General features: G+C 43.6%; 2 protein-coding genes across 2 annotated transcripts in view; both read left to right on the top strand.

Moving 5' to 3' along the window:
• Positions 1-35,570, top strand: part of LOC120927386 (uromodulin-like 1) — a 40,108-nt gene extending 4,538 nt beyond the window's left edge. The window contains exons 2-10 of the mRNA XM_040338024.1: positions 8,271-8,330; positions 10,700-10,771; positions 15,071-15,288; positions 20,983-21,137; positions 23,632-23,880; positions 26,714-26,870; positions 29,699-29,783; positions 32,093-32,122; positions 35,258-35,570. Coding sequence (XP_040193958.1) covers positions 8,282-8,330; positions 10,700-10,771; positions 15,071-15,288; positions 20,983-21,137; positions 23,632-23,880; positions 26,714-26,870; positions 29,699-29,783; positions 32,093-32,122; positions 35,258-35,322 — 1,080 coding nt within the window. The 5' untranslated portion in view covers positions 8,271-8,281 and the 3' untranslated portion in view covers positions 35,323-35,570. The remainder of the gene's footprint in view (positions 1-8,270; positions 8,331-10,699; positions 10,772-15,070; positions 15,289-20,982; positions 21,138-23,631; positions 23,881-26,713; positions 26,871-29,698; positions 29,784-32,092; positions 32,123-35,257) is intronic.
• A 15,111-nt stretch (positions 35,571-50,681) lies between these two features.
• On the top strand, positions 50,682-103,912 carry LOC120927384 (CUB and zona pellucida-like domain-containing protein 1). Its single transcript, XM_040338023.1, has 11 exons — positions 50,682-50,787; positions 61,220-61,282; positions 65,803-65,898; positions 73,557-73,765; positions 77,198-77,317; positions 79,791-79,825; positions 80,669-80,908; positions 89,160-89,316; positions 93,441-93,513; positions 99,058-99,087; positions 103,295-103,912. The coding sequence occupies exons 2-11, from the start codon at positions 61,234-61,236 to the stop codon at positions 103,357-103,359; spliced, it is 1,074 nt and encodes a 357-aa protein (XP_040193957.1). The 5' UTR covers positions 50,682-50,787; positions 61,220-61,233; the 3' UTR covers positions 103,360-103,912.
• The last annotated feature ends 40,267 nt before the right edge of the window (positions 103,913-144,179 follow it).

The following is a 144,179-nucleotide window of genomic DNA, read 5'->3' as shown; positions in this document are numbered from 1 at the left end:
ATAGGATCTTCCATCATAAAAGGGGGATATTAAGAGGGGTCCTAGACGACGTGTTTCGCCCTTACAAGAGCTTTGTCACAGTCAATAGGACCTAGGTATAAAGTTTAATTAAATAGACTAAGATAGGGGGGGGAATTTGAGGAAGGGGAGGAGAAAGGGGAGGTGTACCAAACCGAGAGATTTAACCCTTTGGACATCCAAAAAGACAAACAGACAAATAAATCACATATATATTGCAAGAGAATTATTTTTAAAAAATATATAGCAAGAGAATTCGTTTTTTAAAAAAAACATATTAGCATATCATAAATTACTAAAAGATAAACAGCAGTTTTTTTGTGTCTTAACTGGTCACTAGATCTCATTATAACAAATCTATATTGTTGCAACATAATATCCACAATAGGTTGTATGGGCACTCTATCCAGATGGTGCCCTCTAGTGGCAATTCATAAAAACTATATTCTAAAAAATGTTATAGAATATAGAATAAAAAGCTATATATAAAATAGGAAGAGTTAGATAAGAACGTTAACTTCAATTTCCTCATTTAACCCCTTAGGTGCCAAGCTGTCGAACTTATGTATCCAGAAGACCTCCCTTCTGCAAAGAAGGGAGAATCTTTCATTGGTAGTCAGAGTTCCTTTCGGAATGTGCTCAATTACAAAAACTTCAAGATATTTAAAATCCCTGTTGTGACAACGATCAAAGTGCCGAGGAACGCTGTGTTCAGTACAGCCCTTTTTAATCAGGCGACGATGATCGCCGATTCGGGCGCGTAGAGCTCTGATAGTTCTGCCAACATAGAAAAGACCACAGGCACACCGTAGGACATAAATAACAAATTCTGTAGAACATGTCACAAAATGTTTGATACCAAATGATTTTCCAGGAGATAGATGAATCTTCTCTGTGCCATGGGAAATGAATTGGCATGTCAAGCATGCCCGTTTTTTGCACTGAAAGATCCCCTTACGGTCATTAAAATAGCTTCTAATATCTAGTGGAGAACCTGATGGTTTCTTCTGAATTTTACTAGGGGCTAAGATATTTTTGAGTGTACGGGCCCTCCGAAAAGTAACCTGCGGGATGGCTGGAAGTATAGGAGCCAATCTTTGGTCTAAGTGAAGTATTTTAAAATGTTTCTTTATAATATTGGCAACTGATTTGTAACAATCATTGTATGTAGTAACAAATCTAGTGGTATATTCACTAACCCGTTGTTCTTTGGTTGTTACCGTCTCAGGGGGTTTCAGAAGAAAAGAAAAGGCCTCATTGACTAACTTTTCAGGATAGCCCTTCTCTTCAAATTTCTTCTGCATTAGGATGCTCTGTTCAATATATTCATCATCCCGAGTACAATTCCTTTTGAGTCTATTGAATTGTCCTTTTGGAATATTCTTCTTCCACACAGGATGATGGCAACTGTCATAGTGCAGATATGAGTTACCATTAGTTGGTTTGTTATGATTCTTGGTAATTATTTTATCTTGTTCATGTGTTACCACTAGATCCAAGAAGACTATTTCAAGGGGATCTATTACATATGTAAAGGATAAATTGAAAGTATTGGAATTACAATACGAGACAAAGGAGAGAAAAGTCTCCATTGTCCCACTCCAAATGAGGATCACATCATCAATGTAACGTCCAAAGTAAACTATAAATTCAGCATAGGGATTGTTTTGCCAAATATATATGTCTTCCCATTGGCCCATGGTTAGATTGGCATATACAGGTGCATAATTAGCTCCCATCGCCGTCCCCTTTAATTGTAAATAAAACTGCTCACAGAACGTAAAATAATTGTGTTTGAGACAGAACTCCACTGCCTCCAATAAAAACTGGGACTGTAAAGAATTAAAATCTCCACTCTTGTTTAGGAAATATTGGACAGCTCTAGTTCCCACTTCGTGCGGAATAGAGGTATATAGCGATGCCACGTCCAGAGATGCCCAAAAGTATCCTGGTTCCCATTTGTAATGTTGGAGGGCGTCTATCACTTCTTTTGAATCTTTTATGTATGACGGCAATTGGAGAACCAGAGGTTGTAACATATGGTCGATATACATTGAAAGGCCATTAAGGAAGCTGTTCGTGCTGGCTATAATAGGGCGGCCTGGAGGATCTACAAGAGATTTGTGAATTTTCGGTAAAAAATAAAAATGGGGGGTACTACATTCAAAGGGGAGGAAAAACTGCCTTTCTCTTTTCGTGAGCACACCACTTTCCCACGCTGTATAAATCAGCGTTTTCAGTAGCTGTTGGTATTCGGGGAGAGGGTCTTTAGACAGTTTAAGGTAAGTGTCAGTATCCGCTAGAAGACGGCTGGCTTCTTTCAGATAATCTACCTTATTTTGGATCACTATGCTGCCCCCTTTGTCCGCCTGTTTAATAATAAGGTCAGCATTATTCTTTAAAACTTTAAGAGCTTGATTCTCCTCAAATGATAAATTCAAATGTTTTGTATTTTTTGGTTTTTCACACAAAACGACCAGATCTTTGTAGACCGCTTGATAGTAGGTCTCGATGTACGGCCCTTTAGAGGAACTGGGGTAAAATGTGGATTTGGGTTTAAAAGTGGTGGTTAGCATAGGGGGCTCCACCTGTGATATGGCGACATCCCCCTCTACGTGACCATCCTGCCATAGGTCCTCGAGGATTTGTAGTACCTCTTCCTCCGGCATAATTGATGGCAAAGGTGTTACTGCCACCATTTGGCTGTTGTAATTACCTTTATGGTGCACCAAAGGATTAGTCGCAAAGTGACGCTTCAAAGTAAGCTGCCTGATAAATACATGTAGGTCTTTAAATAAGCCAAATTTAGAGTGGTGTGCTCACGAAAAGAGAAAGGCAGTTTTTCCTCCCCTTTGAATGTAGTACCCCCCATTTTTATTTTTTACCGAAAATTCACAAATCTCTTGTAGATCCTCCAGGCCGCCCTATTATAGCCAGCACGAACAGCTTCCTTAATGGCCTTTCAATGTATATCGACCATATGTTACAACCTCTGGTTCTCCAATTGCCGTCATACATAAAAGATTCAAAAGAAGTGATAGACGCCCTCCAACATTACAAATGGGAACCAGGATACTTTTGGGCATCTCTGGACGTGGCATCGCTATATACCTCTATTCCGCACGAAGTGGGAACTAGAGCTGTCCAATATTTCCTAAACAAGAGTGGAGATTTTAATTCTTTACAGTCCCAGTTTTTATTGGAGGCAGTGGAGTTCTGTCTCAAACACAATTATTTTACGTTCTGTGAGCAGTTTTATTTACAATTAAAGGGGACGGCGATGGGAGCTAATTATGCACCTGTATATGCCAATCTAACCATGGGCCAATGGGAAGACATATATATTTGGCAAAACAATCCCTATGCTGAATTTATAGTTTACTTTGGACGTTACATTGATGATGTGATCCTCATTTGGAGTGGGACAATGGAGACTTTTCTCTCCTTTGTCTCGTATTGTAATTCCAATACTTTCAATTTATCCTTTACATATGTAATAGATCCCCTTGAAATAGTCTTCTTGGATCTAGTGGTAACACATGAACAAGATAAAATAATTACCAAGAATCATAACAAACCAACTAATGGTAACTCATATCTGCACTATGACAGTTGCCATCATCCTGTGTGGAAGAAGAATATTCCAAAAGGACAATTCAATAGACTCAAAAGGAATTGTACTCGGGATGATGAATATATTGAACAGAGCATCCTAATGCAGAAGAAATTTGAAGAGAAGGGCTATCCTGAAAAGTTAGTCAATGAGGCCTTTTCTTTTCTTCTGAAACCCCCTGAGACGGTAACAACCAAAGAACAACGGGTTAGTGAATATACCACTAGATTTGTTACTACATACAATGATTGTTACAAATCAGTTGCCAATATTATAAAGAAACATTTTAAAATACTTCACTTAGACCAAAGATTGGCTCCTATACTTCCAGCCATCCCGCAGGTTACTTTTCGGAGGGCCCGTACACTCAAAAATATCTTAGCCCCTAGTAAAATTCAGAAGAAACCATCAGGTTCTCCACTAGATATTAGAAGCTATTTTAATGACCGTAAGGGGATCTTTCAGTGCAAAAAACGGGCATGCTTGACATGCCAATTCATTTCCCATGGCACAGAGAAGATTCATCTATCTCCTGGAAAATCATTTGGTATCAAACATTTTGTGACATGTTCTACAGAATTTGTTATTTATGTCCTACGGTGTGCCTGTGGTCTTTTCTATGTTGGCAGAACTATCAGAGCTCTACGCGCCCGAATCGGCGATCATCGTCGCCTGATTAAAAAGGGCTGTACTGAACACAGCGTTCCTCGGCACTTTGATCGTTGTCACAACAGGGATTTTAAATATCTTGAAGTTTTTGTAATTGAGCACATTCCGAAAGGAACTCTGACTACCAATGAAAGATTCTCCCTTCTTTGCAGAAGGGAGGTCTTCTGGATACATAAGTTCGACAGCTTGGCACCTAAGGGGTTAAATGAGGAAATTGAAGTTAACGTTCTTATCTAACTCTTCCTATTTTATATATAGCTTTTTATTCTATATTCTATAACATTTTTTAGAATATAGTTTTTATGAATTGCCACTAGAGGGCACCATCTGGATAGAGTGCCCATACAACCTATTGTGGATATTATGTTGCAACAATATAGATTTGTTATAATGAGATCTAGTGACCAGTTAAGACACAAAAAAACTGCTGTTTATCTTTTAGTAATTTATGATATGCTAATATGTTTTTTTTAAAAAACGAATTCTCTTGCTATATATTTTTTAAAAATAATTCTCTTGCAATATATATGTGATTTATTTGTCTGTTTGTCTTTTTGGATGTCCAAAGGGTTAAATCTCTCGGTTTGGTACACCTCCCCTTTCTCCTCCCCTTCCTCAAATTCCCCCCCCTATCTTAGTCTATTTAATTAAACTTTATACCTAGGTCCTATTGACTGTGACAAAGCTCTTGTAAGGGCGAAACGCGTCATCTAGGACCCCTCTTAATATCCCCCTTTTATGATGGAAGATCCTATTCATGCATAAGAACTTTTATATCCGATTATTTTAATCGCCATGCAACGCTGTTGATTTTTCAACAAGCGCATACTGCAATTTGCCCACTGGAGGGCGCCTAAACTTCTCCCTGCAGTACAGCTGGTTTACTGAAACAGTGTCTCAGACGTGGGACGCTTGCATGTTCACCCAGGGAGAGCGTCCTTTCTGATAGGCTGATCCACCCTGTGTCTCCAGCAGTCACATTTATCGGGTCTGTGAAGCTTCCAGACCCGCATAGGAGAGAGCTTAGGATCCCGGACATTGTTACATCAGCCAGGAGAAGGACATTCGATCGATGTTTACATCTGGCTGGGTAATGTACTGTGCTCACCATTTGCACTAATGATGTCTTGCTAGACAGCCCACAAACTAAAACCGCAAGCTTTAACCATTTGAAGTCTGAAGAGGGTGCTGGTCTGATGCAGACATTTGGAAAGTTTTTTTTATACTTTTTTTATCATATTGTGCACATTGTGGAAACTTTCCCTTTTTTAACCATATAAAGGACTGGATCTTCCGAAAATTAAAGTGTTAATGTATGTTTTTTTCTTCACAAACATTAAGTGGATTTATAATTGGTGAACTTTCAGGAGCGCAGAGTTTTCCTTTTTGGTGTATTTGTAAATTCAGTGTGTAGTGAACCCATCCAAGGGGTCGCACACCCCGCTACCGAGCTAACCCTCTACAATATATATAGAAAGAGCTTTAACAAAGCGTGTCCAAAGCCTTGTTTTGAAACAAGTGTAAACTAGTCATTAACCGCTTAAGCCCCGGACCATTTTGCAGCTAAATGCCCAGGCCAGGTTTTGCGATTGAGGACTGCGTCGCTTTAACAGACAATTGCGCAGTCGTGCGACGTGGCTCCCAAACAAAATTGGCGTCCTTTTTTCCCCACAAATAGAGCTTTCTTTTGGTGGTATTTGATCACCTCTGCGGTTTTTATTTTTTGCGCTATAAACAAAAATAGAGCGACAATTTTGAAAAAAATTAAATATTTTTTACTTTTTGCTATAATAAAAATCCCCCAAAAACATATATAAAATTTTTTTTTTTCCTCAGTTTAGGCCGATACGTATTCTTCTACCTATTTTTGGTAAAAAAAATCGCAATAAGCGTTTATCGATTGGTTTGCGCAAGATTTATAGTGTTTACAAAATAGGGGATAGTTTTATTGCATTTTTATTAATTTTTTTTTTTTTACTACTATTGGCGGCGATCAGTGATTTTTTTCGTGACTGCGACATTATGGCGGACACTTCGGACAATTTTGACACATTTTTGGGACCATTGTCATTTTCACAGCAAAAAATGCATTTAAATTGCATTGTTTGTTGTGAAAATGACAGTTGCAGTTTGGGAGTTAAACACAGGGGGCGCTGTAGGAGTTAAGGATCACTGTGTGTGTGTTTACAACTGTAGGGGGGTGTGGCTGTAGGAATGACGTCATCGATCGTGTCTTCCCTATAAAGGGAATGACGCGATCGATGCGCCGCCACAGTGAAGCACGGGGAAGCCGTGTTTACACACGGCTCTCCCCGTTCTTCAGCTCCGGGGAGCGATCGCGACGGAGCGGCTATAAACGAATATCCGCGCCGTCGTCCCGGATCGCTCCCCGAGGGATCCCGCCCGCCGCACGCAGCGGAGGGGGTCCCGATCGGACCCCCCACCCGCTAGAAGGCAAGGGCGTATATATACGCCCTTATGCCTGTCCGTGCCATTGTGCGGACGTATATAGCCGTGCGGCGGGCGTTAAGTGGTTAATGAAGGCCTCTTGAGCCCCCTTAGGGAAAGAGAGCCTTGACTGTTGGGGGCATGGCCAGGTACTGTACAAGGTGGTGGTCATTTAAGGATTGGTCAATTTGGGGGATGGGATGGGCCTGAGCTTGTGTAAAAGGGATCGACCCAGGGAATTCTGGGTCTTTTGGAAACGTGCTGGGAAGAGCTGCCCACCCTCCCGCCCCTTTTTTCTTTGGTATGTCACAGCTTGCTGCAGTTTTCTTGACCTTGCCAGTAGAAAATGGCTGTAATGGGTCATGCCCTTGTTGAAAAACTGGAAGTAGGCGGCCTGTCCAGCACTTATGGTAAGGACAGGCCCCTCCCCCCTTTTGGAATTGTGTGCTCACAGTAAAACTGTGACTGGCACTGGTTATGAAATGTTCGATGTTCAAATGTTGAGTTTGCTTTAATAAAGCTGTGGCCTTGCCCTTTCCAACTTAATGGTTGTAAGAGTGTTTATTTAAGAAGGTGAAGGGGCAGGGGGGGGGATTTATGTATAGGTATGTACAGTTAAGGGGTACCTGGGTTAATTGCGCCTCAGCAGTCATGTGTGTAAGCCGAAGCAAGTGTAAAATGAGTGTGGTTTGTACTTAGGCAACATATATGATAGAAGAATGAGGATTGATCTGTAAAGGGCTTCAAGTTCCACAATGTATATAATATTCTTCCACCAAATGGTTCAAAAATAAGGCCTTTGCTTGTCCTGACATAATAAGCCTTTATACAAGTCTACAAATGCACTTGCTTTTTTGCAAAATCTAAAAATACAGTTCTATTAGGTGAATAACCAGTGGAAATGTTGATGTCTCACTCCACAAATGACTGGATAAATGGCTAAATAAATGACACAGTTATAGTTGCAATGTAAACCAGTAGTTCTGGATATACTGCTGGCCACTGTTCTAAAATTAGGATCAAGCCTTTTTTTGGATTTGTCATAAAAATATCCTATGTGACTACTTTCTGTACTTAACAGCAGTTTAACATCAAACAGTTTGGTTTCCCCATCATCAGGACTGTAACTATGAGTGATGGTACCATTAAGAGGCCCACTGCTTCTTTAATCTCCATTTCAAAGGAAATTATTTTAGTGATCCAAAATACTTGTAACTTCTGTAGCAATCAGAAGTTCCTGAACTATAGGCATATCTGATTTATCTGAATTTATTAGCAAAATGTTTTTGCTACATGCATAAACCACTGTGCCTTTAGAAATTGCTTCATTACTATAATATTAATTTGTATACTGGAATCTTTAAAAGTTTTTTTTGGAGGTAGATCATTTACATCAATAAATGTGATGCTATTATGTTTCATTACCCCCCCCCCCCCTTAGATTAAGGAGTACATCTTATAAAATATATGTTAATTCTATTTTAATTAATGAGCTTCTCTAACATTTTATTATTTCTTCTAGCTCCTATAACAATGAAGTGCTTGTTGGTGCTCCTTCTGGCACTATGCCATATTTTACCAGGTAATATATACAATTTCCACTTATAAATCGTAGCTTATTTATGCCATCTAAAGAAAAGCACAACTTTTGTCTTTGCCAACAAATCAGACTGTGGGGGTTATTTACAAAAGGCAAATCCACTTTGCACTACAAGTGCACTGTAAGTGCACTTGAAAGTACACTTGTAAGTACAGTCGCTGTAGATCGCTGTAGGTCTGAGGGGAGGCTCTGAAATTAGGGGAGGCTCTATAGATTTTATCATCCAATCATGTGCAAGCTAAAATGCTGTTTTTTATTTTCCTTGTATGTCCCCCTCGGATCTATAGCGACTGCACTTCCAAGTGCACTTTCAGTGCACTTGTAGTGAAAAGTGGATTTGCCTTTTGTAAATAACCCCCTGTGTGTCTTAAAGCAGAATTAAACCATCCTATCCTTTTACAGCCAAGGAAGCTGCTATCTTAGCCTCTGTTGAATCTGCAGTTGCCATGGTGCTGCATGTAATCAGTAGTGATACCATCCATTTGATGGCTTGACAGTTCGGTTAAGAGCGCAAACAACTGTGCCATATCATTCATGGCATGCCTAAATGTAACTGTTTTATTAAATTTAACCTCTTTGCGCTCACGTTATAGCCGAAAGATGACTACAGCATGGGTAAATTGCCGGGAGGACATACATGGATGTCCTCCCGAGCATGCGCTGCCTGCGCACCCCCTATGGGGTGTGGGCGGCACGCTCTGTGATCAGCGAGTCCATATGATCCCGGCCCCTTACCACATGATCAGCTGTCGACCAATGACAGCTGATCACATGATGTACACAGAAGTCGGTGTAATGATGTGCATGCTTTTTGTTATACTTCAAATTTAATTGTTAGTTCCTTATGCATGTTAGGAAACAATTAACAGTTTTAGTCATGTGATCTGGGGTCGGGGAGCTGTGGTAGTTGTAAGATAGATGCTGCTGAATAAACACCAGGCTTCTGTTCAAGCTCTTTGCTGTCTGCCTATACTTTGTGTTTCAACATCACAGCCGGGAATCTGTCTTTTTTTCCCTCTAGATGACAGCCTAAGAGAAAAAAAAGTAGATTACTGGCTTGTGTAAATGTGACATTGGCCCTGCACACTCCACACCCACTGCTGCTAAGCAGTGCCCACCAGTGCCACCTACCAGTGCCCACCAGTGTCACCTACCAGTGCATATCAGTACTGCTAAGCAGGGCCCACCAGTGCCACCTACCAGTGCCACCTATAAGTGCTCATCAGTGCTGCTAATTAGCGTCCATCAGTACCTCATCATCAGTGCCACCTATCAGCCTATGATTTAAACTTATTTCTAGCAAAAACTTTGTGTATCTTGTGTATCCAAGATATATGGCCTACTACTCCCCTTGGGACCCCTTAGAGAGCTAACAGGAAAGAAAAAAATGGGAAAAATAATAGGGAAACCAATATCAGAGACAGAATGGAAGAAAATATTAGAAATAATTCACAAAACATTTATAGCGAATAAATCAAGAAATAAATTATAAAATAGCAATGAGATGGTATTGGAGCCCTGTAATGTTAAATAAAAAAAACAGTGGAGATGTAAGGTGGAAGGGGGGACTATGGAACACATTTGGTTTAAAGGGCACATGGTGAGAAAATTCTGTAAAACAGTTTGAGATATATCGGGAATAATAAGGAACCCAAACATAGATATCTCATTATTATCTTTGATGCCAGAATCAATAAAGAGTATTAAGAAGGATATTTTTCAGCAGCTAGAACAATAATAGCTCTTAAATGGAGAGAAAATAAAAGCCCAAAAATAGTAGAATGGATATGTGAGATTAACTAAATACAATATATGGAAAGACAGATAAGAGAAGAATGACACATAAATAATCAAATGCCAAAATTATGGCAAACATTAGATGAATTTCAGCTTTCAAAGAAAATTAAAAAATATTTATAAATGAAAAAGAAGGGAAAATATGAAGGGGAAAGATAGGTGAAGTTTAAAATGAGTACATGGAAAGGGAGAGAACAGGAAGTTTAAGGGGTGTGTTTTTTTGCGGGTGAATGGGTGTAAGGATGAAAGGAAATGGAATTTTGTTTTAAAGGTAATGTTATTTATGGATATCAGGGTTCTGTACAATGAGTAGGAACAGATACACAGTGTGCTAGAATCTTGATTAAATGAAAAAAAAATATGGTATTTAAGAAAAATAAAATAATTGAAAACAAAAACTTGTGTTGTATAGACAATAAGAACAAACCAAGACAACCTGTAAAATAGTAAGTAAAACATGATTGTTTGTAATTGACAGTACATGTATCAGAACAGTCAGAAGCTATAGTATATAACATTATAATACAATTCGTTGTTTTACTTGTCTTCTCTAGTGTACTGCGCAGATGAAATAGCTTGTGGTCCCTCTAACTGTGACTGTGACTTATCCAAATATAATATAACAGGTACAGTATTTCCCTATAGCATCCGTATCCTCATTTCATTACAATTCTTTTCTAATTACTTTATTGGCCCCTTCTGTAAGGACATTGGGGTTGACTTAACAAAAAACTAGAGGCTGTTCACTTTTACAAATTATGCTATTTTTTGGTAAGTGAGTGACAATAGATAGGATGAACCTGTGTTTTCATTTTGAATACTCAATAGACATGTGCACAGAAAACAATTTCATTTTTTTGTTTTGTTTCGTATCGTTCTGTAGGTTTGTTTCCGTTCATTTTTCGTAAGACGCCCGTTTTCCTGTTCGTTCCCGTTCGTTTTTCGTACGACGAGATTTTTTCGTATTCCGATCGTTTCGTATTTTCGTTACCGTTTTATTTTCGTACATGCGGGATGGTTCGTTATTCTGTTTAATTCATGTTCGTTACTTGTTAGACAATAATTTTCGTGAATTTTCGTCAATGATTTGTATTCTGTGTTTTGGATTCCTTTTTCTGTTCGTGTTTTCGGTCGTGTGTTCGTGTGACATCTATGACAATTTGTTGTGGATGTCATGTGGGCATGTGACTGAAGATACGAACAGAAAAAGGATTTTCGTCATTTTGTACTTTCGTAAATATATCGCGGGATTCGGCACTTTCAACACGCGGCTCATCCATATTAACTATTGTTAAGCCCCATACACTTGGTCAGACTTTTTTAACAACAAACATAAAAACGATCGTTTTCCGTTCGTTCTCCGAAAATTTGTTAGTTTTTAAACTCCATCAGAAAACCATTTTTGGGTTCAAAAGTCTGGCCAACTGATCTCTCTTCAGATGAAAATCCACAGAAAAGTTTATTTGGCTTTACTGTACTACTCAGCACAAAAGAGAAGCTGCTTTACTAACTACACTCACTGCTAATTCAAAAAAACGAAAATTACATCTGTGGCAAGGGATTTGCATTCTGTGTTTTGGGTCCTTTTTCTTTTGGTGTTTTCGGTCGTGTGTTCGTGTGACATCTGTGGCAAAAGATTTGCATTCTGTTGAATCCAAAATACGAACAGAAAAAAAGAAATTCAAAATACAGGGTGCGGGTCTTTTGTTGTGGATGTCGTGTGAGCATGCGACTGGGGATGCGGACAGGGAAAGGATTCAAACAAAATGCAGAGTGCAGGTCTTTTGTTGTGGATGTCATATGAGCATACGACTGAGGGTGCGAACAGAGAGGGGATTCAAACAAGATACAGAGTGCAAATCTTTTGTTGTGGATGTCGTGTGAACATACGGCTGAGGATACGAACAGAGAGGGGATTCAAACAGGATACAGAATGCAATCTTTTGTTGTGGATGTCGTGTGAACATACGGCTGAGGATACGAGCAGAGAGGGGATTCAAACAGGATACAGAATGCAATCTTTTGTTGTGGATGTCGTGTGAAGATACGGCTGAGGATACGAACAGAGAGGGGATTCAAACAAAATACAGAATGCAAATCTTTTGTTGTGGATGTCGTGTGAACATACGGCTGAGGATACGAGCAGAGAGGGGATTCAAACAGGATACAGAATGCAAATCTTTTTTTATAGATGTCATTTTCGTTCTTTTGCCGTTTTCGTTTTGTCGTATTTTCGTCGGATCGTTCGTTCGTATTTGCGGTTGTTTGTTATGCGGCTCATTCGTAATCCCGTCGTTTTCGTATTTTGGTGCTTTAATTTTTTCGTATGTACACATTATTCTGCGGGTACGAAAATGAAAATTTTCGTACGAAAATAGCATTCGTACGAACGGGAATGCACATATCTAAATTAAGCACTTCCCACACCCGCCACCCCAGCGGGAGTGCTGGCATCCTGGATGGACACCATAGTATGTCCTCTTAGGATCATGCTGAAATTTGGCCTGGGCAGTGGACGGTGTGTGGATAGTGACAGTAGGGCAGTGGATGGTGTGTGGACAGTGCCAGCAGGGCAGTGTGTGAACAGTGTCAGTAGGGCAGTGGATGTGTCAGTAAGGCAGTGGACTGTGTTAGTCAGTAGAGCAGTAGACAGTGTCAGTTTGGCAGTGGACTCAAGAGAGCTTTGGTGAAATATCAAGGTTCTACACAGACCCCAATGCCTCAACTTTGAAACAGAGAAAGGAGATTGAGGACACCTGTTCAGTTACTCACTGTATTCATTCAGAAAAGAAAGGTGGTGGTACCAGCCTCTTCCCTGCTCTCCACCTTGAAACAATCCTACACAGCAGCCGTATGTAGAGGGGAAGCCGGCAGCACTGAGAAGGGGTAAGCGGGACCAGGGGAGCACATAATGGGTCTGGGCAGCTGAAGGAAGTAGAACTTTGACAGGAGTGACAGCGGGGGTGGCATATACTGGAACCAATCCCCTGTATTTTCCTCTGCAGCTACTGAATGGCGGCAGGATAGAGAGGAGGACAAGCAGGCTTTCAGCGGCTGCTGGAGAAAATTACAGGGATCAGTTCCAGTAAATGACACCACTGTTGTAAAATCTAATGTGACAGGGAGGCCTCACGGGCCCCCTGGAGCATTGGTGGGGTTGCCATTGTGACCCCTGTGACCTTATGCTGACGCCAGCGCTGGCTTTAAGAACAGGTTTTTGGAATGCTTTAAACACAAGTTGACCAATGTAAGTAAGACCTTTGATAATGTTATAGCTTGTCACAGCTTTGTATTGTATGCAAAGATGGAGAAGAATATAAATATAAAGGCTTGTGAAATAAAAGATGCAATCCATATACAGTAAAATCTTGGTTTGAGAGTAACTTGGTTTGAGAGTGTTTTGCAAGACAAGCAAAATGTTTTAATAAATGTTGCCTTGATATACAAGCGATGTCTTGATATAAGAGTAGCGTCATGTCACAACTGAGTATAAAAAAGAAGAGAGGAGCCTCTACGTGCAGCAATATGGTTACATTTAATGAACGTACAACATTTAGAAACTTGTTGCTACACTTAGAGGTGCCTCTCCTCTCTTTTATACCCTGTAAAAAAAATGCTTTGATATACAAGTGCTTTGGATTACATGTTTGTGGAACGAATTATGCTTGCAAACCAAGGTTTTACTGTACAATGTTTTACTATTACATGTATTAATCATACAAGGTTTTAATCAGAATACAAGGTTTTACTTCTTTAAATACTGCTGTTATATTAAAGCGGGGGTTCACCCTATAAACAAGAAAAAACATTTTTTTTTTCTTCTAGCATAAAGTCAGGCATTGTAGCGCGAGCTACAGTATGCCTGTCTCGAATTTTTTATCCCCGTACTCACTGTGTAATCGTACATAGACGATTCCGACTGCCCACGGGGAATGGGCGTTCCAATCCAGACGGAAGGTGATTGACGGCCGGCTCTGGCGCGTTACGCTTCTCCGGAAATAGCCGAAATAGGCTTGGCTCTTCACGGCGCCTGCGCATAGCCTGTGCGCAGGCGCCGTGAAGAGCCGAGACCTACTCCGGCTGTCTTCGGGGAGCGTGACGTGCCAGAGCCGGCCGTCAATCATCCTCCCTCTCCATAGGCACGCCCATTCCCCGCGGGAGTCGGAATCTATAATGTACCAGTACACTGTGAGTACGGGGATATAAAATTCGAGACAGGCATACTGTAGCTCGTGCTACAATGCCTGATTTTATGGTACAATGTTGACACTGAGGGTGAACTACCGCTTTAAAGAACATCCATATAAGATTAGGATAAGGCCTCGTACACACGCAAAAACCAGCAAGAAACTTGCTGGGAGATATTTTTTTGCCGAGGAAACCGGTCGTGTGTACATTTTCGTCGAGGAAACTGTTGAGAAACTCGACGAGCCAAAAAGAGAGCATGTTCTCTATTTCCTTGATGGGAATGGAGAAAATTGGCTTGTCGAGTTCCTCGACAGCCTAACAAGGAACTTGATGAGGAAAACTATGTGTTTCGCCCATCGAGTTCCTCGGTCGTGTGTACGAGCTGTATATTAGTGGGCATCCTGACTCTCCTGCTCGCCCCCTCCCCTCTCAAGGGAGGGGGCGAGCACGACACTCCACACCAGGGAGAAAGCCTGGCATTACTGTGTGCAGTTACAGACAGAAGACCAGGAAGTGAGGATTTCTCAGAAGAAATAAGGACTTTTAAAAGCAAAATCGAAGGATGAGGTAAGTGAAGGAGGACTGCACTAAGGTAAAGGAAGCTATTTAGGGAAAAAAAATTACCTTTACAACCCCTTTAATTTAGCTACTGTAAATATCCGTACTAGCATTTGGTCATTTTTATTATGTTATGGTTAAAATGCCCCACTGTCATATTTTTTTATTTCATAATTTAGTGGTCCCTGCAAATGTAACAGTTGAGTGCTCTAATGGAGAAATGGACATATACATTTCTAAGTGTCAACTGCAAAAGAACAATTTTAATATCTACAATCTGGAACTGAGTAATAACACTGGAAGTGAATGTAACAACTTGAATGTGTCTGTGAATAATGAACCTCAACTAGCTTTTCACAATCCTCTGGCTTTTGGGAAATGTGGCAACAATATAACAGTAAGTAGATTTCAAACAAAATGAATTAACATTATTAAGCACTAATAAGAAATGTATGCTATGTTAGATATTGGTGTTGGAAGACTAGCATTTTCTAATTTGGTGTAAGCTATTCCTAACCTTTAACCTCACCCTAAAGCTGGCTACAGACTGATCAACATTATGCAGGGACTGTCCAAATTGTAATCAGTGTGTGGCTATCCCTCAGCAGTTGTCGATCGTTAATTTGTAGATCAGCATCTGCATCCAATCGGTTAAAACCCCTAATTAATGTATTCTGACAGCAGTGTGTTCTTAAGGGGAAAGATTCCTTCATCCACCTCGCTTGAGTGAATGGAGGAATCTTTTTTTTTTTTCTTAATTTGCCCACTGGCTGAACGGGAAAAAAAATACCCATCAATGGCCATCTTTCTGCTTAGGTGTTTTATTTCTAAAGCAGTAAATGTGACATTTGCCTAACATTGACTGCAGATATATCTTCCTGTTTAAAATGACAAGGATGTTTTTTCCTAAAGTGAATGTTTGATGTTGTCACATTTCTTCCTTTATAACTTTACCCATTAGTGTAATGCCCTGTACACCCGATCGGTTCATCGATCGGTCTGATGGATTTTTTCATCAGATATCCGATGAAGCTGACTTTCATCAGTCTTGCCTACACACCATCAGTTAAAAAAACGATCGTGTCGGAACGCGGTGACGTAAAACACAACGACGCGCTGAGAAAAATGAAGTTCAATTCTTCCAAGCATGCGTCAACTTGATTCTGAGCATGCGTGGATTTTTAACCGATGGACGTGCCCACAGACGATCGTTTTTTTCTATCGGTTTTTTAACCATCAGATCATTTTAAAACAAGTTCCTATTTTTTTCACCGATGGATAAAAAAACGATGAGGCCCACACACGATCGGTTCGTCTGATGAAAACGGTCAATCAGACCGTTTTCATCAGATGAACCGATCGTGTGTACGTGGCATTACTCTTGATGAGATCAAAATAATACTTTCCTGGTGGAAGAATAAATGTTGCAAAGATTTATTGCTTTTTAGTCCTATCTATGGGGTGGTGGGAGGAACGTTTCATCTTTTCTCCACGCAACCCCTTTGTTGACAATGTTTATTGATATGGTCCATTTTTTGACAAACTGCTTATCATATGGTGTGATACCCTTATGCAACTTTACAACAGTTTTTGCCTTAGGCCAACAATATTAAATTAAACCTTAAATTCACCAGTGAGTTAGGTGGGACCACTTTCACTTTTTTGGATGTTACGCTACAGGGTGATTGCGAAACTGGGCCTAATATTACTAAAACCTATTGGAAGCCTTGTGAAGGTAACACTACCTTACTAGACAGTAGTTGCCACCTTATGCACAACATAAGATCAATTCCAACAGGGGATCGGGGGGGGGATTTCACGGAGGCCAATTATCTCTCTGAATGTACATTTTTTATTTCTTTTTTGAAAGCCCATGGCGTATGAAACACACTCAAAAAAATGTGCACACACATAAAGAGGTGACAAAAACGTGCAACAGGTGTACACAAGCCCTCTAAAATCAGGGGGCCTTGCCCTGAATCCCCCGGGCCTTAGGCTGCAAACAGGGACAAGAGTACTTTACACTTGTTCCTTCTCTCTGAATGTAAAAAACATTATGATGAGATTGAAACAAAGAAAATACCCAAAATGGTCCATTCAGAGAGACTATAATATTGCTTCTTCTAGACACAGGTCTGAATTATTGAGAGATGGTTACAATAGGTTTAGGTAAATATTAATTCAAAGAACGCTTATAAGCATCAAAAAGATGCATGAGTTACCCTTGTAACCACCTACTTGGCAAAATACATTCAGATTGTTAAAACTATTAAAATAAATCTTCCTGTACTTTTTTCAGGGAACTTTCAGGGAACTTCACTCTATTTTATTTAGAGACTGTTGTATTTTCAGCTGTAGAGCACCTACCTTAGCTTCTCTCTTATCCCCCAGGTATTTTTTCCAGCCATGATCTCAATATGACATGATATTGGGTTCCACCACTTGTGGTCACAACACATGCAGGTAGTTAGTAAGAGGTTAGCAGGAATTTCACTTGACAACAATTTCCCATTAGACAATATATCAACAGTGGTACTAATTGTGTTGTATATGTGATTCAATGTACCATTTGCCATATTGAATATGTGGGTTACCCTGATTGTCCTCTACATACTAGGGTAGGGGAACACTATTGTGATGCCATCAATACTAATGCAAAAAATATTTCAAAAGGCCCGGATTCACATACATCGGCGCATATTTATGCCGCCGTAGCGTATCTCTTTTACGCTACGCCGGCGCGGCGCACAGAGGCAAGCACTGGATTCACAAAGCACTTGCTCCCACTCGCTGTTAAAGATACACTGGGTTTCCTCTGCGTAAGCCAGCGTAGATGGAAGTAGGCGTGAGCCATGCTAATGAGGCGTGACCCCATGCAAATGATGGGCCAAGCGCCATAGAAGTACTTAAAATGAACGGCGCATGCGCCGTCCCGTGGGCGCATCCCAGTGCGCATGCTCAGAATCACGTCGAAACAACTGCCTAAGATAGGTCGAATCACTGCCTACGACGTGAACGTAACCTACGCCTAGTCATATTCACGTACAACGTAAACGACAAAAGGCAAGACGACTTGTGTTCCCTGGTCCATACCTTTGCATTAATTGCGCCTCCTATATGGGGAATACGCCGGACGTACGACTTACGCAAACCGCGTATATTATGCGTCGGGCGCAACTACAATCGTGAATCAGCGTATCTCCCTCATTTGCATATGTGCATAGAAAATCAATGGGAGCGGAAAATGCACCCAGTGTAAATATGCGCCCACGATACGACGGCATAGGCAAGTTACGGCGGTCGTAGGAAGCCTATTTTTAGGCGTATCTTGGATTGTGGGCAAGGCGCACAGATACGGCGCCGCAAAGATAGACTTACGCGGCGTATCTCGAGATACGTTGGCGTAAGTGCTTTGTGAATCCGGGCCAATGTGTCTAAACACAAATTTAGAGCTGTTCACAGTGGTCAAATGCCTTTTTTTTTTTTTTTGTGGTATTAAAAAGGTGCCTTTACCAGATAGAGGAGGACAGATATCACAGGCTTTTAGAAAGGGTGGGTTGGAGAATTCATCATCTACAAACCCATGCACCACACAATCTCAACTATCACTGAAATGTTGACCTATATTTCAAATGAGCCACTCCTTTTCTGTCTGTCTGTGGAGTGTCCCATTGTAAATTTGCAGTAATATTACATTGCTACTTACTTGTGTACATTTTTTATTAACTTTATATGTAGATTGCTGTTTTTGACCTGTGGTATATACCTTTTCATGTGTATTCCCAGTCCATATTTTAATGTTTATTCTGTTTTCTAATTTTCCCTCCCCCCGATTTACACGTGGTTTTTATATCTTTCTATATTATGGGTTTTTGTTTCACAAAGTTAGCCATGATTAAGGCCTAGCGGCCGAAACGCGTAGGGTTTCACTATGAAGTTTATGAATAAAGAATATTTGTTTGTGTATTCAACTGAAGTGCCAGCTTTTCAAAAAGACCTCTTCACTTTTTACTTCCCACATGCCAAAGGGAGGGCCTGCCGCTGTAAGCACGTCATTTTCAGTGTCATGTTCAGAGACAAACTGCTGGGAAAAGGGCCAATCACATAATCAGAAGAAAATTGCCAAAAATATGACTTCTTACTGTGGTTGTCATTGTATGAATTCATACATTATTTGGCAGATTTAGAAAACAGGGAGGATATTTCTTATAATGCAAAGTAACACAAACCAGTGTGTTGCAGTCCAGTTCATTGTGAATGGCACCTCAACACAAAAGTACAGTAGATGTCCTTTTATTGCTATAAAAATGTACTGCAAGACCAGTTTTTGCTGTGTTGTGGTATGTTAGCAGCCCAACACACTGCAGCAGCAGAAATAGGTGATCTGATGTGCTGCTGTGCAAGGAGCATGCTGTAAGGAGCAAAGAGCACAGTGACACGAGGTATGCTCACCAGTCTACTGCTTCTCCTTTCACGGTCCTATCACAGGGTGGGGGAGGGAATGAAACCTATAACTGAAAATAAAGCAGTATCAGAGAAAATGCAGATCCATTCCCCTGGCAGACAGGACTGTGCTGTGTGGCAAAGCTGTATACAATTTAGGACTGGATAAACAGAAATATACATTCATTTGGCAGGTACAACAGCTCCCAGGGGCGGACTGACCATTGAGTCACTCGGGCACTGCCCGAGGGCCCCATGCCACTAGGGGGCCCCATCAGGGTTGCCAGGCTCAGTAAAACCAGGAACAGTATGTAAAAATCTGTGTTTTTTTAAATATGTCCCTGATATGTCAGGCTTTTGATGTGAAAATCCAAAGATTTTAGCTGCCCTGCCTCTGCACTGCCTCCTGGCATGGTGGCCATCTGTAAGCCCGGGGGCCCCATAATCTTCTATTGCCTGGGGGCCCCATGAGTTGTCAGTCCGCCCCTGACAGCTCCTAAATATGTATTTCTTCTATTGTATTAGCTGTATTAGCTGTTTCCCTAGAGTCCATTGTTAAGCTCTTCCAAACAGCTGCCTGTGATATTTTGAATGGACTTTGATGCTGGCAGGTGGAATGGCTTCCTAACCACTTGATCACTGTGACTGGTTCCTACAGCAGTCATATGATTGGAAGCCTGTGCCATTGGCTCCTGATCAGAAGAAGTGACCAAGAGCTGTTGGAGACAACTCAGTCAGTGTGCTGGGAGCATGCACACAACCTCAGACTACCATGGAAGCATATGTATTAGGGCTGTGCTCCTACTACTTATCAAGCAGCTCTTTTCTTTTAGTGCTCAGAAGCTGTTCAGCTGTCAGTTAATTACCAACTACTTGTTACCACAGTGACTCACCTGGTTACCATTAACCTGCCTCATTAACCTAGCCTACAGCCAGCCCCTTTTTGCTATTTAAGCAGTTCAGTTAGTTTCCTCCTTGCCCTTGCGTGGTCTATGATCTGTAATGGCTTTCTTTCTGTGTTCCTGTGTATGACTTGGCCTGACTGACTCCCCTTCCTATTCCTGTTCCTGGTTTTTGCTCCTGACTATGCTGACTTCTGGTTTCCTGACAACAGCTTGTCTGATTACCCCCTCTGGCATTTCAAACCCTGGCTTCTGTTTTTTACTACATTCCTGAACTGTATTATTTTTGCCATTACATTAAAGGTGTGATTGCAACTGCACTTTCTGTCTATGCCTAGTTTATGGCTCCTGACAATATGTGCATTAAAGCCCACATATCCTGCTCCTGCATATATGTCTCACACAGTCAAGAATTGGTTAAAGTAACCCTAACACTAACCTAATCCTTTACACATTATGCTATGACATTACAGGAGAAACCTACTTTTCCATCACCTTTCTTTTATAGAATAAATACAATTAAAGTGATATTAAACCCAAAAATTTTACAAATTTCAGCTTACTAATCCTTCCATCTATGTTAAGCGGCAATATAAAAAATGTTTGCTTTTGGGTTTAATATTTCTTTACAATGTACATACCATCTGCTGAAAGCCTTACCCAGTCATTTGCATACAGTCATTAAATTGTTCAGAAAGTATGGTGATGCAAATGTTTAACAAATTTAAATACTTCTCTTTTTACAGATTAATGAAAGTTATGTGACTTTTTCCAATGTACTGAAGATTTACACAACATCATCACATATAATAACTAGAAACAATGTTTCTGTGACTGTTAGCTGCACATTTCCCTTGAATTATACCATTACTCTAAATACCACCCTCAAGCCAAAACTCACGTGAGTATTATCCACATGTTGTTGTTACAGTTATCTTAAGATAATGGTGTGTATACAATCAGAGTATGTTCAATAAACCAAATCTGGAGTAGCTCTATTGGCAGGAAATAAAATGTAATGGTCATAGTTTTGCATAATCAAATATAAGAACACTTTGAGACTGCTGTCATAACTACTAACTGTCCCTCATTGAAGGGATTTTCCCTCCTTTGGAACCAAATCTTTCAGTCCCTCTTTCTTATTCAGTTTTTCCTCTTTTTTGGTCCGATATATAGACCCCTGTGTTATTTAATTATTATAAAAATGTTATACTGTACTAAAGCTTATACGAGACTCTACATTATTGAATTTGTTTCCTTGAAAGAGTAGTATAAAAGAAAAGTAGTGGAGAAAAAACAAAAACACATGGGCTTAACCAGTCTTTCCTTTGCTTCTTTCTGCTAAATCTCAACAAGCTGGGAGGTATGGGTTATCAATTACATTATGGCCAGAGATACAGTCGGCTGATGTCTAATGTATTAGCATGAGCAACACGACGGCTGTATTGTTTGTAATACTATTATCTCCTATGATTTTCAGCTCCATCTAGTGGTCGTAATGTTGTAATTTTTTTTTTACATAAAATAAAGTACCAGATTATGGCCACTGCACAAAATAAACACAATTTAGTGTTTATTCTAAGCAATATCTTACTTATCTTTGTCCATATTCTTTACTAGCGATAAAACATATGGTATAATCCAATCCAATTTTTTAAAGAAGTATTCCAGATATCAGTATTTTTTACAGCTTGGACCAATGTAACAATGCATAAACCATGCCAGTGGGATGCCCCTTGAAGCTGGAAATCAGTGTGTTGGAAGTCATGTTTTTAATATCAGATTTTTCTGGACTGTTGAGACCTGGTTATACTGAAGACATATGGATCTGGGTAGCCTGGAATGCCAGCAAAGCAAGAATACCCAGCAGGGTTTTTGTAACAAAGGATCGCAAACAGACACAGCTACTCCAGTGTTCTCCACTAGCTCTTGGGTCCCAGGCTGAGCAGCTGATTTGCTCTATTGTGAACACAGGAGGTCAGCCCCTTACCATGGGTGCCATTCAGAGATCCCTTTGCCTCTTCTCAATATATATGCAAAGCATTTCTTGATTGGACAAGGTGGAGAGGTGGGCAGGTGACCTCCTTTGTTCACAATGCAGCAGAGTAGCAGCTTAGCACAAGACCTGTAAGCTCATGGAGATCACTGGAGTTACAATTTCTAGATCAGCTTGTATCAACCTTTTTACTCTTATGGAAGCCCTGCTCAAACCAATTCACGTGGGCTAAAAATGGCCCTTACACTGATGGTTAGAGAAAAGGCAGGCACCCTTATAGAAGTGGTCAAAACAACACCCGTATAGACAGCTAAAAAGATTTCTTGTGTTATGCAGCTGGCTCTACTGTTTGGCATTGGCCTCAGAGCTATGCAGGCACCATCAAATGGTGGTCAATTAGCCACAGCTCAACGAACCTAGCAACCTCTTGAAGAACCTTATGCCTCGTACACACACCCATTTTCCTCAGCAAAAACCATCAAGAAAAATGCTGGTAGAGCTTTTTTGCCGAGAAAAACTGTCGTGTGTATGTTTTTCGTCGGGAAAAAATGTCGTAGATCTCGACGAGAAAAAAAGAGAACATGCTCTCTTTTTTCTCGTCGGGAGTCTCAATTTTCTCGTTGTGGTTCTCGTCGGGCTGGTTTACGACGAGAAACACGTTTGTGTGAATGCTTAAAAACTCGCGCATGCTCAGAATAAAGTATGAGACGGGAGCGCACCTTCGATAAAAGTAGCATTCGTAATGGAGATAGCACATTCGTCACGCTGTAACAGACTGAAAAGCATGAATCGTCTCTCACCTAACTTTTACTTAACACGCAGTAACATGAGATTAGCAAAAGCAGCCCCAAGGGTGGCGCCAGTGGAATAGAACTTTCCCTTTATAGTGCCGTCGTACGTGTTGTACGTCACCGCGTTTGAGAACAACAAGATTTTGTCTCAACAGTGTGTATGCAAGGAAAGCTTGACAAGAATCTGGTCGAGGAAAATAACGTTTCGTTTACGACGAGATTCTCGGTCGTGTGTACGAGGCATTAAAGTTCCATGGAGACCTTGAGAATGGTTGTTCTTGAGTGATGCCACAGGTATGGCATATGCATATATACATAGGTACATAGTTAATCTGGTTGAAAAAAGGCAAAAGTCCATCCAGTTTAACCAACATAGAAAAAAAAACACACACACACACAAGTTACAATAGTCCAATCTGGATCAATGATCAAAGTAACTATGAAAAAAATACCCCTACCTGGTATTTTTCTTGAAATATTTCTTGTTACTGTATTTTAATTGCATAATGAGCTGTTATCTACTATGTATGTATTTACATATGTATAAAAAATAAATTGCAGTGCTGTTTAATGACTTCCGCTCTGTCTTTTATGTCTATATTTTTCAGGACTGCACAATTAACTATACCTGGGGTGTTCGGTGCTGTAACTGTACTTATGGCTCTATACAAAGATGACACATTTACAGAACAAATTACGGACGCAAATTCAGATCTGTCAATTGACAGTTATGTTTATGTGGGATTTAATATACCAAGTTTGCAAGCAAGCACATTCTCAATTAAAGTGATAAGTATACAAGCCTCTACACTAGAAAACAGTGGAGACGTATATAACCTGACTAAAGGACCAGATGGGTATGCTGATATTCTATAATTTTTTTGTTACAATGATTTTATTCTAACTCTAGGTAGCTAAAATTATGCTTGACCTGTAGTCAGCATACATGATTTTACAATACACCAGATTTTTCATAATTGGTCATGTATTCACAAATAAAAAAAAAATGTTTTTTTTATGATTTTATAATTTTTTGGTTTTCCAGCCCTGATGAAGGGGAAGTATGAGCCCCTAAAATGCATTGGCTTTATTTTTTGAACTTTGAAGTTTATCAAATTTTTACTGGACTTGTTACAAACTTGTGGTGGGCTCTAACTTTAAACCTTTTCTAGCCAATCGCTATGGTGGTGGAGGGGTGTCCTTGTTGCGTGCGCTGCTTCAACTGTAATACATAAAATTGTATACCGTGAGACCTAATACCAAGTACATCGAAAAATTTATTTCAGAATACAAACACTTCAATGAAGATATAACAGAGAATAGGAAAGTGGTTTAACATATAACAATTACATTGCTTGAATGAAACATGCATTTGTAATAAGGAACAATGAAAATATTAACACAGAGTCTTGTTTGAAAATGTTCATCCAAAAGGGGAAGTCCTGCTTGTTTTCCTTCTCCCCACTCCTTGTTAACATCTGGAACTTTTTTCTGGAGGGGGGTTTTCGATAGGAACGCAATCCAATTTCTGTCTGGATCGACTAGGCAATCCGAGCGTAAGTTCACCCCCCATATGCCTGCAGCCTCCTGGGGTATGTCACAGGTCCCAGAAGACTCTGCATCATTCACAAAGCGCAGGGCGGATCACACATCTGCAGTAGGAAGCGGGCTGTGAACCCACAGAGCTTCTCAGCCAGTTTCCCCTAGTTAAGAGGCCAGCACTAGGGACCTAAAGCCCATTGGATAATTGGCTTGAGTGAGGCAGCGCTGGATCCTTGGACAGGTAAGTGTCCTTATATTGAAAGTCAGTAGCTACAGTATTCGAAGCTGCTGGCTTAAACTTTTTTTAGGGGAGACTGAAGCTCATCTTTAAATAAGATTATTCTGATTACTCTTCAACTGTAATTATTATCATCATCGCAAGTAAGGCCTTGCCCCAGCCAAATTTGTGATAAGTTTTGAATATCGTGGGGAAGAGTCGGAACCATTGTCAGTTTTTAAATTGCTGTCTGTTTCCCTGTTTCAGTGATTTGCCCCAACTTCATATTTGAAGCCTGTCAGATAGAACAGGAAGTGAGGGGAAATCTCCATGATGGGGACACAGACAGAAATATTTTTTTTTCTAGAACAAACAGGAAAGATTAGGATCTTTCCCTCCACTTCCTGTATAAGTGACGTGACGGGTGTCATGTAGAACAAGGAATGCTGGAACACAGACAGTCCTTAAAGTCTAACAGACAATCTGATTTCTTCACACTTTGTGCAAAACTGCAAAAATGTAGTAAAAATTTGGGCCATATATATTGTATATGTGTAGTGACCAGGATTTATACACCTGAGTACACCCAAGATCTGTATTTGGGAGTATAAGGGCAGTTGCTGAAGCTGACCGTATGCACATACCCACCCAAAGGGTTGTAATGGACTATCTCGGTACTGATACACAACAACGTATTTTTATGTAAAATATACTGTTTAATACATATAAAATGACATACAAAAATCAATAAAATATCAACCACAGACAATTACTGACGGGTTCCCCTGTGAGATAACTGTTGAAGTGGCGTATAGACTGGTCTTTCCTCAACTAGTTTTGCGGTATCGGACCGCTTCCTCAGAAGGAGTTGTCTATAAAACAATAGTACAGTAGGAGCCAGTTCACACAGGGGCGACTTGGGATCCGACTTGAAGTCGCCCCAAGTCACCCCAAGTCGCGCTGTTGAGAAAAGCAATTGAATTGAATGGAGCTGTCTTAGAGCCGGTTCACACTGGGGCGACTCGTCAGGCGACTCAGCCGCCTGACAAGTCGCGTCCCATTCTATTCAATAGAACCGTTCTAATAGGAGCAACGCAAGTCGCTCCGACTTAGAAAAAGGTTCTTGTATGACTTCGGGGGCAACTCGGGGCGACTTGCATTGACTTCTATACAGAAGTAATTTTGCAAGTCGCCTCTGAAGTCGTCTTCAGGATGCCTTGCCGATTCGCCCCCAAAGTCGTGCCGCCCCAGTGTGAACCGGCTCTTAATGTACATTACTGAAGTCGCTCCGTCTTCAGAAAAGGTTCCTGTACTACTTCAATCCGACTTCTAGGCGACTTGTACCCATTGATTTCAATGGAAGTCGCCTCAGAAGTCAGATCACTGTCTTAACAGAAGCAACAATACAGGAAGAGAACATACATGTTTAAGGCAAACCCCTCCCTCCCACAGAGCTGATTCTTGTTTGATTGGCCACTGGAAAGCCTCCTGTCCTGGAGGCGACTTGAAGTCGCCTTGTAAGTCACCCCATGTCGCGCTGTGGTGCGCACTCAGGTCGTTTTCAGGCCGCCTCAGAAAGTCACGGCCAGAGTCGTGTCGCCCCTGTGTGAACTGGCTTTAAGGCATATGGTAAATGCTAATACTATATATACTATGCCAATACTAATCTGGATGATGGTATTTTATTATATTGCTCTATGTGAGGCTATACTCAAAACATTTGCAAGATCTGTATTTGAAATCTTCTACTGAATAAATTGTTAGCACTCTTCAGGGTAGTGCAAAGCATTAGGTACTGATTTCTTTTGAAGTATGTATACTAATCCTTACTAAGTCAGATTTTTCTAAATTTAGGAAAACAAAATATTGCATGCTTTTCTGATGCAACAATAATTAGTCTAATTTACTATGTTTTTGTCAATTGCTTTTAGCTGTCCAGATCCCTCTTTTGGAACCGATTTAATCAGTGTAATTCAGAATGGAAATGGCAGTGAAGCACGATTTAAACTGAAAGTTTTCAAGATTGCAAACAATGATTATGTCTACCTATCTGCAAGAGTTACAATCTGTAGCACAGTATGTTTGCCAGTAAGTCTTTCCATGTTCAGCTTTCATTTGCAGTTGCACTATATGTTAGAATGTCACTTACTGTTTGTATGTTAGTTCCTTGTATTTATAAGTTGACCATTTCCACAAGTCCTTAGAAAACCTGTATTAAGAAAATATGGCGGCAGCAACAGCTGACCTCTTCCTGAAAATGCTAGATCCTAGCTCCTAACTGTCCATCATTTGCAGGGACGATCGTTTGGAACCAAATCCCTCTGTCTCTTTTCTCCTCAATCGTCCCTCTTCATAGTATGATATTTAGACCTAAAATATTTACTACACTAAGCCTTTCATTCTACATATTTATTATAGCTTTTGTTATTTTAAAAAGCCAGTATAAAGGAAATGTATTAGTGAAAAAAAAAACACTTTCAGATTTAACCTGTTTTTTTTTTGTTTTTTTTACCATATTAGTCCTTTTTGATTTGCATACAGAAAAATGCTTCAGCAGGCTCAGTGTCCTGGCAAAATATAAATGTGGCTAAAAGCCTATCCGCATTCAAATGTTTTTATTTTGTTTAATATTTAAAGTTAAAATATATAAATATTGGTCTAAGGTCCCCAAACCAAAGAGCAAAATAGGGGGGAATTGGGGCCATGGTTGGACTATCACGGTACTAGTAACATAGGTATAAAATTTAAAAAAGAACAGGTAAATAATAAAAATTTTTTTTATTGAATACAGTATCAATAAAGACACAATAGGGGGGGTACAGAATTAAAAAACGAAACAACCAACATAACACCAGTGTAGTAGTCCCCAGGAGGGGGAGAAGAACAGTGGGTTGAAAGTCATATCGAACATCTTTACTAGTTTCGCGGCTTCAGCCGCTTCATCAGAAGAAGGTCTACAATTAAAATGACAAGGCGTCAAACAGTTAAATATTAGACAACAATTGCAAAAGATAAATTGGGGAACAAAGGACTCAGCTGCTCACCTAAGGTTTTTACTTCTGTCTGAAACCCCAATAGAGATATGCCCCTTCAATTCCTGTCTCTGTGACGCATATATATATATATATATATATATATATATATATATATATATAATTTTAGATGGGCATCAGTGGTGTGTAAGTGTATAGATACAATATGGCAGGGATAGACGCAACCTTCGGCACTTCTGCTGTTGTGGGGCTTAAAGTCCCATGAGGCATTGCAGGACTTTGGGCACGAGGAGATGTGAAGTTCCACCACATCTGGAGTGTCAAGGTTGCCTACTCCTATAATGTAGTCCATGTAATGTTTGGTAAGTCAAATGGGGTACCCAATGTAAATAGTATGCTAATACAAAATGTGAAAAGTTGGTTCACACCTATGGGTATAATCCATTCTACTGAGTATGACATCTAGGGACAAATGTCCATCTCTTCATTCTATAAGCCACTATTTAACACATGTATCTTATATAACTTTGTTCTAAATTGTGAGATTGCGTCCTGAATGCTATACATAATCTGCTAAAAAGGAGAAGAGAACTGTTGACCCCAGTATCATTCATTGCTGTAGTCAAATAACCAACTCTCAGAAGTGTGCCATGAACATAAAGATTTATTTGGTTCAATCCAGTGGTCTAAACAAGAGAAATCCATAGATCCCCCATCCATACTAAACACCTTGGATGGGCAAACCCCCCCTTACCTGCTATTGTATTCTGACACAGGGACATCTTAATGCATTGGCAACCCTGGGCGGTGCCCAGGAGCCCCATGTTAATCTTGCATTACATATGCGTACTTTGCCGGGACAGTCATGACTTTTTACTAAGCTGTCCCAAAATGGCCTTGTTTCGGGCAGAGTCACGAATTCTGGGCCACAGGGACAACAGCAACCTGCAGTGGGCTAACTCTACAATCCAAAATGAAACCTTCTATCTTCCCCAAGCAGCCTCTGGCACTCTGCATTGGTTTAGAAAGAATCTACCGATGCAGAACATTTTACTGTTTGTGTGGGCATAATGTGTACTGCTCCGATCCCCACTGGCCCTTCTCTCCTGTCCATTTTAGGAGCTTACATCACATGAGCTGGACAGGAGATAAGGGCCTGCAGGAATTGGAGCAGTACGCATCCTACCCACACAGGCAGATTTTTGAGCCCATGCTGTACCTAACCGACCCCCTGTACTGTGCGCTTCTGCTCCCCTGTACTGTGCCCTGCTGACCACCTTGTACTGTGCCATGTTGATCTCCTGTACTGTGCCCTGCTTGAAAGTACTAATAGATATATGTTTAATTACTTATTCTATTAATTCTTGAGAGTAGGTGCGAAAATTGGAGAGGGTGGGTAGAAGCCCCAGTACATTACTTTGCCCAGGGGCTAATGATTCTATTAAGACAGCCATGTTCTAAAAGCTAGCACCCACTGATTATCTGCAGTCGCTGACTATTTTACATCTTTGATTTCCCAGTTAAAGGCTAGGTTCACACTGCAGCATGGCTGAATTTGGACCTGAAACAGACCAGAAGACACACAGGACTCCTGTGCAATTCACACTGGAGCCGCTGCGGAGATGTGTGAACCAGCTCCATAGAGAGCCGGTCACAATCTCCTGCTATGCAAATTGGATGCCGGGAAATCCGCATCCAATTCGGAACAGTGTGAACCCAGCCCTAATCAGTAGAAGAAACTGCCACACAAACGTGTTACCCACATTCACAAGCTGTGAACCTTTTATACTAATTTTACCAATCAAAGTGATCACATATATTCAGACTGATGAATAAAAAAAACTGCGTAAAGCTAAAATATATGACTTATTCTATCTGTAAAACCACCCAGAATATTCTAATTGTGAATTTTATTTTACACAGCAATGCAATGGAGCCCGGATTGCTAAATCAGGTGACACCTCCTCATCACAGAACGTAGCAGTAATGGAAATGGATGTATTTACCTGTAAGTAAATCCCTGTGCTGAAAACATACATATGTTTCCAGACAAATAAGGCCATAAGTCCTGCTGAATTATATATTTTCTGAAAAGTTGTAAATCTGTACTATCAGTCACATAAAATAAATGCCAATAAAACATAATAATGCTTTTATTTGCTTATATGTTGCCCACCTAAAACTGAAGAGTTATAGACGGTGGCACAGAAACTACCCAAATGACCCTCCTTAAAAGTTTACATACCCCAGTTCTTAAAGGGACACTAAAGGGTCCTGTTTAAAAAAAAATAACAAACATGTTATACTTGCCTCCACTGTGCAGCTCATTTTGCACAAAGTGGCCCAGATCCTGGTCTTCTGGGGTCCCTCGGTGTCTGTATCGGCTCCTCCCCTCATCAGCTAAACCCCCTTCATGATAAGCGGGCGGGCGCGCTCCCATGATACAGCCGGCGGCTATAGCCGCTGACTGTATCACACGGCCCCACCCCCGGTGTTCCACATCATTGCATGCGATTAACAGCAGCGCGAGCCAATGGCTGCGCTGCTATCAATCTAGCAAATCTAGCCAATTGACGGCCAGACTCTGAGGAGAAGAGGATGTACAGCAGATTCGAGGCTCAGGCACAGCAGATTTGAGGCTCATGTAAGTAAAAAGGGCGGCTGGGGGGGCCGTCATTGCTAGTTTTTTTTTCACCTTAATACTTAGGATGCATAGGATGCATTAAGGTGAAAAAAAGTATTTTGTGGTATTTGTGGATGATGCTCTTTATCTTCTCAGATGGTAAAGCTGCCCATTCCTCTTGGAAAAAAGCCTCCAGTTCCTGTAAATTCTTGGGCTGCCTTGCATGAACTGCGCGTTTGAGATCTCTCCAGAGTGGCTCAATAATATTGGAGGTCAGGAGACTGAGATGGCCACTCCAGAACCTTCACTTAATTCTGCTGTAGCCAATGACAGTTCGACTTGGCCTTTTGTTTTGGATCATTGTCATGTTAGAATGTCTAAGTACGTCCCATGTGCAGCTTCATGGCTGATGAATGCAATTGTTCCTCAAGTATTTTTTAAAACATACTGCATTCATCTTGCCATCAATTTTCACCAAATTTCCTGTCCCATTGTAGCTCCCACACCCCCCAAAACATGAGCAATCCACCTCTGTACCTTTTATCATAGGCTTTGTTGACTCTTCTCCAAATGTAGCGTCTATGGTTGTGGCCAAAAAGCTTGTCACTCCAATGGGGGGAGGGCCTTGGGGTTACCACCAGACTTTTCATGTACAAAAACTGTGTTAATAAGCGGGGGGGGGGGATTGGTATGGCTGTTGCTACCAGACTTTTTTATGTAAAAAAAAATTAATGGGGGGTGGCGGCCGCTATTTTCGTCACAAATTTAGATATAAAAATATGGTAATAAGGGTAGTACTGATGGGCACAGGTATGCATCACTGATAGGTGACACTGATGAGGAGACGCTAATGGGCACTGATTGGCAACACTTGTAGGCACAGATTGGAAGCACTGGTGGGCAAAGATTGGAAGCACTGGTGGGACTGCACTGTGGCCTGATTATCGGTGTAGTTGCTTCTTTTAGAGAAGCCGGTTATTGGCTCTCTGCTGTTAGCATGAGGAAAAGGAGTAACCGGGTAACTGGCATCTGTTTACCTCCGTGATCAGCTGTGATTGATCACATGGTAAAGAGCCGCTGATTGGTTCTTTACCTCAATCTGTGATCAGCAGTGTCCGGAGGATACTATGTTTAAAGAGTGGGGCGATCACAGGACGACAAGTAGGTAATATAATCATAAGGATCTTTTTTTTTCAGCCTTGTAAATGTAATTTTTGAATTTCATTGAACTCTGCAAACAATAACTGACATTTTTGGAAATAGGGAGCTTGGTATTGATATGTTAGCTTTGTGAATTGAGCCTGTTGGATTAAAGAGAAAGAGCCTGTTGGATTAAAGAAAGTTGGTTATTGCTGAAAGCAACCAGCCAGGTTATTGGCAAAATAGTATGTAAAATTTTGCATCATTTATTAAACCTAAGAACCTGGTATTTTTTTTTATTGTTAAATGCAAAACTGTTTGCCTGTGAACCGACACATTACTGCCTTCCATTATTTTTAAGGGCAGCCCATTGATTAAATTAAAAGATTTATGAATGGGCAATAATGAAAAGTTGTGCATAAAATCTATTTAGGTAGATAATATAGTTTGTTATGCATCCCTTTCTTAAATATATATTTTTTGTTATGTTTGAATAGCATAACATTTTAATCTGCTCCCCGTAAAAAAAAATTCTTTCTGTTTTATATTCAAAGCAAACGATTACACTTCTGGAGCCACTGACCGTAAGTATATTTAGATTTTTCTGTCATTTACACATATCTCTCACATAGCAGGGCAAATAAAGAATATCTAAAGTCAAAGATTTTTTTTTCGTTGTTGATGTCCCCTTGAGGAGATTTACCTTCACTTGGTGTCCTGTAGACACAATAGGAAGTGAGAAGAGATTTCTCCAAAGTGGGGCAAATCCCCTCTTATGCCCCGTACACACGATCAGAATTTCCGATGGAAAAAACATGCATGCTCAGAATCAAGTATGCAGCCCAAAAGCAGTCTAAAGGGTGGGCCATTTGAAAGGAACTTCCCCTTTATAGTCCCATCGTACGTATTGTACGTCACCGGGCTTTGGTCGGACGTTTTTTTGCATGAACGTGTGTATGCAAGTCAGGCTGGAAAGGAATCACGTCGGGAAAAAGTTTTTTTTCCTGCCGAAAAAAATGCAAAAGGCAATACTTTATTTTGTTTTTATATCATTACTAGTGTAAGTGTTAAAATAATCACTGTTTTCATACGACCATTTTTAATGTCATGGAAAAAACAATATTTTTCTCAACGTAATTCTTGTCAAGCCTGCCTTGTATACACACAATCGTGAAAAAAAAATTCTCGAGCAAAACGCGGTGAGGTACAACAGCACTATAAAGGGGAAGTTCCAATCGGATGGCACCACTCTTTGGGCTGCTTTTGCTAATTTCGTGTTAGTAAAAGTTTGGTGAAAGACAATTTGCCCTTTTCAGTCTTCGTGCTTTTCAGTCTGTTACAGCGTGACGAATGTGTTATCTCCATTACAAATGCTAGTTTTACCAGACCGAGTGCTCCCGTCTCGTAACTTGCTTCTGAGCATGCCTGTTTTTTTCCCGTCGTTAAAGCCTACACACGACCATTTTTCATGACGTGAAAAACGACAACGACAAGAAAAATTAGAGCATGTTCTAAAATTTGAATGCCCATTTTTCACGCGAGAAAAATGCTCTGGAGCCTACACGGTTGTTTTTAATGACCAATTTAAAAAATTGAATTTTTCTCGTCATGAAAAACGGTCGTGTGTACGCGGCATAAGATGTTGTTTCTGGTACAAACTATGGAACATTTATGCATCACTGAAAAAAAAACCACAACATATGAAAACAAAAGTATAAATACTGATAATAAAATGTTTCAAATATAATCGAAAAATCTGCAGAAAAATAATGGTGACAGAAAAAATGGAGGAGGGGGTTAACTATAGTTAGAAATTATCTAAGAGTTTTAGTGGGTTAAATTTAAAAATGTTTTGTTTTTTAACTTGTAAGGTTTCTTAAACTGATGGCATATGCAGATCAAAGGTCATTCCTTTGAACTAGATATGAATGAAATAACAAAGACCATGTAACAAATACTATTACTAAATGACACTTGCAGACTATCTGAAAATGCCATTTCATACAGAAACGGCTGCATTTTGACAGCCACAACTGCTAAAAAAAATAGCAAAAATTTAGCAAGGAGAGTTTTAGAGGCTGTTGAAGGTGTGTGGAAGCTTCTAAATGCTTGTACATTATACCAGCAAATGGGTTCTTTTTTGATCTTTCACAACAGAGTCTATTTAAAATACCACCGAGGACATGTGTGGAAATGTACCATATAGACTTTGGGGTAGATTCACATAGAATGGCGTATGTTTGTGCGGGCGTAACGTATCCTATTTACGTTACGCCTTCGCAACTTTTACAGGCAAGTGCCGTATTCTCAAAAGAAAGTTGCGGCGGCGTAGCGTAAATAGGCCGGCGTAAGCCCGCCTAATTCAAATTGTGAAGAGGTGGGCGTGTGTTATGTAAATTAACCATGACCCGACGTGATTGACGTTTTTCACGAACGGCGCATGCGCCGTCCGTGGAATTTCCCAGTGTGCATTGCTCCAAAGTACGCCGCAAGGACATATTGGTTTCGACGTGAACGTAAATGACGTCCAGCCCCATTCACGGACGACTTACGCAAACAACGTAAATTTTTCAAATTTCGTTGTGGGAACGACGGCCATACTTATCATTGGTACGCCGCATATACGCCTCATATAGCAGGGGTAACTTTACGCCGGGAAAAGCCTAACGTAAACGGCGTAACTGTACTGTGTCGGCCGGGCGTACGTTCATGAATTCGCGTATCTAGCTGATTTACATATTCTAGGCATAAATCAGCGTACACGCCCCTAGCGGCCAGCGTAAATATGCAGTTAAGATCCGACGGCGTAAGAGACTTACGCCGGTTGGATCTAATAGAAATATATGCGTAACTGATTCTATGAATCAGGCGCATAGATACGACCGGCCAGACTCAGAGATACGACGGCGTATCTGGAGATACGCCGTCGTATCTCCTTTGTGAATCTACCCCTTATAATAGTAGTATAGTATAACTAAAGGCAAAACTTTTTATTTTTTTTGTTTTGGATAGAGTGGAGAAGGATTAGAACCCCTGTCAGTTTTTATTGCTGTCTGTGTCCCTGTTTTAAAGTGGAGTTCCACCCAAAAATTGAACTTCCGCTTTTCGGAACCCTCCTCCCCTCCGGTGACACATTTGGCACCCTTCAGGGGAGGGGGGTGCAGATACCTAAGACAGGTATTTGCACCCACAAGGCTTCACTTCCTGATTCCCTCAATGAGCATGACAGTGGCAGCATCCGAGGACCGAGCGGTTGCTCAGCCTCGTCTGCTGACATTGCGGGCCTGCTGGACTGATAAGTGTCCAGTATTTGCAGCTGCTGGCTTTTAAAAAAAAAATATTTGTCTATCATTAAAGGTGAAAAGTTGCCCCCAGAAAAGCAATAGAGGGGAAACGTTCCAATGGGGACACTAGTTTTGGTGACCTGGGAATCCCTTTAATTTGCAGGCCTTATCCTCTTACTTTCTAATTGGCTAAGAGACAGTTTCCACAATGGGACACAGACGGTGAAAAAAAATCTGATGGGGTAATAATCCTCCCTTGCTCTATACAAAATTTAATTTTTGTTTATATTATAGTTCTACTTTAAATTTACACATACAATTTAATAATTTAAAAAAGTGACTTGTCCATCCCCCCTCTTAATTCCTACCTAAATTGACTTCAAACCATTAGAGGTTCAAATGAAAACAACTAATTACTTTTGTGTTCTTCTGTAGGTTTCTCCAAGACATCGACATCAATGTTGCTCATCTCATTACTTCTCTTTGTGAAGTTAATATAAAGTCTGTATTTTACACACCCACATGGATAAAAGGAGCTGAATACAAGGATGAAGAAACAGCATCTTCTGTTTATTGATATAAGGCCTAATCCTAATTGCCTGCTTCCAATGTCAGAACAAATACTGGTGGAAATAGGTGTGCTATCATGTCAGCCTTTTGATGCACCACACTGGTTCCTCTTTAAAAGAGAAGTATGGTTTGCTTTTTTTTTTTTCCAAGAATCATACTTACCTTGGTGGATGTAGCATCGCTCCAATGCTGCATCTGTCCCCCGCCACCAGCTCTAAGTCTGAGACTCACTGGAGCGCTGGGCTGTGGAAGGGGTAATAGCGGCTGGCTCAACTTCTTAGTGGCTCACTGAGAGGCTGAGCCATGTGCCGGTCCAGGGTTGTGGGCAGATCCTGATTCCTGACCATATTTTGCAATCTTTCCCCAGCCTGGACCGGCTCTGTGTCACTGAAGTGCAGAATGAACTGCACTTGTGAACCACAGGAGAAGTACAGCCAAACAAGCTTTGGCTGTACTTCTCCTTTAAAGAAAAGTAATCTTTCTGAAAGATAAAGGTTGTGCAAAAGCAATGGTATAAACTGCTTCTAGACTACAGGTTATAATTATTTCATGTTTACATGTCAATGGACTATTAGGATACAAAATCCTGGCATTCAATGCCACCCTGATTTATTTATTCAATGGATGTATTCACATTGTAAGTTCTCTGATAGAGGGACCTTCTTTGTATTTTCATTTAAAAAATTTCAAGAAATTCATTCTGTATTTATGTATTACTTTATCCCATAGAGCTCTGAGCACAGGTTATGCAAGGGTTGTATGATTATATACATGTATTTGTTTATAAACTGCTGTGTAAGTATTGCTGTTGCTTAATAAATTGCATTACAGTTATATCATGTCTTTCTGTCTATTTATTAGGGCTGTTACTGATTAAAATTTTCGTGTTCGATTAATCCATTTTTTTAAATCGATTAATCGACTAATTTTGATTAATTATAACGCACATACGTGTAGCGCTACCCCCGAAGGAGCCGCTGATTGAATTTGGGATCAGCGTATTAAGTTACCTCTATGTGATGTCTAGGGTGAAGGTAGTGAGTAGAGCAGTAATCAAATGTCCAATCTGTAGATGAAGTTTTCTGAATGCTTTATTTCCTGGTCCAACACGACCAACACATCAACTTAAGGTAGACAGAATAGGTTGATGAAATCAGAATAACATTGCAGTATCAGGCTTTGGATATGGAAAGCAGTCCTGCCTTCTGTAATTGTGTCAGTACGTTGCCACTCTAGCCAGAGTGGGTGAAGTGACCCCGGACAGACCTCTGCCACAGGCCTGGCAGCCGGAGCGTCACTTTAGGTTGCTGGAAGGAACAAGTCTCTGCCACAGACTTGGCTCTGATTGGATGTTTGAGGCCTCTGCCACAGGCCTAGTACAAGATTGAGTTGAACGACAGAGCAAATCCTCCCAATAAATTGTTAGGGTCACCGGTTGACAGAATAAGTGTACCTGTCAATGTCCGGTCACCAGATCCCAGATGGTTCGTTTAAGCTATTTTGGATCACCTGCCTCCGGGTTCTCCTCAAGCCGATCCCCCACCAAACGGCATACAGCCTGGAATCTCCTCAGTAGAAGTGGGGACCCAGTAAGTCACTGGGGCCCCTTGGTAGCATCAGTTGCTCCAGGCCAGGAGGGCCCAGAGTCAGGAACTCTGTGTAGCACGCGACCCCAGGCCAGGTAGGCCATAATGGTGGGGCCTGTGATGTGCGCACACCCTAAAGGTGGGTGCCGCACCTGGAACCAGGAACCCGCGAAGAACCCAGAACAATGGACTCCGCCACAGAAATACCCCTCCCCAGCATGCACAGCAAGGTCCAACTCCTCTCATTGGCTGCTGGGAAGAAGTGGCTCCGCCTGGATCCCTCTGGTGATCCAGGGATGAAACCATATCTCTGGACGCACAGACTGACCCACAGGACAATCCAGGATTTGGCGACAGCCAAATTTATCAAAATCAAGAATGAGAGCAACATAACTCTCTCATTCCCCCACTAAATTTACCATAGCGTCCTTTCTGAAGGTAAAGGGGCGCTACACACATTTTTCGGATCACCACCATATATAGTCCCCACTGTAATATCCACAGACATCTCCCCCACTGTAATATCCATAATCACTTCCACTGTAATATCCACATTTACCCCCACTGTAATATCCACAGACATCTCCCCCACTGTAATATCCACAATCTCCCCCACTGTAATATTCACAGACATCTCCCCCACTGTAATATCCACGATCACCCCCGCAGTAATATCCACAATCTCCCCCACTGTAATATCCACAGACATTTCCCCCACTGTAATATCCACAATCACCCCCACTGTAATATCCACAGACATCTTCCCCACTGTAATATCCACAGAATATCCGCGTGTATGTGCAATTAAATAGCACACATGCACACATGCACTAACAGCAACTGCGTTTATGTGCAATTAAATAGCACACGTGCAGTAACAGCAACTGCGTGTATGTGCAATTAAATAGCACACATGCACTAACAGCAACTGCGTTTATGTGCAATTAAATAGAACACGTGCAGTAACAGCTAATGCGTTTATGTGCAATTAAATAGCACACGTGCAGTAACAGCAACTGCGTTTATGTGCAATTAAATAGCACACGTCCACTAACACTGAGTATTATGTTTAGGTGTAAACTAAACAGCATGCAGGCAATACAACACGTTAGAGCACTGCAGCTAGCCCAATCTACTGCCTAACAAATAGGAATAGCTGATCTAGCTAAGCTATACAGTGTATAAATATATGTACAATGCTAGGATGTAAATATATCCTCTACACACTGTAAATTTAACTAAACTGACTAGCCTGCCTGCTCTATCTATCTATTTGGTAGAAAAGACACTGGGCCGGATTTAGATAGAGATACGACGGCGTATCTCTGAGTTCCGTCGGTCGGATCTATGCGGCTGATTCATAGAATCAGGTTCCGCATAGATCTCCCTAAGATCCGACAGGTGTAAGTGACTTACACCGTCGAATCTTAGGCTGCAATTCCAGGCCGGCCACTAGGTGGCGTTTTGTTTTTTTACACGCGCCGAATATGCAAATGAGGATTTCCGCCGATTCAGAAACGAACGACCGCCCGGCGCATTTTTTTTACGTCGCTTGCGTTCGGCTTTTTCCGGCGTATAGTTACCCCTGCTATGTGAGGGGTATCCTATGTTAAGTATGGCCGTCGTTCCCGCGCCGAGTTTTGAATTTTTACGTCGTTTGCGTAAGTCGATTCAGAAAAGAGCTGGACGCAAGTTACGCTCACGCCGAAACCAATGACGTCCTAGCGACGTCATTTGGAGCAATGCACGCTGGGAAAATTCGCGGACGGCGCCTGATTTAAATTGTAGACGCCCCCTAGCCGGGGATTTACGATACGCTGACGCAAGTTTTGAGGTAAGTGCTTTCTGAATTAAGAACTTGCAGCGGCGGATCGTAAATCAGATAGGTTTACGCGGATCTAAAGATCCGCTAACCTATCTGAATCCGGCCCACTGTGTCTCTCTCTATATCTCTCTCTCTCTCTAACTGAATGACTGTCTGATGTGGTCTGTATAGTAACAATGCCGCAACACACTACACGCGGCCGCCTTGCAGGCGGCCTTATATAGTGTGAGGCGTGTACTAAACCCCCTGAGCCATAATTGGCCAAAGCCAGGGTGGCTTTCGTTTCTTGCGCGCTGTGATTGGCCAAGCATGCAGGGTCATGGTGCATGCTTGACCAATCATCAGCGCGCAATGTCGCAGTGAATTATGGGCCGTTGCGCGTCACTCGAATTTGGCGGGAATGACCCATTTTGTTCAAAATTCGTCGAACGTACGAACAGACAATGTTCGAGTCGAACACAAAGCTCATCCCTAATACCAGGATTTACGAAGTCACCCGGAAAAATTCTTCAACTATACATTAATGTCCATTGCTAAGTAAGTATGTTTTTAAAGGGTATGTAATGTGTTTGTTGTATTATGTCAAGGTTAGTATGGGTCATCTTTTTGGTTAGGGTGAGGGTCAGGTTAGGGTTTGCATCAGGTTAGGGTCAGGTTAGGGTTAGAGTCATAATAAAGTTGTGTTTTCTGCACAATGGTGTCATGTACACTGAAAATACTTGATTTTTAGTTTCTATAATCTTCTACAAATCCTTACACCACATCTTCAGCTGCAGGACACAGCATGGCAGAAGCCAGTGTCACCTACCAAGCGACTGCTACGCTGTAGTGAATACCCTAATCCACTAAGCTACATACATACATATATTAATCACACAAATATAAATAATACATCCAAATCAAACCTACATACCTATCAAACTACATACAATCAATATCTGTTCACACATAGCCAACATTACAGTATAAGATATAAGGTTAAAGTATAAATGGCTGATAATTGGGTTGCTCATAATGGGCTACTCTAAAACTGTCCATGATCAGGTTGGTGCTCCTCTGGATAGGTACCTGCTTTATCAGGGCAGCATAGCCATAGCCAAATTGTATTCATTGGTGCCCCCAAATTTTCTCTTCTGAGCTAGTTGCGCTATGGCCCTATCTGTCATCACCCTCATCAGCAGTCTGCCTTGCCTGCTTCCTGCTACATGAGATTCTGCCTGCTGCTGGATCCTGTATACTGCTCAGAAGTTTGTGCCAATGTGTCATCTTGTGTAGATGTTTAATCTAAATTTTCACAAATGCCTTCGGAAAGACTTCTTGATGATTCAGGTATTTGAGGCGAAACACCTTGAGGCTCCCATTTGTCCTCCTGCACCTCATCATCATCAAAGTTGGATTTGGTTTTGAAAAGTGAGATATCAATTACTTTTTGATTTTTTTTATTTAGTTTAGGTAGGGGTTATAGCTAGTATTAGCTCACAGGTTGAAGCTGTTGTTATGGTCATTATTTAAGTATACATTAGGGTTAGATGTTTATAATACAATACAATAGGGTTTTTTCTTTAGCATGCATTTACTTACTCCCTCAGCTGCATATATGGCCAGGGGATATTGAGTAGAATTTAATGACAGTATGGCACATGATAGGATGCCCTCACCCTGCTGCAACTCTCTTTTTTGGGGGGATTTTTAGTTTGAGCTTGTATTTATCACGTACACTGTGCCCTTCTTCAGCTTGTTGACTAAAAAAAACAAAAAAACATTTTTATAAATTTCTTTAATTTTTCCAGGTTTCTAGGTACAGTACATTTTTATGCATCTCTACATTTTAAGTTCCTGCTTGGAAAATCCACATTACACTACATCATCATAGCAACATGTAAAGCAATTTGGAGCACATTACAAGACATGGTAATTCCAACTTCCACAGAAGCAAAGTTGGAAGAGATTGCAGACCTGTTTTGGGAGCGAACCATTTTCCCAAACGGCTTAGGAGCTTTGGATGGAAAACACATTAGGGTTGTGATGCCACACCAGTGGAAGTAAATATTTAATTACAAAAAATATTTATTCGATTGTTTTTCTAGCTGTGGTTGATGCTGATTACAAATGTACATATATTGATGTAGGAACCTATGGTAGCAGCAGAGATTCAGCCATCATTCAATGCAGCACATTTTTGAAAAGGTTGAGGAATAGTCAACTTTGTCTTCTACATATAGGCCATGGCCCGGCACAAGTGAGTCTGCTTAACCTTTTGTTTGTTGGAACTGAGGCTTTTGGAATAGGGGAACATCTAATGCACCCTTTTACTCAGAGGCCTGAGTCCACAAAAACACATCTTTAGTTACAGACTCCTTGCAAACAAGTGGAGAATACTTCATGTATGCAAGAATTTAGATGTTTAGAATGCAGTATGTGTTGTTAAGGCTACCTGGGCACTGCAGAACTAGGTGAGTCGAAGAAAGGGATTCAAGTTAGAGGACGGTATGCTCCACGGCTCCTAATAAACACAATGGACTGGTAACAAGAGGTTCTACAAGTGCTCTACAGGAAAAAAAATGGATGTGTTATTTATGTCTCCTGAGGGTCAAGTTCCCTGGCAGAATCAATTTGCTTAATTGTTTAGAAGATACCAAACACTCTTTCTGTTGTTATAGTATGATATTCTATGAGCTTCATGTGACCATATTTGGTACAAAATTAAATCTATTCTGTGAATTTTGTTTTGTAATTGTTCTATAAATTACAATTTTCTTTGTATTTAACAATGGATATGAAAAATTAATAAAAACTTTTATTTAATATATGTGTATGTTTCTTGCAGTTGCTACATCAGCATAGGGAGAAAGAAAGTCCTGACCCTAGCCCCAACCCTAAACTGACCCAGACCCTGATCCTACAGTGACCCTATCCCTACAATGACCCTTACCCTGAGCCTACACAGACCCTGACCCTATCCTAAACTGGCCCTAACTTAACCCTGACCCTAACCATAATGTAAATCTAACCAAACTCCAACAAAACCCTAACCTAAACTAACATGTGCAAAATGTTTCTGCAGTGTTGCACAAAAGCAGTGGCATATGGTAAGACTGGAGAACTATGCATACTACTCACCGTTTTCTATTCTCTGGCTGATTGCTGTTCCTAGTTGATAACAACCTTTGCTGCACTTTCCCTTCAGACTAGGCCCTTCATATGGTTGTTCGTATAGTCTTTCTTCTTATTTTCATTCAGAATCTTATGTGCTCAAACATGGCCCAGAAAGTCCTCAATGTCCAGACAAGCTAAAAATCTGACATGCAGTTTGTGCTCTGCACACACCCCACTTCCTTACACTCTTCTATCCCCCAAAGATGGCCGATGGTATGGTTGCCTTTGAGGGGAAAAACAAATCACGAAGCAAACTTTTTTCCTTGACTTGCATTGCGTTGCACTACATTGACCTGTGTTTTACATGTGCTGACCTGCACTAAGCTACAATGCATACATGTTGCATTGTAACGTAATGCAGTGTTGTGAAAGTGAACATTACACATAAGAAACAATTGTTTTTTAGGTGCCTTTGCATTGACCTGCATTTTGCAGCTGTGCTAAAATGCTGATTAACACACTAGTGTGAATAAGCCCTAATAGAGCCCAAAGTCTGCTATTCAAAATGTAAACAAATCATGGCTGCTCTGGTTTACATGCCGATACCGCTGTGCTACATATAATGGTGGCAGTAAAAGGGTAAAATAGTGACAACAGTGAAATATGCCTGGGCTTTGCAATGTGCATCAACACAGAAGCTTATAGTTTCTTTTGGGAGATCATGTGACAGGGTGATTACAAGCAAACAAAATGGCTAGATTTGGCCTGTTTGCCAACAGGAATCTCTAACTCCTACTGCAGGCAGATCATTCATTAAGGCCCCTTTCACACTGGGGCAGGAGGTGCTGGGGCGGTAAAGCGCCGCTATTTAGCAGCACTTTACCATTGGAATTGCGGCGGTATTTGGCTGCTAGCGGTGCGGTTGTCCCCCCCGCTAGCAGCTGAAAAAGGGTTAATATTGCCCGCAATGCGCCCCTGCAGAGGTGCATTGCCGGCGGTATAGCCGCAGTTTCCCATTGCTTTCAATGGGAAGGAGTGATGGAGGAGCGGTAAACACCCTCATTTTTCACGTTCCAAGTTTTGTCTTGTTAGCTTGGCAGGCATCATTCACTGTGATTGTCGTGGATCTAAATCGATTTGTGATGTAATTAACAAGTTGCACTGTGGGACATGTATTTTCTTTTAACCACTTAAGGACCGCCGCACGACTATATACGTCGACAGGATGGCACGGCTGGGCACATGTACGTATATATAAGTCCTCTTTAAGAGCCCAGCCGTGGGTCGCGACCCGGTCCGAAGCTCCGTGACCCCACCCACTGGACCCGCAGACCCGATCGCCGCAGGTGTCCCGCGTTCAGGTCACAGGAGCTGAAGAACGGGGAGAGGTGAGTGTAAACATAGGACCGCATTTATTGTTCAATTGAACCGTTTTTTAATGGTTCAATTGAACAATGAAAGCCGCCCTATACTGCTGTATAGACATGTTTGTTATTTAAAAAAAAAATCATTTACAACCACTTTAAATTGTATAGCCGGGACCGCAGTCTACCTGTTGACTGCGGGAAGGTGACAAGTAGATCACCATTGTCGTTGGGGTCCTGACGACCCCCACTGGTTCCTCCCTGTACCATGCCCTCCAGACCCCTCGATCATGCCCTCCAGGCCCCTCTGTACCATGCCCTCCTGCACTATGCACTCAAGATCCCCCTGTACGATGTACTGTGCCCTCCAGGCCCCCCTGTGCTGTGCCCTCCAGACCCCTCTGTACCATGCCCTCCTGACTCCCCTGTACCGTGTCCTCAAGAACCCCCTGAACAATGTCCTCCTGCGCTATCCGCTCCAGACCCCCTTGTACTCTGCCCTCTAGACCCCCATGTACCTTGCCCTCCAGATTTACCTGTATCATGCCCTCCAGATCCCTCTGTGCTGTGCCCTCCAAACCCCCCTCTACCATGCCTTCCAGACCCCCCTGTACTGTGCCCTTCAGATCCCACTGTACCATGTCCTCCAGACCCCCCTGTACCATGTTCTCCAGACCCCACTGTGCCATGTCCTCCAGACCCCCTATGCCATGCCCTTCTGACCCCCCTGTACTGTGCCCTCCAGACCCTATTGTACTGTGTCCTCTAAACCCCACTGTACTGTGCCCTCCAGACCCCACTGTACAATGCCTTCCAGATTTCCCTGCGCTGTGCCCTCTAGACCCCCCTCACAGTGGCCTCCAGACCCCCCTGTACTAGGCCCTATTGACCACTCTGTACTGTGCCTTTCTGACCCCCCTTTACACTGCCTTGCTGACCCTCTGTCCTGTGCAATACAGACACCCTGATCTATGCCTTGCTAGTCTCTCTCCTGCTCACCCTAGTCATCTGCCCTACTGACCACTTTACACTGACCTACATCCTACTGACCTCTCTACAGTGTCCTACCTACTACTGGCCTCTGTAAACTGCCATACCTACTACTGGCCTCTGAACACTGCCCTACTTACTACTGACCTCTGTACACTGCCCTGCCTACTACTGACCTCTGAACACTGCCCAACCTACTACTGACCTCTGTAAACTCCCCTACCTACTACTGACCTCTGTACACTGCAATGGATCTTACTGACATGTGTGCACTGCCCTACTTTCTACTGACCTCTGTACACTGGACACTGATAGAAGTCACAAGACGACTATATACTGCTAAAGAGAAAGGGTATTTAGCTGTTTATATTTACTAAAGTTATTGCATTTTCGTGTTGTGTACTGTGGGAGACCAGATATAGTGAATACAGGGTCTTGGGTTTAGTATCACTTTATTGCTTGAGTAAGTAAAAATGTAACTTCTTTAGCCATGCCCCCGTAGGGGTTGCTGAATGTAGTGGTTCATCTGTCACCCTGCCCAGCCAGACATCCATCTCTCAGTCACTCAGAGACATAGAACAGTCCATGAACTTTTTTTTTTTATAATTCCTTTATTTTCAAAAAATGTATAGCTGACAAACAGTACAGAATACATATAGCATCAGTAAGACCCCATTCACACCTGGGCATTTTGTAGCTTGAAGCCTGAAGCTACAAAACGCTGGAGGGGAAAAAATCTATTATTCTCTATGGAGATGGTTCACATCTCCACTACAAAACGCCTGAAGCCAGAAGTTCAAAAATGCCTGAAGCTCAAACAAGTTCTGGGACTTTTTTTTAGGGCAGATTTGTGCGTTTTTGTGTTTTTAATGTGGAAGGATATGTGGAGGGAGCTGAAGGTTCAAGTTACCAAACTTCAGCCTCGAAACCTGAATGACTTGGAGAGGATCTGCAAAGAGGAGTGGGACAAAATCCCTGTGTGCAAACCTGGTGGCCATTTTGGGAAGGAGGTAAGCGGTTCCGTTAGGAAGAAGATAAGATAATCCGCAAAGGCAGCCACCTTGTGGGACCCCGAAGATTTGTGATAGCCAGAGATGCCCACATCTGCCCTTATTCTACAGAGAAGAGGTTCCAACGAGAGTATGAAGATCAGAGGAGACAGGGGGCACCCCTGCTGCGTGCCATTGCAGATGTTAAAGAAGTCAGACCTTGTCTTATTGACTTTGGCCACTGCAGTGGGGTGAGAGTAAAGGGACAGTATCCATCCCAGCATTGAGGACCGGAGGCCGATGTGTTCTAAAGTGGCCCATATAAAGGACCAATCCACGCAGTCAAAGGCCTTCTCCGCGTCCGCAGACAGCAGGAGAAGGGCCCACCTGGATGTCCTGGCCGCGTGGATCAAGTTTACCACTCGGATGGTGTTATCCCGTGGCTCCCTCTGCGGCACAAAGCCTGCCTGGTCCCTGTGGATAAGACTCGGTATGTGGGGGAGTAGCCTGTTGGCCAAGACTTTGGCAAACAACTTCAAATCCATGTTCAAAAGCGCTATCGGTCAATAGTTCCCACATTGTAGCGGATCTTTCCCCTCCTTAGGGATAAGAGAGATGTAAGCTCTCAGAATGTCAACCGGAAAAGAGTCACCCTTCGGAATAGAATTTAGGGCAGATACCAAAGGTGGGGACAGCGTATCAAAAAAGGTCTTGTAGTACGTCGGGGTCAGGCCATCTGGGCCAGGGGCCTTCTTCGGCTTTGAGGTGGGCAGGGCCACTCCCAGCTCCGCCACCGTGATGGGCTCCTCCAGCTCATCCTGGGCCGCACTCTGAAGTGAGGGCATGCCAGAAGCGGCTAGATACAATTGGGGAGTGAGTCTGTCACCCACGATGGGATCACATAAGGCGGGCTTGTCCAGGTTATAGAGCCCTTCAAAAAAGGAGTGAAACTCCGTCGCCATGTCCGACGACGTATTCAGCTTTCGCTGAAGAGTCCAGGATATGAGAAATGTAAGTCTCCACGCGCGGGCCTCTCAAAACCCTAGCCAACAGCGAGCCCGGTTTATTGGAGAATTCATATATAGTGCAATGTGCCCAGGCCAATATTTTGCTTTGTTTTGTGAAATAGAAGCAAGCCTACTACAGGGCGGCTCACCTCACCAGGTTGGTGGACTGGCACTGCCATGCAGGGGTGAAGCATTGGGTGGCCATGGAAATGGAGGACTCTGGGGACACAGCCAAGAGCTGGCCCTGGATCTCCACACCTTTGCCGAGGGATCTCACAAAATTTAAGGAGATCCTGAAAGGTCGAACGAGCAAGACTAGCCTTGTGAGAACACTCCAGGATACGTATTAGGGCGAGAAGTTCTTCTGTGCGACGGGTTCTCTCCCGCGGGCACCGATTTTGATCAGTGTGCCACTGACAACCGTCATGGTTGTGGTTATGGGCCTCCCAAACCACCAGAGAGTTGGTAACTGACCCAGCATTGATGGTGAAGTAATCCCGCAGAGTGGTCAGCAGCTCAGAGTAAATGTCCTCAGAATGAAGCAGGGCTTCATTTGGCCTCCAGGACGGAGGAGACCGGGACACTGGGCCTAATTGGAGTCATGTGAACCGGCGCATGGTCCGAGAATGACATCACGTCGATGGAGGCGGACACCACTCTAGTTAGGTCTTTATGCGTACGAGTGGTGGACCTGAGAAAAAAATGTGTAATCCCGCTCCTGCAGATTAAGCATTCGCCAGGGGTCCACCAGGCGTAAAGCATGCAGGTCGGCCTTCAAGCGTTTCAGCCAGGAGTAGGAGAGATGGGAGGCGCCGCGCGAGACATCAAGAGATGGATCCATCGCGAAGTTGAGGTCCCAGCCGAAAATAAGTATCCCCTCAGGAAGGAGTCTCTGCAGGAATTGCGGATGATCCACATTAGGGAAGTACACGTTGGCAAAATTGACCCACACATCAAACACCGTCCCCTTCAGTAGGAGAAAACGACCCTGTGCATCCGACCGCACCGATTTAGCCAACAAGATGCTAACCCCCTTAGACTTAGATATCAGGGAGACACTGTGGTATCCTGCCGGGAAAGTCCCATTAATCAATTTGGGAATACTGTCACCACGAAAGTGGGTTTCCTGTAGGAAGGCAACTTGAGTTTTGCCTTTGCGCATGTCAGCCAGAAGCCACGAGCGTTTTTCTGGAACGTTCGGGCCACGCACATTAAGGTAGGTGACCTTGAGGAGACCCATGATGCGGCCTGGAAGGCAGGGAAGGCCTAAAACGAACACGCAGAGAGGCCCCTATCCGGAGGTTCCCCCCTGGTCCTGCCAGGGGGAAAAAAAGTCGGGGAGAAGTAAGAGCAGAAAGAATCTGTAGTAGGGGGCGAGGGAAGAAAGAGGATGGAGGGAAGGAGAGGGGGGAGGGTGAGAAGTGGAGTATAGCCAGTTTCAAACGTGAATAATTAGTGGTCCCCTGCTAGGTACACAAGGTGCCTTCACAAAGGTCCGCCCTAACCGGGAGCACAAGTAAGTCAGTAGAGAAAATAAACTATGCATGTGGAGATGCAGGGGGTGAGAGCACTAAGAACCATATGATAAGTAACATGAGAGCAAACAAAATCATAATAAAACATGACACACCATTAACCAAAAACCTGAGCTGTAAATCTGAACACCAATTCCTGGGATCACACGTGATGGCACTCTGAGAGGGGGTGCCGCAGCCCAGTGGGGCCCAGTATGGGCAGTCGGCCCTACAGGGTAGAACAGGCACCAGAACCCGGCACCCCATCCCAAAGCACCAGAACCAAAAACAACTTCTATACAGAACCTTTGCTGTCAGGCAAGACCCAACATCCCCCCGCCCACCATACATGAACTTTGTTTTTGTTTTTTATTAAGGGGATTAAACTTGAGTGGGAAATGGAAATTATGGCATACCTAGGAAATTTCAGCACAACTTGCTTGGGACTTCTATATACACTCTAGTATATACACTCCAGTTTTCTCTCCAGCACAAACTCTTGCTTAAGACCTTTTATCCTTCACTCCTCCAGCACTTCACTTGCTGCAGATTGTTATTTCACCAGCACTTCTCTTGCTGCAGACTGTTACTCCTCCAGACTAGCTAGCGCCACATGGTTAAGCCTGACATTACTTCAGTCAGGCCTCAATGAACTGCCTTTTGCGGGCAGGGACCTTGGGCCCCTGTGGTGTAGAAATAGTTTAGGTGCTAGCTGTCCTCTACTCTTCAGGCCCTGACAACCAGTCTGGCTGCAAAGACCTTTCTCCACTGCCCTTTTCACTCTCTTCTGGTTCTGAACCCATCACAACTGTAATTTCCCAGTTCTCTCAGACGTGCCTCCCAAGTCCTCTCGACTGTGCTCGCTCACCAGCCCTCCTGGCTGCAGCCAGTTGTCCTCCCTGGAGACTCTGATGCCCTGTACACACAATCGGTTTGTCTGATAAAAACGGGCCGATGGACCGTTTTTATCGGACGAACCAATCGTGTGTGGGCCCCATCGTTTTTTTTTCCCATCGGTGAAAAAAAAATAGAACCGGTTTTAAATTTTTCTTATTGTTAAAAAAACAATAGAAAAAAAACAATCGTCTGTGGGGAAATCCATTGGTCAAAAATCCACGCATGCTCAGAATCAAGTCAACGCATGCCCGAAAGCATTGAACTTAATTTTTCTCAGCACGTCGTAGTGTTTTACGTCACTGCGTTGGACACGATCGGATTTTTAACCGATGGTGTGTAGGCAAGACTGATGAAAGTCAGCTTCATCCGGATATCGGATGAAAAAATCCATCGGTTTAGATTCCATCAGATATCCGTTAATGTGTACAGGGCATTAGTGTTCTCTCCCACTGTCCTCTACTTGCTTACTCATGTGCCTCTCCTTCCAGGATCTCTTCACTCCTCCTGGATGCACCCGTACCCCGGTCCAGGGTCACCCCCCCCCCCAGACTGGGGAGCTCACCGTGGGCCCAGACAGCCTCCACAATCTTTCACTCCAGCTCTTCCACCCGACAACTCCCCAGCTGGGCTGACCCTGGATATTTAAGGAGGCCTTGCCCCCTGCCAATGCAAGTTGGGGATTGGTCAAGGCTCATTAGAATACCCTTCCCCAAATGGCAAACACCTTCCTCTTCCTGAACTAACAGTCACAAACTTAACTTGTAACGCAAATCCCAAGTTTACTTTTATTACGGTCATCTTCTAAAAGTTGATCAACCCAACCCCCAGCAACCCCATTATGTTTTTTACTTCCCTGTCCACGTTCCACAGAGTTATGCACTGTGCGACTACTGGGAGCTACACAGCCTCTTCATAATACGTTTCCTGGCTGGGCACCGCTTCTGTCATGCATGCCTCTATTTATTCCTATAAAAAAGCTGTTGACCATTGATTTCACCTTGGTAAGAGGCTATAAACTCATGTGGAGAAGCAATCTGCAGCAACACTGCCTGTGTACATATTGTACAATCTCTGATGTATGCGTTTACAGGGTAGGGAGCCTGGTGCTGGTAGTTATTGCCACAAGGTTCCCATTGCTGTGTAAAAGTACACCCCTAATCATTAACCTTTAAAGTAAGCCCTTATAGGTAGATTCACAGAGAGCGGGCGCACATTACGCGGCCGTAGCGCAAACAATGTACGCTACGCCAACGCAGGACAGAGAGGCAAGCATGGAATTCACCAAGCCAGTGCTCCCCACGCTGTGCTGGGTTTCAAGGCGTACGCCGGCGTAGGTGGAAGTGGGCGTGAGCCATGCAAATGAGGCGTGACCCCATGCAAATGATGGGCCAAGCACCAGACAGATACGTATCACAAACTGCGCATGTCTGCTGCTGGGTTACACCTCCTTTATGGGGAATAACTTTACGCCGGACGTACAACTTACGCGCACTGCGTAGGGCGCACGTATGTGAATCGCCGTATTTCCTACATTTGCATATTCGAATGGCTAATCAATGGGAGCGCCACCATGTGTCCAGCCTAAATGTGCTCCCACCCTACATCGGTGTAGGCAAGTTATGTCGGCGGGATGAAGCCTGTTTTTAGGCGCATCTTAGTTTGTGGGTCCGGCGCACAGATACGACGGCGCACATTTACACTTACGTCGGCGTATCTTGTTATACGTCGGCGTAAGTGCTTTGTGAATCTGGGCCTTAGTATGTAACTTCGAGTTAGGCAGTATGCGTCATGCAAGTTACAAAGACAATATACCCCAGAGAGGGATACATATAGAAATAGAAAAACATTAAAAAAAACATTCAGTTCTGGCAGCTTTAGGCTAAGTATCATAGTGGAATGGGCACATGAGTCGCTAATTTTACATCAAATGTTTCAAACTACAATGCCGCACCCAGGTGCTTTTTTTTAAAGAAAGCCGCAAAGCATTTTTTCAGGACCTGTATATAAGAGACAGGCTACTCATACTCAGAGCTAGCCAGCACCAGATTCTTTAAGGTAACAAAACCTGACCAACAACTAAGTTCGGGGAAGCCGGTCACAGACTCTGATTATTTGGACGTATTTGCTGTAAGTATGTTAGCTATTTTTTATTAACTTCCAGATGGGCATCTAAGAATGGGAAACAACATGATGTACATATACTGTATATGCTTTTTTTTTTATTGTATTTATTCATTTCTAATTCATTACTATGGGGTACCTTGAAGGAGTGCATGACTATAGTGCTTAACATAAAATGAGCAATACAATTTACAGCTGTGAATGGAAGAACAGAATTGGGGATCTTTTTGGGAGATCTCTCAAATCTATCATAAACAATTTTTTTTAGTGTTTCTGCAAGAATTAACCCAAGAGTTAATAGTGTCAGGCTGACAGGGGAAAAAATATAAGCCACAAAAGTCTAGCCTGCACTTTTCAAGTATTCAATAAATTAGCCTTTAAACGGTAGAAATTAACACTTAAGGAATACTTATAAAGCAGTCAATGTGACAAATATTTACTCCTTTACAATTATTTCTTATAAGTTAATTTATGCCTTTAGAAGCAAATTCATTTAATATTGATCAAAAATTCAAGCTATTTGTTTTACAGTGATTGATTGAGTGAGTGAATGTTTGGTGAATACCACAATTACTGCTTTAGGAATATCCCCCTGGGTTTGTATATATGGACGTTTGTTTGCTTTTCTTTCACATTCAACACATTCAACTCTGTGTGAATGCAAAAGCAAGTTGGAGGAATTCAGAAACATATTAAAAGCATTTTATCTAAAATGCAAGCCACTTTCTAAATCACATGGCAGCCTGTCTAGGATGTGGGAAACGCACACATGCTTCAGTATGTTTCTAAAATGGAGTATAGACCTCGCAGCGTATCTGACCATTCCCCTTTGATCGTGCATTTGGTGGTTTCCCAACCCACTGAGCTCCCTAAGGCCCCCTGGAAATTCAATGCCTTTTGGCTAAAATTATTTGATGCTCCTGAGACCATAGAGGAAAGTGTGAGGGGGTTCTTTACTGCTCAGGATCCACAGGGCTCTTGTGTACAACAGTGGGAAGCTTTTAAACTGTTCCTGAAAAGGGTTTTGGTAACGGAAATCAACAAGGTCAAGAAGGCCTCATCTGCGTTTCTGTTGGAACTGGAAGGGAGGGTGGAGGCTCTGGAGGGGCAGTTTGTCCTGGACCCCTCTGACTCGGCCAGGGAGGAGTGGCAGGCTGCTCAATCTGCTTATGAGCGGGTGCTTTCCTCTGGGGCCGAAAAAAAGAGGTTTTTCTCTAAGCAAGCGTTTTTTGAAGAGGGGGAGAAAACAGGCCGCATGCTAGCGCGTATAGCAAATTCACAGCAGAGGTCTCCAGCTATAGGGGCCATAAAATCCAAAAAAGGGCCCATTGTTAGTACACCCGAACTTATCATGAAGGAATTGGCGGGGTTCTATGAAGAACTGTACCGCCCTGGTACTGCCTATGTGGCGGCTGATTTGAAACAATACTTGGGTGGCTTGGCGTTCCCTAGGTTGACGGTAGAGCAGAAGGCGGGGTTGGAGGCGCCCATTACTGTGGAGGAACTTCAGGAGGCGGTGGGACTATTCCCTAACTGTAAGGCACCGGGGGAGGATGGGATTCCCATTGAGGTTTACAAACAACACGCGGAGGTTTTGCTGCCAAGGCTGCTACGGGTGTTTAATGCGGCCCTGGGGGAAGGAGTACTTCCGCCCTCCATGGCAAAAGCAAATATTGTTTTGCTTCTTAAACCGGGCAATGATCCGGTTGAACCAGGGTCCTACAGGCCAATCTCATTGCTGCAATGTGATATAAAGATCTTGGCAAAGGTCTTGGCACTGAGACTGAATACTGTCATAACGTCCCTGGTGCACGGAGATCAGGCGGGGTTTATGCCGAATAAGTCCACTGCCATCAACTTGCGGAGGTTGTTTCTAAACATGCAGTCTGACGCGGATAATGTAGGACACAGGGCCTTGCTGTCCTTGGATGCGGCCAAGGCCTTTGACAGCATTGACTGGAACTACTTGTGGGAGGTGTTGGCGCGATTCGGGTTTGGAGAGAAGTACATAGCGTGGGTCCGTCTACTGTATAGTCGTCCGGCGGCGGCTATCAGGGCCTTCGGGTGTCTGTCCCATGGATTCGCGTTGGGAAGAGGGACGAGGCAGGGATGCCCGCTGTCCCCTCTCCTCTTCGCATTGGCCATTGAGCCTCTGGCCATGGAGATTAGGGCCAATCCGGGTATAGTGGGGTTTTGTTATGGCCCCCTGCAGGAGAAGGTGATGCTATATGCAGATGACACCTTGCTTATGCTGGGAGATACTGATGCATCTCTGAGGGAGGCCATGGCAACCATTACACGATTCGGGGGGTACTCTGGCCTGCAGATTAATTGGTCAAAGTCGGCCCTGCTATTGTTAGATGGTGAGGCCACACAAACGGTGACATCGTCCTGCCCTATACCGGTCACGAATTCCTTTAAATACCTCGGGATTTATGTAACGGCCAACCCCAGGGATTTTAGCCATTTAAACATATCCCCCTGCTCCAGAGGTTTCGGGAAAGGGTTAAGTCATGGAACAATCTCCGTATCTCGGTGGCGGGTAAAATAAACCTAGTAAAGATGATATTAATGCCGCAGCTGCTGTACTGTCTCCACAACGCTCCGGTGGTGATCCCTTTAAAAATCTTTAGAATAGTGAACACTATCTTCCGGTCCCTGATCTGGAAGAATAAGACGCCAAGAATTAAACTTGAACATCTCCAGAGACCCAAGGACAGCGGCGGGCTGGCGTTGCCCAACCCGTGGTTGTACTACCTTGCGGCGCAGCTGCAACACCTGGTGGGGTGCTTCGGGGGGGAGCCGGCTGGTTCCTCTGGAGCACTGATGCTACACACGGTGGGGGATGGGCCCATCCCCATGGCACTTGAGGCCCTGGCTTTCGCCAAACCTAATAAGAAATACCCCACGTATAATCTTATACAAAAGATATGGAACAAATGCAAATATGTACAGCAAGCTGATGGATACACTGACTACAGCCCCCTATGGCATAATGATACTTATACAGAACTGGCTAAATTACAGATTGGTGGTGGGTGGAAAAGTCATGGGGTCACACACATTAAACACGTATTTAGACACGGGAGGCTCAGGCCGTTCGCAGATTTGCGGGTGGAATATGGGCTACCGTCTTCGATGCTTTTTCAATATATGCAGCTTCAACACGCAGTGAGGGCCCAGAGTAGGTCATCTGAGTGGCATTTGTCGCCAACTCCGGTGTTTAGTCTCCTGAGAGATGCTGTGTCCTCGAAGGGATTTATCTCTGAATGCTATGCCATCCTACTACAATACTTCTTGGGACAGCATCCAGTCATGGTAAGGGAAAAGTGGGAGAGGGACGTGGGGCAATTGGATGGAGAACAATGGGAGGAGATATTCCAGGGGGTGAGTTCCTGCTCATTGAATGTGGCTCAGCGACTCACTCAGCTATACATTATATTTAGGGTGTACTACACGCCGCGCAGGTTACAATTGATGGGAATGCAAACGGATGATATGTGTACTAGATGCAAACGTGATCACGGGGACCTCATACACCTCCTGTGGAGATGTCCCAAACTGCACAAGTATTGGTCTGAGGTGACGAGTACTATTAATTCTGTTTTTGGGGTATCCATGCCTGTGGACCCCAGAGTTGGTTTACTGGGGGTTTTGGAGGAACATGTTGAAGAGGTGTACACAAGGGAGGCGGTGCAAAGGGCGTTGTTCCAGGCCAGAAAATTGATTATGATACACTGGAAATCTGAGACCCCTCCGACTTTAAGGGAGTTGTCATGGTCTTACCTCTCTCCTGTCTCCTTCGTTTGACATGTGCTGGCGGCCATCTTGGTTTCTAGGTCTCTTGTAGCCTCCCACCCTGCGGCTCCTCCTTCCCACTGGGAGGAGCTGGATACCTGGCTCACATATATAGGAGGTCTGTGACTTCAGTTCCTTGCTTGGTCCTCCTGTGTGCACATGCTTCTAAGACTGCTGCTGCTTCTGGTTCCGATCCTGGCTTCGTCTGACTTCTCTGCTGGTTCCTGATCCTGGCTTCGTCTGACTTCCCTGCTGGTTCCTGATCCTGGCTTCGTCTGACTACTCTTCTGGTTCCTGACCTCTGGTTTCACCATCCGTTGGACTTTTGCTTTACAGCTTGATTTTCAATAAAGCCTTCTTATTTTCACTTATCTCTTGTTGTACGTCTGGTTCATGGTTCCGTAACATTAGGACCAAGCCATGAATTTTGACGGTACAGAGCCATCCTCGCTACCCACGCTGGTTGCCAGACTTGATCAGCTGGAGTCCCTGTTGGGTCAGTTCGCCGTGGCGTTGCAAACCCTGCTTGAACGCACGGTTCATGTCGCTCCCGTTGCCGATGGGTCGGTTGTCGCTCCTGGGCCCGCTCCTACTGCCGCTCCGGTTGTTGCGCCAGAGTCTACCCCGACACCTGATGTTGCGCCTGCGGTGTTTCGGGGTATGTCCGGTTCTGCCCCCCTTCCACAGCGATTTGGGGGAGAGCCAACTCAGTGCCGAGGTTTCCTTAACCAAGTGGGCATTTATTTCGAGTTGCTGCCACATGCCTTTCCCACTGAGAGATCAAAGGTGGGGTTCTTGATCTCGCTGCTCTCTGACAAGGCCTTGTCCTGGGCCAGTCCTTTATGGGAGAACAACAATCCGGTGGTTGCCGAGTTTTCCGGTTTTGTTGCTTCTCTTCGGAAGGTATTCGATGTGCCGGCTCGCGCCGCCTCTGCTGCGAAGCTCCTTATGTCCGTCAGACAGGGTTCACGATCCGTAGCCGAATACGCCATTGAGTTTCGTACCCTGGCAGCAGAGGTAGGTTGGAATAATGAGGCCCTGGTCGCTGCTTTCTCTCATGGTCTCTCGGATGCCTTGAAGGATGAGGTTGCAGCTAAGGACCTACCAGTGGAGCTCGAGGCTCTTATTTCTTTCCTGATTTTGATTGACACCAGACTCAGGGAGAGACCTTCCTTTAAGGAGTGCCTGCGGAGGCCTCCTAACAGTTTGGCGCCTAAGTTTGCTGTCCCACCCGTGCCTCCCTCTCCTCCCACGCCTCCTGGGGTTGACTTGTCTGGGGGTGAACCCTCGCAGCTGGGGTTTGCTCGCTTGTCCGAGGGGGAGAGGGTACTCCGGAGACGCGAGGGCCGATGCATGTACTGTGGTCTCGATGGGCATTTTCGGTTGGCATGTCCGAACCGTCCGGGAAACGCTCGCACCTGAGATCCTGTCGGGGGCAGATCTTGGGTGGAGTCTCCTCGTCCCCGGTTTCCCGTGTTGATAAACCACTGATCACTGTTGTCCTCTCCTGGGTCGGGGGCTCGGTGACGACCCAGGCGTTGGTGGACTCTGGTGCTGGTGGTTTTTTCATTGATAGTGAGTTCGCTGCCGCCAATTCCATTCCTCTACAGGCTCGAGGTTCCCCGCTGGCTCTAGAGGCGATAGACGGCAGACCCCTCCAACCGTCACACGTGACTCATGAGACCCTTCCAGTGGGGGTAGCCATTGGTGCCGCTCACAGAGAGTCGGTCTGCTTCCAAGTTATTTCGTCTCCACACTACTCGGTGGTCTTGGGGTACCCCTGGCTCCAGAAGCATAATCCGACTTTTGACTGGAGATCGGCCGAGATCCTCTCATGGTCACCACAGTGTGGGGCTAAGTGCATCCATGGGCCTGTCAAGTTGCTGTGTACTTCCTCGGACTCTCTGTTGCCTCCTGAATACGAGCAGTACCGGGATGTATTCGATAAGGTACGCGCAGTTGCCCTACCTCCGCACCGCCCATATGATTGTGCCATTGAGTTACAACCTGGTGCCGTTCCTCCTCGCGGCAAGGTCTATCCACTGTCGGTTGCGGAGAATGAGGCCATGGAGGAGTACGTGATGGAGGCGCTGTCCCGTGGTCACATTCGCAAATCCTCGTCCCCGGCAGGGGCTGGATTTTTCTTTGTGAGAAAGAAGGGCGGTGAGTTGAGGCCTTGCATCGATTACAGGGGTCTCAATCGCATCACGATCAAGAACGCTTACCCGATACCCTTGATTTCCGAGCTGTTCGATCGCCTTAAAGGGGCCACGGTCTTTACCAAACTCGACCTGAGGGCGGCATATAACCTGGTAAGGATCAAGGCGGGCGATGAGTGGAAGACCGCCTTTAACACCAGGACCGGTCATTATGAATCCTTGGTTATGCCCTTTGGGTTGTGCAATGCGCCCGCAGTCTTTCAGGAATTCATCAACGATGTTTTCCGTGACCTGTTGCAGCAGTGTGTGGTGGTCTATTTGGATGACATCTTGGTATATTCTGAATCCAGGGAGGCCCACATTCTGGATGTCAAACGAGTGTTGCAACGGTTACGAGAGAACAAGCTGTTCGGTAAGCTTGAGAAATGCGAATTTCACCGATCCCAGGTAACCTTCCTAGGTTACATCATTTCCGCTGAGGGGTTCTCCATGGATCCTGAGAAGGTTTCGGCTGTCTTACAGTGGCCTCAGCCCAGTGGTCTTCGTTCCTTGCAGCGTTTTTTGGGCTTCGCCAATTATTATCGGAAGTTCATCAGGGACTTCTCCATGCTGGCCAAGCCTCTCACGGATCTGACCAGGAAGGGCAGTAATTCCCAGGTCTGGCCGCTCGAGGCCATCCGGGCTTTTGAGGCCCTAAAATCCGCCTTTGTGTCAGCTCCGATTCTGTCTCATCCCAACCCTGGGTTGCCCTTTGTCCTCGAGGTGGACGCGTCCGAGACGGGAGTAGGCGCCCTTCTGTCTCAGCGTAGGACACCAGAGGGTCCGCTGCTTCCCTTTGGGTTTTACTCCCGGAAACTGTCATCCGCGGAGTGCAACTATCAGATTGGTGACAGGGAGTTATTGGCCATAGTGCAGGCTCTCAAAGAGTGGAGGCACTTGCTCGAGGGCTCGGTGGTTCCGGTTCTCATCCTGACGGACCACAAGAATCTGACCTACCTTTCTGAGGCCAAGAGATTGACACCACGTCAGGCCAGATGGGCTCTGTTCTTGTCACGTTTTAATTACGTGGTCTCCTACCTACCTGGTTCCAAGAACATCAGGGCGGATGCCTTATCACGGCAGTACTCCGAGCTGTCCAGGGAGGAATCTATACCGACTTCGGTCATACCTCCGAATCAGATCCTGGCCGCCATTCGCACCAGCCTGACCTCTCCCCTTGGTGAGCAGATTTTGGCGGCTCAGTCTGGTGCTCCCTCTGGGACACCCAACGGAAGATGTTTTGTGCCTGAGGAGTTGCGCACTCGGTTGTTGCGAACCTACCATAACTCCAAGACCGCGGGGCATCCTGGTAAGAATCAGCTGTCCTGGGCTGTTTCACGTCTGTTCTGGTGGCCTTCCCTACGTTCCGACATCGCCGCATATGTAGCGGCATGCTCTGTTTGTGCCCAAAGTAAGTCCCCTCGGCACCTTCCGTTGGGCCTGCTGCAACCCATAGCCACCGGGGAGCGCCCATGGTCACACCTGGGGATGGATTTCATTGTGGACCTCCCTGCATCCCGAGGCCATACGGTCATTCTCATGATTGTGGATCGGTTTTCCAAAATGTGCCACTGTGTTCCTCTCAAGAAGTTACCCTCTGCACAAGAGTTGGCCACGATTTTTGCCCGGGAGGTCTTCCGGTTGCACGGTTTGCCCAAAGAGATAGTGTCGGATCGGGGGAGTCAGTTTGTGTCCAGGTTCTGGCGCGCCTTTTGCTCCCAGTTGGGGATTCATCTCTCCTTCTCCTCGGCCTACCACCCTCAGTCCAATGGGGCCGCAGAACGATCCAATCAGGCCTTGGAGCAATTCCTTCGTTGCTATGTCTCCGATCACCAGGACAATTGGGTTGACCTCCTGCCTTGGGCTGAGTTTGCCAGGAACACGGCTGTGAACTCTTCCTCTGGGACGTCTCCCTTCATGGCCAATTATGGGTTCCAACCTGCCGTGTTACCGGAGGCATTCTCTCCCCAGGATATTCCGGCTGTGGAGGATCACCTTTCTGCGTTACGTGCTTCTTGGGTACAGATCCAGAGGTTCCTTGAGGTCTCTGCGCAGCGCCAGAAACTCCAGGCTGATCGCAGACGAGCGCCTGCTCCTTCCTACCAGGTCGAAGACCGTGTATGGTTGTCCACCCGCAACCTCAACCTTCGAGTGCCCACTCCCAAGCTGGCTCCTCGCTTTGTTGGTCCCTTCCGAGTGCTTCGCAGGGTAAACCCGGTAGCCTATGCCCTTGCGCTTCCACCTGGCATGCGGATCTCCAACGTGTTTCATGTCTCCCTGTTGAAGCCACTGGTGTGCAATCGCTTCACTTCCTCGGTTCCTTGGCCTCGTCCGGTCCAAGTGGGCAATCACGAGGAGTATGAGGTGAGCAATATCCTGGACTCACGCCTGGTTCGCGGTCGGGTGCAGTTTTTGGTCCACTGGCGTGGTTATGGTCCTGAGGAGCGTTCCTGGGTTCCCTCCGCAGATGTCCATGCTCCTGCCTTGCTCCGAGCCTTCCACGCACGCTTCCCTCAGAAACCGTTTTTTGCACCGCGGAGGAGGGGCCCTTGAGGGGGAGGTACTGTCATGGTCTTACCTCTCTCCTGTCTCCTTCGTTTGACATGTGCTGGCGGCCATCTTGGTTTCTAGGTCTCTTGTAGCCTCCCACCCTGCGGCTCCTCCTTCCCACTGGGAGGAGCTGGATACCTGGCTCACATATATAGGAGGTCTGTGACTTCAGTTCCTTGCTTGGTCCTCCTGTGTGCACATGCTTCTAAGACTGCTGCTGCTTCTGGTTCCGATCCTGGCTTCGTCTGACTTCTCTGCTGGTTCCTGATCCTGGCTTCGTCTGACTTCCCTGCTGGTTCCTGATCCTGGCTTCGTCTGACTACTCTTCTGGTTCCTGACCTCTGGTTTCACCATCCGTTGGACTTTTGCTTTACAGCTTGATTTTCAATAAAGCTTTCTTATTTTCACTTATCTCTTGTTGTACGTCTGGTTCATGGTTCCGTAACAGGAGTGGATTGATAAGATGGGGGGAATGCTACGTATGGAGAAACTTATCTACCAACATAGGGGAAGCAATCGTAAATTTGAAAACCTCTGGGCTCCGTGGCTGGATGCACCGGGGCTTTCACCGGTGGATCTGGTTATGGATAGGTTGCTGGGAGCGCACGTGGGATAAATGTTATGACTCGGGGAAACGTGTACTAGGGGGGATGAGAGAAATGCTATGTGACTGCAGTGCTCGGTTGGGAATGGTTGATGAGAATTGTTTTCATGGTTTTGCTGTGTAATATTGAATGCCATAAATTGTATACCACCTTCTCATTTTCATCAATAAAAACTTTTTGTTGGATTAAAAAAAAAAAATGCAAGCCACAACCTCAGATTGATGGGTAATCATTGGCACCACATCCCTAATCATCTTAACAACAGAACCTCACGTATATGGGGCTTTATGGGTGCCAAAACTAACAACTCAATATGAAATACATTTGATAACAATATTGTATTATTACATAAATGAAGTAACAATTAAAAATTCAATGCCACATAGCATTGATATAGACCAGGGGTCTCCAAACTTTTCAAACAATGGGTCAGTTTATTGTCCTTCAGACTTTAGGAGGGCTGGATTGTGCCCAGCTGGGGCTGAAAATGTCCCAGGCTCAGCATCAGTGAAAATAAAATTGGCCTCAAGGTTGGTGGTCAGTAGGTGGAGGAGTAGTGCCCCTATTAGTAGGAGCAATAGTATCCCATCATTGGGATCAGTGGAAGAAATAGTTCCCCCTTGTTGGTATCAGTGGGAGGAATAGTGCCTCATATCAGTGGGAGGAATAGTGCCCCAGGGCAGGATAAAGGCTAGCAAATGGCCACATCTGACCCTCAGCCACAGTTTTGAGACCCCTGATATAAAGTAATGCAACATATAGTATATCAATAACCCTTAGAGCCAACTCCTGACTCTCTTTGCTTGGGTATTATTGTATATATTGTATGTTATATATCAGACACTTTTATTGTTAAATTTAACAAAAATTAGAAACCACATTGCATAGTTCAAACTTTTAAGCTTTCCAACACTCACACAATTTTAGCACAGTGTGTGTACTATGCAACAAACTAAAGGCAAAAACCTACCAGTGGAGTGGTGTACACGGGTTTAAATTTTTTTCTACCAATAATGAAATCTGCCAGCGCAGTACATACAGGGTTTATAATGTTAAACGTAACTCCATAGCCCCCTCCTAACTATTACAAAGCAGGGAAAAGCAAGGTAGAAATTTTAGGCAAGTAAAAGCACTTAAAAAAGTAAGCAGTGGTTTTAAAAAATGTTTTAAGGTATGCTATGTGAATAGAGGCATATACAATGTAGGTAACCAATATAAAGTACAGTAGGTGTTATCCCAATTAGGCTGCAAAAAGCAAATGCCTTATTCATTTTCTATATCTATTAGGTCACCTCTTCATCATGAAGACCTTTCTAGGACTCTTCATTGTATTTTGTGTTTTCAAATTAGGTAAGTAATGCTTTTTCCTACATGTTTAAACCTGACAGGGGTTCTAACCCTTCCCCTCCTCTGGGGATACACTTTGATTTAACTAAGTAAAACTAAACAGTACTCATAATGCATAGCAGTTCTAAAATTTATTTAACTTGCTTGCATGGTTTCGGCTTTAGATACACTTTAAAGCACAACTGTCATCAGATAAGTATGTAGACTGCTGTTGCCGAGATCTCCATTAGGGAATAGTAGTTCCCTGGTTGTCATACCAATACATTGGGCTTCAATTCTTTCTTAGTCACTGACCTGTAACACATATGGAGATAAGGACACTTACAGAATGCTTCTTCTAGGTAGTGTTAAGTTTGTCAGCAAATGTTGGTTTTAGTTTTAGTCCAATGCCGCGTACACACGATCGGTCAAACCGATGAGAACAGTCTGATGGACCGTTTTCATCGGTTAACCGATGAAGCTGACTGATGGTCAGTCGTGCCTACACACCATCGATTAAAAAAAAACTATTGTGTCAGAACGCGGTGACGTAAAGCACAACGATGTGCTAAAAAAAACGAAGTTCAATGCTTTCAAGCATGCGTCGACTTGATTCTGAGCATGCGTGGATTTTTAACCGATGGACGTGCCTACAAACGATCGTTTTTTTTCTATCGGTTAGGTACCCATCGGTTAAATTTAAAACAAGATTGCTTTTTTTTTAACCTATAGATAAATAACCGATGGGGCCCACACACGATCGGTTTGGTCCGATGAAAACGGTCCATCAGAACCTTCTCATCAGTTTGACCGATCGTGTGTATGCGGCATTAGTCTTAGAACTAAAATGGTATTTAAGTTTTAGTCCCATTTTAGTCTTCTGCAATTGTTTTAGTTTTAGTCGTATTTAGTCGACTAAATCTCCAGTACATTTTAGTAGACTAAAACTAATTTTAGTCATCTAAAATCGAATGGGTGTAATTAAATTGTAATGCATTAGTTAACATTTCTTTACAGTTTCCAAACTCATTATATACAGCTTGAGTGAAAAATCTAATATGTTATTATTTATGTTATTGAGGTATGAACATGCACTACAGACCAGTGTTAATTTAGAAGTCAAATTTGAATTTAGTTTTAGTCTTATGCCGTGTACACACGATAATTTTTCGGCATGAAAAAAAACAACGTTTTTAAACTTTTTTAAAACGTCATCAGCCTCAATGGAGACACCCTTCGACAGCAGCATTGTCGGCCTGGGGAGCAGGTATTGTTAGGTGCACTAGAAGATTTAGATGGTCTTGGCTAAAGAGGTTCTAAAGTGGTTCTAAAGTCTCAGGCCCCATACTCACGACCAAACATGTCTGCTGAAACTGGTCCGCGGACCAGTTTCAGCAGACACGTTTGGCCGTGTGTAGGCCCGAGCGGACCATTTTCGGGCGGATCGGACAGGTTTCCAGCAGACAACTGTTTCCTGGACTTGCTTTAAAACAGTCCGCTGGAAACCTGTCCGCCCGGACATGTACGGTCGTCTGTACAGACCTACCGTACATGTCCTGCCGCCCGCCATCCCTCGCATGCGTCGAATGACTTCGACGCATGCGTGGAAGCATTTTAAAGGCAGGCCGCCCACGTCGCCGCGTCATTGTCGCGGCGACACCGCGTCATCGACGCGGCGACACCGCGGACACGCCCCGCGTATTGTTTACGCGCGGACCTCTGTTCGATGGTGTGTACGGCCATCGAACAGAAGTCCCCGGGCAGTCCCCGGGCAGACATGTCCGATGAAAACGGTCCATGGACCGGTTTCATCGGACATGTCTGCTCGTGAGTAGTCGGCCTCAGGGGCATATCCACAAAGAGAGTACGCCGGCGTATCTAGTGATACGCCGGCGTACTTTCAAATTTCTTGCGTCGTATCTTTGTTTTGAATCCTCAAAACAAGATACGACGGCATCTGGGTTAGATCCGACAGGCTTACGTCTTTGTACGCCTTTGGATCTTAGATGCAATTCTTCGGCCTCCGCTGGGTGGCGTTCCCGTCATATTCCGTGTCGCGTATGCAAATTAGCTATTTCCGACGATCCACGAAATGATCCTTGCGACGTCATTTAGCGCAATGCACGGCGGGAAATTTAGGGACGGCGCATGCGCAGTTCGTTCGGCGCGGGGACACGCTTCATTTAAATGAAACACGCCCCCTACTCGCCGATTTGAATTACGCGCCGTTACCCCGCGAGAGATACTCTACGCCGCCGTTACTTACGGCGCAAATTCTTTGTGGATTCAAAGATTAAAAAAGTAAGTTACAGCGGCGTAGCGTATCTCACATACGCTGCGCCCATGCAATTGTACGAGGATCTGCCCCTAAATATATGCCTTCTCTGCATTAAAGTGATTGTAAAGGTAGAAGTTTTTTCTCTTAATTCATTCTATGTGTGCAGCAGTCCCCCTCAGCCCCCGAATACTTACCTGAGGTCCATCTAGATCCAACGATGTTGCATGAGAGACTCGGCTGTCCGTGACTCCCCTCCTCATTGGCTGAGACAGCAGCATGTTGCCATTGGCTCCTGCTGCTGTAAATCAAAGTCAGCGAGCCATTAAGGAGAGCAAGGGGGTGAGACTGGGCTGGGCCATGGTTCAGTGTCTGAATGGACACAAGGAGCTGCAGCTCAGCTTGGGTGCCCCCATAGCAAACTGCTTGCTGTGGAGGCACTCAACAGGAGGGAGGGGCCATGAGCACCGAAGAGGGACCCGAGAAGAGAAGGATCTGGGCTGCTCTATGCAAATGCACTGCAACAGAGCAGGTAAGTATGTTTGCTATTTTTAACAGGAAAAAAAAAACAAGACTTTAGTATAATTTTAAGGTAAAAAAAAAAAGCCCCATTACCTGTACCACCTGTATTACCTGTCACCACTCTGGCCCTGTATCCAGTTCCAGCACTGATTCCCCCACAGGAGAAACTGAGGGTGGTAGAGCCATGGGCTCCTCCTGCTGTCAGTCAAACTTTTGTGATGAGGGAGCAGTGGGCATGGCTTACCGGCGCTGTGTTTGTCTATGGACAATCATAGCCCGGCTTGTGAGCATGCAACCACAGGTACCTTCTTACCCCCAGCTTACCATAGGAGGCAACCAGAGGAGGAAGAGGTGGACAGCGCTGGCAGGGACTGCCAGAAAAGGAGGAAAGCGATCTTTCTGTACAATATTGATTGGCAGAGCTGGTTAGTACAACCTCGCTAATTTAGAAAATAATAAGCTTTTAGCTGTATTCCAGCTAACATTTTTTAAGCAGTTAGAGCAACATTTTTTTTTGTTTTTCCTTCCTTTCCTGGGATAAAGGTTTTACTAGGGACCTGTCATACGCCGGCTCAGCAGAGATCAGCGGAGAGATCTCCCGATGAGCTGGCGGACCGCTGAAACCGGATGGGTCCCGTGTGGAAGGGGCCTAACATGCAATCAGCGACCAAATCACAATTTATAGAAGAGGAGGTCCCAGTAGCAGTTGACTTAAAAGATGTCTCAAGATGTCTCACTACAGTACCTCTTATTATATTTGATGAGACATCTGCTCATGAATGGCCACAGGTAGGTTAGGTTTACACATGTCTGGCTGCGGTTTGCAGTCCGGAGTCTGGTGCGTTTTTTTTTCACCGGTTCAGGTGCGAATTGTAACTTGAATTCGCACCTAAACCAGACTCAAAAACGCACAGGACCCTTTTCAGAAAAGGACCATGGCCGCCCTGGACATGTATGGAACTGCTCCATTGAAAGCCAGTCTGATTCACATGGTATGTGAATCGGATGCTGTTAAAAATGCATCTGATTTGTATATATATATATATATATATATATATATATATATGAATGAACCAAGCCTTAATCATCTAAGGCTGGGCCCTCTGCTATGCTCCCACTCAGGTAAATAGAGAAATTACGTTTTTGTGTGAATATCTCGGAAAGCATGACCAATAAAAATTGGGCAGAAAGAGAAAGGCCTCGTACACACGATAGGTTAAACAGAGGACAACGGTCTGATGGACCGTTTCCATCGGTCAAAACCGATTGTGTGTGGGCCCCATAGGTTATTTAACCATCGGTTAAAAAAAATCCAACTTGCTTTAAATTTAACAGATGGATTCCTAACCGATGGGAAAAAAACGATCGTTAGTAGGCACAACCATCGGTTAAAAATCCACGCATGCTCAGAATCAAGTCGACGCATGCTTGCAAGCATTGAACTTCGTTTTTTTCAGCATGTTATTGTGTTTTACGTCACCGCGTTCTGACACAATCTTTTTTTTAACCGATGGTTTTTAGGCTCGACTGACCATCAGTCAGCTTCATCAGTTAACCGATGAATACGGTCTATCAGACCGTTCTCATCGGATGGACCGATCGTGTGTACGCGGCATAAGAGATCCCGTAATATTAAAAACTCGTTGAGCAGCTTAGGTTTATTATTGGTGATCAAAAGAATACCAAAACATTATTAAAAAATCTTGGAATATGTCCTTTCATATTGTTTTTTTCTGTCTCTTTATAGTGTCTGCAGTTTGTAATCCAACTTGCGCTAGTGATGAGATTTGTAATGCCAATGGAACGACTTGTTCGTGTAATTCAACTGCCTACCCAAGTTCAGGTATAGTATGCAATAAAATCTTATCTCCTTCCCAACGCCTCTCTGTGGCCCTTTAAATGGGTCTTAACGCTTGAAGGCTTGATTGGCTATAACAGTGGTCACATGATGGAAGCTTGTTCTGATTGCTCCCAATCATAAACAGAGACTGGTTGCTATCTTTGAAGAAATGAGCATTCTCTCATCACAAAAACATTGGTCCTCATGGAGGCATATGTGCAGCATGTAGGCATTAAGGCCCGCCCAAGGCCCGCGGTATTAAGGCCCGCCCATTACAAAAACATTGGTCCTCATGGAGGCATATGTGCAGCATGTAGGCATTAAGGCCCGCCCATCCTGCTGTCAAACATTTGAGTTACGGGGTCAGAAAGAGCTTAAAATAACTGTATATGCAAAATTTTCCCCACAAAAGTGGAGTACCCTTTAAAGGGGTGTTCCAGCCTTTTTTTAAGTTTATTAAAAGTCAGCAGCTACAAAAAGTGTAGCTGCTGGCTTTTAATAAACAGACACTTACCTGCTCCATGGCTCCAGCGACGCGCCGGCCGGGGCTCCGCGACTCGCCCCCCCTCGCCGGCCGGCGTCTTCATTCCTAGTGTGGGCACCCGGCAGTGACAGCTTTCGGCTTCACGGCCGGGCACCCACTGCGCATGCACAAGCGGCACTGCGCATGCGCGAGTGGTGCAGCGACGTCCGATAGGACAGGCGCTCGCCTACAGGGAGGGGCTGCAAAAAGGCGATTAAGCTAATCGTCTTTCCAGCCCCTCGGCGGAAGGAGGAAGTGGGACAGGAAGTCCCCTTCTCCTGAAGCCCCCACTCCCCCCCCCAAAAAATTACATGCCAAATGTGGCATGCAAGGGCGCAAGGAGTGGGTTAAGCGGAAGTTCCATTTTTAGGTGGAACTCCGCTTTAAGGGTGTGTGTGGTTAGTAGGGGGTTAAGAACAGTCAAAGTCTACTGCACTACACAGTTCTGTCCATCTAACACTGTGAACTTTTTTAGAGGAAATGACCACCATGTGGTTATTTTTATCCATGTGCCTCTGCTTTTTTTATTGTTAAATTACAGATTTGTATAAGTTCTAGAGCAGGCTGTATTGTTTTACTACAGTGCAGTTTTTAAAGAGATCTTATGGATCTTAATGTAAGGCTGACCATACATTAGACAATTTTCTTGTGCCATTTTCCTTTAGAATTACCAAAACCATATAATATGAGGTCATACCTAAACAATTTCAAATTGTATGCAATCAGGCAGGCCCTTGCACTACTTAGTTGAAGGTAAATCTAAAGGAAATTGAGTAAGAAAAGTGTATGATGTATGGACAGCTTAAAGTGTTTGTAAAGGATTTTTTTTTTTTATCTTAATAGCTTCCTTTACCTTAATGCAGTGTTGCTTTCATGTCCTCATTGTTCGTTTTTGCTCTCAAGTTGCTGTAATTCTTCTCTGATCTCCAAACTTCCTGGTTGTCTGTTTCCTGATAACCACAGTACTGGGAGCTTTCTCTCTGTGGCCACTAATCAAGGAGGTGTGATTACTGTGTGTCTAAAACCCCTCAGCACCAATCAGTTTCGTTTTCCAAACCATCACTGCCCTGTATTGGCTCTGTGGCTCTGTACAGCACAGAGGCAGGAAACAACATGCAAAACGAATCTAGAAACTACAGGTACATTATATGATTGATTTTTATCTATTTTTAATCGTTTTTAAAAGGAATCAGTTAACTATTATGTCTCTATACCCTGTAAACAGTCATTTCAGCAAAAAAATATGTTTTATTTACAACTCCTTTAAGGCCTGGCTACGCTATCGGACAGGATCACAAGAATGACTAAAGCACTCCATAATAAATCCCATTTTAACTTTTTTTGTAATCAAAATGAAGCTTACTATGATACAGAGAGCATTTATAAAAGAAGATATGTTCTTAAAGCGGAGTTCCACCCTAAAAATTAACTTTCTATTAATGTAAAAAAAAAAATGTTTTACTCACTTCTATCTGGCTGTTACTAGGCCGATTTCGTAATCTGCCTAGTTCCTGGTTCTCGTCGGTTCAACTTCCTGTCCTAAGACCCCATTGCCTCCTGGGAAATGATGACACTCATTTCCCAGGAGTCTCTGGGCATTACTGTGCCTAAAAATTGCCCAGCATGCACCTCTCCCTGAAAACCAGGAAGAAAATGGAACTGGGCTTCACATGCCCACACATATGATGGATACGACCACAACATGAGCTGGAGGATATAAGGCAAGTGTTTGCAATGATTTCTGGAATGATTGGGGAGCTATTAATATGTTTTAGGGACTATTTAATGTGATTAATTTTAGCTTGCAAAAAATAAATAAAAAAATTATGCCCGGATCCCCGCTTTAAAATGGGAAAAGGATATTTCACAAAGCTATACATGGGAACAATGGAAGAAAGCACTATCAATCAATAATAAAGCATCCTCATGTATAGAACACTGGGATAATTCACACAAAATCCTTAACAGATGGTACCTGAAACCTTATAGATTCTCAAAAATATTCCCTTTCACCTGTCCTATCTGCTGGAGGTTTGAGGAATTAGTGGCAAACGTATACCACATTCTTTGGTCATGCAAGAACCTTTCAAGTTTTTGGAACTGAGTTTCCTCCTTTATTGCAGACCTTACAGGTAATTTGACAGAACTGACACCTGCAACAGCATTATTAGGATTAAATCCAGATGTATTCCCACATTGCTATAGAACAATATCCTAATAGCAGCGATACTTACCATTGCCAACATGTGGAAGCGCACAGAAGCTCCTAACCTGTCAAATGTCAACATAAAGCCTCGTACACACGATCAGTCTATCCGATAAGAACGGTCCGAAGGACCGTTGTCATCGGTTAACCGATGAAGCTGACTGATGGTCCGTCGCGCCTACACACCATCAGTTAAAAAAAAACGATCGTGTCAGAGCAGGGTGACGTAAAACACAACGACGTGCTGGAAAAAACGAAGTTCAATGCTTCCAAGCATGCGTCGACTTGATTCTGAGCATGCGCAGGTTTTTAACTGATGCTTTTGCATAACAACGATCGGTTTTGATCTATCGGTTAGGCGTCCATCGGTTAAATTTTAAAGAAAGTTCCTATTTTTTTAACCGAAGGTTAAATAACCTATGGGGCCTACACACGATCGGTTTGGACTGATGAAAGCGGTCCTTCAGACCGTTGTCCTCTAGCTATCCTATGGTGTGTACGCGGCCTAAGACTAATCACTCAGGCTCAATATGAATTGATGTTAGCATTCAAAAATGTCTCTATCATTAATTTAAAAAAAAATGGCAAGCTTGGATAAACAACCCGAGAGCCTCCAATTACCGTATTTATCGGTGTATAACACGCACCCCAATTTAAGAGGGAGGTTTCAGGAAATGTTATTTTTTCTTTTAATAAACAACTTTGAAGCAAAATAATGGTCAGTGAACATCAATGCAGCGTGATTAGTGCCCATCTGTAGCTTCAGTGCAGCCTGATCTGTGCCCCTCTGCCGCCTGATCTGTGCCCCTCTGCAGCCTGATCTGTGCCCCTCTGCAGCCTGATCTGTGCCCCTCTGCACCCTGATCTGTGCCCCTCTGCAGTCTTGTTCCTCACTGCAGCCTGATCTATGCCCCTCTGCAGCCTGATATGTGCCCCTCTGCAGCCCTGTTCCTTGTTCCTCACTGCAGCCTGATTAGTGCCCATCTGCAGCCTATAAATTTACCAAAATGCAGCCTGTTCAGTGCCCATCTCACCTTTGCCATCAGTGTCAGATTATCCCTGTTGTCTTAGAGGGAATAGAAGGAGCGAGCGCCGCTGAATTACATAGAGCCGCGATCTCCTTCCTGTGTACCCGGTGCTCCATCACTCACAGGCACGCCTTCTGCCCCTGCTCATATGATAGACAGTACAGTGGTCCAATGCAGGGCCAGGAGGCATGGCTGTGCATGACGGAGCTCCAGGTACACAGGCAGGCTCTATGTAATTCATCGGCACTCACTCCTCTTTCCTCAGAGACAAAAGGGATCGGCGTATAACATGCACCCACGGTTTTACCCTGATTTCAAGGGGAAAAAAGTGTGTGTTATACGCCAATAAATACAGTACTTAAAGAATAACGTCATATGATACACCAAGATAATTATTAACATAAAGACCCCTCTTCTTCTTTTCATTCCTAAAAATTTGAGTATTTGATGACCAGCTTCCGCCTACAGTATGATCCAACCTGGGGATCATGACAACTTTCACTCTTGCTGGCCACAGTCTGGCCCCCCTAAGACCCCTTTCACACTGATGCAGTTTTCAGGTGTTTTAGCACTAGAAATAGCTCCTGTAAAGCGCCTGAAAACTGCCTCCCATTAATTTTATACTGGGGCGGTGCGCTTGCGGGACGCTAGGAAAAGCTCTGCAAGCAGCATCTTTGGGGCAGTTTGAGAGCGCTGTATTTTGTGCTCCCAAAATGCCCTGCCCATTTAAATGAATAGGCAGCACTTCAAAAGCGCCTGAAAAGAGCTTTGGGAGCGCCGCAACATGGCGCAACCCCTTCTTTGGGGCCGAAAATCGCAGATTAAACAGAGCTAAATCGCCACTAAAACTAGTGCCGTTTTAGCGCTAACGCGCCCATGGCCACGGCCCAAATGTGAAAGGGGTCTAAAGTCTGAAGGACAGTTAACTGGTCCTTCGTTTAGAAAGTTTAGAGACCCTTGGTCTATAGGAAGTAGGGCTGTTACTGATTACATTTTTTGTGTTCGATTAATAGATTTTTCTTTAATTGATTAATCGACTAATTTCGATTAATTATAACGCACATACAGATCCAACTACTTTTAGCTGATCTCCTTGCAGGCTGATTCCCAGTGCAGCTACTAACCACTGGAAAAATGGATAGCAGGATACAAAAAACACACAGGCAGTGCTCAATGGGAATAGCATTTAAACTTTTATAGTCTTCAAGTAGGTAACAAAATAAATATTGCACTGGAGATAAAATCGATGTAGCTACATAAACTGTAAAAATGGTGTGAGTAATACCAAACGGTAGCTAAAGCAGTCATAAAAACATGTAGCTAAGTATGATACTGGTATAAAAATGGGTACAACGATGCCACTGCTGAATCCAGATGAGGAGAGGTTAACATCAGTCCGTCGGCATGTAGACGTCCCGTGAAGGGAACTATCACAACTCCCAGTGGATGGTTGTAGAATCCCAGGTTGATAGAGGGAAGTGATAGAGGGAAGTGTAACAGCCCTTGCATGTGGCAGATAGTAAGATCCCGCCGGCATGCAGATATGAAGGCCCAGCAAAGGAGCCCTTCAGATGGACACGGCAAGCCCCGCCGGTGTCCGTGACGTCACCGGATCTCCGATGGAACTCCCTGAATGCCCGGAAGCCGGCGGAGAGGTGAGTACCAATCAAAAGAATTTTGATCGATCAAAAAAATTAAAGATTAATCGATGAATTAATAGTTAATTTCCACAGCCCTAATAGGAAGGAATCATATTAAAGTGGTTGTAAACCCTTTACAACCACTGTAGCCTACAGGTAACCCTAGATTAAGGCTTACCTGTAGGTGCTTGAAATATCTCCCAGACCTGCACGGTCTAGGGCAGTGATGGCGAACCTTGGCACCCCAGATGTTTTGGAACTACATTTCCCATGATGCTCCACTACACTGCAGAGTGCATGAGCATCATGGGAAATGTAGTTCCAAAACATCTGGAGTGCCAAGGTTCGCCATCACTGGTCTAGGGGATATTTGCAAATCACCGATTTGCGATGCATAGTAGCCCATTATGCTTTACCTTTACAGGGAAACAAAGAGGAAGTAACACCCATCAGGGTTTACTTCCTCTTTAATGAGATTCTACCCCCTTGGTTATGCAGCAGCACCCTATTTTAGACAAAGTAACACATTTTTACCAAGTACGTTGTCTAGAATATTGTTCTAATGTATCAAAAATTCAGCTAGGGCATATTGATGTTCAGTCATTTCCAGCACTATCCAAGCACAGATCAGTACTGAGCTCTTTGACTCCATGCCTAATATGTTGCACTCTGTGTCGGAGATAACTAAAAGGTTATTATTGTTACTGTGGATTACTCTGTAATTGCCATAGAAATTTTAAAGATAAAAGAAATTTGTAAAGTGTCTCAACCTGCTCTACATCACTATGATCTTGCCTTACTCATAGCAGGTTTACTTCAAGAGAAGACGGCATTTTTCAAGTTAGGACACTTTTGAACTTCCCTTTTTTTTTTTTTAAAGAAACAAAGTTCCCGTCTTGCATTGCCTTAAGACATTTCTGATGTGATGTTATTCAAAAGGGTTTTTAAAAATGCATTTATTTTATCTCTCATGCTATATATAGCTTCTTTAAAGGAATTGCACTGGCAAAAGATGAATCATTCTCACAAAACTGCTCATCATTTATACTGTTTTCAGTACTTTAAAGTGGATGTAAACCCCCTCTCATCCTTTCTCAACTACTGCCATAGTGCTGATATATAAGGATATAGATGCCTCCTGCATGTATCCTTACCTGTCAAATGTCTCCCCTCTGTCTGCTATGAGACCCGAAAAACTGCAGATTCTGTGGGTGGGTCTGTTGTCTGGAGCTCGGTGGGTGGAGTCGTGATGTCAGAAGACTCCCCCCCCCACCTCTACACTCCGGTTGCCAACATGCATTTTCTCTTGTGTATTCCTTACACTAAATTCTGCTATGATCCCTAACATCCAGTCAAAATCCAGAAAAGCAACCACATGACAGAAAAGGAGTGGGGTGGGAATTAAAAAATAATGCCTGTCTCCAGGCTAGTGCATGAGATATGTAAATAACCTGATGTTGCAACTGTGATCAGGTGACCTCAGACACACACACTGCAATTCTGCCCATCTCTCACTAGATACATCTAACCTAAATCAGATCACTTGTCTGTGTATATTCTGCTTTCTGTTCTGAGTTTTCACTGCAATATACATGCATTTCCTCGTCACACTGAACTGTGGATCACACCCTATGATGAGAAACATCCAGTCAAAACACAGTAAATGCAGCCAATCCTGGGAGAGCTGGAAGGGAGAGGAGGGGAGGGGAGAGGGATGTGAATTGTGAACTTTTTACACAAGATTTGCCTCTGTCTCAAGCTAGTGCATGAGATATGTAAATAACCTGTCACTCACAGCAAGGGGGCGGAACGGACCAAGGCTTTTCTCTGTAAGTCTGTTTTATTTCACTGAACAATAAAAGAGGATTGTTCAGAGCTGGATTAACTCTGTATGGCAAGACTGGGCACAGATGATAGGAATACCCTACATTGTGACATCAATTTTTTTTTTCGGGTTTACATCCACTTTAAAGCCTAAATTGAGTTATTAAAAATAAAATAAAAAATTCAGCACAAGGGGGAATTACTATCCGTGTGATGTCTCCCTTTTGCCTGTGGCTCCCTGTTTAGTAAAACATTTCCCCTCCGCTCCTTGCTTTCCATCCCTGGTGCTGTATTACCAAGAGTGTAACAAATTGTGCACCAACCCATAGTAAAACAAACCTGCATGTACAAATATAGGGACATTTTTTTATGTTATCATCATTGTCATATTTAAAAATTCCTTCTTTTTTTTTTCTTTTCTTTTTTTTCTGTCTTGTCAGGTGGTCTTCCAGCTCCAACGATTAACTGCAATGGAGGAAATTTAAATATATATGTATCAAAGTGTTGGCTGGAAGCAAATGGTTACAATACATCTGTTATCACTCTGCAAAACACCTCATGTTTGGCTACCAGGGAGATTGTGAATAACACTGCCCAGATGGTTTTTCACAACTCACTAGCAAAGAATGCTTGCAACAACACCGTTACTGTAAGTTTGAGCCGCACAATTTGGTGGTTTGTTATAGAAGATCATACATACAAGTGAAGCTTAAACTGACATATGAAACCTTAGTAAACTGTATTATTACAGTACATTCAGGCCTCCCGAAAGTAGGGTTGCCACAAGTCACCCGGACAGTTTGGGTTTTAAATCACGTGTCTGGATTTCAGTCCACCTGAAACCCAGACACATTATTCAGACAGGAATGTGACTCAGAACAGGGCTTGACAGGAGGGTGAGGGGGCATTATGTGTGCCACATTACTATTCTCTTTGGAGTGCTCTAAGGTGTCCCAGGTCTGTTACAAAACTATAGTGTATACTAAAACAAATAAATTGACTGTGCTCTTCTAAAGTGTTCGAGTTTGGCTTGAAGAAAAAGTGGCAACCCTGCCCGAAAATGACTGTTGCTTGGCTGCATCTGAGGCCTCGTACACACGACAGAGTTTCTCGGCAGAATTCACCGAGAAACTCTGTCAAACCCGGATTCTGCCGAGAAACTCTGTCGTCTGTACACTTTTGGCCCGATGGAGCCGCCGAGGAACTCGTCGAGAAAATAGAGAACATGTTCTCTATTTTCTCGTTGTTCTATGGGAGAAGGCGGCCCGCCGAGCTCCTCGGCGGCTTCATCCCTGAACTCGACGAGGAACTCGACGTGTTTGGCACGTCGAGTTCCTCAGCCGTGTGTACGGGGCCTGACATTTTCTTCAGAGTCACAGACCAAAAACAAGAGCAGCCTTTATAGTAATTAAAACCCTAATGAGTTAGAACCCCTGGCACCACCAGGTATATCTTGAAGAGACCCTGTCACCAGACCATTTACCTCAACATCAATCTTCCTATAAGATTTAGATGTGTATTTAAAGCGGAGGTCCACCCTAAAAAAAAAAAAAAAAAAAGCCAAAAAGGCTACAAACAATTTGAAAAAAAATGTATATATATTCTTAAAATTTACCAGAAGTGGCTGTTACTAGGCAGATCATCCTAATCTGCCACCTCCTTGTCCGCGGTGGTCTTCTTTCTTCTCCTCCTCGCGCTGCCTCCTGGCAAACGGGGAGCGGTGTCTTCTGGGACCTTGTGTGTGTCCCAGGAGACATCCGCCTATTCACATAGCGCCGCGCGACTCATGCATTCGTGTAGGAAACCGGGAAGTGAAGCCGCAATGCTTAACTTCCTGATTCCCTCACCGAGGATGGTGGCGGGGCAGCCGAGACCCGAGCGATTGCTCAGCTTTGGCTGCCGACATCGTGGGCACCCTGGACAGGTAAGTGTCCTTATTAAAAGTCAGCAGCTACAGTTTTTGTCCTTATTAACCACTTCCATACAGGGCATATTCACCCCCTTCCTGCCCAGACCTATTTTTAGTTTTCAGCGCTGTTGCACTTTGAATGACAATTGCTCGGTCATACAACACTGTACCCAAATGATATCTTTGGGTTTTTTTCCCCCCACAAATAGAGCTTTCGTTGGTGGTATTTGATCATCTCTGCGGTTTTTATTTTTTGCACTATAAACAAAAGAAGAGCGACAATTTTGAAAAAAAATATATTTTTTACTTTTTGATTTAATAAATATCACAATTTTTTTGGGGAATTTTTTTTTTTTTCCCTCGGTTTAGACCAATACATAATCTTCTACATATTTTTGATAAAAAAATCGCAATAAGCGTATATTGATTGGTTTGCGCAAAAGTTATAGTGTCTACAAAATAGGGGATAGATTTATGGCATTTTTTTTCTACTAGTATTGTGACCATGACATATCGGACACTTTTGACAAGTTTTTGGGACCATTCACATTTATACAGCGATTAGTGCTATAAAACTGCACTGATTACTGTGTAAATGTGACTGACAGGGAAGGGGTTAACACTAGGGGGCGCTGAAGGGGTTAATATGCTCCCTATTGAGTGATTCTAACTGTAGGGGGAGGGGGACTCACAAGGGGAGGAGACCGATCGGTGTTCCTCTGTACTGGGAACACACATTGGTCTCCTCACCTCTGACAGGAGGAAATTGCGGACGCCGAGCACAGGCAGCGGATCACGAGCGGTGCCGCGGGCACGCGCGCGCCCCCTAGATAGCCGGATAGAAAGGACGTCATATGACCCGGTAAGGAAGGGGTTAAAAGTCAGCAGCTACAGTGTTTGTAGCTGCTGACTTTTATTTTATTTATTTTTAACGCCGGACCTCCGCTTAAACATATTTTAGGCATGCTTACCTATAAAAGCCCCTCTTGTGTAGGCTTCCAGAGGCCCTTAGATGCTGCTTGCTGCTACCATGTTGGGTGTGATGTCATCAGCCCAAGCTAACTCAGAGCGGTCACTCAAGTGACATTCTCTAATATTCCCTTTTCACTCCCCCAGCATATAAAAGTTTTATGTGGGGAGAGGAGAAGGAGCTGGGTCATAACAGACAGTAATTTGACACTACCAGAAGAGGAGAAGGCTATGACCTGGGAGGACAGAGGGGGAACTGTGGCTCTGCTGGGGAATTGACTCTTCCTGGATAGTCAAATTTCACAGCAAATTCAAATGCACATGCTCTGCATAATTTCACCCAATCCCTTAACCCCCCCAAGAAATTTGCGTGAACACATATATAAACGCCTACAAACGTAAACAAATGCGACGGGGGCACCTACATGCGAAAACATCAATTCCGCTATACATGTTACATATCGCCGCACACACCACAGTGAGAACAATTTATATCCCATTATTCACGGTTAACTCTAAAGCGGATGACCTTTAGGCGCTTTTTAAAAGCGTCGCCCATGGAAACTTTAGGGTACAGCAGTCACTGCTTTACAAGGCAAAGCCTCATCTTTTATATTTTAGCAGAATAGGATAATATATTGCATTTGTGTGCCCTACAATTAACTTTATTACATTTTTTACCGAAATGCTGTTCTTGATAAACCATTGCGCTAATAATGTGTGACATAAAAAATTGCTTTCAGAAAACATTAAGGTCCGAATTCACGTAGAATCGCGTATCTTTGTGCAGGCGTAGCGTATCCTATTTACGTTATGCCTCCGCAACTTTTACAGGCAAGTGCTGTATTCTCAAACCAAAGTTGCGGCGGCGTAGCGTAAATAGGCCGGCGTAAGCCCGCCTAATTCAAATGTGGTAGATGTTTGGCGTGTGTTATTTAAATTTAATGCAAACGCAAGCGCCGTCCGTAAAAGTATCCCAGTGCGCATGCTCCAAATTAACCCGCAAGAAGCCAATGCTTTCGACGTGAATGTAAATGACGCCCAGCCCTATTGGCGAACGACTTACGCAAACAACGTAAAATGTTAAAAATTCGATGCGGGAACGACGTCCATACTTAACATTGGTACGCCGCATGTACGCCTCATATAGCAGGGGTAACTTTACGCCGGGAAAAGCCTAACGTAAACGGCGTATCTGTACAGCAAAATGCAACCTATATATCATATGCGAATAAGATGTACATTCACGGAGTGTTATATCCAGTTCAACTACGGAAAGAAATTATTATGAATGTTTCTTGCATTTTCTCTTTTAATACAAACATTCAGCTTCAGCGTACCTTTGTGAATTTGCGTATCTAGCTGATTTACATATTTCTATGCGTAAATCAGCGTACACGCCCCTAGCGGCCAGCGTAAATATGCAGTTAAGATCCGACGGCGTAAGAGACTTACGTTGGTCGGATCTAATACAAATCTATGCGTAACTGATTCTAAGAATCAGGCGCATAGATATGACGGCTCGGACTCAGAGTTACGACGGCGTATCTGGAGTTACGCCGGCGTAACTCGTACGAGAATCCGGGCCTAAGGGTCTTAAGTAATCTTCAGGCCTTAAATTTTTTTTTTAAACATGTTTGCAAAAAATGGTTGTGGTAGCAAGGGGGTTAATACAGTTTTCCTGCCTGTCTTTATTTTAGAAGTAGCAGGTGGTGGTAGGGTCCCTTTAATTACAGGAAGGTGCAAGGGCTCTGAAAAATCCAAGTTTGAAAATGTAACAAAGGATTTTGATGGATTACGGATTTCCAGCTAGCAAAAATACTGTACACCAACCCTAAAATAGCTTGCATACAATTATTATTATTTTTTTAACCACCTGCCGGCCGCCGCACGACTATGTACGTCGGCAGAATGGCATGGCTGCGCAAAGGGATGTACCTGTACATCCCCTTTAAATCACAGCATAGTGGGCGCCCGCCGCGTGCTCCGTGAGCATGCTCGCGGGTCCCGCGAATTCCATGTCCACCGTGTGCCCGCGATCATGTCATGGAGCGGCAGAACGGGGAGATGCTTATGTAAACAAAGCATTTCACTGTTCTGCCTAGTGACAGGACAGTGATCTACTGCTCCCTGTCATCGGGAGCAGTGATCTCTGTCATGTCACTTTTAGCTCATCCCCCCCCCCACAGTTAGAATCACTCCCTAGGACACACTTAACCCCTTCATCGCTCCCTAGTGTTTAACTCCTTCCCTGCCAGTGTCATTTACACAGTAATCAGTGCATTTTTATAGCACTGATCGCTGTATAAATGACAATGATTTCAAAATAGTGTCAAAAGTGTCCGATGTGTCCGCCATAATGTAGCAGTAACGATAAAAATCGCAGCTCGCCACCATTACTAATAAAAAAAAAAATAAAAAAAATGGCATAAATCTATCATAAATTTTTTAGATGCTATGGCCCAGATTCTCGTAGGAGTTACGCCGGCGTATCTCCAGATACGCCGTCGTAACTCTGAGTTTGAGGCGTCGTATCTATGCGCCTGATTCTTAGAATCAGTTACGCATAGATTTATCTTAGATCCGACCGGCGTAAGTCTCTTACGTCGTCGTATATAAGTTGCATATTTACGCTGGCCGCTAGGTGGCTCTTCCGTCGATTTACGCGTCGAATATGGTAATGAGCTAGATACGCCGATTCTCAAACGTACGTGCGGCCAGCGCATTTTTTTACGTTGTTTGCGTAAGGCTTTTTTTCGGCGTATAGTTACCCCTGCTCTATGAGGCGTAAGTTGTTACGTTGTTTGCGTAAGTCGTCCGTGAATGGGGCTGGACGTAAGTTACGGTCACGTCGACTAGGCATTGAGCGGGAGCAATTTAATTTGAAAATCGACGTGATACTGAGCATGCGCGCGCATGCGCCGTTCGTTAAAAACGTCAATCACGTCGGGTCACGATACATTAACATAAAACACGCCCACACTAGCCTAGTTTGAATTACGCGGGCTTACGCCGTATCAGATACACTACGCCGCCGTAACTTAGATCGGAATTTTTTTCTGAATACGGGACCTGCCGCTCTAAGTTACGGCGGCGTAGTGTATCTGAGATACGCTACGCCCGCCTAAAGATAGGCGTTTTTTAGAGAATCTGGGCCTATAACTTTTGCGAAAACCAATCAATATACGCTTATTGCTTTTTTTTTACCAAAAATATGTAGAAGAATACATATCGGCCTAAATGGAGAAAAAAATATGTTTTTTATATATTTTTTGGGGTTATTTATTATAGCAAAAAGTAAAAAATATTGTTTTTTTTTCTCATAATAGTCGCTCTTTTTGTTTATAGCACAAAAAATAAAAACTGCAGTGGTGATCAAATACCACCAAAATAAAGCTCTATTTGTGGGGAAAAAAGGACGTCAATTTTGTTTGGGTGCAACGTTGCACGACCGCGCAATTGACAGTTAAAGTGATGCAGTGTCGAATCACAAAAAGGGCTCTGGTCAGGAAGGGGGTAAATTCTTCTGGGGCTGAAGTGGTTAACAAGAGCTGTATTAAAAATTACTGTCACAAATGACTGCAATTTTTTTTTTAATTAATATTGGCTTTTTACATTTGTTTGAAGCTGTGTATTTTTTTACCTTGTTTAATAAACTGTGGTTTTCTCTTTACAGCAAAATGCAACCTATATATCATATGCGAATAAGATGTACATTCACGGAGTGTTATATCCAGTTCAACTACGGAAAGAAATTATTATGAATGTTTCTTGCATTTTCTCTTTTAATACAAACATTCAGCTTAATGTCACACTAAAGCCAATACTTGGGTAATTATCATATAATACACATTAACATGTGCTGACCATGCCAATTAGAAAATATCCAAATGGTACTGTGTTGGTAGGTTCTCATGCAAGCAGCCATTCCCGGGCACGCAGAACACCTACTAGTTCCAGGGCAGTGCATGTAAAGTGGCCCCTTTACATTACACAGCACCCTGCTCCTCTGGACCCCTTTACATTACACAGCACCCTGCTCCTCTGGACCCCTTTACATTACACAGCACCCTGCACCTCTGGACCCCTTTACATTACACAGCACCCTGCTCCTCTGGACCCCTTTACATTACACAGCACTCTGGACCCCTTTACATTACAGAGCACCCTGCTCCTCTGGACCCCTTTACATTACACAGCACCCTGCACCTCTGGACCCCTTTACATTACACAGCACCCTGCTCCTCTGGACCCCTTTACATTACACAGCACTCTGGACCCCTTTACATTACACAGCACCCTGCACCTCTGGGCCCCTTTACATTACACAGCACCCGACACCTTTGGGCCCCTTTACATTACATAGCAATGCACCTCTGGACCCCTTTACATTACACAGCCCCCCACAGTTTGTTACACAGACACCCCCCTAACAGTTCTGGACCCCCTACATGTTACACTGGGGGGGAGACGTGACATGCGGCCCGCGGGCCTGCATGAGGAATTAAAGTATACTGAATTAGTGGATCCAAGGATCCAATCCCAAAATCTGTGATATTGGCAGAATACGTAAATGCTTCATAAGTTTTGTATACACTTTACAAATCCATTCACACATGCACACATATTTACACATTGTGTAGTGAGCTCACGCCGTGTGTTTTTTTTTTTAAGGTCTTCTTCAATAAATGTCCCTGGAATAAATGCTAACCTTGCAGTAAACATGGCTGTTTATAAAGACAGTTCATTTACCACTTTGCTCGCGGATACTGACGCATTGTATGTGGATGATACTATCTATGTGTCAGTAATCATACCAAACCTCGATGCCAGTACATTTAAAGTCAAAGTAATGAGCATGTATGCCTTTCCTGGAGGAGCTGTCACCCCAGTCTATGATCTACTTACAAATGGGTAAGTACAAAAAAGCATAAAACAAATAATTCTGTGAGTTCTTTATCCACTTTTGATACTAAAGACATCGGGGCAGATCCACGTACAACGGCGCATATTTCTGCCGGGCGTAGCGTATCTAAGATACACTACGCCGCCGTAACTTACTTATTTTTTTTCCTCAAAGAATGCACGCCGTAAATTATGGCGGCGTAGTGTATCTTTGGCGGCGTAAGGGCCCCCCCTTTTCAAATCGATGTGATGGGGCGTGTTTTATGTAAATACGTCGTGACCCGACGTAAACAACGTTTTTTTTGAACGGCGCATGTGCCATCCGTGGGGGTATCCCAGTGCGCATGCTCGAAATTAAACCGGAACAAGCCAATGCTTACGACGATGACGTCATTCTACGCAAATCCCTATTCGCTAACGACTTACGCAAACGACGTAAAAAATTCAAATTTCGACGCTTGAACGATGGCCATACTATTGAGTACGCCTCATAAGAGCAGCTGTAACTATATGCCGGAAAAACCCGAACGCAAACGACGTAAAAAAATGCGCCGGCCGGACGTACGTTCGTGGATCGCCGTATCTAGCTAATTTGCATACTCGACGCGGAATTTGACGGAAATGCCACCTAGCGGCTGCCGGAAAAATGCACCTAAGATCCGACGGCGTACTAAGACGTACTCCTGTCGGATCGATCCCTCATTCGTCGTATCTTGTTTTGTGGATACAAAACAAAGATACGACGCGGGAACTTTGAAATTACGCGGCGTATCAATAGACAGGGCCGGCGCTACCACTAGGCGGATTAGGCGACCGCCTAGAGCGCACTGCAGCCGAGGGCGCCCCGCCGCTAGTTTTGATATTCCTGCACAGCACTGTCCTCCACACAGAGCTTCAAGCAGCACCTAGGTAGACGAGACCCCCGTGCGGCTCGAGTTCTCTGCTCTGAGCCTGACATCAGTGTCGCATGTAATCGATGGATAGGTTCCCCCCCCCAGGGCGCTCCTCGCTGTGTGTGTACGTCCTGTCACTGTGTGTGTGACCGTGCCCAGCATGCCATGTATGCTCCGCTCTAGGATGATTTCAGAATGAGCCCAGGCAGCAGCAGCCCCTCCCTTCTCCTCTCTCTGTCCTCACTGACTGTGTGTACAGCAGCACAGCGCCCCCGCCCCCCCCCTCTCTCTCCTGGCCGTGTCAGTGTGGACTGGAGCTGCAGACATGGAGGATGCCTCGCGATGCATCATGGGATTACTGTGGCACCTGGCGGCAGCTCCCCGGGCTTGGGGGACAGGTGGAGCCTGGAAGAGGCACCATGCCACCGACACAGAGGCAGCAGGCAGGTACACAGCAGAGGCGATATCATGTGAGTGAGGAACAGGCAGCCACCACACAGGGTTCACCATTCAAGTTGGTGTGGTGACTTACTAAAACTTTTGTACATTGTGTATGTGATGACAATAATTTTTTTTAAAATGTATGTGTATATTAAAATATCTACCCCCCCCCCCCCCCCCCCCCCCAGAGATTGATTTACATTGATTGGCACTGATGTAGCAACATTGATGAGCGCAGGTGAGGCTGTATTTGATAGGCGCGGGTGAGACTGTATTTTATGGGCACTGGTGAGACTGTATTTTATGGGCACTGGTGAGACTGTATTTGATGGGTGTGGGTGAGGCTGTATTTGGGCACAGGTGAGATGGAATTTGGGCGCTGGTGAGGCTATATTTGATGGGCACAGGTAAGACGGTATTTGATGGGCGATGGTGAGATGGCATTTGATGGGCACCGCTGAGACTGTATTTGATGGTCACAGGTGAGACTGTATATGATGGGTGCTGGTGAGATGGCATTTGGTGGGCATATGTGAAATGCAATTTGATGGGCGCGGGAGAGGCTGTATTTGATGGGCGCAGGTGAGGCTGTATTTGATGGGCGCAGGTGAGGCTGTATTTGATGGGCACGGGTGAGACTATTTGATGGGCACGGGTGAGACTATTTGATGGGCACAGGTGAGATGGCATTTGATGGGCATAGGTGAGATGGAATTTGATGGGCATAGGTGAGATGGAATTTGATGGGCGTAGGTGAGATGGAATTTGGGCGCTGGTGAGGCTATATTTGATGGGCACAGGTAAGACTGTATTTGATGGGCGATGGTGAGATGGCATTTGATGGGCACCGCTTAGACTGTATTTAATGGGCACAGGTGAGACTGTATATGATGGGTGCTGGTGAGATGGCATAGGTGAAATGCAATTTGATGGGCGTGGGTGAGGCTGTATTTGATGGGCATAGGTGAGACCAGGGTTTGACAAATTTGCTTGAAATCTAGGAGCCAGCTAAAAAAGTTAGGAGCCAGAAAACGCGCCCCGTCCCGCCAAGCTCGCACGCAGAAGTGAGCGCATACGTGAGTAGCGCCCGCATATGTGAACGGTGTTCAAACCATACATGTGAGGTATCACCGCGATCGTTAGAGCGAGAGCAATAATTCTAGCACTAGACCTTCTCTGTAACTCAAAACATGCAACCTTTAGAATTTGTTTAAACGTCGCCTATGGACTTGCGGACGCAATTTTGAAGCGTGACATGTTGGGTATCAATTTACTCGATGTAACATTATCTTTCACAATATAAAAAAAATTGGGATGTACATGGGCAGGGCAAAGGGGGTGGAGTCTAGGGTGGAGCCAAGGGGGGCGGCAAAATTTGATTTTGCCTAGGGTGTCAAAAATCCTTGCACCAGCCCTGTCAATAGATACGCCGGCGTAATTCGTTTGTGGATCTGCCCCTTACTGACTTCAATATATACGTAATAAGCAATGCAGTCCAACTGTTCAGAGAAAAGTATTTTGGGTAAAACTATGAACTGTACCCAGAGCAGCAAAGTAAAGAATTTAAAGCTGATCTAAAACCTACAGTATATCTAAAAGCTCATATAAACTTTAACCAGTCTCAGGCCTCGTACACACAATAGGTTAAACAGAGGACAACGGTCTGATGGACCGTTTTCATCGGTCAAAACCGATCGTGTGTGGGCCCCATAGATTATTTAACCATCGGTTCAAAAAAAGTCAACTTGCTTTAAATTTAACCGATGGATTCCTAACCGATGGGAAAAAAAACGATCGTTAGTACGCACAACCATCGGTTAAAAATCCACGCATGCTCAGAATCAAGTCGATGCATGCTTGGAAGCATTGAACTTTGTTTTTTTCAGCACGTCGTTGTGTTTAACGTCACTGCGTTCTGACACAATCGTTTTTTTAACCGATGGTGTGTATGTGCGATGGACCATCAATCAGCTTCATCGGTTAACCGATGAAAACGGTCCATCGGTCCGTTCTCATCGGATGGACTGATCATGTGTACGCGGCATCACTGTGATGGTGGTCACCTCCCCTGGTGTTTACATCACCAGCACATTAATGCCGCGTACACACAATCGGACATTCCGACAACAAAACCGTGCAATTTTTTCAGACGGATTGTTCGCTCAAACCTGTCTTGCATACACACGGTCACACAAATGTTGTCGAAAATTCCAAACGTCAAGCACGCGGTCATGTACAACACTACGACAAACCGAGAAAATGAATTTCAATGATTCCGAGCATGCGTCAAATTAATTCCGAGCATGCGTAGGAATTTTGTGCGTTGGAATTGCATACAGCTGATCGGAATTTCCGACAAGAACTTTTGTTGTCGGAAAAATTGAGAACCAGCTCTTAAACATTTGTTGTCGGAAATTCCGTCAGTAAATGTCCGATGGAGCATACACACGGTTGGAATATCCGACCAAAAGCTCACATCCAACATTTGTTGTCAGAAATTCTGACCGTGTATATGCGGCCTAACTCTCCATAGACTTGTAGCACACCCCACGTAGGAGCTGCTGAGTTAGGATTCCCCACTGCTACACAGCCAGGCACAAAGCATTTTCTTCATGCATTCCATCACAGAAAACAGTCCTTGACTTGTTTTTGTTATTTTATTTAGGGGTTGATAACTTGGGTGGGGTAGGGAATTTATGTGATGTCCAACTTGAAAAATGTCCAGAACTTTGAACAAAGGGGACAACTCCTTCCATATTTACACACAGTCCTCTTTTTTTCTTCCTCCTGCATAAACTTAGTTCACATGTATAGTTCCTGCTGATCACTCCAGGGGAACTAACAGTCTATGGTGTTAATTCAGCAACTACCCATTACAGGCTTGGAACATCCTGTCCCTTTGTGGATAAAGTAGCACAATGTGGAGTAAACAGCATATCCTTCTGCCTCCTTGTAGACTCTGAGCCCAGTTCTGCTGCTGCAGAAAATACCAGCCCACCTGACTGCTTGCTTCCCTAGTCCTTCCACACTTCTCCTCCCTGACTGGCACACATCCATGGAGATTCCCCAGGGCAAGAATGAAGACTTGAGCACAACGCTGTCTTCGGAGAGCACTGCTACAGATGACAGTCTCTCCCGTTTTGTTGTCCCTTCACTGGGCCGATATTGCTCACTGTCTCTGCTTGCTCTTTCCCACTGCCTCTTCCAGCATGAATCCCTCCAGTTGCCTCCTATAGTGGGATCCATCCAGGCCAGCCTCCCGAGCTCCAGCCCAAGGTAAAACCCCTCCCGACAGGGGTCCTTCAAGGGACACCGACTGCCTCTCCTCAGCACTAGGCATGTGCATTTCATTTTGTTCCGAATCGAAATTCGGACAAATTTTTCATTATTCGGACATTCGGATGCATACGAATTCCCGAATTGTAATATTAACAAATTAACCAAATCCGAACGAACGTTTTCGAATCGAAAACCCGCGTACGAAATTCGATCGAATTCGAAAACAAATTCTATTCGACTCGAATTCGAAAACAAATTCTATTCGACTGGAATTCAAAAACAAATTCTATTCGACTCGAATTCGAAAACAAATTCTATTCGAATCGAATTCAAAAACAATTCGATTTGAAAACAAATTCGAATTAAAATTGAAAGCAAATTTGAATCAAAATCTAAAAAATATAAATCAATTTCTAAAAAAGTATACAATAAAATAGAATATAAAATAATAAAACAATAGAATGAAAATCAAAGAATAGTAAAGAACAGAATGGAATTTAATAGAATGTAATCAAATATAATAGAATATGACCTGGCTTCTTCTATCTATCTATCTTCCATTTTCTGAAATTCGAAATTCATATAGAATTAACTCAAATTCGAATAGAAAAATATAAGAAGAGTAGAATAATAAAATATATATATATATATATAAATATATTTTTTCTGCTCTATTCTAATATTTTTCTATTCGAATTTGAGTTCATTCTATATGAATTTCGAATTTCAGAAGATGGTTATATATATAAATGTAATTTTATATATATATATATATATATATATATATATATATATATATATATATATATATATATATATATATAACCATTTTCTGAAATTCGAAATTCATATAGAATGAACTCAAATTCGAATAGAAAAATATTAGAATAGAGTAGAAAAAAAAAAAAAAATATATATATATATATATATATATATATATATATATATATATATATATATATATATATATATATATATATATATATATTATTATTCTACTCTTCTAATATTTTTCTATTCGAATTTGAGTTCATTCTATTTGAATTTCGAATTTCAGAAAATGGAAGATAGATAGAAGATAGATAGAAGAAGCCAGGTCATATTCTATTGTATTTGATTACATTCTATTAAATTCCATTCTGTTCTTTACTATTCTTTGATTTTCATTCTATTGTTTTATTATTTTATATTCTATTTTAATGTATTCTTTTTTAGAAATCGATTTATATTTTTTAGATTTTGATTCAAATTTGCTTTCAATTTACATTCAAATTTGTTTTCGAATCGAATTGTTTTCTAATTCGATTAGAATAGAATTTGTTTTCGAATTCGATTGAAATATTATCGAATCCGGTCGAAAACGAACGAATTCCGAAAAACGAATTTAACACATGTAACGAATCTAACTTAACGAAATTAATTAAATAACGAATTAAAACGAAACAAAACGAAACAAAATTTTCCCTTTTGCACATGCCTACTCAGCACTCCACCGTCCACCTTTTCACCTGCTGGTATGGCCCATGTCTATTTATGGGCTTTTCTCAGTCCCCCTGCCAGTCCAGTTCTGGGGATTGGCTGAGGTCCCATAAATTATCATGACAGCTCCTCCTCACCTCTGCCCTCCAGTTCTAGAACATTCTCCAATATTCCACCTACCAGGGGGTGGCACCAGAAAGTTGCCAAGATGAGTCATCCAGCCCTGGCCTCTATAACCCTGACCCAGATTTAGTAACTCAGGTTTTAATACTAGAGCCAGTCAAATGCTTTTACCTACACTACTTTTTTAGTAGCACACGCTAGAGGATGCTACAGACTTAAATAGGAAATTATAGGAGTATTATTCATGATCTTTGCACTAATGCTGAGACATTCACAATGCAATTTTTTCTTCTAAATAGACCCCTAAATACCAGAGACTGACTAAGGCCCCTTTCTCATCCGCTTGCTCAGCGGGGATCGCTCCGTTGATCCCCGCTGAGCAGGCAGATGACAGGGCGGTCCCCGCACACTGTGCAAGGACCGCCCTGTCAGATCTCCGCTCTCCCCTAATGGGGGATCGGATGTACACAGACCGTCTGTCCGCGTTCACCAGATCCGCAGGCGGGTGGAATAGGATTTTCCTCCATCTGCAGCATCGGACTATAGCGGGGACCGATGAGATGGGGTGTTAGCGGATGTTGATTTTCAGTAAAGTATAGACCTCTCCCCCAACCCGTGTCGCTGAATTTTGCATGTGTTCATTAAAAAAATGGTCCACTGGACATGGAATGTTGATTTTCCGGGGTAGCTCCTCTCTTTTCGCTAACTGGTTTCCCACAAAAGTGATGCGTGATGTCATTTCACAACAGTGCTCATTTTTGGCAGATCGTCAGGTACTTGCAGGGTCTTCAAAAGGATAAAACATGGGGAAATGTACATGTATTTTGGAGATGTACAGAACAGTCACAGTGTTCTATCCAAGACAGTACTCAAGGAATAAGCAGGCTTCATATATTATCTCATAAGCATAACTGTACATATATTTCCTTCCAAGGCCCTATACAGGCATACCCCACTTTTAAGTACACAATGGGGTTTTTCTACTATCGTTGGAAAGTGAAAAATCAGGCTCACTTCTGCATAGAAACCAATGAGCTTCCAGGTTTTATTACCAGGCTTAAAGCGGAGCTCCACCTTATTTTCGACATTTGTTCAATCATACTGCTGACTATAATATGGCTTAAAATGGATGTTTATAAGTTTTCAATATGTACAGTACCTTATATTTGATCTTGTTTCCTGTCTGCACAAGCTGCGGGTATTCTGCGGGTATAGCGTCACTTCCCGTACCCGCAGTGTGCCCTGGGAGCTTCTGTCATAGCTCCCAGTATTAATTGAAGAGCATTACTATTAAACATCGCGTGATTACGGAAACCAGAAGTGACGCGCGATGTAAACAAAGAAAGGAGTGAGGGCGTTTCATAATACTCAATTACAGCTCCTCGCCGTTACGAGTGCGCATGTGTGGGATTGAGCGGTGAATGCTGGGACATCAGCATTTACCGCAATACGGAAGTGGCTGCTTGTGGGCTTCTAATGCCCACAAGCAAAATGGAAACAGCGCTACGAGCACAATATAAGTTTACATTGCAGACAGAATCGGACTGCAGAGGAGTTTGGACACCAGGTTTGTGAGTACATTACATATATTAAGCATTTAACTACCAGAAAAAACAAACAAACGTGATGGACGTGGGAGATCCGCTTTAATTGAACAAGTTGGGGTTAGAAACTCATTGGTTTCTATGCAGAAGTGAGCCCGATTTTGCACTTCCCAGCGATAGTAAATAAACCCCATTGTGTACTTAAAAGTGGGGTATGCCTGTAATATTATAATGTATTCCTTACCAACATTTGTGTCACTTCAAGAGATTTATTTTTCCATGCATGCTACCATTTTTTTTTTTTTTAAACCTAGTAGTATCAATGAATATATTATTTAAATCTGTACTGAAGATATTTATATTAATATTTATGTAGGAATTCAGGTCATCATTTATGTGTGTTACATTTTGTCTTACTATATGATTTTCCAATATTGTTTTCTAGAATACTTTTAAAACACCCACTACAGTAATTAAAAATTGACTGATTTTTGTATCCAGGTGCCCAGCAAGCGGCGTACTTGCTAACCAAATGACTGTTCTAGCCAATGGAGTCAGCAATGAAGCACGGTTCGCAATGCAAGTGTTCCTGCTAACTGGCTTTAACAGCGTCATGCTCTCCGCTAATGTCTCTCTCTGCTCATCTAACTGTGCCTTGGTAAGGTTTACCATACCTGTATTTATCTATCTAAAAGAGAAATCCAGATTTTGTGTGCTAGATTTGAAAGGAACAACCGCCGACACTAAAAGCTAAATCAAAAAACAGAAGCACACTGACCTAGTCCAATATAGTATACACTGATAAAATATGCCCCATTGATGATGTGATCAACAAAAATCAATTGAATGTTCAAAACAAATCCAAAATTATTGAAGTCAATGTAAGGAGAAAAAAAAGGCCTCACCATTGCTGTAAGTTGGAGGCAAATAAGCCCTATATCATTGATGCCAGTGGGATAAAATAAGCCCCATATCATTGGGGTCAATGGGGAAAAACATGCCCCATCCAACGGCGGATCCAGGGGGGGCAACAGGGCAATTGCCCCCCCGAGACAATCATGTCACATTGGCTTTAAAAAAAAAAAAAAAAAAAAAAATTATAATTTTTTTGTTCACTCTCTGTCATCACCAGGGCCGATCTGGCGCAGCCAGTGGCATCTTAAGAGCATTATAGGCCCCCGGGCAATACAGTGCACTGGGGCCCTGTCTACACAATCGTGCACGAGAATTTACTGACAAAAATCATGAAATTTACTGGCAGAACCACATTTTTTTTACTGGCACTGCAAAAAAAGTACCTAAAATTACAGTTTTACAAATTTCTTCATTGACATGAAGGTTAGGTTACTATAACCCAGCCTTCTCGGAGTTTCCTCTTACATCAGAGTCTGCAGGATTCCCCCTTACAGTGAAAGGGAACTCTTATGTAAAGGGGAACGCTGCAGATCATTATGTAAGGGGGAACTCTGATGTGGAGGGGGACTCTGGTGACCAGAGACTACCTTATATCAGAGTTCACTGTTTTCTCTTTACATCAGAGTTCCCACTTACATCAGGGTCCTTGCACTGTAAGGGGTAATCCTGCAGACTCTGATGTAAAGGAAAACACCAGGAACTCTGATGTGTGGGGCACTCTGGTGACCAGAGATCACCTTCCGTAGAGTAAATACACTAAGGTAAGGGGGGGGTCACTAATATTTTTGTATTCACTCCCCCCTTACATCAGAAACCACCCGCCCCTTAGACTGGCCTGGCGGCGCTATCACTGACCTCCTCTCAGGTGCAACATGCACGGCTCAGTCAGATGGCTCCAGCATGGCTGCTCTGGTTTTATCCTACTGTCTCCTCATGTCTGACTTCTCCCGTGACCCCCATCCCGGAGGCGCTCCCACTCTTGACTCCTCTTCAGACTCTTACTCAGAGACTGTAGACACGATACAGTTCTACAGTTCTGACCCGCCGCTCTCCACCATTTTTTACTGGGGTTGCTGGGCAGCCGATGGGGGGGCCCCCAGGCAAGTGGGGCCCCCGGGCAACTGCCCAGCATGCCCAATGGAAAAGACAGCCCTGGGCGCAGCCCGGTAGGCTGCCTGTCCTGAGGCTGCTTTGAGCTGTAGCTGACTGCAGCGCTCCCCCTCTCTCCAGCGTGTATGACACCGGGCATCTCTCGCTGTGTGTGAGAGCTGGGTCTGTGTTCGGCTGTGCTGCCTGTGCTAGACCTGCTCATGTGATAGTAGATGGAAATGGAACACTGATTGAATCAGTGTTTTGTCTATCACACAAGCCCGTCTAGGGGGGGACCTTGCTAGCGCACACTGCCCTGCCGAACACAGACCTACAGCTCCTGTTTGTTCCATGGCACACGTCGGGAGAGGAGATACCCGCTGTGTGTGATCGAGGCTTCATTCATATACAAAAGTGGGGCTGCATTAATATACAAAGTGGGGCTGCATTAATATACAAAGTGGGGCTGCATTCATATACAAAGTGGGGCTGCATTCATATACAAAAGTGGGACTGCATTCATAGACAAAAGTGGGACTGCATTCATAGACAAAAGTGGGACTGCATTCATAGACAAAAGTGGGACTGCATTCATAGACAAAAGTGGGACTGCATTCATAGACAAAAGTGGGGCTGCATTAATATACAACAGTGGGGCTGCATTAATATACAAAAGTGGGGCTGCATTCATATACAAAAGTGGGACTGCATTCATAGACAAAAGTGGGACTGCATTCATATACAAAAGTGGGACTGCATTCATATAAAAAAGTGGGACTGCATTTATATACAAAAGTGGGGCTGCATTTATATACAAAAGTAGGACTGAATTTATATACAAAAGTGGGACTGCATTTATATACAAAAGTGGGACTGCATTTATATACAAAAGTGGGGCTGCGTTCATATGTACAGTGAGTCTGCAATAATGGGCACTGATGAGGCTGCAATGATCTCTTGTACCATGTCTTCAGTCTCTGACCATCTCTTGTACCATGTCTCCAGTCTCTGACCATCTCTTGTACCATGTCTCCAGTCTCTGATCATCCCTTGTACCATGTCTGCAGTCTCTGACCATCTATTGTACCATGTCTGCAGTCTCTGACAATCCCTTGTACCATGTCTGCAGTCTCTGACCATCTCTTGTACCATGTCTACAGTCTCTGACCATCTCTTGTACCATGTCTGCAGTCTCTGACCATCCCTTGTACCACGTCTGCAGTCTCTGACCATCTCATGTACCATGTCTGCAGTCCCTGACAATCGTCTACAAACTATGGGATAGGTTTATGGCATTTATATTTAAATATTTTTTACTAGTAATGGCGGCGATCATTGATTTTTTAGTGGTACTGCAACATTGCAGCAAACACACCGGACACCTAATTGATTTCTGTAAGCAACACCTTATTTTCTGGCAGTGCCCCTCCTGAGACTAGACTCTGGATCCGCCCTTGGCCCCATCACTGGTGCCAGCAGGATAAAACAAAACCTAATTACTAATTACCCATTCACAATCACATGGGTAATCACATTATTGTGAACGTTTGATAGTAATATTACCAATCAAAGGGAACACATACATTCTGATGATGATGAAGATTACAAATGATTACAAATAAACCTGGATAAAGCTAAAATAATACATTTATTTGTGTATGAGTGTGTGTCTCATATCCTTGTATGGGGTGCAGATCTCATATCCTAGTATTCAGATCTATATGTACAACACAGCAGTAAAACAGTTATTTGAAACCTTTGGAACTCTACTCTCACGTGCCACCTGCTGGATTGAAGTGGTAGCTATGAAACATTTAGTGTTATTTACATATATAAAACATACACATATCATCCTAATCTAGAGCATAAGAAATAAAAAAAATAGTTAAAAACACTGTTAGGTAGATTCACACACATTGGCCTAACTTTATGGCGGCCTAGCCTAGCCTTTTTAGGCTACACCGCCGTAAATTAGTTAGGCTAGTAGTGATTCACAATCTACTTACCTGCTAATCTACAGGGGTTGAATATAAAACGAGCGGGCGTTAATTCAAATGACTTGGAGGGGGGGCGTGTTGTATGGAAATGAGGCTTGACCTCACGTTTTTTGACGTTTTTGACACTGCGCATGCGCCGGGCGACTACATTTCCCAGTGCGCATTGCGGCTAAGTAGGCCGTACGGGCCTATTGATTTCGACGCGGACGTAAACGACGTAACTCCCGATTCGCGGACGACTTACGCAAACGACGCAAACATTTCAAACCTCGCGGCGGGAACGGCGGCCATACTTTAACATTGTTATTCCACCTCATAGGTGGAATAACTTTAGGCCGCCTAAGACCTTACGGAAACGACGTAATGCGACGGTGTAGGCCTGGCGTACGTTCGTGAATCGGCGTATCCCCTCATTTATATAATCTACGTCGGCCGCAATGGAAGCGCCATCTAGCAGCCATCTGAAACATTGCAAGCTAAGATAGAACGGCGCAAGCCGGCCTATCTTAGCTTTGTTTAAGTGTATCTCTGTTTGAGAATACACTTAAACAAACGCCGGCGTAGATTCAGAGTTAGGTCGGCTTATCTACTGATAAGCCGGCCTAACTCTTTGTGAATCTACCTATGTATATTCTTTTTAAGGTCGTATATTAGGGGGAAAAAACATTCGAAATGCTAGTCATCTGAAAGGCTAAAATATATTTGCTGGTTGGAAATGGCCTATCATTGGTACCTTATTTTTATGTACTCAGCTAATTATATACCCGTTTTGTCATTACAGGGCTGCAGTGCACAAAGCAGATCAGCTGACATTCAGGGCAGTCCAGTTACTGTCAGTGTTTCTTTGGATTCAAGTACGTAGTCTTACATCCCCAATTTTGTAAAACCAATTCCAACTTATACTGCACTTCAATCTACGTTAGATTCAGTTACTTGTTTTTAAGATGGTAAAAAAAAAAGTTAGAAAAAGTGTTCCTTATGCCTCGTACACACGGTCGGACTTTTGACCATGCAAAAGTCCGCCGTGAGTCAGTCGGAAGTCCGACGGTAAGATAGAGAACAGGTTCTCTATTTAAGGTCCGTCGGACTTCCAACAAAAAAAGTCCGATGGAGGCTACACACGGCCAGACTTTCCGAGAAAAAAAGCCTGTCTGACTGTCTCGGAAAGTCCAGCCGTGTGTACGAGGCATTACAGTGCACAATTATGACTGATCATTTTATAATTTTGCAATCAAGAATGTGAAATAATATACATTGTGGGGCAGATCCACGTACCTCTGCGCCTCGCACAGCGTATCTAAGATACACTACGCCGCAATAACTTATTTATTTTATTTCGAATCCTCAAAGAATTTGCTCCGTAAGTTACGGCGGCATAGTGTATCTCTGGCGGCGTAAGGGCGCGGAATTCAAATGGATGTAATGGGGTCATGTTTTATGTAAATACGTCGTGACCCGACGTAAACAACGTTTTTTTGAACGGCGCATGCGCCGTTCGTGGGGGTATCTTAGTGCGCATGCTCGAAATTAAACTGGAACCAACCACTGCTTACGACGGTGACGTCATTCTACGCAAATTCCTATTCACGAACAACTTACGCAAACAACGTAAAAAATTCAAAATTGGACGCGGGAACGACGGCCATACTTAACATTGAGTACGCCTCATAATAGCAGCTTTAACTATACGCCGGAAAAAGCCGAACGCAAACGACGTAAAAACAATGTGCCGGCCGGACGTAGGTTCGTGGATCGCCGTAACTAGCTAATTTGCATACTCGACGCGGAATTCGACGGAAACGCCACCTAGCGGCCGCCGAAAAATTTCAGCTTAGATCCGATGGCGTACTAAGACTTACGCCTGTCGGATCTAGCCGAGATGCCGTCGTATCTTGTTTTGAGTATAAAAAACAAAGATATGACGCGCAAAATTTGAAATTACGCGGCGTATCAGGAGATACGCCGGTGTAATACCTTTGTGGATCTGCCCCTATGCATTCCTTCTCTTTCAGTTGCTTCTAAGGGGCATCCACATGAAAGCTGCTTATTTGTTGATCGCATAGTTAATTCGGAGTGGAGTTGGGAGTTGGGAAGTTCCACCTATTGGATTATAAATAAAGGAACTGTAGGTTGAAGGATGTTTACTTACAGTAACCATAGGAAGAGCTGTTTGGATTCTAACTACAGTAGATTACACAAAAACAAATAAAATTAGTAATGTTTCTACGTTCAGCACCATAGCATAATTGACTGAAAACAGTGCCTTGGAAAAGTATTCATACCCCTTGAGATTTTTCACATTTTCTCATTATACCACCAAAAACATAAAATGTATTTTATTGGGATTTTATGTGATAAACCAACACAAAGTGGCACATAATTGTCAAGTGGAAGGAAAACGATCAATTATTTTCATATTTTTTTTAACAAATAAATATCTGAAAAGTGTGGCGTGCATTAAGGGCCATCTTTAATATTGTTTGGACCCTGGGCAAACATTTTCTTTGGGCCCCCCTGCATGCAATTTCACTCTCCACCTGATTTGAGGCATACAATAAATAGCAGCTAAACTCAAAATCAGTTTAGTGTAGCAGATGAGGCAGCAATTGTGATTGGTTGCTAGAGGTTACAGCATACCATTATACCACTCACCGATTAGTTGCTAGAGGTTACAGCACTTGATTTCTGCTTGCTGATTGGTTGCTAGAGGTTACCACACATCATCACCACTTACCTATTGGTTTCTGGGGCTATGCGGGGGTGTGAACAGTGGCAGTGGTGGTGGTGAGCGGGGGTGGAATAGTATTAATGGCAGTGCTGGGGGGTTTGGGATAAATGGCAATGCTGAGGGGGAGGGAGGTGTGATCATTGGCATTGGTGGAGGGTTAATGAGATCAGTGGCAGTGTTTGGGGGGATGGGATCAGTGGCAGTGCTTGGAGGAATCAGTTGCAGTTCTTGAAGTGGATGTGATCAGTGGCAGTGCTGGGGGGTTTGGAATAAATGGCAATGCTGAGGGGGAGGGAGGTGTGATCATTGGCATTGCTGGAGGGTTAATGAGATCAGTGGCAGTGTTTTGGGGGATGGGATCAGTGGCAGTGCTTGGAGGAATCAGTTGCAGTTCTTGAAGTGGATGTGATCAGTGGCAGTGCTGGGGGGTTTGGAATAAATGGCAATGCTGAGGGGGAGGGAGGTGTGATCATTGGCATTGCTGGAGGGCTAATGAGATCAGTGGCAGTGTTTGGGGGGATGGGATCAGTGGCAGTGCTTGGAGCAATCAGTTGCAGTTCTTGAAGTGGATGTGATCAGTGGCAGTGCTGGGGGGTTTGGGATAAATGGCAATGCTGAGGGGGAGGGAGGTGTGATCATTGGCATTGCTGGAGGCAGGGCAGGACTTAGGGTGGTGGGGGCCCCTGGGCTTGAGTGTTGGGGGGGATCGAAGTTGTTGAGCGGGGGGGGGCGAATTGAAGTTGTTGAGCGGGGGGGAGCGCATTAAAGTTGTTGAGCGGGGGGGGATTTTGCAGTTGTTGAGGGGGGGAGTGCCTCTCACATGTGCCAACAGCCGGGGCCACAGACTGTCATTAGCCCGGCTGTCGGCTTTCTTCCCTTCAGCAGCCACAGTCCTCCACACACCACTCCGGTTCCTCCTGCTTCCGTGCTGCCTCCTCTTGCAGTGCGGGAAAATTAACCCTTTTGCGGGACTGCGGGAAGAAGCTGTCTGTGCGGGAAAGTCCCACAGAATCCGTGCGTGTTGGGAGGTATGCGCAGGGCCGCCATCAGGAATTTTGGGGCCCCTTGCACAGCTTAAGGCATGGGCCCCCTGAAGCAGAGAACCTAGGGGGGGTGCTGCCGCCTGAAATTGAGAAGCGTGGGGGCTGCCGCAAATTGAGAAGCGGGGGGGCTTTTACAAAAAAAAGAAGAAATAAAGAAGAAAACAAATATATATATAAATATATGTAGCCATCCGGGGCCCTGGGGACCTCTGGGCCTTTTAATAAAAAGAAAAAATAAACCTCTGGGCCCTTTAATAATAAAAAAAAAAAACATTTATAAAAATTACATAAAAAAAGGGAGGTTGCCAAACCCGGGGGCCCTGGGGACCTCTGGGCCCCTGGGAACCTCTGGGCCTTTTAATAAAAAATAAAAAAATAAACAAAAATAAAAAAATAAACATTTATAAAAAAAATAAAAAAGGGGGGGTTGCCACATGGGGCCCTGGGGACCTCTGAGCCCTTTAATAAAAAATATATATATATATATATAAAAAAAAATGTAATTTTTTTTATAAAAAAATAAAAAAGGTGGGTTGCCATCCGGGGGCCCTGGAGACCCCTGGGCCCTTTAATAATAATAATAAAATATATATATATTTAAATATATATATATATATATATATATATATATATATATATATATTATATATATATATATATATATATATATATATATATATATATATTATATATATAAAAATAAAAAATATATAAAAAAAACATTTTTTTACAAAAAATAAATAAAAAAAAGGGGGGTTGCCGTCCGGGGCCCTGGGGGCCTCCGGACCCCTGGGGACCTCCGGACCCCTAAAAAAAAAAAAAAAAAAAAATTTTTTTTTTTTTTTTTTTTTTAAAGGGGGCCCCCTATTTGGTGGGGCCCCTGGGCTTGAGCCCAGTCAAGGCCAATGGTAAGTCCGGCCCTGGCTGGAGGGTTAATGAGATCAGTGACAGTGTTTGGGGGGATGGGATCAGTGGCAGTGCTTGGAGGAATCAGTTGCAGTTCTTGAAGTGGATGTGATCAGTGGCAGTGCTGGGGGGTTTGGGATAAATGGCAATGCTGAGGGGGAGGGAGGTGTGATCATTGGCATTGCTGGAGGGTTAATGAGATCAGTGGCAGTGTTTGGGGGATGGGATCAGTGGCAGTGCTTGGAGGAATCAGTTGCAGTTCTTGAAGTGGATGTGATCAGTGGCAGTGCTGGGGGGTTTGGAATAAATGGCAATGCTGAGGGGGAGGGAGGTGTGATCATTGGCATTGCTGGAGGGTTAATGAGATCAGTGGCAGTGTTTGGGGGGATGGGATCAGTGGCAGTGCTGGGAGGAATCAGTTGCAGTTCTTGAAGTGGATGTGATCAGTGGCAGTGCTGGGGGGTTTGGAATAAATGGCAATGCTGAGGGGGAGGGAGGTGTGATCATTGGCATTGCTGGAGGGCTAATGAGATCAGTGGCAGTGTTTGGGGGGATGGGATCAGTGGCAGTGCTTGGAGCAATCAGTTGCAGTTCTTGAAGTGGATGTGATCAGTGGCAGTGCTGGGGGGTTTGGGATAAATGGCAATGCTGAGGGGGAGGGAGGTGTGATCATTGGCATTGCTGGAGGGTTAATGAGATCAGTGGCAGTGTTTGGGGGGATGGGATCAGTGGCAGTGCTTGGAGGAATCAGTTGCAGTTCTTGAAGTGGATGTGATCAGTGGCAGCGCTGGGGGGTTTGGGGTAAATGGCAATGCTGAGGGGGAGGGAGGTGTGATCATTGGCATTGCTGGAGGGTTAATGAGATCAGTGGCAGTGTTTGGGGGGATGGGATCAGTGGCAGTGCTTGGAGGAATCAGTTGCAGTTCTTGAAGTGGATGTGATCAGTGGCAGTGCTGGGGGGTTTGGAATAAATGGCAATGCTGAGGGGGAGGGAGGTGTGATCATTGGCATTGCTGGAGGGTTAATGAGATCAGTGGCAGTGTTTGGGGGGATGGGATCAGTGGCAGTGCTTGGAGGAATCAGTTGCAGTTCTTGAAGTGGATGTGATCAGTGGCAGTGCTGGGGGGTTTGGAATAAATGGCAATGCTGAGGGGGAGGGAGGTGTGATCATTGGCATTGCTGGAGGGTTAATGAGATCAGTGGCAGTGTTTGGGGGGATGGGATCAGTGGCAGTGCTTGGAGGAATCAGTTGCAGTTCTTGAAGTGGATGTGATCAGTGGCAGTGCTGGGGGGTTTGGAATAAATGGCAATGCTAAGGGGGAGGGAGGTGTGATCATTTGCATTGCTGGAGGGTTAATGAGATCAGTGGCAGTGTTTGGGGGGATGGGATCAGTGGCAGTGCTTGGAGGAATCAGTTGCAGTTCTTGAAGTGGATGTGATCAGTGGCAGTGCTGGGGGGTTTGGGATAAATGGCAATGCTGAGGGGGAGGGAGGTGTGATCATTGGCATTGCTGGAGGGTTAATGAGATCAGTGGCAGTGTTTGGGGGAATCAGTGGCAGTTCTTGAAGTGGATGTGATCAGTGGCAGTGCTGGGTGGAGATAATGTACAAGGATTTGTAGCAAAGAGTTTTTACATGAAGATTATTTGATTCATTCTACAGAATGAGTGCTTATGATTTTCCCATAATTCTCAGCTTACCAACATGTTTATATCTTACAGCTGCACCATATGACGTTAGCTCTGCCAATGGTAAGTAATTTGTTAGAATATATTTTGAGTAGCTTGAAACAAGATTTACCTCTATTTAAATCTATTGCGTGTCCAATATATTTCCTGCATAATTTCCACATTAGGTAAAACCACTGGACACGAATATGCAGGTAAACCATAAACCCACATGTGTGGGTAAACAGAGGGCCCGGGTTTATGCATCCGGAAGGCACAGGTGGTCCGTGCAGCCGCATGCAGTCAACCTGTTCAAATCAATGACAGGTAGATGATACCCCTGGGTGTACTTCCATGTGGGACCAATGCAGACACACTGAGTTCTGAGCAATGCATCAGTCCCACACATATGTACAAGCAGGGATGTGTGTCGTGATCTGTGCAGCTGTCCACAAGGACCACCTGTGCCTCCCGTGTATGTAAACATCACCCTTTGCATGGGAGTAGTGATCAATACACCTGTATGAATGAGGCCCTAAAGGAGTTGTAAAGTCAGGGTGCATTCGATGCATTAAGGTGAAAAATCTTCTGTGCTGCAGCTGCGCCCAGAGCCCCCCTTTTTCTTACCTGAACCCGATCGCTCAAGCGACGAGCACGAGCCCAGCAGCTCCAGTTGCAGTCAAGTCTCCTTATTGGATAGATTGATAGCAGCAGGAGCCTATGGCTCCTGCAGCTGTCAATCAAATCCAGTGACACGGGAGCCAGGGGCGGGGCCTAGTCCTGCTGTCTGTGTCAATGGATGCAGCAGCAGGACTCAGGACCGCACCCGCACAGGTGACCCAATGGAAATCGGCTCTCCGTGGGGGCACGCAAAAAAGGGGAAGAGCAAGGAGCGACGCCGGGGGATCCCAGAAAAGGAGGTTCGGGCCGCTCTGTGCAAAACCTATGCACAGAGCAGGTAAGTATGACATTTTTGTTATTTTTTTTAAATGAACCTTTACAATCACTTTAAAAGAGTAGTATGTTTCTTTGTTTTGCCCATTCATACTTACCTAGGTGGATGTGCCATTGGTCTGATGCTGCATCTGTCCCCCGGAGCCTCTCCACTGAGAACCGAGCGATCGAACATCGCAGATGGCTCGGTTCTCACAGATCCCCAAGAGGAGAGCTGCTGACTGACAGTCATGTCCTCCATGTTTACTGAGAGCTGAGCTGTGGAGGAGCAGGGAGCGGCCGTCTCAGCCTCCCAGCGGCTCACTGAGAGGCTGAGATGGGCATCAGTCCAGGCACCTGACGGATCCAGACTTTATTGTCGTGATGACACGGTGCCTGGACTGATTCCTATGACATAAGCAGAGAGCGGACTTCAGCCTGCTCTCTGCTAAAAACGGGTCACAGAGCCAGAGGAGAAGCCCAGCCAAACAAGCACCAGGCTGGGCTTCTCCTTTAAGTTATGTTTAGCAGGTATTTATTATTATTATTATTATTATTATTATTATTATTATTATACAGAATTTATATAGCGCCAACAGTTTACGCAGCTCTTTACAATATAAAAGAGCCAATACAGTTACAATACAATAAAATACAAGAGGACCCTGCTCAGAGCTTACAATCTAATTGGGGGGAGGGGGGCAACTGGTACTAAAGGTTGTAACTGTGGGGAATGAGCTGATGGAAGTGATAAAAGATTAGTTGGAGGTGTGATAGGCTTCACTGAAGAGATGAGTTTTCAGGGATTGCCTGAGGGCAGCCAGAGTAGGACATAGCTGATTAGATTGCGGTAGAGAGTTCTAGGGGATGGGAGAGGCTCTGGAGAAGTCCTGAAGACAAGCAAGGAAGGGTGAGACAAGGAAGCTTGGGAGTAGGAGGTCTTGATAGGAGAGGACGTTTGGGTGATATTTAGAGACAAGATTGGTGACATACTGTAGCTTGGGGCAGAGTTGTGAATGGCTTTGTATGTTGTAGTTAGTATTTTAAATCTAATTTCCTGGGCGATCGGAAACCAGTGTAGGTATTGGCAGAGAGGGGTGGCAGATACTGAGCTGTTGGTAAGGTAGATGAGTCTGGCAGCAGCTTTCATGATAGACTGAAGAGGGGATGGCCTATGGAGAGGTAGACCATTAAGAAGGGAGCTGCAATAGTCAAGGCGAGAGATATTAAGGATAAACAAAGGAAAAATATGTGCATAGAAAAAATGATGAGTGAGCAGCCAACACTAAACTAGACAAAAAGTGAAACAGCAGATATAACAATAATTGTGAGCGCTCAAAAATTATGAAACCGTGAAAAATAGTAGAAACGTTTTTTTGAAATACACCACTAGGATGATTGGTATGAAAAAAATAACATAACATGTCAGTTCATTTTGATTGGTGTGAAAAGACATCAACACAAGTGAAAAAATCTTAAGGTGACAAATCTTGAAGAAAGTGCAGTCAAAAAAAGTAAGGTTGGCAGGGTTACCAGATGAGGTGGACGCATGTACCATACAGCACATTATTTCCGAGTGCATCCTCTGGCCACATGTGGTATTGCATGCAATAGAAGTCAATGTGGAACAAATTATCTTAGTTTCCATTGACTTCTATGGGGAAACTCGCTTTGATATGCGAGTGAAGTGGATTACAAGCCTTCTCCTGGAAGGGATTATGCTTGTAATCCAAGGTTCCACTGTATATCTGAAAATTGATCAATCCTGATGTCCTGATTTCATTTCTTGAGGCCTGAACAGGCCAGGACAGTACAGATATCCCCTAAATTATCCTTTTTTGGAAAGTAGACTGTCCAAGGTATGTAGTAAGAGGCATGGTGGACTTTTTGAAGTTGTAATTTTTTGTCATACTTTTTTAGAAAACAAAAAAAATCACAATTTTGTTTTTGTTTTTACACACTGTCCCCAGTGCAGTACAGTATCATCATATAATTGGCGTTGCGGTTATCAGGGACACTGACTGGTGACAGTATTTTTTTAACACACAATAGCAACATTATATTACTCTGGGGAAGTGATCAGGATTTTTATTTTCTACATGTTATGTTTGCTTATAGCAGTAAATTACATTACTATAAGCAAGCATTGTACTGAATGAAACTGATTCATTAAGTTTGTTTTGTTGTGATTAGCTGTGATTGATCAAAAGCTAATCACATGGTACAGATGGGCTGTGATTGGCCCTGTCTGTACCATGTGATCAAATTGACCAATCACAGCTAGCAACACAATTGTATACAATTCATGGCACAAAAGGAAGCCAGAACAAAAAAGCTCTCCTGCGCTCCGGTGTTTCGCTAGATACGGGTGGTAAAGGCTAGTCTCTAGTTCAAGGTGAAGTCTATAGTCTTGCAGCCCTCCTCAGAACAATGGGTGTTCGCTTAGCTAAAAAGAAAAAGAAAAGAAGGAGGGTGCACCAACCTAGTGCATTTCCAAATTTAGAAAAATTGTTTTTGTATATTTCCATCACTTTCTTGTTTCACTAGATTGTTTGTGGCTGCTTATCACACAGATAGCGCAGATTTTTTCTTGTTTTTTTGCATTTTTTTTCATTTCCAAATTTAGGAATTTTATTAAAAGTAGAATGAAAGCAATAGTCCTACTCACAAACGAGCTTCGGTACAGGCTTTTCTGACAATAAAGCTGAATCACTAGGCGCCTGCGAGCAGGATTTGATGACAAGAGGATCGGACGGTACCTCAACCTGCTAAACGGCTGACGTGTTTCTGGGGCGCACCCCTTTCTTCAGAGCCTAGGCTCTTAAATTTGGTTATGCACCAGGTCGGTGCTCCCCCCTTCTTTTTTTTTACAAAAGGAAGCCATCCATTGTGTACAACTGTCATGTGACCTGCTGTGATTGGTCACGGTGGTCACATGGTACCGTCAACGAGCCGCTACTCTGATCAGTCATCTGCTGTGTCCTGTGGACACGGCCGGTGACAGATCGCGCTGCTGAATGACGTCATATGACCTCCAGTCAGGATCTTAAAGCCACGACCCGGCCATCATTGGGCTATAGGCGAGAAGTGGTTAACAAAAGTCTATGCAAGTCGCAATGAAATTGGAAAAAAGTCGTGCAGGAACCTTTTTCAAAGTTGCGGCAATTTGAACAGTTCCATTGCCAGAAATGGCACGTGATTTGGAACTGTCAAATCACAAGTAAGCTTATATTAGATTGTCAAAGATAACTTGTTTGTATTGTTATGAAAAGGCTGATGTTACAAAATGAAAGTCTATGATGTGACTATAGAACTCCCTTAACTTCCATAAAATTGTTTATTTTATGTATTATCATAGGTTTCTCTGTTGCCTGGACACTGAGTACATTGACCTTATCATGGATTTCTGTGATGCTGATGTAACTTCTATGAGTCCCATAAGGTGTCTTTTGTCAAAATGTCAACATGGACATTCTCAAAAAGAAAAGAAGTTTCCCTGCATACTAGAGACTAAACCATAGATAATATTGCTTTCTCTACAATATTTTTCTGCTGCTAGCAATGAAAATACGCATCTTGTCACTAATCCGCTTATGTGTGCTGTTCTATATTGTTGGCCCTTAATGATAACCTTACCTACTGTACATATGCAATACGAATTTATGATGGCCTTAATGGATCATATTTGAACACATAGGGGTTTATTTCATTTTCTAAAGGAAAATAGGTTGTTCACTTAGCATAGTGATGTGAAAATTCATTTTGCAAAGACTATCTAATTAAGAAATTACATTTTTTTTTTTTTGCTTGCATATGATTGGTTGATGGAAGTTGAAATTCCCCTGCCATGTGAACAGCTTAGTTGCCTTTAGTAAGACAACCTCATTGTATGCTTTGCTTTATATATTATTTGTTTAATCTCGTGCATTATACATCCTTTATGAAATAAATGAGATTACAGCTTGTTATATCATAATTTTGAGTGACTGTTTTTATTAAGTGTTGGCCCATGTATTAGACCTGGCAGAAATCGTTCAGTCGTAGCATGGGTATAATTTCTAACTACATAAGGTATCATAATAGATCTGCCCTCACACACTTCTGATTCCCTTCTCATTTGTCAAGTGTATTGTCTCATTAAAATATAAAATACCTTTATTTAATGATATAATTATTATACAGTATAATAAATGTATAGCTGTAAAAAAAGGAGAGAGATAAGGTGGCACAATATTATAAAATGATTAAACATCCTAAATAATAATGTTACACAGAGGCGATTCAGTTCGCATGTGTTGCGCTATATAAGTTATTCATTCACTTACAGTGTAATGATAAAACCCAAAAAATAATAATATTGCGCTGTAAGGCCTCTTGAACACTGCAGCTTGAAAAAGCTCAGTACAACATTTTTTTTAACTGAGCTAAAATGTAACCCATTAAAGTGGTTGTAAACCCTTTACAACCAATTTAACCTACAGGTAAGCCTAGATAAAAGGGGTTGTAAAGGTAAAAAAAAAATCCCCTAAATAGCTTCCTTTACCTTAGTGCAGTCCTCCTTCACTCATCCTTCTATTTTGCTTTTAAATATCCTTATTTATTCTGAGAAATCCTCACTTCCAGTTCTTCTGTCTGTAACTCCACACAGTAATGCAAGGCTTTCTCCCTGGTGTGAAGAACGCCTCTTGAGGGGGGAGGGGGTGAGCAGGAGGGTCAGGACGCTATCTACTTTGCAGATAGAGAAAGGAGAAGTGTGTTAGTGGGTGTCCTGACACTCCTGCTCGCCCCTTTCCCCCTCAAGATGCTTTCTCCACACCAGGGAGAAAGTGTCGCATTACTGTGTGTAGTTACAGACAGAAGAACAGGAAGTGAGGATTTCTCAGAAGAAATAAGGACATTTAAAAGCAAAATGGAAGGATGAGGTAAGTGAAGGAGGACTGCACTAAGGTAAAGGAAGCTATTTAGGGAAAAAATAAATTTCCTTTACAACCCCTTTAAGGCTTACCTGTAGGTGCAAGAAATATCTCCCAAACCTAAAAGGTTTAGGAGATATTTGAAAAAAATAGCGGCACCAATGTCTACATATCAGGCGCAGGTGCACTGAGCGTGCCGCTACTAATGGCATGATGTCGTTAGTGGCGGCTCCCGCGCGCATTGCTGTTCCGGCCAGTCACAGCGCTGGAGCAGCGATACCCGGAAGTCACTCCAGGTATCATGGCGGCGTCGGAGGAGCCAAACAAGGGCTGCTGCAAGGGCTTCAATCTCAGGTAAGTAATTCATAATGAGCTAGTATGGTGCCATGTATTCCTCAGTTAAAAAAAAAAGAAAAAGAAAATCTGCATTCCCGGTCAGTATTTTGCTCCGATACGTGCAAATATGCGCATATGAACATAAATATTAATACATTTTCCCTAGGAAGGTATTGTGCACATGAATGCGTGGACTTGCAAACACGCACATAAATACGTGCATATTAGCACAAAACAAACACCTGAAATTACGTGTGCAAGATAATAAAATCATACATAATTCTTCTCATATTTTAGAAGATGCTACAGTATGTTATACATTTAAAGTGGTATTAAACTCAAAACTTAAAGTAGAGGTATAGGAAAAACTTATTTTTTTCACTTTGGATAGAGCAATCTGTGTCCCATTGTGGAGACTTCCCTTCAATTCCTGTCCCACAGACAGGAAGTGAAAGGAAATCCTTGCAAATGAAGGGAATTCCTTGAGGACCCCAGGTCACCAGAACCAGTGTCCCCATTGGAAGATTTCCCCTCTATTTCCTTTCTGGGGACAACCCAAAATTTGGGATTTTCTTTTACTTTCACTTTCAAATATACTGGTAAACAGGACAAATTGAGAGGGTGAATAATTATAACGGGGGGCACAGACAGCAATAAAAACTGACAAGCATTCTAATCCCTCTGCACTCTATCCAAAACTAAAAAAAAGGTTTTGCCTTTGGTTATACTGTGGTGGATTAGGGTAAAATTTATATTTTTGATTTAGGCAATTTTTTTATTAGAACCACTAAAATGTTTAATCTCTTTTATATTTTCACATTGTTTTTATATTGTTTTTTTTTTATATTCACTATCTATATATGCATGTGTGAAAAATATGTATCACAATAGTGTTTTATTATCCTTATATGAAGATTTGTCAGATATGATATTAAGTTTTAAAAGTCAAAAGAACACAGCATTGGAAGTGAAGGACAAATCTATTCAAACCAAGAGCAGATGTTCTCCCATCCCCCATTACTCCTTATTCTCCATGGCTTCGCATTTCCCCTACTGCATTCTAAAGAGGAAATCCCCCCTCCTCCTTCTGTCTGCTTCTTGAATTCATACGGAGAAACAAACATGGCGAATGTGAAAGAGACTTTACATGTTGACTGTTTGGACTGAGCAGCCCTTGCAGAATTGACCAAGGGCCCCTGCGTAGGGGCATTAAACAAAGGATCTTACATGTGCTCACAGGAGGGCGTGTAAAGGGGTGGGTGAGAAGAGGGTGAATGGGAGGAGCAGTGGGTGATTGGGAGGGAAGAGTGGGTGTGGATGTATAATGTGAACCAATCAGCATGCATAAGTTTTGTAATGTCTTTTGGCAATAAAATTGACCCCCGGCTGAAGTTCAGCCTCTTTCTACTCTGGCAACCAAGGAAAGCAGTGTGTGTGCATTTCTTGCTATAGTGTCTGAGCCGGTAAAGCATTGCAGGTTATCCTGTCTTGTGTCAGGAAATTAAACTTTAACAATACTTTACCATATTGCAGACTGCACAAGATTACCAGAGACTGCGAACATACTGCACGAGATTACCAGAGACTGCAGACATACTGCAGGAGATTACCAGAGACTGCGGACATACTGCAGGAGATTACCAGAGACTGCGGACATACTGCAGGAGATTACCAGAGACTGCGGACATACTGCAGGAGATTACCAGAGACTGTGGACATACTGCACGAAATTACCAGAGACTGCGGACATACTGCAGGAGATTACCAGAGACTGCGGACATACTGCAGGAGATTACCAGAGACTGCGGACATACTGCAGGAGATTACCAGAGACTGCGGATATACTGCACGAAATTACCAGAGACTGTGGACATACTGCACGAAATTACCACAGACTGTGGACATACTGCACGAGATTACCAGAGACTTTGGACATACTGCATGAGATTACCCATGAATTGGGGCTCCGATGACAGCTTTGCAGAGTGCACAGAGGACACAGGAGGCTGTATTCGCGCGCTAGCCAGAAGAGAGGGGGTGGGGCCGGGAGCTCCACTGACGCGCTGACCCCGCCCCATGTAGCCTGAATGCTTGGAACAGAGCGGCTGTAGTTACAACAGTGATCGGAGTGAGCACGTCAGTGGAGCTCACGGCCCCACCCCAGGACCTCTGTATTCCCCAGCCAGTATAGAGGTGGCGGGGTGGGAGCTCCACTGACACTCTCACTCCGATCACTGCTATAACTACAGCTGCTCTGTTCCGAGCATACAGGCTACATGGGGAGAGGCCACGTGTCAGTGAAGCTTCTGGCCCTGCCCCCTCACTGCTGGCTAGATCGGGAATACAGCCTCCCATGTCCTCTGTGCACTCTGAAAAGCCGTTATTGGGGCCCCAATTCACGGGTAGCGCAGGCCCCCCTACAAAGATTGGGCCCAGGGCAGGTGCCCTGTTTGCCCTGTGCTAAAGACTGCCCTGGCTGCTGGCAAAAAAAAAGTTGCTGTAGATGGATCGGGCCCCTTGGGACGCTCGGGCCCCTTACTTGAGTACTGCCTGTACCCCCCTGATGGTGGCCCTGATGCTAGGGCACACTCCTGGTGGATGCCTGTATGGTGGGAACCAAGGATTCCTCAAAAGGCTCCAAAGCTTTAATTTCAAGGTCACATGGTACACATATGGCAACGTTTTGGAGCTACACGGGCCCCCTTCATCAGGCAGGTTACCGTATGTGTACCATATGACCTTGAAATTAAAGCTTTGGACCCTTTTGAGGAATAGTGGTGTGCTGATGACTTTTCTTCACTCTGAATTACAGAATACTGACACTCTATAACAGGATGTGTATGAAGGCTCCGTATTGCAGGATCACCAGGTATCATTTCAATGAGAGCTGCAGATCTCCAAATATTGTAAAAGACATTTGTAATGACAATAACGTAATAAAGGTTAATTGTATTGAAAAGGAATCATGGACTTTACACCAATGTAGTAAAAATTGGTAGATTTTATTTATCAGTAATCAGCCTATATAAGTCAGTATTTTATATGTTTTTAAGATATGTTTGTTATTATTAATAAAAATAAAAAAATAATGAATAATAAAACAAATGTTACTACATTGGTGCCTGGAAAGTCCATGATTCCATGATTCCTCTTCAATACAATCAACCTAGTTACTAGGACGTGGCACTTTCTACCATTATTTAAACACCCTTAGTAACATCATGTTGTGGTGTACCTTTGCTAGTTTATTTAATAGCATAAAAAAGCTTTTATGAGATTTCATATATGTAATTCATTTTAATGTAACTTAATGTAATTTTGTTGAACAATTACAACCCCCATAAATTCTATACGTAATGCAAAATAATCATAGAAATTTTACATACAGCAATAATGACGGCAATATAGAACATCATGTGCGATAGATTTGAAATCTCTAAATGTCCCTTTAATAAAATTCCTTGACTCATTGAGAATAAGGTGTCAACAACATGACACATTTCAATGCATATTTATCCATAGAGGATGTATCCAGGCTCTTATCTTCTTCCTGGTACTTATATTGCCAGAGCCAGTATTGTTCTGTTTCATCACACATCTCATACAGATTGCCTATCAATAAGGTAATCTCCTAAAACACTATTACATTTCCAGTTGTACATGTAATCATGGCTGCATGAAAGGAAACCAACGGCAACGTTTATAACTCATCACCTCCTGATAGCGTTTACCAATATTCTAGGCAGCCCTACATACTTTTACAGATAAAGAGTGAGATGTGCGCATTGTATTACAAGGGGATCGCCTTGTCTGACTAAATGCCAAAATGAATCATTGGGTATCAAATTCAACAGACTTTCACACTAGCAATACTGTCTGGCGTCTCCTTGAAAAAAAACGATCCTCTGTAGATCACTTTTCAGAGGACGGTGGAAGGAGGTTTGCAGGCATTCAGGAGATGATAAATTAAATGACTATTTTGCATTGTGGGACCACCCTACACCTGCGAGCCAAGCCAATTCATGTTAGAGTTTTAAAGGTGGTGCGGTGCAAAGCATTGAGGACACTGCAATGTGTACTCACCCACATGGTATTATGCCTGCTTGTGTGTGGACAGTAAAAAACGCAAACCAACTACCTATTTTTACTGCCCCCTGGAGGCTTCAAGCGAAACTAATCCCATCGATTTAATAGTTTCAAAAAACGGTTACATTTAAAGGCATGCCAGTAGTGCTAACTGTCACATTTGCTTGTGATCTCAGCTGAACTGTCAAATCATCAAATGGCTGGTGTCATAAATGATCACATGTCCAGCATCATGGCAGTTGCAGATCAAACACAGACTATGGTGGCAGCTTCTTTGGCTGTAAAGGATAGGAGGATTTAGTTCTGCTTTAAGCTGGCCATAACAGCTGGTTCCTGAGCAACTAGCCAAAATTTGCTTCATGGGTGTCCCTTTTGGCACACTCCTGCCCAACAGTCTTTGACTGCAGTATTGAAGAAGCAGGGGGGGAAATTGTTGGCTGAACAGTGTCTGCATCCAATCAGATGCAGCTGCTGGCACCGGCCGTCAGAATAAGCAAAAAAATAATTTGAAGGACTGGTGTAAGAATTATACCAGATCCATTAAAGGTTATGTGAATGTTTCTCTTATAGAAGCTAACGTAAAAATTTATACTAGATGGTATTTAGTTCCCGTTAAACTGACCTCTATATGTATCCGTCGACTTCACCCCTATGCTTCAGAGGCTGCCATGGATTGGGGTCTATGATACATATTTGGTGGGAATGTCCCAAAATTCGGGGATACTGGAATAAGGTGTTTAATATAGTCAGACGTGTCACAGGCTGTAACTTGCATCAATCTCCTACTATTGCTTTACTTAACGGAATGTTGCCTCTAACTTCTAAGGTTACCAGAAAACTCATCTTATATATTATGACGGGTGCCAGGATTACACTCACAGCTGCATGGAAAAAGACTAATGTTTCCATCCTATATATGAAAAGAAAGGTCACATGGATTATGGAACAAGAGAAAAGGGTCTGCTCCATGTTGGATAAGTCTATTCTTTTCTATGAAATCTGGGAACCTTGGTTGAAATACATGGGGATAACTTATACTCCATGAAGGTTTTGATGACATCAGAGTCTTTAGGACGATGCTGGTAGATGGCAGGCAGGCTAATTTTCTATCTCTCCTGACTTTCCTCCAGCTTTCTTTTTTCACTTCCTCTTTTGTCTTTTGTCATTCTTTCTTTTTTTCTTTGATTCCTCTTTGGTTTTGTGTCATTGTTTTTTCTCTGGGGATAGAATCCTTAATATTTTTCATCCTCAGTTTGTTTTATTTGGAAAAACTTAGTTTGTGTTAAAGTAATTGAAGGATTTTACCAAACCTTTGAAGGTATTAGGTTTGATGGGGATTCTGAAAATATATTTTCGGATACCGGTGGGTTCCAGTATTAGTTATTGGAGGGAGGGAGGGTGGATTGGAGGTTTTGCTCAGCCTCTAGGACACAGAAAGTTCCCGTTAGGGGTGTCGGAGAGGTTGATGTACTCCGGTAATCTTATCCTTTAATTGTTCTATGTAATTTGGTCTGGTACACTCATTTAGTTTTATCCTTTATATAACTAATTGTGTGGTAACAATGGACCTAGGAATTCCTTGATGTATAGAACTATTATTTTTCTCTTTCAAATATAAATTATTACTTTGAAATACTATATCCTTTTTGCTTTTGTGAACTGCCTTACTTTCACCATATGGTGATGAGCATATGGGATAGTTAGATATAAATGGCAGTTTGTAAGACAGAAATGATTGATATGAATTGAAATGTATTTTAATTATTATATTTCTGTAAGCTATTGACTTATATCCTGCTATTTTAATACAAATGTATGTATTTATTTTATTGAAAATAGACTTAAATTTGAATGAAAAAAAAAAGAATAAGCAAAAAAATACAACAGTGTATGGCCAGCTTAAAGCGGAGGTTCACCCTAAAACATTTTTTTTTTTGTTTTTTGCCGTACATACCGTTTTATTGTTATTTTCCCCCCGGCTTCGGGGTTCTGGCTCCCGCGGGAGTGGGCGTTCCTATTCAGAGGTTAGATGATTGAAGTCTGGTGAAAAACTTCCCCTGGCGCATAAGGCGCGTAACCAGTTTTCCGTAACTAGCCGACCAGCGAGTCGGCTCTATATGGTGCCTGCGCAGTCAGCTCTACACGGCGGGCGCAGGCGCCGTATAGCGACGTATAGAGCCGACTCGCAGGTCGGCTAGTTACGGAAAACTGGTGACGCCAGGGCTGTCTTAATGAGAGGGCACACCTGGGCACTGCCCAGGGGCCCCAGCTGTATGGGGGGCCCCTGCAATTTCCCTAAAGCAGCTGATCCTTGAGCCCACATTGGTCCGAAAATGGGGACCCCATGATGGCACTGAAAGTGATAGATACACAGGGGAGGCAGTCTGCCTCCTACCTACTTGATGTCTGTTTACCATCACTGTCATCATTGTAGGGGCCCCGGAGCATAACTTTGTCCAGGGGCCCACGATGCTATTAAGATGGCCCTGGGTGACGCGCCTTATGCACCAGGGGAAGTTTTTCACCAGACGTCAATCATCTAACCTCTGAATAGGAACGCCCACTCCCGCGGGAGCCAGAACCCGGAAGCCGGGGGAAAAACAACAATAAAACGGTATGTACGACAAAAAAAAAAAACAGCATACTGTAGATGTCGGAAGTGGTTAATGTAATGGTATATAGATGTTTTTTAGGGTGAACCTCCGCTTTAATGCAGAACTAAACTCTCTCAATCAACATTATTTTTAACCCTTATACTGCTAGCATTAATAAATAGACAGGAAGTTGTTATATATATATATATATATATATATATATATATATATATATATATATATATATATTCACACACACACACACATACACAGTCCTGATCAAAAATTTAAGAACACTTGAAAAATGGCAAAAAAATCATATTTTACATTGTTGGATCTTAACAAGGTTCCAAGTAGAGCTTCAGCATGCAAGAAGAAGAAATGGGTGAGACAAAACATTTTTTGAGCATTCAATTAATTGAAAGTAACAAATAAACTAAAACAGGCTGTTTTTCAGCTGATCAAAAGTTTAGGACCACATGCCTTTAAAAGGCCAAATCTGTGCAAAGATGTGCATTCATTGTCATTTTCTGTCAGGTAGTCACACGTTGTGATGGCAAAGACAACAAAACTCTCCCTTTTTGAACGTGGTCGGGTTGCTGAACTGCATAAGCAGGGTCTCTCATCAAGACACTGGACGATCCTCGACCCAAATTAAGGCCCTTACTGGTGCTGACTGCAGCCCCATAACCATTAGACGCCATCTGAGACTGAAGGGCTTCAAAAACAAAAAAACGTCTTCAAAAACCTTGTCTCCTTGAACGCCACAGAACTGCTCGTTTGGACTTTGCAAGAGAGCACCAAACATGGGACATTCAAAGGTGGAAGAAAGTTTTATTCTCTGATGAGAATAAAATGTAACCTTGATGGTCCTGATGGTTTCCAACGTTACTGGCATGACAAGCAGATCCCACCTGAGATGTTTTCTACGCGTCACAGTGGAGGGGGCCCAACAATGGTCTGGGGAGCTTTTTCCTTCAGTGGAACAATGGAGCTTCAGGAAGTGCAGGGACGTCAAACGGCCGCTGGCTATGTCCAGATGTTGCAGAGAGCATTCCTCATGACTGAGGGCCCTCGTCTGTGTGGCAACGACTGGGTTTTTCAACAGGACAACGCTACAGTACACAATGCCCGCAGGACAAGGGACTTCTTCCAGGAGAATAACGTCATTCTTTTGGCCCATCCTGTGTGTTCCCCTGATCTAAATCCAATTGAGAACCTTTGTGGATGGATGGCAAGGGAAGTTTACAAAAATGGACAACAGTTCCAGACAGTAGATGGCCTTCGTGTGGCTGTCTTCACCACTGCCGAAACAAATTTTTGAAGTGATCAACAATAACGGCAGAGCTACTCATTACTAAGTTCATGTTTGGAAGTTGGATTTCTGTTTTGGGGGGGTTTCGTTTTTTTTTGGAGGTGTGGTCCTAAACAGCCTGTTTCAGTTTATTCGTTGTTTTCATTAAATTTAATGTTCAAAAAAGTTTTGTCTCACGCTCATTTCTTCTTGTTGCATGTTGAAGCTCTACTTGGAACCTTGTTAAGATCCAACAATGTAAAATATGATTTTTTGCCATTTTTCAAGTGGTCTTAAACTTTTGATCAGGACTGTATATATATACAGTATCTCACAAAAGTGAGTACACCTCAGGCTCTCATATTTTTGTAAATATTTTATTATATCTTTTCATGTGACAACAATGAAGAAATTACACTTTGCTACAATGTAAAGTAGTGAGTATACAACTTGTGTTAGGCCTCGTCAGGGATGGACTGGCCATCGGGAGGACCGGGAGATTCCCGGTGGGCCAATCCCTCAGTGGGCCAAATTTCAGTGACAGCCCCGAGACTCTGCACTCTGCTGACCGCTGCTTGTCAGAGTACTGTATAAGCGAGGGCTTGCTGAGCCGCAGCTTGTGCGGGCTATTTTCGTTCCCGCACGCTGCCACAAGCTACACTTTTTACTGCAGACAGAGCCGAGTCAGCTGACATCTCTCCCCGCAGTCCCCGGCTGCCTGGCCCTGATACACACACATACATTGCAGAGTGCAGTGAGTGGAGAGAACTGAGCCCGCCCCCTCCTTCTTCTGTTGTGTGATGTTTCCTGTGTACACAGAGGAGGAGGAGGCTCACCACGCTGCCGAGTCAAAGCTGCTCGTCTGAGACTGCCTGAACGACTGTAAAGTACGTTTTCCAGAGGTGGGGAGAACAAGCCTACAGTTCAATTTGAGTGATTTGGGGGGAGAGGAAATGTTTTAGGGGCACTTTAGGACTTGTGCTACAAGGGGGCTTGTATATGAAATCCACCCCCCTTAGCACATATCCTCTCCTTCCCCCCTCAAATCAAAGAGATACTGTCTGCCACAGAGGGGGGTGGCCCTTGGCACCCCACAAGTGATGTGCACAATTGCTCCAGGTGCCCAAACTAATGCCCCCCTTCCAGCCAAGTTAGTGCAGCAAATTGAAAAACACAGGAACACGCTGTGCGATCTGTGCAATGCACATGTCACCCAGGTGCAATTTCAGCCCAATTATGTCCGCACACTCTCTGACCCTCTCCTGTAGTATGTTTGCAGTCTCTGACCCTCTCCTGTAGTATGTTTGCAGTCTCTGACCCTCTCATGTAGTATGTTTGCAGTCTCTGACTCTCTCATGTAGTATGTTTGCAGTCTCTGACCCTCTCATGTAGTATGTTTTCAGTCTCTGACCCTCTCCTGTAGTATGCTTGCAGTCTCTGACCCTCTCCTGTAGTATGTTTACAGTCTCTGACCCTCTCCTGTAGCATATCTGCAGTGTCTGACCATCTCTTGTATCATGTCTACAGTCTCTGACCATCTCCTGTATCATGTCTGCAGTCTCTGACCCTCTCCTGTAGTATGTTTGCAGTCTCTGACCCTCTCCTGTAGTATGTTTTCAGTCTCTGACCCTCTCCTGTAGTATGTTTGCAGTCTCTGACTCTCTCCTGTAGCATGTTTGCAGTCTCTGACATCTCCTGTACCATGTCTGCAGTCTCTGACCATGACCATCTCCTGTAGCATGTCTGCAGTCTCTGACCATCTCCTGTAGCATGTCTGCAGTCTCTGACCCTCTCCTGTAGCATGTCTGCAGTCTCTGACCCTCTCCTGTACTATGTCTGCAGTCTCTGACCCTTGCCTGTAGTATGTTTTGCAGTCTCTGACCCTTGCCTGTAGTACGTTTTGCAGTCTCTGACCCTCTCCTATACTATGTCTGCAGTCTCTGACCCTTGCCTGTAGTACATTTTGCAGTCTCTGACCCTTGCCTGTAGTACGTTTTGCAGTCTCTGACCCTTGCCTGTAGTATGTTTTGCAGTCTCTGACCCTCTCCTATACTATGTCTGCAGTCTCTGACCCTTGCCTGTAGTACGTTTTGCAGTCTCTGACCCTCTCCTGTAGTATTTCTGCAATAAAGGAGGGCATGAATGAATTAATGTACTGCCACTGCTGTTCATGGTCACTGATGAAATAATGTTTTTGTGCGTGTTTGCAAAATTAAAGTGGGCCGGTCTGGATGAAGTCCAGGGCCAAATGTTTTTTCCAGTCCAACCCTGGGCCTCGTACACACGACCGAGAATCTCGTCGTAAAAGAAACATTGTTTTCCTCGACGAGGTTCTTGTCAAGCTTTCCTTGCATACACACGGTCAAGACAAAATCTCATCGTTCTCAAATGCGGTGACGTACAACACGTACAACGGCACTATAAAGGGGAAGTTCGATTCCACCCTTGGGGCTGCTTTTGCTAATCTCATGTTACTGCGTGTTAAGTAAAAGTTTGGTGAGAGACGATTCGTGCTTTTCAGTCTGTTACAGCGTGACGAATGTGCTATCTCCATTACGAACGCTACTTTTACCGAAGGTGCTCTCCCGTCTCATACTTTATTCTGAGCATGCGCAGGCTTCTAAGCATACACACGAACGTGTTTGCCATCATAAACCAGCCCGACGAGAAACACGACGAGCAAATTTAGACTCCCGACGAGAAAAAAGAGAACATGTTCTCTTTTTTTCTCGTCGAGATCCACGACAGTTTTCTTGACGAAAAACATACACACAACGTTTTCCTCTGCAAAAATGCTCTGCCAGCATTTTTCTTGATGGATTTTGGCGAGGAAAACGGTTGTGTATATGGGGCTTAACAGTGTAAATTTGCTGTCCCCTCAAAATAACTCAACACACAGACATTAATATATAAACCCCTGGCAACACAAGTGAGTACACCCCTAAGTGAAAATGTCCAAATTGGGCCCAATGTTTCAATATTTTGTGTGACCACCATTATTTTTTAGCACTGCCTTAACCCTCTTGGGCATGCAGTTCACCAGAGCTTCACAGGTTGCCACTGGAGTCCTCTTCCACTCCTCCATGACGATACATCATGGACCTGGTGGATGTTAGAGACCTTGTGCTCCTCCACCTTCCATTTGGGGATGCCCCGCAGATGCTCAATAGGGTTTAGGTCTGGAGACATGTTCGGCCAGTCCATCACCTTTACTCTCAGCTTCTTTAGCAAGGCATTGGTTGTCTTGGAGGTGGGTGTGTTTGGGGTTGTTATCATGTTGGAATATTGCCCTGCGGCCCAGTCACCGAAGAGAGGGGATCATGCTCTGCTTCAGTATGTCACAGTACATGTTGCCATTCATGGTTCCCTCAATAAACTGTAGCTCCCCAGTGTTGGCAGAACTCATGCAGCTGACCCCCACCTCTTCAACCTCTGCAGCAATACATACATCTATTTCCCAAAGGCAACCTCTGGATATAACGCTGAGCATGTGCACTCAACTTCTTTGTTTGAAAATGGCGAGGCCTATTCTGAGTGGAACCTTTCCTGTTAAACTGCTGTATGGTCTTGGCAACCGTTCTGTAGCTCAGTTTCAGGGTCTTGGCAATCTTCTTAAAGCCTAGGCCATCTTTATAAAGAGCAACAATTCATTTTTTTTAGATCCTAAGAGAGTTCTTTGCCATGAGGTGACATGTTGAACTTCCAGTGACCAATATGAGAGAGTAAGAGCGATAACACCAAATTTAACACACCTGTTCCCCATTCAACCCGAGGCCTTGCAACACTAAGGTGTCACATGACACCGAAGAGGGAAAATGGCTAATTGGGCCCAATTTGGACATTTTCACTTAGGGGTGTACTCACTTTCGTTGCTAACTGTTTAGACATTAATGGCTGTGTGTTGAGTTATTTAGAGGGGACAGCAAATGTACACTGTTATATAAGCGGTACACTCACTACTTTAAATTGTAGCAAAGTGTAATTTCTTCAGTGTTTTCACATGAAAAGATATAATAAAATATTTACAAAAATGTGAGGGGAGTACTCACTTTTGTGAGATACTGTATATATGTTATTATATTGACTTGTTTTAACCTTTTTTTATTTTTTTTCAGGGCTATCCCAAAATTTGGTCATATATCCCAAGAGTCTTCATAATTATAATTTTTTTTCTTTTTCATCAGGAGAAGGGGAAGAGGGGCTTTCTCTGTTAAGCACACCCTCCTGCCTGCATGCCTGAGCTTAAGGCAGATGGATTCCAGGAGGTAAATGCTATGTAGCACTACCCCCTAGAGGGCAGCTAAGTTTTGGATCCCCCCAATCCTGCACAGCCATTCTCAGTCAATAGCCTTTTCTTGTTTTTATTATTTATTGGGGGAATATAAACTTGGATGAGAATAAAGGGTTATGGGGAGCCCAACCTGGGTTCAACGACTTGGAGGACATCTTGCATCAAAATGGATCCTACACTGTACTCCCTCTGGAATAATATCAGTCCTTAATGGATCAGTAACAGATATCCCAACTTCTTTTTGGAGCTCTATGTTCCCTTTGTGAAAAATAGCAAAGTCCCAACTGGAGCTCTATGTCCCCTAGGTAAGGATAGCAAAGTCTCAACTGTAAGCAGGAGCTCTGTGTCCCCTTAGTAGAAAATTATAGTGCACCTGGCTTCTATAAATGAATCCCACAGCAAGGGGGTTAAGTAAAGTTGCGTAACTGTCCCTTTTTAGGCTAGCTAAATATTGCATCTAGCTTCCTTTTCCTTTTGTTGGCTCTGGGGGGTGGTAGGTAGAGGTACTCACACTGCCCACTAATAACCTGCTGCTTGGCAAAGACTGCTGTTCAGGCCTCCTGCTGTACAGCGCTTTCCTTTCAATACCGGGTGTCTCCTGGATGAGACTGAAGATTGGTGAAGATCCTCCTGGTCAAACTGCTCCTTTCTTTCCTTCCTCAGCTCGGGAGGAAATATTGAGGCCGTACACACGGTCGGTCAAAACCGATGGAAACGGACTGAAGGACCGTTTCATCGGTCCAAACCGATGGTGTGTGGGCCCCATCAGTCAGTTATCCTTCGGTCAAAAATTTTAGAACTTGCTTTAAAATTGAACTAATGGATGCCTAACCGATAGGTCAAAACCAACGTTTAGTATGCAAAAGCATCGGTCAAAAACCCGCGCATGCACAGAATCAAGTCGACGCATGCATGGAAGCATTGAACTTAATTTTTCTCAGCACGTCGTGTTTTACGTCACCACGTTGGACTTGATCGTTTTTTTTAACTGATGGTGTGTAGGCACAGACCATCAGTCAGCTTCATCGGATGGACTGATCGTGTGTACGCGGTCTGAGAGCTTGATTTTGATTAGATTGAGTTTGAGGAAGTGGCGTGACATCCAGGCTGATATGTCAGTTAGTAAATCAGTGACGCGTGAGGAAACTGATGGGGTGAGCTAAAGGGTAGAGAGATAGATTTGGGTGTCATCAACATAGAAATGGTATTGGTAGCCATGGGAGACTATCAACTGACCCAGTGTACAGGACATTTCTAGATTGCTATATTCTAAGGAAGATGCAGTTTTATTTTTTCAATTTAAGAAAATTGCAGAATCTAAAGATATGAAAAAAGTATTTATTTTAATAACATAAAATCACAATATGACTTGTGTGGCAACGGTACAGTATTTATAATATTGAGAAAGAGGGTTTTTTTAGGTATAAAAAGGAAAGCATGTAATCAGGAAGAATAAATAAATGAAAAGAACATTTTCCTCCAAAGATCTTGCAACACATGGCTTCCGCAGATTTATAAACTATTGTCTACGTCTGTCTCTATGTTTGCAGGACAGATTGTCCATAAGAGTCTGGCTCTTGTAAGTACACAGATTAATGTCATACGACTCCACCTACCAATCACTTTTTCCTATATCAAGACAAGAGGTTCTAGGGCCAAGCAACACAATATGAGATCTACACTGAGGACCACGAAGATGCTTGCTGTTTTTCTAATTTTGTGCTGCTGGATTCACACAGGTATTTGGCCTCATGGAGAACTCAGATTTTTAGGTAGATTCAGGTACATTGCTGCATCTTTGCGGCGGCGTAGCGTATCGTATTTACACTACGCCGCCGTAAGTTAGCTAGGCAAGTACTGTATTCACAAAGTACTTGCCTGCTAAGTTGCGGCGGCATAACGTAAATGCGGCCGGCGTAAGCGCGCCTAATTTAAATTAGGCTGAGGGGGCGTGTTTTATGTTAATGGGGGGTAACCTGACGTGATTGACGTTTTTTACGAACGGCGCATGCGCCGTCCATGTACATATCCCAGTATGCATTGCGTCAAAGTACGCCGCAAGGACGTATTGGTTTCGACGTGGACGTAAATTACGTCCAGCCCTATTCACGGACGACTTACGCAAACGACCTAAAATTTTCAAATTTCGGCACGGGAACAACGGCCATACTTAACATTACTAGTCCAGCAATTTAATGGAATAACTTTACGCCTGAAAATGCCTTACGTAAACGGCGTGTCTTTACTTCGACGGGCGCATGTACGTTCGTGAATAGGCGTATCTAGTCATTTACATATTCTACGCCAAACGCAATGGAAGCGCCACCTAGCGGCCAGCCTAAATATTGCACCCTAAGATACGACGGTGCAAGCCGTCGTATCTTAGATAGGTTTAAGTGTATCTCAGTTTGAGAATACACTTAAACTTAGGTTGGCGCAGATTCCGAGTTAGGTCGATGTATCTACTGATACGCCGGCCTAACTCTCTCTGAATCCAGCTAATAGCATGTATCATATGTATGCCTAAAACCATTGTACAGGATATGTCTTATTTCGCACTGATTACAGGATACATATGGAGAATTTGAGTAAATGTCAGAAGCAACTGTTCACAATTTGATAAGTTGAAAAAACATTGCAAATATGGAACTTGTTTCCTTTTTGTCCATGGAAAATGTAGTAATTCTATCACTACATCCTCTGTAAGATGCACATCTGTAGAAGTAGGGTTCAAAAGTTGCAGAGGTAAGCATTAATGTGATTAGAACTACCACTATTGCATATCTTTTCTCCTACTGATGATAGAAACGTCTGCCTATGGCACACCTTACTCTTCTATTAGCTGTCGTGCATGATGAGTTATAATACTAAACAAGTAATTCCTATAAAAGTAATGATTACTTTACTTTGGACTACCTTCTTACTACTAGATGAAATTCAACAGCACTGCAAAAATACAGTATGTAGCATCTATTCATTGCTGTAATGCCTCGTACACACGATCGAAATTTCCGATGGAAAAAGACAGATGGAATTTTGTGTATGCCCCATCTGACTTTTTCCGTCGGAAATTCCGACAGAGTTAGAAAAGAGAACATGTTCTCTTTTTTTCCAGACGGAAAAAAAAATTCTATCGGAAATTCCGTTTGTCTGTATGGAACTCCGGCGGAGAAAAAAACACGCATGCTCGGAAACAATTTGACGCATGCTGGGAAGCATTGAACGTAATTTTTCTAGGCTTGTCATAGTGTTGTACGTCACCGCGCTTTGGACGGTCAGAATTTGATGTGTCCGTGTGTATGCAAGACAGCTTGAACGGAATTCCGTCGGAAAAACCCATCGGAGTTTATTCCGACGGAAACTCTGATCGTGTGTACAGGGCATAAGGCTTTTCTTCGTTTTATAGCAACAAACAAAATAAGTAAGAAAAGTCTTTAGAAGTTATTTTCCGCAATTTTCCATTCAAGCGCCATTTGACTTCTGTGTGCAGGTAGTAAGGTTTTCCTTTAGAGTTGATTTTTTTCTTATAGGTGGATTCTTATTGGCAGATGTGCCCATTGGTCTCTTAGCAGTGTAACTTTGGTTGAAGGTCTTAAGTCTTTGGTTGGAGGAGATTGTACCTTCATCTGGGTCCCACTGGATCTTCTGAGACCCCTGTTTCTACACACCTACTTCTTTTGTCTCCTGTGGATGCAACCTAAAGCCGCGTACACACGATCGAAATGTCCAATGGAATTTCCATTGGAATTCCGATGAAGCTGAATTCCATCAGTCTTGCATACACACTGTCAGACTAAATTCCAACCGTCCAAAACGCGGTGACTTAAAACACTACGACAAGCTGAGAAAAATGTATTTCAATGCTCCGTCGGAGTTGCACACATAGGAATTTCCTATCGTTTTTTTTCCATCAGAAAAAAATAAAACATGTTCTATTTCTAAACACTGATGGAAAAAAGTCCGATGGGGCCCCCATATGATCAGAATTTCCATCAGACTTTTTTCATCGGAAATTCCGATCGGGTGTACGCGGCATAAGAGATCTCCTAAAAATTCCCAGTTTTGCCCTACTGTTGATCTTACAGTTTCATCTGCAGGGTAGAGACAGAGAAATAGTCTCTAGGAGAAACTTTCCAGTTTTAGTAAATCAGACCCACTGTAATAAATTTTGTTTCTGGTACAACAGAGAAATTTGGCCAATTCACTTTGAGTTTAAAATAATAATTTTCAAAAAGTTAATTTTATAATCTTACAAATAACAATCTTGGTGACCTTGGACTTGCAGTAACTGCTCTATGGATGTTAAAATGGATGGGGTAAAAATGTACTGGTTTATGAGATTAGATATTTAGATAAACCAGTTTATTAGCAATTATCAGCTGCCAGTGGCATAGCTAGCAGGCATACTGTATCATCTAATAATAAAAAAAAGTAATATACTGTATATTTGTATTATGATTTTTTAATACTTGTCCCTCTCTAACATAGCTGCATACAATGAGAAAGCACCAGCATAGCAGTAATGCCTCATGTACACTGAACGTTTAAAACTTTAAAAAACGGCAGTAGCTTTGCAGTGAGTTTTTCAGCGTTTTTGCAATAGTGTTTTTTAGCATTTTTCAGCGTTTTTTAGTGTCATGCTTTTTTACGCGTTTTTTTGCAATAGTGTTTTTTAGCATATTTCTGCGTTTTTTAACGTCATGCTTTTTTACGCGTTTTTTTGCAATAGTGTTTTGTAGCATATTTCAGCGTTTTTTAGCGTCATGCTTTTTTAAGCGTTTTTTTGATTTTTTTTTTAAATCAATGGGATCAAAAATGTAAAAAAATGCAAGTAAGATGTGTTTTTGAGCGTTTATCTATGTTTTTTCACATTAGAGGGTTTTAACTAAAAAAAATGTCCCGGTGTTAATACCCCATCTTTGACCCCATATTCCAAAATTGCCCAATGCATCATTTTTTTCAGGCTCTGAAAAAGTAAAGCCTAGCCTGTGATAGTAATCTTGCTACTTGTAATTCATTTATTATGTCTAGTAAAGCAATTGTTGGTGGTATTCAATTATAGGGCAGCACAGTTTATTATAGTCCACAATTAACAATGAGCTGTAATGCATAATGGTAATTATAACTGCAGTATGTATAACAAAAATATTTTATTTGCAAGAAAATGTGATACTTTACTTGTATCTTTGCAGGTATTGCTGCTTGCTCAGGTAATGTATACTTATAGTATTTGTAACAGTTTCTTTGTTTTCTTTATAGTACAATTGTGTTAGTTTACAGATATAAAAACTGGATTGAGATATATGAAATGTAGACCGCAGGGGTAGAGAGTAAATATGTTTTTTTAGAACTGCTTGAAGTTCACCTTTAACATTTTTCAGGTACTTTTGCTTCATAGCAATATGGTGCTTGCATGTCATCTTGAAACATGAATGATAAAAGAGTACAAATTGAAATTCGGACAAAATTTTCATTATTCAGAGATTTGGATGTATCTGAATATCTGAATCACAACAGTAATCCAAAATAAATTATAATGAAACAACAAATTAATTTGTATTCATTCGGATGATATAATGTGATAGTTTGGGCCTTTTGTTAATGTTTGAAGCATCCGGAATAACGTAACAACATAATGAATGGTCAAAATTGATTCAGATCCATTTTGTTTTTATGTTAAATTAAAAAATGTCATTATTATAAAAAAATGCACTACATTGGAAATGGAAACATATTGCAATAAATACAGGAGTGTATTAGTGCCGGTTCACACAGGAGCAACCCGACTTACAGCATGACTTTGCAAGGCGACTTCAGCGCGACTTGGAGCAACTCACAACACGACTTAAAGTTGCCTTTAAGTCGCAGAATAATCAGCTCTGTGGGAGGGAGGGGTTTGCCTGAGTAAATAATTTTCTCTTCCTGTAAAGTTGCTTCAGTTAAGACAGTGAACCCACTTTGGTGGCAACTTCCATTGAAATCAGTGGCCCAGATTCAGGTAGATTCGCGCAATATTTGCGTGGGCAAAGAGCAAAAATTTTTCTCTGCGCCCACGCAAATATTACGCTTTGCCCGCGATTCACGGAGCAATTGCTCCGTAAATTGCGCGGGCGATATGCTAAACAGCCGGGCGTAAGGCTGCCTAATGTAAATGATCCCGCCGGGGCGGGAATCATTTAAATTAGGCGCGCTCCCGCGCCGAGCAAACAGCGCATGCTCCGTCGGGAAACTTTCCCGACGTGCATTGCGGCAAATGACGTCGCAAGGACGTCATTTGCTTCTAAGTGAACGTGAATGGCGTCCAGCGCCATTCACGGTTCACTTACGTAAACGACGTAAAATTTGAACGTCGCGAGCGGGAAGCGCAGCTATACTTTAGCATTGGTTGCGCCTGCTATTAGCAGGAGCAGCCTTATGCTAAAGTCGCCGTACGGAAACTCCGTACCTTGCGTGCGCAGGGCCCGCGCAACTTTTGTGAATCGGTGGTAGTATGCAATTTGCATACTATACGCCGATCACAATGGCCGCGCCCCCTAGCGGCCAACGCAAGAATGCAGCCTGGGATGTGAAGGCATAAGGAGGCATATGTCTGTCACATCCTAGGCTGCAGTCGGTGTAACGAGGTTCCTGAATCAGGAGCACTCGTTACACCGGAGCAAGTAAGCCCTATGGTTGCGCGGGCGCAAGTGCTTCTTGAATCTGGCCCAATGGGTACAAGTTGCCTACAAGTTGCCTAGAAATCGGCTTGAAGTAGTACAGGAACCTTTTCTGAAATCGGAGCGACTTCAGTAGTGTACATTAAGATGGCCCTCATTCACTTCAATGGAATTTCTCATGTCGCGGGACTTGGGGCGACACAAGTCGGGTCCCAAGTCGCTGTAGTGTGAACTGGCACTTAAAGTGAAATAAGATGATGATTTCCACTTATTGTGTTTCGGTTGGATGGAGGTGGATCTATCAGAATCTTTGAATCATAACATAACAAATTTATCCAAAACTAATTCTGTTCCATTTGTTACTTTTGGTTGCATGCAGCTCCAATCAACGCATTCCATTTCTTTTTGTGGGTTGGACTAGCAGGGATGACTAAGGCCTCATTCACACTACGGGCCGTTCGGGTCCATCTGTCACGGACCTGAAAGGCAGATCCATGCATTCCTATGGTTCGTCGGATGTCAGCGGAGACATGTCCGCTGACGGGTGAAAAAAAATATACGCGCCGGGAAAACAAATAGTTTTAAAAAAAAATGACAGCGTCGCTCAGCATGCATTCCTGAGAGGGAGAACTCCATGCCAATTTTCAAAGAAAAAACCGGCATGGGTCCCCCCCCCAGGAGCATACCAGGCCCTTAGGTCTGGTATGGGTTGTAAGGAGACCCCCCCACGCCGAAAAATCGACGTAGGGGGTCCCCCTACAATCCATACCAGACCCATATCCAAAGCACGCTACCCGGCCGGTCAGGAAGGGAGTGGGGACGAGCGAGCGCCCCCCCCTCCTGAGCCGTGCCAGGCCGCATGCCCTCAACATGGGGGGGTTGGGTGCTCTGGGGCCCCCCACCCCAGAGCACCCTGTCCCCATGTTGATGAGGACAGGACCTCTTCCTGACAACCCTTGCCGTTGGTTGTCGGGGTCTGCGGGCGGGGGCTTATCGGAATCTGGGAGTCCCCTCAAATAAGGGGGCCCCCAGATACCGGCCCCCCACCCTAAGTGAATGGATATGGGGTTTCTTCTTCCGCTCTCCGGGGGGGGGCTTCTCCGCTCTCCGGGGGTCTTCAAGGGTTGTCGGGAAGAGGTCCTGTCCTCATCAACATGGCGACAGGGTGCTCTGGGGTGGGGGGGCCCGCAGTGCGCCCCTCTGCCCCAGAGCACCCAACCCCCCCATGTTGAGGGCATGCGGCCTGGCACGGCTCAGGAGGGGGGGGGGCGCTCGCTCGTCCCCACTCCCTTCCTGACCGGCCGGGTAGCGTGCTTTGGATACGGGTCTGGTATGGATTGTAGGGGGACCCCCTACGTCGATTTTTCGGCGTAGGGGGGGTCTCCTTACAACCCATACCAGACCTAAGGGCCTGGTATGCTCCTGGGGGGGGAACCCATGCCGGTTTTGAATTTAAAAATTGCCGTGGAGTTCTCCCTCGGGAATGCATACCAAATGCCGTCACTTGAATGGGCCTTTACAAGGTGTGACTAACTTTCCACATTGTAAAACCAGCCCTAGTTTTGCGCAGGCAAATTCGGAACTTACGCAGAAATCACAGTGATGAAATGCTTTGAGAATCTGCTTAAGTCCTCATTTGCATACTCAAAGCTGCATTTCAATGAGAAATGCCCCCAGTGGCGGATGCGGTACTGCATCCTAAGATCTGACCGTGTAAGTGTCTTACACATGTCAGATTTTCTGCCTAACTTTGGAAAAAGCCTTTTGAGAATCGTTTCCAAAGTTAGGCACAGACTGAACAGCAGTTAAGTCTGCGTATCTCTTTTGAGAATCAGGCCCTCTGTTCCTAGTTATCTCCAAGATAGGTCATTGGCTAAAGGTACTTTCTAAAGGTGCTATAATCTAGGAAATTATCATTAGCTCAACAATTCATTATGGCTTCTTCCAGCATCCTTTTCTGTTAGAGGCTGCTCTGAGATTTTATAACTATTCAGTTTTATGGTAGTTTGTAACGTTTGGAACTTGTTATCTTTTATAAGGTGGTTAGCTTTATCAGGTGTAAAGAGCTCCTAATGCCTGTTGTGGACTGCAACATCCTCCCTTTTGGCCTATCTTGTTTAAGTGTTAGTTTCAGATTTGTCTTAGAGCACCTTGAAAGCTCTAAAACCCAAGGAGCTATGTTATACAGATAGCAACCTCATCTAGAAAGCTGACACTTGATGCTAACCCAATGCCTATGTCTTTGATTGGCCTGGTTGCTATGGTGAGCAGCTTAATGGCCCAATAAGAAGGTGCACAAAGCAGCAGAGGGATAGGCCCAAGTGTCAACTTTCTAGGAGAATTGTAATTTTGCATAAGAGATTTTCCCAAACTTAGAGGATCTTAATGTGGGCTAAAAAAAAAGAGACACAAACAACAGAGGGCGCACCAGCTTAGTAAATTATCCCACAGCATTTATTATTAAAACACATACAATTTACTCAAAAACATCATATAAGAAATAGCTTATCACGGTACTCATCCATAGCTATAAAGTCCAGGCGACTCAGCAACCTCCAAAGCCCAGGAGGCCCTTGGGATCTTGAATGGCTGACACGTTTAGAAGGATAGACCTTTTTCCTCAGAGCCAAGGTTGGCTCTAAAAGAAGAAGGTCTTTCCTTCACAAGGCACCAGCCATTTAAGATCCTGAGGTTCTCCTGGGCTTTGGAGGTGGCTGAGATACCTGGATTTTATAGCTATGGACGAGTACCTTGATATTGATACCCTGTTTATTATCTGATGTTTGTGAGTAGAATTTTATGTGGTTTTATAATAAATGCTGTGGGATAATGCACTAGGCTAGTGCACCCTCTGTCGTTTGTCTTTTGTAGTTGCTTCAGGACTTTCCCAGTCTTGAGAGAGCAGCAAGGCTTAAAGTATTATCCGTGAGATGATAAAGTGAGAGTGCTCTTGCACCTACCTAGTAAAGCTTAAGATGTGAGGTAAAATAATAGTAATAAACTAGAAGTGATGATGCTGCTCAATCTAATAATGTATAAATATCAAATAAAATTACAATAAAATAGTGAAAGGTAAAGTGACGAGCGCAAAGGAATATGACTAAGTAATCAAAGTGTTAATCAGTGAAACATTGATAATAAACTAAAATTGAAACAAAGTGCTAAAAAACATTAAAAACATCAATGGTGAATAAAAACGTTCAGCCAGCAAGTGGCCAGTGAAAAAAAGAGAGTATGCACAAAAATAGCTGCAAAAATCAGCAGGCAAAACATAAAGCACAAAAACAGTCCTGGAATAATAGGCTAACAATACAGCCCTTATACGTGCATAAAAGTGTAGGAAGTTCCATGGAACTTCCTACACTTTTGTTAGCCTATTATTCCAGGACTGTTTTTGTGCTTTATGTTTTGCCTGCTGATTTTTGCAGCTATTTTTGTGCATACTCTCTTTTTTTCACTGGCCACTTGCTGGCTGAACGTTTTTATTCACCATTGATGTTTTTAATGTTTTTTAGCACTTTGTTTCAATTTTAGTTTATTATCAATGTTTCACTGATTAACACTTTGATTACTTAGTCATATTCCTTTGCGCTCGTCACTTTACCTTTCATTATCCGTGAGATGTGGAGAATATCTTACCACCTTTACTGGGATATCATACTTATTTGCAGGGGGTAGTTTTTATTACGAAAACGAAGTCTCCCTGCAGACACCTAAAGGCATCCAGTACTGAATACAAGATTTATAATTAGACTTATAATAAGTCAGTGTTAGAGACCAGTATATATACACTTAAATATTTCTCCTTAAAATTCCAAATGGCAGCTGACCTAACTTACTTCATGGTGATTTTATAAATCTTATTAATATTATCAATTAGTTGTTCAAAATTCTGAACTACAAGTTTGATTTTCATAATTCTTAAATAGATTGCATTTTGCATTCATCTTACTTTTTTGCTAATCAGATTTACAGTACAGTATATCAAGATTTTAGATATATGTATATATAAATGTTTCATACTTTCTTAAAAAAAACATTAATTTTCTATTTTTTTTTTTTTTTATTGTTTTCATTATAGCTCCACAAGGTATGTAAAGTTGTCCAATATTATATTTAAGCATGACTGTCATTAAAGAGTATACTTTATGTTGTAAGAATACAATTGCTGTAATTGTTTATCTCATAACATGGCATCTTTTCCATACTTACATAATTACACAAGCAGTAAATTAGCTATAAATCCAGTCCTCAGTAGCTGTAGGCACTGTGGAGTAATTCATCCTTAAGTTTCACAGCAGAAGCACTGAAGTCATTCCAGCCCTTCTCTCGGTAGCTTAGCTCACTCAGTCCCCCCTTCCCAGCAGTAATTTGACAGCCTTCCAATGTCCAATATACAGGTAAACACAGCACAGATGCTGTAGGAGAGTGGAGAAAGGTGAGCTGAGCTGATAAGAAGACTTAAATACATTAAGCAACTCTACTATGAACTTTGAGGATGAATTACTCCACGGTGCCTGCAGATACAGAAGTCAATGTTTCATTCTCCCGGAACCAATAAAACAGTATTTATGATGTGTTTATGATCTAGCAGACATTTAAATGCTCATGCTTTTACCCTGGAAGGCATTTCAGGGTTATGTTACTGACAACAATAACAAAATCAGTTCAGTTTCATGGTGCTGGATTGAAACAATGTTTTTTTGCCTATTTGTAAGTGCACTGGTAAAACTTAACCCTCCTGGCGGTAACCCCGAGCGTGACTCGGGGTTGATTTTTTCTACCAAAATCGGTAACCCCGAGTCACGCTTGGGGTAGCTGTGCAGAGCCTGCAGCGCGCGCTGGCTTACCTTGTTCCTGGATCCAGCGATGTCACCGCGCTGTGTGAGTGAGCGGACCTCGCTCGATTCACACAGCGTCCTCCTGTCCCGCCGATCTCCGTTCCCTGCGACGTTACGACGCACGGGAGCGGAGATCGGCATCAAATTCAAAAAACAAACACTATACATACAGTATACTGTAATCTTATAGATTACAGTACTGTATGTAAAAAATACACACCCCCCTTGTCCCTAGTGGTCTGCCCAGTGCCCTACATGTTCTTTTATATAATAAAAACCTTTCTGCCTGCAAACTGTAGATTGTCCATAGCAACCAAAAGTGTCCCTTTATGTCAAAAATGGTTTTAGAGCAGCTAGAAAACAGCGATAATAAATTATAATCACTTGCAGAATTGTGCGATAGCGATTTGTGGGGAAATTCGTCATAAAAAAAAAATAATAATGACAGCGACAATTCTGCAACTGAGCAAATTTCAGTGATTTTGAGTTGATTACATCATTGAATCATTTTTATTAGAATTATATTATTATTTGTTATAATTATTTATAATTATTTATTATATTATAATTTATCATTTTGTTTTTAAAAAAATGTCATACCCGGGATGCCTATTAGATTCTTGTTTGGTCAGATTTAAGTGAGTTATTCCTAAAAATTACAGGCCTACAGTATAAAACTCCAAATTTCCTTGCAAATAATTGTACCGCTTTCAGCATGTTTTTTCTGAAAGAATCATACCGCCAGGGAGGTTAATAGCACTACATACAAAAAAGGTATTATTATATTTACTGGATGCAAACTATCTGGTATCTTCTTTGCTTGTTTTCAGATACTCTGTGCTCTAGTTGCTCAAATAAGCAGTGCAATGGAGACAGCTGTACCTGTATCTTGGATGGGAATGGGAGTGGATCAGAACCTTGTGTGCTTGATGATTCCTGCCTTCTTCCTGGATCCCTCTGTTGTCCTTCTGATCTCAAGTTTAACAATGTGACCAAATGCTGCAATGGTGAGATCTAAGTATCTGTCATTCTATAGAAACACTATGCTAGACAAATATATAGACATAATATGCAAATCAAACTGCCCAGCAAAAGGAACAAGGAATGGGAAAAAGCTTAGGTAAAAAAAAATGGAACTTTACCCATAACAACTGGATAAAAATAATGTTCTTTAGCAAGGAACATACATTCCATATTAATAAGTATGCTACCACAATTAGTGTGTACTGTAAATTGCCTCCAGCATTGTTTCTGTTTCGTCTTGCTTGAGGCTGCCATTTTGCTGAAGTCCAGAGCCCCTTAGCAGCAGTAAATCTTTAGGCTGTCAGCAGATTGGACAAATTCCACACAGTGCCTAAAAGTAGAAGCAACTAAGCATGTGCAGAGCAGGGTGAGTGTATTATTGTTTATTTTAAACAGTATGGGCACTTATTTTTAATGTTTTACATAGCTACAGTGTACCTACAAAAGGGGCCAGCATGAAGTTCCACTTAAAAAAAAAAAAAAAGTCAACACAATGGCCAGTGCAATTCAAACTGAATTGCCCCTTCTGTGGGTCCTGGCTGTTATGATGAAATCCTCTTTCCACCCCCATACCCCATAGAGGATGGGCAGTTGAATAAATGCTCCTCCTCCATTTATAGATTGTTTTTCATTCATGAAAGCTATAATACATCTTCTGTAAATGGAGGAGCTGGGTGGAGAGGTTGGGCATAGTTGGCACTCTTTATGAGTGTCTGTGATAGGTCCCACTGCTCTATTACCTCCCCACAGCACCATAAGATTATGGCTGTGAGGCAAGGGAGGGGGAGGAGAACAGATGATTTCAACTATGATAGCTGGCAGCAGCACAATGGGTTAAATGTAAGTCCCCCTTTATATTGTAAAGCACTGCGTAAACTGTTGGCACTATATAAATCCTGTATAATAATACATATATCGTCAAGTGCAAAATCTGCATAGGTGTCCCGATCCCGCCTATGATAGCAAATCAGGGCCCCTGTAGGTGCTCATAAGGCTGGAGGAGATGTAGAAGCGACCTGCCACCAAGCTGACATCACTTCCGCCCTATAGCCACAGGGGTCCTGGAACTTCTCCTCCAGACCCATGAGCACCTCCAGCGGCCATGATTATCTATCATCAGCAGGACCGGGATACCTATGTAGACTTTGCATTTGACCAGACATATATACTTAAAGCGGACCTTCAGTAATTTTTTCAGCTTTCCATCTATTAAATCTTCTGCCCTTGTTGTTTTAAAGTGGTTGTATACCCTCATGGTATACTTGCACCTACAGGTAAGCCTACATTAAGGTCTACCTGTAGGTCTTTGCAATATCTCCTTAACCTATGGTTAAGGAGATATTTGCAGAAAAGCGGGCGCTGATGTCTACAGCGCAGGCACACTGAGCGCGGCGGCTCCTGAATAGGAGCCTGGAGGAAATGTGCGCATGCGCGGGGATCGTGCCATTCCGCGCGCATGCGCGGGAGTGATGTCATCACCGCTCCGGCCAATCACAGCGCCGGAGCGGCGATACCTAGAAGTCACTCCGGGTATCATGGCGGCGATGGAGGACGTGTCCAAGGACCGTTGCGGGGGCTTCGATCTAAGGTAAGTAATTGATAATGAGCTAGTATTTTTTTTTTTTAAGGGTATACAACTGCTTTAACTTTGGATAGTAAAAAGTTTTTTTTTTTCAAGCAGTAAATACCTTATACAGCCCACTTCCTGTTTCTTGTCTGGTAAAAAAAACTAGGCTTATGACATCATGCACAGCTCTCTCTCTCACAGCAACCTGTCAAACGCGATCTACCTGTCAACTGCAGGCAAGACCACTTATCCGGTCCTTCCCCTCCTCCTCCACTGCTCTGCTGGAAAGTGAGACAGACGGAATCAGGAGTTACTGCAGTTAACCAGCAGGTGATTGGTTGTTAGGAAGCCGGCGGTCCTAGCAACCAACCACCAGCTTGTTGATTTGAAAAGTTAACATCTCTCGCTCTCACCCTCCATCCAGTACTGTGGTTCTCTGCTCTGCTGTAAAACTTACAACGGGTAGGAGAATGCTACCTGCACACTCCTGTTTGTGTCCAGGGGATAATGTGAAGGGGAAAAATGGCACTGCCGGGGGGGGGGGGGTGATGGAGGACACTACTTGGGGGAGGGGGGTGCAGGGCACCACAATGAGGAGAAGGTAATTAAAGGTGCACAAGACACAGCTATAGAGGGGTGATGTAAGGGGGTCAGAGATCACTGCTTTGGGGTGGGGAGCAAGGGGCCATACATCCCAATTTTTTGAGATGGGAACGAGGGACACCTATTAGCAAAAGTAAGTATGCATAGGACACACCCCTTGCCACGCCTTCTTAAAGGAGAATTATTTAAAAAAAAATAGTTAAGCACACAAGTGCTTTTTTTTTACCACTACTATTCCTTTATACTGGCTTTTGGAAAACAAATGCAGCAATTTAGAAATTGGATGAAAGGCTTAGCACTATGAAACACTTTTTGAAAGATAAAAAGTGCATTTTATATACAGCTATAGAGATCAGACCAAAATGAGGGGCAAATGAAGAGGAAAGAAAGACAAAGACAGTCACTCAAAATCAGGGACAGTTGGGAGCTATGCAGGGCACTTCTGTGGTGGGGGCAGATGAAACCAGAGTGGGGGGTGATGTGAAGGGGGCAGAGGACACTACAGTGGGGTGGCTGATGTTGAGGGGGCAGAGGGCATTTCTATCGGGGGGAAGAGGACACTGCAATGGGGTACAGAAGGGCCACGGACACTACAGTGGGGGGGTGACATGGAGGGGGCAGAAGACACTGCTTTGGGGGGAAGAGGTGCAGAGAACACTGCAATGGGGGGGGGCAGAGGGGCAATGGACACTACAGTGGGGGGTGATGTGGAGGGGGCAGACAACACTGCTATGGGAGGGGGTAGAGGTGCAGTGTACACTACAGTAGGGCGTGATGTGGAGGGGGCAGACAAAACTGCTATGGGGGGGGGCAGAGGGACAGCGTACACTACAGCGGTGGGTGATGTGGAGGGGGCAGACAACACTGCTATGGGAAGGGGGAAGAGGGGCAGTGTACACTACAGTAGGGCGTGATGTGGAGGGGGCAGACAAAACTGCTGTGGGGTTGATTTATTAAAACTGCAGAGTGCAAAATCTGGTGCAGCTCTGCATAGTAACCAATCAGCTTCCAGGTTTTATTGTCAAAGCTCAACTGAACAAGCTGAAGTTAGAAGTTGATTGGCTACCATGCACAACTGCACCAGATTCTGAGTGCTGAAGTTTTAGTAAATGAGCCCCTATATGTTTTTCATGCCATCTTTTTATTGTGAGTTAGATTCCCCCCCCCCCCCCCTTTACCCCCAGGTATCTTTTATTTCCTCCATATTGTCCAGGTAGATCTCAGCCCCTGAATAGTTGTCCAACCCCTGCTATACATAGTCTAAGTATCCAAACATTACACATGGAGGCAATGAAAAGCTTGGTATTAGACTTCCCCCATCTTTTGGAAAACTAACATCAAAAATTTTGAAACACAGTAAAATACTTTATACAGTGAAAATAATAACATGCAGAGTATTAATGTACATTATAAAGAGCGAACATAGTGTAAATTTGTGATGTCATTCAAAACTCTAATGCCGCGTACACACGACCATTTTTAATGTCATGGAAAAAAACAAATAGGTAGATTCAGGTACAAGAGCCTACAGTTACGGCGGCGTAGCTTAGCGTGTTTAGGCTACGCCGCCGTACGTTAGCTAGGCAAGTACATGATTCACAATGTACTTGCCTGCTAAGTTACGACGGCGTAGCCTAAATCGGCGGGCGTAAGGGCGCCTAATTCAAATGTGTTGGAGGGGGGCATGTTTAATGGCAATGAGGCTTGACCTCACGTTTTTTAAATTTTTCTTTACTGCGCATGCGCCGGGCGCCTACATTTCCCAGTGTGCATTGCAGCTTAGTACACCGCACGGGCCTATTGATTTTGGCGTGGACGTAAACTACGTAAATCACGATTCGCAGACTACTTACGCAAACAACGTAAAAAATTTGAATCTCGCGGCGGAAACGGCGGCCATACTTTAACATTGTTATTCCACTAGGGCCTAGCTCTAACTTTACGCGGCCTATCTCTTACGTAAACGGCGTAAAAGTACTGCGTCGGCCGGACGTACGTTCGTGAATTGGTGTATCTACTCATTTACATATTCTACGCCAACCGCAATGGAAGCGCCACCTAGCGGCCATCCGAAATATTGCAATCTAAGATAGGATGACGCAAGCCGTCGTATCTTAGATATGTTTAAGCGTATTTCTGTTTGAGCATACGCTTAAACATAGGTCGGCGTAGATTCTGAGTTAGGTCGGCTTATCGACTGATAAGCCGGCCTAACTCTTTCTGAATCTACCTAAAAGTTTTTCTCAACGTGATTCTTGTCAAGCCTGCCTTGCATACACACGATCGTGAAAAAAATGCTCGAGCAAAGCGTGGTGACGTACAACATGTACAACGGCACTATAAATGGGAAGTTCCATTCGAATGGCGCCACCCTTTGGGCTGATTATGCAAATTTTCCTTCTCATAACTTCTGAGCATGCATGGTTTTTTCGACGCGACCATTTTTCACAACGAGAAAAACAACGACGTGAAAAACGTCAAGAAAAAAATAGAGCAGGTTCTAAATTTTTAATGCCCATTTTTCTAATCTAAAAGAAAATCTCTGGAGCCTATACACATAGTTACATATTTACATAGTTAGTCAGGTTGAAAAAAGACACAAGTCCATCCAGTTCAACCACAAAAAAAATAAACAAACAAAATAAAAAACACAGTACAATCCCATACACCCAACTCCATACCCACAGTTGCACATGATCGTTTTTAATGACCAATTTAAAAAATTGCATTTTTCTCGTAATGAAAAACGGTTGTGTGTACGCGGCATTACACACTACTAATTACACATTGCTCTGATTTGTTTCCAGCTCCTGAGATCGGGAACAGTGCTACTATTAGTCCAACAAGTACAGGTAACATTAAAGTATTTTTATCATGGTAGACATTACTGAAAAGTGAAAATGTTAAATTTAAAAAGACCCTGGCATCGGGTAATATTTATCAGGCTACTAGCATACACAAAGGGCCAGATTCTCGTAGATCGGCGCATTTTTGTGCGGGCGTGACGTATCCTATTTACGTTACGCCTCCGCAACTTAGACGGGCAAGTGCTGTATTCTCAAAGCACTTGCTCCGTAAGTTGTGGCGGTGTAGCGTAAATAGGCCGGCGTAAGCCCGCCTAATTCAAATTTGGAACAGGGGGGCGTGTTTTATGTAAATAACTTGTGACCCGATGTGATTGACGTTTTTCACAAACGGCGCATGCGCCGTCCGTGGAATATCCCAGTGTGCATTGCTCCAAAGTACGCCTTAAGGACGTATTGGTTTCGACGTGAACGTAAATGACGTCCAGCCCCATTCACGGACGACTTACGCAAACGACGTAAAATATTCAAAATTTGACGCGGGAACGACGTCCATACTTAACATTGGTACGCCGCATGTACGCCTCATATAGCAGGGGTAACTTTATGCCGGGAAAAGCCTAACGTAAACGGCGTATCTGTACTGCGTCGGCCTGGCGTACGTTCGTGAATTCGCGTATCTAGCTGATTTACATATTTCTAGGCGTAAATCAGCGTACACGCCCCTAGCGGCCAGCATAAATATGCAGTTAAAATCCGACGGCGTAACAGACTTACGCCGGTCGGATCTAATAGAAATCTATGTGTAACTGATTCTAAGAATCAGGCGCATAGATACGACTGCCCAGACTCAGAGATACGACGGCGTATCTGGAGATACGCCGTCATATCTCCTTTGAGAATCTGGGCCAAAATGTTTATAACTAGCACTTACTGACACTTCCCTTGCTATGGCAATTTATTATATACTTTCTCAGTTACAGCCCAGTAGTGTTCATCATCCTCTGACACTGCTATTGGCCCCTGTACTGACTCTGACATCACCAAGGTGTGTGGTTTCTGCCGGTCAACCTTCCAATGCCCAAATCTGTGTATGGGAAAGTTCCTGCACATTATCAGTGTAGGGTGCCCATGTGTCCTGGATTGCCCGGGACTGTCCCACAATTGACATGTCTGTCCTGGGTCCTGGGCACCTTCATTCTGGGTGAAAAACTGTGACCCAGAATGAAATAGAGGGCACAGCCACCCCCTACTAACTAGTAACTACATTTCCCGAACTGGTTGCAAGGGCCAGTGCTGCCTGGCATCTAGCAACCAATTTACTCTCAGACAGTGAGACTGGGAGCGAGGCTGCTGCTGTCTCCACCCACCTCTGCACCTCCTCCTTCTCTGGCACCCAGCGGCAAGCAGCAGGGACTGGTGTGATCTTCACTCTCCAGATACCGACCCTGATTCGTTCTCTGGGCCTCCGATGGCATGGGAGAGCCCGGAGAAGCACCAGATGGTGGCGGGAGGAGGGGGACGTCCCCTCCCGCCGCTTATAAGAACGATCAAGCAGCGGAACCGCCGCTATGATCAATCTTATGGTGTGCAGAATCACGGCCTGAAAAGAAGGATATCTGAATGATGCCTGTAGCTGCAGGCATCATTCAGATATCTCCACAAAGTACAGGACGTCATGTGACGTCCTACGGTAGGGAAGTGGTTAATAGATTATGTATCCTTTTGTTAGCCTCCCAGCAGTCAGAATTATTGGGGATCCTTTCTCTGCCCCTGGCTATGAGTAGGCAGGGTATTGTGCCCTACTTGCAAAATCTATATTATGCGTCTTTCATTGCACCTAGCTAAATTGATTGATAGAGGGTTAGCTGAAAACCAAGTAGGAATGGAAAAAAAATAACCTTGACCCCCCCCCAGAAAATCAAATCATATTACAGGTCTGGTTTATATAATAAAGGAAAATTTTAACACCATTTTTGCTTTCTGATTTTTTTCTCAGGACTGTTTAGCCTCTACCTGATCTGGCTCATATTGTGATGTATGTCCAGGTATAGAAGAAGAAAAGAAAAGAGATCATGTTGCCATCATTCTAATAATGAACAGAAATTGGATGGAGCTAGCCACTATTTAATATACAATTAGAAAAGTTTTTTTATTTACACCAATGTATTTGTCACAAATTGTAAAATAATTCAGTAAAAATTTACTGTTGACTAATGCAGTGTTTCTCAAAATGTTTTCAGTCGGGACACCCTTTAAAATTATAGACAATCTCAAGGCACCCTTTAAAATTATAAACAGTCTCTAAGCACCCCATCATCTAAAATGTAAAATGCTATTCTAGTTTTACACAATGCTGCAACATCCACACGTAGGACACCCAACATTAGAGGCAATTTATTTTTCCAAAGCAAATACACCTATGCACACTGGTATTGACTAGTATTCCAATGTTTCTCTTCTCCCTCAGTTTCTCTCCATCAGTCAGCTTGTGTCACCCCAATGCTAACAGAGAGGGTTAGGGGAGGGTCGCACCTAGATGCTGAGGAAGTGACCATCATCCTCCTTATCAACTGATGACATCTTTGGTTGTTAGGATGCCCGTGGCTAGAAGGTCCCAATGGTGCACAGTGAAAACTTGTGGCTTTGTGTAACTAAAAGGCAGGTTTGATCCACCCACTGGCTTGTATATAATTTTTGGGCAATTTTGCCAAGGCACCCTAGAAGAAACCTCAAGGCACCCCTGAAGAAACCTCAAGGCACCCCTGAAGAAACCTCAAGGCGCACTCCTGAAGAAACCTCAAGGCACCCCTGAAGAAACCTCAAGCCGCACTCCTGAAGAAATCTCAAGGCACTCCTGAAGAAACCTCAAGGCACCCCTGAAGAAACCTCAAGGCACCCCTGAAGAAACCTTAAGCCGCACCCCTGAAGAAACCTCAAGCCAAACCCCTGAAGAAACCTCAAGCCGCACCCCTGAAGAAACCTCAAGCCGCACCCCTGATGAAACCTCAAGCCGCACCCCTGAAGAAACCTCAAGGCACCTGGTGCCTGGTCACCCTGGTTGAAAAAGGTTGGACTTATGAACTCATTAGGGTTATCCTTGCATATGCTTTAAATACCCTTATGCCGCATCACTTTATGTGATGAAAAAAAACGACATTTTCTGTGAAGTACAAAACGACGTTTTTGAAACTTCAATTTTCAAAGACGAAGTTGCCTACACACCATCGTTTTTCTCACAATGTTCTAGCAAAGCGAGGTTACGTTCACCACGTTTTTCCATTGATGCTCGCTTCATAACTAGCTTCTGGGCATGCGCGGGTGTAAAAACTTCGTTTTAAACAACGTTTTTTGCTACACACGGTCAATTTCTGTGAAGTAAAAAACGACGTTTTGAAAAACGACACATAAAATTGAAGCATGTTTCAATTTTTTTTTGTCGTTTTTCAGAAGATATAAAACAACGTTTTCCCCCCCACACGGTCATTTAAAGTGACGTTTTTAAAAACGTCGTTTTTTTTCATCACATAAAGTGATGGTGTGTAGGCGGCATAATACAAAACATACAGGTATGTTTAATCAGCAGGGCCTTAATGGGAATCTAACAGGATTATTCACAAAATGCAATAACCCATATCAAATTGAAATCTTGCACATCATTACTGGTATTTGCACAATGAACATGAATAACCCTGTAATACTATCAGGCTTACTTAATTTGACTAACAAACGTGTACCATGGAGCAGGGTGACATTCAGAAGTTCTGCTAGTATTAATACCTTATGCTTATTTATATGACAATATTTTGATCATTTAGCAGTATGGAATTATAAAGCAGCCTTCAGAGTGGAGCTGGCCCAGCAGGTTTTATTTTTTGCAGGCTTCTCTTTGACATGAACCTTCACCCCCTTACTGCTTATCCCCTCCCTGCCACTTCCAATGCTGTCACTGTCCACACTTACCTCTGTCATGTGAGGGGGAGAGGGGTGAATATATAATACATATGGTAAAATACATTTATGGAAACTGTCTTACTTGACATTGCCAAACGATTTTTATTTCTGTCCATTCAGTCCTGAGATCTGCAGAGCTCTGCCACACAGCACAGCCAGCCCAGCAGGGCAGAAAACCAGATTTTTCTCAGCTGCAGTGTAACACTTAGGCCCCATACACACGGTCGGACCAAACCGATGAGACTGGTCCGTCGGACCGTTTTCATCGGTTCACCTCTGAAGTGGCCTGATGGTCTGATATGTGTACACACCATCAGTCCAAAATCCGATCAGGTCAGAACGCGGTGACGTCAAACACACGACGTGCTGAATAAAACGAAGTTCAATGCTTCCAAGCATGCGTCGACTTGATTCTGAGCATGCGCAGGTTTTGAACCGATGCTTTTCTGTACTAACCATCGGTTTGGTCCGATGGGGCAGCGGTCCATCGGTTCGGTTTTGAAGCATGTTTAGAAATTTTGGACCGAAGGAAACCAGACTGATAGCCTATACACACGGTTGGTTTGGTCCGATGAAAATGAACTTCGGTTCATTCTCATCGGACCAAATCGACCGTGTGTACGGGGCCTTACAGGTTTTATTTCTCCCACAGCCTGTGACTGGACAGTGAAAGAAGAAGCAGCAGACTGATTGACTGACTAATCTCTTAGGCCTCGTACACACCAGAGGATATCCGCTGGAAACGGTCCACCGGACCGTTTCCAGCGGATAAATCCTCTGGCGGATTTGGATCTGATGGCTGTACACACCATCAGATAGAAATCCGGGCGGAGTACATCCGCGGTGACGTTTCGCGCCGTCGCCGCGACGATGACGCTGCGACGTGCGCAATGCTGGAAGGTAACTACTTCCACGCATGCGTCGAATCATTACGACGCATGCGAGGGATGGGAGCGGACGGATTGATCCGGTGAGTCTGTACAGACGACCGGATCAATCCGCTGGACACGATTCAAGCGGATAGATTTCTTAGCATGCTAAGAAATTTCTATCCGCATGAAATCGATTGGCTGGACGAATCTCCGCGGAAAAATATCCGCTAGGCCGTACAGACGACCGGATTTGTCCGCTGGAACTGATCCGCGGATCAATCCCAGCGGATAGATCCGGTCGTCTGTACGAGGCCTTAGTAACTGTACTTTCTCCTTCTATCAGCATGTTTCTTGTTGGCAACTGAGCAGTGCTCTGACAGGGGGATAGCGCCCCCCCCCGCTCGAACACTCCGTTTAGTGCTCTCCGCCGTTGGCTGAGATGCTGATCGGGAGTCGGTCGGCTGCTGGTTTTCCAGCATCCTCGTCCGACAGAAGCCGGCTTCTTTCCGACAAACTGCTATGCACATGCCAAATGTCTCCCATTTTTTTAAACCATCAAATGTCGCTCAACATTCGGCCCGTGTGCTTTAGTCTGGATTTACACTGCTGCAGTTCAGACACTGCATGTAATTGGCACAGTAATCGCAACAAAATTGCCTGATCCAACATGCTGGATTTTGTTTGGAAGAATAAAACAAATGATGACACAATCGTATGCGCCGTTTTAGTTCTTCGATTGACAGAAAGTTTGGCTTTCAACTCGTTTATGGCTGGCCTTGAAGAAGGAAAATCTGGACAGCCGTACTCCAGCCATACTGAAGGGGGGTCTGCACTTAAGGGGGGTTACACTAAAGGTGGGCTACGCTAAAGGGTGGTCTGCGCTGAAGGGGGGGTCTGTGTAACATGCAGGGGGTTCAGTGCTGTGGGGGGCTGTGAAATGTAAAAAGGTCCAGAGGTGCAGGGTGCTGTGTAATGTAAAGGTGATCCCAAAGGGCAGGGTGCTGTGTAATGTAAAGGGGTACAGACATGCAGGGTGCTATGTAAAGTGGTCTAGAGGTGCAGGGGGCTGTGTAATACAAAGGCGTCCAGAGGTGCAGGGTGCTGTGTAATGTAAAGGGGTCCAGAGGTGCAGGGTGCTGTGTAATGTAAAAGGGTCCAGAGGTGCAGGGTGCTGTGTAATGTAAAGGGGACCAGAGGTGCAAGGTGCTATGTAATGTAAAGGGGACCAGAGGTGCAAGGTGATGTGTAATGTAAAGGGGACCAGAGGTGCAGGGTGATGTGTAATGTAAAGGGGTGCAGGGTGCTGTTTAATGTAAAGGGGACCAGAGGTGCAAGGTGATGTGTAATGTAAAAGGGTCCAGAGGTGCAGGGTGCTGTGTAATGTAAAGGGTACCAGAGGTGCAGGGTGCTGTGTAATGTAAAGGGGTTCAGAGGTGCAGGGTGCTGTGTAATGTAAAGGGAACCAGAGGTGCAGGGTGCTGTGTAATGTAAAGGGCACCAGAGGTGCAGGGTGCTGTGTAATGTAAAGGGGACCAGAGGTGCAGGGTGCTGTGTAATGTAAAGGGGTGCAGGGTGCTGTGTAATGTAAAGGGGACCAGAGGTGCAAGGTGCTGTGTAATGTAAAGGGGACCAGAGGTGCAGGGTGCTGTGTAATGTAAAGGGGACCAGAAGTGCAGAGTGCTGTGTAATGTAAAGGGGACCAGAGGTGCAGGGTGCTGTGTAATGTAAAGGGGACCAGAGGTGCAGGGTGCTGTGTAATGTAAAGGGGACCAGAGGTGCAGGGTGCTGTGTAATGTAAAGGGGACCAGAGGTGCAAGGTGCTATGTAATGTAAAGCGGACCAGAGGTTCAGGGTGCTGTGTAATGTAAAGGGGTGCAGGGTGCTGTGTAATGTAAAGGGGACCCAAGGTGCAGGGTGCTGTGTAATACAAAGGCATCCAGAGGTGCAGGGAGCTGTGTAATGTAAAGGGGTCTAGAGGTGCAAGGTGCTGTGTAATGTAAAAGGGTTTAGAGGTGCAGGGTGCTGTGTAATGTAAAGCGGACCAGAGGTGCAGGGTGCTGTGTAATGTAAAGGGGACCAGAGGTGCAGGGTGCTGTGTAATGTAAAGGAGACCAGAGGTGCAGGGAGCTGTGTAATTCAAAGGCGTCCAGAGGTGCAGGGTGCTGTGTAATGTAAAGGGGTCCAAAGGTGCAGGGTGCTGTGTAATGTAAAAGGGTCCAGAGGTGCAGGGTGCTGTGTAATGCAAAGGGGTTCAGAGGTGCAGGGTGCTGTGTAATGTAAAGGGGACTAGAGGTGCAGGGTGCTGTGTAATGTAAAGGGGACCAGATGTGCAGGGTGCTGTGTAATGTAAAGGGGACCAGAGGTGCAGGGTGCTGTGTAATGTAAAGCGGACCAGAGGTGCAGGGTGCTGTGTAATGTAAAGGGGTGCAGGGTGCTGTGTAATGTAAAGGGGACCAGAGGTGCAAGGTGCTGTGTAATGTAAAGGGGACCAGAGGTGCAGGGTGCTGTGTAATGTAAAGGGGACCAGAGGTGCAGGGTGCTGTGTAATGTAAAGAGGACCAGAGGTGCAGGGTGCTGTGTAATGTAAAGCGGACCAGAGGTGCAGGGTGCTGTGTAATGTAAAAGGGTGCAGGGTGCTGTGTAATGTAAAGGGGACCAGAGGTGCAAGGTGCTGTGTAATGTAAAGGGGACCAGAGGTGCAGGGTGCTGTGTAATGTAAAGGGGACCAGAGGTGCAAGGTGCTGTGTAATGTAAAGGGGACTAGAGGTGCAAGGTGCTATGTAATGTAAAGGGGACCAGAGGTGCAGGGTGATTTGTAATGTAAAGGGGTGCAGGGTGCTGTTTAATGTAAAGGGGACCAGAGGTGCAAGGTTCTGTGTAATGTAAAAGGGTTCAGATGTGCAGGGTGCTGTGTAATGTAAAAGGGTTCAGAGGTGCAGGGTGCTGTGTAATGTAAAGGATACCAGAGGTGCAGGGTGCTATGTAATGTAAAAGGGTCCAGAGGTGCAGGGTGCTGTGTAATGCAAAGAGGTTCAGAGGTGCAGGGTGCTGTGTAATGTAAAGGGGACTAGAGGTGCAGGGTGCTGTGTAATGTAAAGGGGACCAGAGGTGCAGGGTGCTGTGTAATGTAAAGCGGACCAGAGGTGCAGGGTGCTGTGTAATGTAAAGGGGACCAGAGGTGCAAGGTGCTGTGTAATGTAAAGGGGACCAGAGGTGCAGGGTGCTGTGTAATGTAAAGGGGACCAGCGGTGCAGGGTGCTGTGTAATGTAAAGGGGACTAGAGGTGCAAGGTGCTATGTAATGTAAAGGGGACCAGAGGTGCAGGGTGATTTGTAATGTAAAGGGGACCAGAGGTGCAGTGTGATGTGTAATGTAAAGGGGTGCAGGGTGCTGTTTAATGTAAAGGGGACCAGAGGTGCAAGGTTCTGTGTAATGTAAAGAGGACCAGAGGTGCAGGGTGCTATGTAAAGTGGTATAGAGGTGCAGGGTGCTGTGTAATGTAAAGGGGACCAGAGGTGCAGGGTGCTGTGTAAAGTAAAGGGGACCAGAGGTGCAGGGTGCTGTGTAATGTAAATGGGACCAGAGGTGCAGGGTGCTGTGTAATGTAAAGGGGACCAGAGGTGCAGGGTGCTGTGTAATGTAAAGGGGTGCAGGGTGCTGTGTAATGTAAAGGGGACCAGGGGTGCAAGGTGCTGTGTAATGTAAAGGGGACCAGAGGTGCAGGGTGCTATGTAATGTAAAGGGGACCAGAGGTGCAGGGTGATTTGTAATGTAAAGGGGACCAGAGGTGTAGGGTGATGTGTAATGTAAAGGGGTGCAGGGTGCTGTTTAATGTAAAGGGGACCAGAGGTGCAAGGTGCTGTGTAATGTAAAGGGGTCCAGAGGGGCAGGGTGCTGTGTAATGTATAGGGGTCCAGAGGTGCAGGGTGCTGTGTAATGTAAAGAGGACCAGAGGTGCAGGGTGCTATGTAAAGTGGTATAGAGGTGCAGGGTGCTGCGGAATGTAAAGGGGTCCAGAGGTGCAAGGTGCTGTGTAATATAAAGGGGTCCAGAGGTGCAGGGTGCTGTGTAATGTAAAGGGGTCCAGAGGTGCAGGGTGCTGTGTAATACGAAGGCGTCCAGAGGTGCAGGGTGCTGTGTAATGTAAAGGGGACCAGAGGTGCAGGGTGCTGTGTAATGTAAAGGAGACCAGAGGTGCAAGGTGCTGTGTAATGTAAAGGGGTCCAGAGGTGCAGGGTGCTGTGTAATTCAAAGGCGTCCAGAGGTGCAGGGTGCTGTGTATTGTAAAGGGGTGCTGTGTAATGTAAAAGGGTTCAGAGGTACAGGGTGCTGTGTAATGTAAAGGGGTCCAGTGATGCAGGGTGCTGTTTAATGTAAAGGGGACAAGAGGTGAAGGGTGATGTGCAATG

Source organism: Rana temporaria, chromosome 2 (genome assembly GCF_905171775.1).
Source record: "Rana temporaria chromosome 2, aRanTem1.1, whole genome shotgun sequence".
Lineage (NCBI taxonomy): Eukaryota > Metazoa > Chordata > Amphibia > Anura > Ranidae > Rana > Rana temporaria.
This window is presented reverse-complemented; position numbering and strand designations above follow the sequence as displayed.

Excerpts from the sequence above, each read along its gene's own strand:
- LOC120927384 (XM_040338023.1), top strand. The coding sequence starts at position 61,234 with ATGAAGACCTTTCTAGGACTCTTCATTGTATTTTGTGTTTTCAAATTA. Across the intron at positions 77,318-79,790 it reads TTTTCTCTTTTAATACAAAC|ATTCAGCTTAATGTCACACT; the intron begins ATTCAGCTTCAG and ends TTTAATACAAAC. Across the intron at positions 93,514-99,057 it reads CAGTGTTTCTTTGGATTCAA|CTGCACCATATGACGTTAGC; the intron begins GTACGTAGTCTT and ends TATATCTTACAG.